The following is a 144,179-nucleotide window of genomic DNA, read 5'->3' on the forward strand; positions in this document are numbered from 1 at the left end:
AGCAATCTGCAGAAACAGAAGAATAATGAACTCCCTCTGGGAACAAGGAGACGAGCTCTCTCTGGTCCTGGCCTGGCTCTGGCTCTGGGTCCCCACCCTCCCTCACAGTGACTATTATGATTGCTCCAGTAACCCCTCAAAACAAACAAACAAATAGACATACAAACAAAAAATCTAGAATGGTCAGACAACAACACGGAAAGCTTAGAATCAGACAGAAAACGGCCAGCATAGACCCAAACAGGCCTCACTAGGTGGGACACAAAGATTAGTAACGCCTCACTGGGGTATTGGGGATTTCTCTGCACACCCATCCTAAATTTAAAAAAAAAAAAAATGCATTGTACCTAAATTGATAACTGTATGGAAACAGGTTGAATACAAACCAAAATTGAAATGTCTATGAAGAAGTCACAGGATATAGTTAAGAAACCACATCTTCCCCATCAACATACTATTAATCAATGTCATGTCAATTGATGCCATGAGGTTGTAAATGGCTGTTGAGGGCATGTTGGGGCCTTTAATCATTTGGGATGAAGTTTAGCTGGACTTACCTTCAGACCAGAGATGGTCTCACCAAGAAATTGTTGAACCCACTAGGACAATAAGACACTGGACTTTATGCTTGGTAAATATTTCCAATGAAAGAACCACAACTGAATTTGAACTGTAGTAATGCAACAAGGTGGAGAAATCCACCATGGGGAGAGAGTTCGGGGAGGGGTGGGGGGAATTCCAGTGCCCATAACAGTGTCACATAATGCAATACAATTAATAAAAATAAATAAATAGGGCCCGGAGCGGTGGCGCAAGTGGTTAAAGGTCCTCGCCTTGCACGCCCGGGATCCCATATGGGCGCCGGTTCTAATCCCGGCAGCCCCGCTTCCCTTCCAGCTCCCTGCCTGTGGCCTGGGAAAGCAGTCGAGGACGGCCCAAAGCTTTGGGAACCTGCACCCGCGTGGGAGACCCGGAAGAGGCTCCTGGCTTCGGATCGGCATAGTATCGGCCCGTTGCGCTCACTTGGGGAGTGAATCATCGGACGGAAGATCTTCCTCTCTGTCTCTCCTCTCTGTATATCCGCCTTTCCAATGAAAAAATAATAAAAACAAATCTTTAAAAAAAATAAATAAATAAATAAATAAATAAATAAATCTTCAAAAATGAATTTATTTTAAAAAAAGAAAGGCTGCATAAACCAATGATGATAATGTGTTCTGAAGAGTTTTAGCATTATAAGAGATATGATTGATTTATTTCAAGTGAAAGAAACCCAAACTAACCTTCAGAGGGGGAAAAACATTTTCTTGGTTTGCACAATGAAAAACATCCAAACGTATATCCGCAGCATAGCTGAAACCAGGAGTTCAATTACAATCATAACTTAGTCTGTTTTTCGTTTTCTTGTATGGATTTCCCTCATGTATTAGATCTACAAAGCAACTCCTGGAAGATGAAAACTTATTTTTAGTACATATAGTATATATGATCATCAGATCTGTAACTATTTTTCCTCTTTTCTCATGATTCCAGCCACAACTAAGGGGTTGAAAGTCACTTGTGATTGGATGACTTAGGCCACATAACCTTTTTGGACCAATCATGATTAACTCTGCATTCGTTGGCCAGTCACAACTATTCTCACAAAGTAGGGTCAGCTCCATTGAAACTGCTACTAGAAGAAGTAAATTATTTACTACAACATTAATCCCATTAAAATGTCTCCAGAACTTCACAATTACTAATAAAGATTTCAATGGCACTGTTAGTGCAGTAGAAATCTCATATTTGAGTAACTTACAGAGGTAGAGCTGGTCTTCAAAGACAGGACAAAGAAGGTGACTCATGGCCATGTGGCTCTATTCTAGGAAGGCTGCAAATTCCTCCCATCTAAAATAACTTTTCCATCTGCCAACTACAATCTTAAACTCCAATAACACTACCAAGATTCATTGTTTTGGGTCTGTAACACAGACTCTTCAGGTTTCCTTGGAAAAACAGACAAATACCACTTAGCATTTATCAGTTTTTAGCACCTTAGTATTAGTTGCATTATCAGACTGATACTGACAATTTAAATGGACAATGAAGTCTAAACAGGTTGAAATGTCACAAAGGAGAGACCTGGAATCTGTGTGGCCAGGATGATGTAGAAGAAACTGAACAGGTGTAGCCAATGATAGACTACTCCAGACATAAGATCTTATTCACAATTTCTTTTGACAACATTACCCTTAATTTAACTTAGTGACATCTGAGAAGGGTCATTCCACAATGGGCATTTCTTCCATCCTGATAAGTTCCATGTTGAATGTTGAAGGTGTGGCTGTACGAGAACTCGTCATCATTGTGTGCAGAGAGGGAAGATCTTTCAAGCACAAGGTGGACGCCAGGAAGACCCTCACACTCTAAAACTCCATAGAATAGTGTGGCTTTTGAACATCTGTTTTTAAAAACTGTGCCTGGGATCTTGTTGATGTTATTTGATATCATGAATGCAAATGTCAGTTTGGAATGCTTTTTTTTTTCATCTCAGCCCTAAAATAACATGGCATTACCACACACACACACACACACACACACTCGCACACCTGCCTAAAGACGGCTTCCAAAGTGCTTGGAGCTCAGTATATATTCGCTCAATTTTGTGCTCTTCATAACTAAGTTTCACTCTCACCAGGTCACAGAATGTCACAATATGTAAGAATCAAAAATCCCTCAAGAGTTTTGTAAGTAACAGAGGAGGCAGAGAGGAGTCCACTTAAGCTGTTGGATGTGATGAGGACAGAAGAGATGAAAAATGAAACTTAGTATTCCACCTATTTTCATTATCTGGCTTTTGCTTATAGGGATCGTGCATTCAAAGTTACTTATCTAGAATTTAATATCATTTTTACTTAAGTGGCTCTACTAACTAAAACATATTTATTGTCTCATTTTAATTAAACTCAAGGAAGGGGTCATTACTGTGCTAACCACAGACAAAAGGTGCACCCTACATATGTTGCCACTGCCTGAACTGAGCTTAAGAATAACACTCAACTGCAAGCTACGTAAATATGGAGAACACCCCAATTTATTGTTATATCCACTTTGTTGGCCTCGAAGAAAAAAAAAAAAAAAGAATGAACAGTGGTTCTTAAAAGTGTTCTTGAAAGTGTCATAAACATCAGTTAGGCTGCGGCCCTGGACAGGTATCCATGAGTAATAAACAGTTTTCAGAGAGGTCTGGGATAAAGCTCTTATGTAAACGAGAGACTTACATAATGATCTTGAAATCAGAACTTTGTAGACAATCTGCAGCAAGCACACGGAATGTGTCTGTGCTGCAAATGTGTCTGAAAATTAACAGGATCCCTTCCAAGATGAGGTTCAAGCGAACAGGAAAGATAAACAACCCGGGTGCAGTTTTCGTCAGTCACTGAACCAAACTTGACCAGTATGAAAGGAGACCTCGGAGGTGCGCCTGAGACTCATCAGGGCGTCCCTAGCCTCACTCCAGGTTTCCAGGAGCGCTCATCTCATTCACTGTGAATTCTCCAGGTGCAGAGGCGGGGGGCAAGGGCAATGCCTGGGAGTCAGGCCATGAGGCTTCCCTCACTTTGTGTTGCAACAGTGCATCATCTCACGGAAGAGACTAAACTAGTATTGATTTACCAATTTCTGAAAGGAGCTACCATTTCGAGTGAAGGCGCGCTCCCGGAAACTCGAGCTGATGGGGAGGGGGAATGATGTCCGCGCGCAGGAAAAACATACTGGGAACCGACACTGTGGAGGGCGAGACCCCGGCGGTGGCTGCTAGCCAGCCTCTCCTCAGCGGAGGAGTTAGTTGCAAAGTTCTTGACTCCACAGCGGAGACATTGATGCTGTGCACCTGCCTGGAGAGGAGTCTCCTTGCCAAAAGACAGCATGCTAGGGACAACCTTCTGTGCAATGCAGAAAGGCCAGATCTCTCACTTCCTGGGTCCTCAAGTCCTCCCTCTGGGGAACCGATTAGGGAGAAATGGTGAGGGCGGGAGTGCGACGGGGGTGGGGGTGGGGAGAATTACGTCAAGTTTCTAATGCGAAGCACCTTTCTAAAAGAAGCCGTTGACCAGGTGCCCGAGCCCTCCCGGCCTCGGATCGTCGACCTGCCTCGCCTCCACACGGTTCTGGGGTTCTAGAGTCCGCGGGAAACACAGGTGAAAATTTTCCAGCCCCAAATATGGGGTGGGTCAAGTTTCAAGTCCATTCCAAACTGGAGAGCAGATTTCACCCTGAGCTAGGAGTTCACGCAGAGTCTGAGCGTGCGTTTGGCAAGTAATGGCTGCGCCACTCCGTCTGTCGCCGTGGGGCAAAGGGCGAGAGGACAAGAGGCGGTAAGCGGGGAGTGGGTGAAGTGACCAGACCTGAAACCCAAGAGGGCATATGCCTTGCGCCGCCCTCTCCTCCCGCACTGTCTGGCACCACCTTTCCTCCGCTCCGGACTGTCCCGGGCTTAGCGGGAAGCCGTTCGCACAGCCTCACCTTGGCGTCACCTGCTAACAACTTTCCGAAGACTACTCTATCCTCTCCGGGTTGATTCTTCATTTCCGACCGCAGACTCGCGCGGGCGCGCACAAGCGCTCGCTCACCTGTCCTTTCACCCAGAAGCCTAAAGTAGCTGAAGAGAGTGTGTATAACACGTGAAAACTATTCCGAATGACTCAGGATCAGACGCCTGTGGGCTTAACATCGCGGCGCTGCTGGTCCTGCCCGGCATTCAGGGCAGCTGTACGAGAGGTGCCCGCAAGGTCCCTAGGGTGGGTGAAGACAGGAGGTCGGAGAGAAAGACAACACGCGGGACGAATCCTAAACTTAAGACTTCACGACCTTGAACCCTGTCTCCAAATCCACAGCACAGCCCTCCTGGTGCCTTGCAGCCTACAAATGCGGATTTGGCAGCCAAGAAAATAAACTCGCCAGCACCTACCGCTTGAGCCAAAGGGAGCAGGATTAGGTCCCACAGATGGCGGTCCCTTCCCCGCTCGCTCCCCGTTAGCAACAGGTTTTCACCGGCGGCAGACCTCTCCAGTCGGCCCTCCGGCCCACAGCTCACACCATGACCCCGTGACGGTGAGCGAGACCGACTTCAGCCCTCTACCCCTACCCCACAACGGGCTCATCCCAGAGTCAGGCAAAAAGACCCATTACCTGCGCCTGGGGCAAGCAAGGCATGAGATTTAAACTCAGCTTTTGGGGTCTAGCTATGCTCTGGTACTTAGAGCATAGAAGCCTTTACAATAAAAGGATCCCTGGTGGGTCTTGGATGAGACTCCAGCTGCTTGGTTCCCCTGGCCTGCGGCTCTGGTGGGCCAGCCTAGTTTAGGGCAGCTCCAAAGGCTCCCACTGAGGTCCGTGGGGACCACCTGCCAAGCTTTCTAATCTCCTACTGCCACAGCCAGCGCAAGGCAGAGACTGAGCTTAATTTTTCACAATTTGACCCCCCCCCCCACACACACACAGGCTTGAAGCAGCCGAGGAAAAGGAAAGCAGTAGAGATGCTGGCTAGATACCCCCAGACTCTGACCTCACACAGTCAAACTGAGCCAGCCTCTCTCCACACTGTGTATTGTACTCCTGAAACCTGGAAGTGAAACTAGAAATTGTTTGATGTATGAGGAGACGTTATCTAATTAGGGCGTAAGAAATTTAATCTTTCCAGCATGCAGGTCATATAATTAATGTTAATTTAACGCTCAGATTCTCAGTCATTAATTTTTATTCTCTTAAATGCAGTTTGGCAGGGGCCCCTGAACCATGGCAATGGATTTCACTAGATGTGAGAGCACGCTGGTCTTCGGAGTGACTCACCACCAACCTTCCCGTCCCAGTAACAAGATCGCATCATGTATGCATTATTAAGCCACGTAATTGAATGGCCCATAGTTTGCATATCAGACTATTAAAATAATGTGTTTTGCTTTTCTCTGAACACGTATTGTTCAAGCCTCTGCGAATATGTGGCGATTCTGATAATTATCATCAAATTACTGCAAATGTTCTCTTCATTAACATGATTTCTCTCAAGCATTTTTTAAAATGTGAGTATCATTATGAATTAGGGGACTTCTTAAAAGTTATGTGAACTTTCCTTTCTAAAGAACTTGGCCATTGGGAAGAAAGAGGTGTAGTTTAGTGCAGGAGATAAGGAAATGCTTTTGACCTTGTCTTTCAAGTATCTTGCGCAGGGCAAACAAGAGCTTTTCACCTGATTTGTAGGCGAGAGGAAGAGGGAGGGAGGGAGGAAGACCAGCTTTAAAAGTCACAGGATAGTAAGAGAAAATTAATTTTCTAATATTCCTACTATTTGCCTCTTCTGAGGTGAGTAACTTGTCCTCACTATATTAACTTTTTGCCTGACCTAAAATAAATTTAACCCCTCCCCTTTAAAAGCACTAACTCAAAACTTCCTGAAGCTGTTGACAATTAACTAAATGTTAACAACCTCTCCCCTCCCCCTATTCTGAGCTATACTTTTGGAGAAGTTATAAACCTTAAAGAACCTTCATTGTAACCTTCCCTTCACACAGTTTCCAAAATTGAATAGCAGGACCAAAAGAGTGGAAGAGGAAACCTACTGCAAAATAAGAGTCTCTTCAAAGCGAGACATTTGCATCTATCCTTCTTTCCAACAAAGTTTTCCTCGGGGCGACCTGAAACCTCTGCTGGGGCCGTGCCTGCCTCCGCTGGCATTGTCACTCCGCATCTGTGCACTGTCAGGGCAGCGCGCGGGTCGCTCTCCTCGCACCGAGCTCTCCACGCGGAATCGCTGTCCCTGCCGAGACAGGGGTTACGCCCACTGCAAAAGTCTCAAGAGTCTGGGAAAGTTGTACAACGTTTCCTAAGCAAAATAGAAACAGGAGTGGGTGAAGGTGGGGAGAGAGAGAAAAATATATGAATGAATATGTCAGCGTTGGCCACTGTCTTATCCGCCGGCGCCAGCAGTAGCCTGCTTGGCGGTTCCCAGTGGATCCGGATCCCAACTCGGTGCCCGGGTCTCCTCCCACCCCAAACCCAGCAGCCCGTTGTCAACTCTCTCCGAGAAGGGGTGCCAGGCAGGGCCGGCACTTTTATTTTGGCTGAGACCAGGGATCTCCGCTCCCAGGCCCGAGGGAGGCGAACTGAGCCCTTCTGTTTGGAGTTCCCTCCTCGCTATAGCAACCAGCAGCATCCGGACAAAAATGCGCCCTCCCTGGACAAAGGCCCGGCCTCCCGCTTCTCGCCCTAGTCTTCCTCCCCCGGATCGCAGCCAGGATCTGCCCGGGCGCTCTGTGGCCACCACCCGCCCCCTCTTTCTCCCCACCCCCTCCCCTCCTCCACCCGCTCCTCTTTTCTGTCCCCAGCGGTCCCCGCGGAGGTCAGGCCAGGGCCCCCGGACGCCTTAGCCCCTTGGCGCTAGCCCCTCTGATCCCACACGCAGGCTGAGCCGGCACACCCGACCTCCCAGCTGAGCTCCAGGGCTCCCACAGCGGAATTCTCTTGCGGGGATTGTGTGGGTGGTTAGATGGCTCTGAGGAGCACAAACTCCAGGGTTGGGTGTTTTTTTTTTTTTTCAGGGTTAAAGAAAATGTATTAGAATAATGCATAAAGCAGAGGATACCTACCCTGGAAACACGCTCATGTAACTAGAGGCACCCTGGCCCATGGTCCTGAGCAAAATCTCTGACTTTCTTTCCTCTCCCAAGGTTAATTAAGTTCCCTTCCACGAGCCGAGCTCAGTGCCTATTCATTATTCTCTCTCTCTGACCTAGGGCGTTAATATGATCAGGCCTGTGACTCGGCCGTGTCCTGTTTTCCTAGTTTGCATTTAATGTTGGAACCCGGCTGCCCTAGATTATCATCGAAAACTACCGCAAAAGAGGAGAGGGGCCATGAGTCCATCGTTACAGTTTGCCTAAGGCTTCCTCTTTCTACATCTTGGGGAAATGCCTGCCTCCACCTCCCACTACCAGCATCCTGGAAGCTCATCTCTAAAAACACAGGCATCACTTCCTTTATGTTATGTCCAGAGGTGCTTGGCCTGATAGATCTGAAACCGAGAGACTAAGCAGAAGGTCCCACTCCAGTTATTAGCACAGTGGTGGTTAGCGGTGCACCACCCTCCCCACTGGCTGCCGGTGGGGGGCGGGGCGGGATACACAGAACGAAAACGTTACTTGTACACTTTGGAAGGGATTTGCATTCGTGTTCTGGGATGCCAGAATAAGAGAACTGAAATCTCATTTCAACCCAATACAACGTGTTTCCCACACGAGTGGTTCCTCAGGCCCTGGCTCTTGCAAATGGCTTCTGTGAAATGACCTTGTAGAGAGATGCCTCCTAGAGAGATGCCTCCACTGCTGCCTGCCAGTGCACAGGTGTGTGCAGGTGCACCCCGCCTCTCCCAGCTCCCCCCCCCCCGCCCCCGCTTCCCACGTTGTTCCAGAGGGTTCCCATGAGGCTACGGGCTGCACCTAGAGTTTCCTTTCAGTACATTTCCTAAGATGTAGTGCTAAGAAGGTTTTTTTTTTGAAATCACTTTAATTTAGTGTTGTCAGCCCATCTTGGTGGCCAGTCATCCAATTGCTTTATGCAAAAAAGAGGAAAGGGGGGGGAACCTTTAGGCTCAAGTTCCCTTGCTAAGAGAACATTTAACTCTTAGTCCTTTGAAACTTGCAAAAGTGGGGTTAAATGTCACCTATTGCCTTCTCTCCTATTGCTGAGTGTTCAATATACACAAAGCCGTAGTAACTGCTCCAAGTAGAATTTCTCTTACACTTTGGTGGAACATGTCCTTTACACATTTTCTGTCCTAAGGACTCACACTTACCACTCAACATGTCGCAGTCGTCCTCTGATGCGTTAGTTGAAGTAACAGGTAGCCTGGGGGGTAACAGCAGGGTTAGTCATCTTCAAGTCATGCCTGTCCATGAAATACTCACTTGAGGACTACAAAGAGGAAGATAATTTTTAATGATGAGACTCATAACTTGGAGGAAAAAAAGCCAGGGAGTTGATTACCATGAATTCAACTAATTTCATTTTAAAAACTGGCTTACACAGCAGCAAAGATAAAAAAAAAAAGTAGTGTCTGTGTGTGAAACATAAAGTTGCCAAACATCTAAGAAAGTATTTTTCAGTTAATTTTTCTCTTCTTGGAGGGCTCTTAGGATTTGGGAACAAATACACATTTAGGAACTTGCAAAATGTAGGGCAAACAGCAACATACACATCTATATGGAATTTTATTTTCTTACTATATTATTATTCAGGAGAAAATGTGCTGCTACAAAAATTAACCATGTTAATTTCCATGTCTCTCTCTTTTTAGGTAAATGTTTACTGTGTCTTTCTGAAGAACTGGAAACTTAGGGATGAATTTTCCGTGCTTCTTATACATTCATCCCCCAAGGCTGTAGTTCTTGAAGCTTTCAGGGGTTTTCATTAAAGCAGCCAGCTGCCTCTCAGTGCAGATTGGCCATTTAGAGCTGCGGCTCTGAAGTTGGAACCTCAGTTCTGACATTCTGTAGACCTTCAGCAAAGAAGTTCCATTCTGATGTGAAGGGAGGAGGAGGTCCTTCGGCAAATCCAACAGCTGCTGGCATTAGCAGGACATTGGAAGGCATCCGAATGAAAGACAGAGCAAAGTGCAGGAGAGAGAGAGGTCTAACAACCCTCCCCCAAGGTGGATACGGTTTTAAAAAGAGACACCCAGAGGAAATTGTGTTAGCTAGTTTGAACTAGTTGCAATGTCCACTGCCCTACTGGCCACCATCTCAGAAAATTTCCTTTGCTTTCTTTGTTTCCTGGTTTCTATTATCCTGTGACCACGATAAAATAAAATAAGATTACATAAATGCCATCTTACCTCTGTTTCAATAACTGTGCTTCCAGATCAATGCATGAGAGTGGTTACAGCAGGTTTTCTGCCAACTCTTGGCACACAGAAATATATAAACAATGTTGTATAGATCACGTGAGTGTGTATTATATTAACAAGTCGAATTAGAGTTCAAATCCTTGGGTATGGACCGATCACATCATTGCTACTTGGGTGAAGACTTGGGTCAAGGTGTTGGGGAAACCAAGACCCCTATCGCTATCTCAAAGTGTGAAAGTGTGTAGAGTGAATACCGTGTCTTCCCAGGGCCAACAGCCCGGTGTACCTGGGCAGGAGGCTGTTGGCACCACTTCCCCAGACCAGTCTGGCTGAGCATGTCTACGTCGCGGAGCAGTCCTTCCCAAACAATGAAAATAAAAAAGAAGAAGAAAAGAAATGGGCTGGCACGGGCGTCTGGGTCCCCTCCCACCTGTCCCTGCGGAAAGAGCCCCTGGACCCGGCAGTCCGCGCTCGAGGCAGCGAGGCCGGCAGAAGCCGCTTTGCCTTCTCAGCCATTGTCCTAACGAGTGATCTCGAGGACTGTGCTGGAGTGAGGGACGCTGTGAAGACACCTTGTCAGTTCAAAGCGTTTAGGGTTGTTTGAAATCCTCTCCACGTCAACGCAAGCAGCTTCTGTATTTGAACAGCTGCTTTGAACAGTGAAAGGGAGTGAGCTGAATCAAAACCTGGAGGTGTCTGCGCCAGACACCTTCAACGTGATTTTCTGCGGGCGGAGGGAGGCTGGCAGACAGGCGGACTCTACCCTGACTATGTCAGCCCAGAGAGCCGCGCGGGGAGGAAAGGGTGGCGGGGTTCCCCCCACTCGAAGCGAAAGCTTGCGGGGTCTGGGTTCGGCCAGCGCACTGGGAGGCTGGCTGGGGAGCCGAGGCAACTCCGAACTAGGCATTCGCGCCAACCGGGCCCCAGGCGCCAGGCGAGGAGGTGCTGGCGGCTGCGGGGGAGGTGGTACTCGAGCCGAGGTGCGCGCCCAGCTAAGTCGGCTCGGCTGTCAACCCCGCTCGGGTAATAGGGAGGGGGGAGTGAGATGCAGAGGCTGAAGCCCGCAGGTGGGGTGGGAGGTGGGTAGGGCTTTGTATGCTGGGGGTGGGGGGCGGGTTATTGGCTATTTTAGACCTTAGAACACCCCACATACATCGTTCAAGCTATTGGAAACACTTCAGCCCCAGAGTCAGCCAGCAAAATAAGGCACGGTGGGGAGGTAGGGTTGGCGTGAGAGCTGGGACATCAAAGAGAGAAGGATCTCCGAGCATTAATCAGCAGCGAAGTCCCATCGCAGACAGGAAGTTTTGACGTACACGCACAGCCCATTTCTGGTCCTTCCACACTAGCGCTGAGTCCCTGGGTGGAGGTTGGGGGCGCAGAAGGACACGGAGAGAGACGTTTTAAAGGAACTCAGAGTCGGACCACCTTCAGCTCCCTTGGAGATAACTCTGGCTAGTTCATTTTGTCATCTGCACAGGCTGCAAAGGGCCTTGTCCCTCGAGGACGGGTGTAACTGAATTCAGACAAAAGTAGACATGGAAAGGTGGAGGAGGGTAAGGACGAGGTGCTCAGCACCCAGGCGCAGCGGCTTCAGACTACACAATTCTTCCTCAACGGGGAGCTCAGAGTTCCTGGGAGAAGTGGAAAAAATTCGCCGCGGCCAACAAGGGGACACCGTTTGTGAGTGGCCTGAGCTCTCCTCAGAGCTGGGGCTGGGAGGTGAGGAGCCGCGCGCCCAGAGCCGCTGCGGACGCCAAGCTCTAAATGGGAGGAGGCTGTCCGATCAGCCACCCAGCCTCCTCTCTCCCGGTCCAGGAGCGGCGGGCACCAGCTGCCTGGTCTGCGCGCTCAGGCGCTCGGCCTTTAATTTTTTTCTTCATAAGCAAAGTTGGAGGGGTCCTAGCAGCCCCCAGGCGCACGGCCAGAGCGCCGACGCGCTTGCGCTGGGACCGAGCGATACGCCAAGCCAAGGGTGTCCTTGTCTTGGAGCGCGATGCCAGCGCGCGCGCGCGCGTGGAAGGGGGGGTGCAGGTCCATCCCGCTGGCGGCCTGTGGGCTGGCCCCTCCCCAAAGATATCTCTCTCTCTCTCTCTCAAACACACGCGCGCGCGCGCGCTCTCATAAACACAGGACACGTGGAAATCCTCAGCCACAGCGCCTTGCCCAGGCGGGTGCTCAATGTGGTGATTTATAAACAGCTCAGCCACTCCCTGAAGAGCACCGCTTCTCATTAGTCATGATGAATTTTCTGGCCCGCTTCACTGTACCGTCTCGATTAAGACTCTCGGCGGCCCCAAAACGCTCCCTCAGAGTGTTGATTTGATTTGACTCCCTTCACAAGCCCGAGCCCGCCAGCAGAGCCAGCGCTGGCGCCCCGAAGTGCGGGGCCAAAGCAAGTGGGGAAAGATTCGCGTTTGCTGGGGTTGGTCTTTCCCTCCCCGGAGTAACTTTTGATTCGCTTTTCTAACACCCACGCTGCGTACGCTGGACTCTTCCAGGCGACCAGTTCCGCTACTGCCCCGGAGCCGGGTGCACGCCGCGGTTGAGTGCCCCCGGGGCTCTCAGGCTCCGGAACTGGTCGCAGACACCTGCTCTGGCGGCTCCAAAGCGAACCCCAGTGACTAGTCGCCTGGCGGCGCTGCGGGAGCCCAGTCCACGGTCAGCATCCCGAGTTCACCGCTGAAGGTTGATCGTGGAACTTGGCAGGCGAGCGCCTGACAACCCGGTTAGACTAACCCACTGTTTCGTGCCAGCAGAAGTTATAAACCTTGCAGCTTTCCTTTGCCCCAACGCCAACGAGTGCGCACGGACATCTCCCCCTTTTAAAGCTACTAACGGAAAAGTTGTTCGGACCAGGGCCTGGAGATGGACGGGGGTGGGGGAGCGGGGTGCAAGCACACTGCACACTCCCTCAGCCACCTCCGCGCAGCTTCCGGGAGCCGCCCTTCCCGACTCCTGGGCACCCCTCTCCAGCAGCCTCCCGCCCGGCAAAGCTCTGCCCTAGCAGGCTCCGAAACTGCGCGCGCCCGAGCGTGCATCTGGCGGAGAGACTTCTGGAGTTTTGTGGTGCTTTCAGTGCAGACTTCTGCGCGCCTGGGCGGGAGTGCTTCGCCGCTGCACCGGCTGTGCCCAGTTTCTCGCGGAGGCACTGGAAGACAATCGGGCCTGAAACCCAAGGGCAAGAGGCTGATCTAGCGACAGGGTAGAGACGGAGGAGAGCGCCCTTCTGGTTTGGGTCAAAAGCATCCGCACGTCCTAAAGCAAAAAGCACCTGTGCAGTGAAATTCTAACCTTGGGGCAGGTTAAGGAGACTTTAACAACAAGGGGGATAAGTCTGCGGGGTGTGTGTGTCCCTAGGTGAATAAAAACAGGACTCCTGCTGGCTCGGTATGACCCAACCTTTCCGTTCCAAACCCCACTGCCACCACCACCCCAGCCCTATTAGAGAAAGAAAGTGGAACGTCCCCCCACCCCCCCAACACACACACCCCTGCGCCCAGTCCCCCCGCCCCCCGTCCAAGTATTCCCAGAGGCTGCGGTCGATTCGGGCGCTGGGACCGCCCCCCAGTCCCGCTTCTCAGCTTGGGAGACAGATGGAGGGCGGGGCCCATGCTACGGGGGCGGGGGAGGCCTGGGGCGGCGAAGAGGGCGGAGGGAGGCTGAGAACCGAGCGGATCGGGATGGCGAGGCGAGCGGGGACCAGGAGGAGGGCCGAGAGGACTCTGCGCCCGGGGAGGAGGGGGCAGCCGTGCGCCAATCAGTGTGGCCGGCCTGGGAGGTTGCTAGCGGTATCCACGTAAATCAAAGGGCGCGGAGCCAATGGGAGGGGGCGGAGGGGGCGGGGCCCGGGCGCGTGCCGCTGCGAGCCGCGGCTGCCAAGAGAGCGGGAGAGAGCTGGAGAGCGCGGGGAGCGGGGGGAGCGCCGAGTCGGAGAGTGAACGCGAGCGAGGAGGGAGAGGAGGAGAAAGAGCGAGGGCGGGCGGGCGGGCGCGGGAGGCGGCGGCGATAGCAGGAGCAGCAACAGAAGGCGTCGGAGCGGGCGTCGGAGCTGCCCGCTGGGGGAGAGAGAGAGGGGGGAGAGAGAGGGAGAAGAGTGAGAGAGAGAGAGAAAGAGAGAGAGAAAGAGAGCGAGTGAGGAGAGGGAGCCCGAGGCGAAAAAGTAACTGTCAAATGCGCGGCTCCTTTAACCGGAGCGCTCAGTCCGGCTCCGAGAGTCATGGCGACCGCAGCGTCTAACCACTACAGCCTGCTCACCTCCAGCGCCTCCATCGTGCACGCCGAGCCGCCCGGCGGCATGCAGCAGGGCGCGGGGGGCTACCGCGAGGCGCAGAGCCTGGTGCAGGGCGACTACGGCGCGCTGCAGAGCAACGGGCACCCGCTCAGCCACGCTCACCAGTGGATCACCGCGCTGTCCCACGGAGGCGGCGGCGGCGGAGGCGGCGGCGGCGGGGGCGGGGGCGGCGGCGGGGGCGGCGGTGACGGCTCCCCTTGGTCCACCAGCCCCCTGGGCCAGCCGGACATCAAGCCCTCGGTGGTGGTGCAGCAGGGCGGCCGCGGAGACGAGCTGCACGGGCCGGGCGCCCTGCAGCAGCACCCGCAGCAGCAACAGCAGCAGCAACAGCAGCAGCAGCAACAGCAGCAGCAGCAGCAGCAGCAGCCACGGCCGCCGCACCTGGTGCACCACGCCGCCAACCACCACCCGGGGCCCGGGGCATGGCGGAGCGCGGCGGCCGCAGCTCACCTCCCGCCCTCCATGGGCGCGTCCAACGGCGGCTTGCTCTACTCCCAGCCCAGCTTCACGGTCAACGGCATGCTGGGCGCCGGCGGGCAGCCGGCCGGGCTGCACCACCACGGCCTGCGGGACGCGCACGACGAGCCGCACCACGCCGACCACCACCCTCACCCGCACTCTCACCCGCACCAGCAGCCGCCGCCGCCACCGCCCCCGCAGGGCCCGCCGGGCCACCCGGGTGCGCACCACGACCCGCACTCGGACGAGGACACGCCGACCTCGGACGACCTGGAGCAGTTCGCCAAGCAATTCAAGCAGCGGCGGATCAAACTGGGATTTACCCAAGCGGACGTGGGGCTGGCGCTGGGCACCCTGTACGGCAACGTGTTCTCGCAGACCACCATCTGCAGGTTTGAGGCCCTGCAGCTGAGCTTCAAGAACATGTGCAAGCTGAAGCCTTTGTTGAACAAGTGGTTGGAGGAGGCAGACTCGTCCTCGGGCAGTCCCACGAGCATAGACAAGATCGCAGCGCAGGGGCGCAAGCGGAAAAAGCGGACCTCCATCGAGGTGAGCGTCAAGGGGGCTCTGGAGAGCCATTTCCTCAAATGCCCCAAGCCCTCGGCCCAGGAGATCACCTCCCTCGCGGACAGCTTACAGCTGGAGAAGGAGGTGGTGAGAGTTTGGTTTTGTAACAGGAGACAGAAAGAGAAAAGGATGACCCCTCCCGGAGGGACTCTGCCGGGCGCCGAGGATGTGTTCGGGGGGAGTAGGGACACGCCACCACACCACGGGGTGCAGACGCCCGTCCAGTGAACTCGAGCTGGGGGAGGGGCAGAGCGCGGGGCTCCCCCCTCCCCTTTGGCCTGTGGCTCTAGCCCGGCCTCCCTTGTTCACCCTCTCTTAACTTCTGATTGTTCTTTTATTTTTAATTATTATTCCCCCCTCTTCCTCAAAGAGAAAAATAATAAGGCGAAATGGAAAGCAACTAAAACACTGGACTATCCTGTGAACGGTAGCAGGTGTAATGATGTCTTTTGACCTTCGCAGGCAATGGAGTGGAGTGTCTCTTAGAGAGAGTGAAGAGAGAGTGTGTGATAGAGTGAGCGAGCGTGGGCGAGAAAATGGGGTGGCAAGCACTGACATAAATACCTGGCAAATCTAGATCATTTACCAAAAAGGAAGAAAATCCAGCAAACCGTGATAAACATGAAATGCGGCTTTCCGTTGCTCTGAGTTGGCAAAGGCTGCTGTGTTTATTTTATGTGGATGCCCATCAGGAAAGAGGGAAAAATACACATGCTCCTTAAAACAGGCACTGTAGAACAACACAAATTTGCACTGCAAGAAAATTGAAGTTTACGTGAACAAATTCAGGAAAGGTATTTCTCCCTGCCGTTCATTCAGAGAGCTGCTGTTGGGGGTTTTGTTTTGCTTTGCTCCATTCAGCGCAAAGTTGAAGCCAGCTCCTGGCCGCTCTCCATTTCCAAGGTTCTGTTGCTGTCCCTTGTTCTTACTGTTTGTGAACTTGGGGTATCTTCAGCACCCCCCCCCGCCCTTATGTTTGTGTAACACATTATTTGTTCCTTTTACCAAAGCAAAAACGATTGGCTACAGGCAACACAAGCAATTATCTGCTTTCAGGAAATGTACACGGTTTGCCCGCTTTATTCAGGCAACAATCCACTTTGGAATATAAAAATAAGAATCGAGTATCGGTTTTTGTTACCAGCCACAAAGTAAACTTCATTGTCAGGCAGTGTTTCTGGGGGAGGTTATGGAAGGGAGAAAAAAGAAAAATCGATAGAGAGTGGCTGATTGCTTCATTTTATCAGACGGGGCCCGTTGTGAAAGAGCTCAGAGGAAATGTGGAGATTAAATATATTTCCAGAGTTGTCCAATAGAAAGAGAGTGGCACTTTGAAGAGAACTAGGGGAATATATATGTATCTTTAGATATCCCTGCCAAGTTCTCTGCTTTCAGTTGTAGTAACTTAATTATGAGCAATTATTTATGCTGACAGCAACAGTTAAACTTTGTTCCTCTAATAGTTTTTTTTTTTGTAACAAAAGAAATAACCCAGGAACTTAATGATGTATGCATACAAATATTCATATGCATACATAGACTATCTCCACTCGGGAGGCTGGTTTTGTCTTTACCAGCTCATCTGTTTTTTGATTAGAGCCCCACACCCTCTGCTCTGTACTTTATTACAGAAAATGCCAGTTGAACTGGAACAGAGCCTTTTCCTCCTTTCTTTCACCAAGGAAGCCAAATGAAGTGAAAAAGAAAATGCCGTTTTCAAACCTCCCTTTCTCTTCCCTTTGTTAATAGTTTTAAGTGCATTTTTGACCTTCCCTCGATGGGAAATGGTTAACTCCCAAAACAAAAAAGTCCACTGGGAAGTGTAGGTGAAAAAACTTGTAAGTGTATTGAATATAAATACCACTAAACTGTGATCCGTTAATATTAAAAATAATCAGCACAAAAAGGCGCTAAAAGGGAAAACATTTTTTATTAACCTTAAAAGTTTGGGGCTCCTCCCTCCCGCCTAGGTATTAATAAAATTTTATTTTACAAATTAAATTCTCACTACTGTAAAATTATTGTTCAGTACCAGGTTAGCATTGCACTCAGTAGTGAAGGTTTTAGGAACTATGCTTTATACAGTATTGTCTTTTCAAACACCTGTGATTGTTTTATTTCCAATGTTTTTGCAAGATAAATGGTGACTTAGAATGGGCATATTTATTTGCCTGTATTTCATTTCCCATCAGGAATGTCACAAGGAGATGGGCACTGAGCTGCTTTGGGGTGCTTTACCCAGCTTGTTCCTGAGTGTGGGGACTGGCCTGCCGTGAAGCAATCCATAGCAAGGCAAATAGCCAATGGTAAAGGGAGGAAATGAATTTTCAGATACTTATTACCAGTAGGTAAGGTCAGAGCCGAGTTGAGGGGATGTGTCCATAGCTCCTCTGTAACTCTCAAAGGTTTACTAAGATGAAAGTTACCACTGAACCTTACCACTATGTATATATGTTTAATATCTGTCTTTTGAAATGCAGAAATAGTTTAAATGTTTCTTTGTCTATTTTTCTTTTTTTTAATGCTACCCAGGGAAATATTTTCATATCATTTTTAAGTGGCCTGCCTCAATGTATATTTATTTCTTTTGAAGCAAAAAGGTTCTGGAAACTGTTTTTCTGTAGCTTTAAGTGAGTAGGTGAGCAAAAGCTATATGGGATGTAATTTTTTTTGTTCAGTCTTTAAAAATACTTTGTTTTGGTATATTTGGTTGTGCTTGTGGGGAAAATAAAAACGCAGAGATCCTTATATATTTATGTTAAAGTAATATTTTATTATCTACATAAAACAGAAATGCACAATACCTTCATAGTTTGTTCTAATTATTGAAATATCCTTATTTTATTTTTAAAGATAGTGCCAAGTTTTAAGGGGTGGGGGGAGACCCTAGACCTTATACTGACTGAGTTGTGTGTAAAACACTTCCCTTCCTTTATACTTCATAAAGTTTTGGAATAAATTTTATGCATATACTGCCAGGTTTTATGTTTATAACTTTCAGAGGCTTTTTTCTTCTTAATGGAGATCCCTCTTCTGATTCACCTCTCTTTGCCAAAACTATGCGTCTCAGATCTTTCAGTCACCATGCCTGTAGCATTAAATCAAAATAGTTCCTGGCTCTGACTTTGAACGTGTTTTCCTTTTCATGGCCCCAGTAAGAGACATTTGTTCCCCCTTCCACTGTATGCAGCCATCTCTGCAACTCCGAGCCAGGTTGGCTGAGCCTAGTCAACTATGCCGTATTGGAGAGAATCAGGGGAATTGGGTGAACTTTGATCAGTCCCTTCGTATTGTGGGACCTATAGAAAAGGAGTGCTTTTCATAAAGGAGCTTTTTCTTCTTAAGAGCTAACATATATCATTCACCAAAGAATAATTCTGACAATATGTTTTCTTTGTTTTTAACCAAATGATTAGAAATACCCGGGGTATTATTACTTGTGAAGCTTATACAAAAATATAGATTTTATCGTGATTTTTTTTTTTTTAACAAGCAAACAGGCTCTTAAACGAGAAAGGTGAACAAGTAGGAACCCATGGGAAAGACTCAAGTCATGGTGCTGCTTTCAGATTGTTCCACGGGATCTCAGGAACTTAACACTTGCCCAAAGCAGTTGGAAAGTGAATGAGAATTTCAAGCAGCCTTGGGATAGTTTACAGTTTGCTGATGTATTGAAATTCCCTCTTGGAACAGTGGTTTAAGTTCAAATGTCCATTTTGAAAGGTAATTCTGGGCTTATTACATCTGATCATCTTTTCTAACTCCTAGTCAATATTGCAAGGGTCCCAAACAGATTCAGCCAAATGATCTTATCAATAGTCTGAACAAGAAGTGACAGAAAGAAGAAGTGTTTTGTGACCACAGACCTGCTGATGAGTAAAATGCCTTAAGCTGGGTATGGATTTGAGTTCTGGGTCAATAGTGCTTCACTGGAGGCAGAAAACAGGCAGCCTCTGCCCTCTGCAGGGCATTTGCCTGGGCCTTCAGAAGGCAGTTTTGTTCTTAAGCACAGGGGCCACGGGATGGGAGCCTTCACATGTTACATGAACACACCATAGTTTTGATTCGTCCTTGCCATTCAAGATCCTTAAGCGACTAATTTTACACTCCTCTTTTGGGGGGGTTGGATATATTACACACTAACATGGAAAACTCCATCACTAACACTGTGAGAAATTGCCACAACTAGATGTTGGCAAGCCACAATGACAAACCCTTTTTCTCTTCTGGAGACCACAATGCAAAATACCATTGTCCTCATAGAGTTCTTTTGTTTTCTCAGAATATGTTGCTTCTGGAATTTACGATGCAACATGGGGAGAACCCATCAGGTGGTAGTTGTGTGAAGGTCAGATGGAGGGAATGGCCACAACTGATGTGATGCTTTTGAATTTCTAAACATCCTCGGTTCCCACGAAGTAACCTTTGTATTACAGAAGGCATCAACAAAAACACTCTCCGCTTCTTTTCCTTCCTTTTCCTACTAGTGGAGGTCACACAGTGATTGACAACATTTTCTGGCACCATGGTTTGGTAAAGGCATTTATCTTTCCATCTTGTTGTTTCTCCAAAGTCAACTAATGAAGAGAATGCACCAGCAACAACGAGGAGGAAGAGTGGCATTTGGGTGCCTTGGTACCTGTAGGTCTCTGTGCTACAATCATTTGCATTTAATTTTTCTTAATATAGAAGAAGGTTGGACACTGCTGGGGAATGGTGTAAAATGATCTTTTTATCATCTTTGTTGACTTTTAAAATCAGTCCATAGAACTTAGATCTATGTTCTACTGAATTTCTACTGAGTTGAAAATGAGGTTTAAAAAAAAAAAGAAAAAAAAAACCAGCTTGGGCAGAAAGAGAAGGAAGGATGGTGAATTGAGAGTAGAAGGTAAAAGTTTTTCCTGGCTCTACTGGCATATTTCAGCAAGTGAGGCCAAGGATGGTGCTTATTTAAAAATCAAAGACAAGTATGCATTTTGAAAATTACTATGAATTGTGACAGTTTGGTTAAGTGTAACGTATAGCTAAGTTTTATATAAACATTGTCTAGTTAAGAGTTTATATTTTCAATGACCAGGGGGGATAGCAAGAACCAGGGCTTCAGATGCCTGTTCCCACCACTTCATTCAAGATGGGAAACAATGCAAAACTAGCACGATCATGAACTTCACCCACCCTCAGTGACAGAATGTGGGACCACATTTTGTCAACTTCTCCTTCACTAGTGATCTAGAGGTGGATGCCAGAGTGCCAGAGAATGGGTTTGTGTTGCTTTCTCTTGAATTATTTTTAAAGGCTTTGCTCGGTTGTGGAGATAAAGAAACAGCCGGAGTACTTTCCTATTGCCCAGTCCTTTGGAAAGAAGCTAGGAAATTTGTTTCTCCATTGTATAATTCTTTTTAAAAAAAGTTAATGAACTTTGTAGGAGCTTTTCTTGACCTTAACAATGACACCTCCACTTGGGTGAGCTCCTAGGGGGCTCAGAAACAGCGTCAAAATCCCGCAGCACAATCCTGGCCTCTCTTATTGTTCCCAGAATTCTGGTGGTTGAAAATGTTCACATGTGTATCCCTTTTTAATATAAAAATATCTGCAATGTCACTTAGTGCACCAGTAAAAAGAGTATCTGCATCTGAAAGTTGATTCCTTCCACATCTTTCTGAGTTTTTACCGTTCTTTGTCTAGGACTTGGGAGTGGGGGCACCTCCATCTGCACTTGTGCCTGGAGAGCCCTGGGCTTCCCAGTACCGCTCAGTTGGCGGCAACTGGCTCTGTGCTCTCAGAATGGCCAACTGTCAGAAAACACAAGAGAACAAATGCCCCAGCAAAAACGGAGTTGCCACCGGGTTTAGAGGGACAGGGAGCAGAGGAGACCAGGGTTGCAGAGGGATTTTGATTGTATACCATTAACTCCCTGAACTGAACGCAACAATGCCAACAGCAGTCCTCGCAGTGGAGTGAATTTGAATCTGAATCCTTTTAAATTTACCTTTCCTCCCACCGAGGTTTCCTCTGGGCTTCTAGTTATTTTTTTTAAAAAGAAGGGGGCACAGAGTTTGGCAGCAGAGCAGAGGAGAGGGGGTGTGAAGAAAAGTTTCTGGTAGGTTTGCAACACAAAATAACCATTGTACATCACTGAGCTTTAAGGTCCAGGCATATCCGTGCGAGCCTGTTGGGAGCATTTCCCGCTTCCTCCTCCTCCTCAAGGAAATCTCATTCTGTCAGAGTATTTTACGTGTCCTCTTACGTTCCACAGCGCATGATTCTGGAGAGAAATACTGGACATTAGCAACTTTCCGTTGATGTTTTCCGCCTTACAAGTTAGTCAGAGCCCAGCCAAGGCTGGCGATTGTGCTGCTGGCCGGCTCCCGCTGAGTGCTCAGAGGAACCCTGGCAGGCCGAGCCCCACAAACCTAGGGGAGCCTCCAGCCTCCCCAGACCTCAAGCCGCCCCAGCTGGCCGCTGACCAGCAGGTGCAGACAGCCCTGCTCCCTGCGCAGGAAGGGGCACAGACTGACAGGAGGCAAGCACTGGTCGGTACTTGCCGCCCCATCCCCCCCTCCTGGAGTGCTTGGCTTGCTCGCCACTCCGGGGGCCCTTGAGTGTTTGCTTGCCTGGGACTCAGGATTCTCTGCTGCTGGGATGGCTCCACACCTAGGACGGACGTCCCGGGCTACTCCAGCTTTGTCCCTTCCAAAGGAGGGGTGTGTGTGTGTGTGTGTGTGTGTGTGTGTGTGTAAGAGAGAGAGGAGGGAGCTGGAAGACCGAAGGGAAGTGGAGGCTGGAGAGGGTCTGGATTGCTGACTCCTTGGGATGTGCTCCTTGTTGGGACCCAAGCGCCAGGGTGGCAGGGCCTCTCCAGCCGCGCGCCACAGGGGCGGCGGTGGGGCTGAGGGTCTAGGCGCAGAGTTGCGGGCTCAGGGAAAAGTGAGATCTCCCAGCTTTCGGTCTGCCCAGTTTTTCCTCTCAACTTGGCAAAGTCGGACCCAGGCCGCTGGGAAATCGAGTCCCAAGAGAAGAGGGCAGAGAAGGCAAACGCAGAAAATCTGGGGAGGGCAAGGGATGCTGCCTGGTGCCAGAGGGCAGTTGGGTCATTTTCTGGGATGGGGAGGAGGCGCGGGTCGGAGGGGAGAAGGCCGGGAGCCAGCTGCCAAGTTCTGAAGTTCCTTCTCTTCAGCTCCCATCCGCCAAACTTCTGGCACTATCCTGCCTCAGCTACCTGACTCCAGGAGAAAAGCACCTGCTTCCCAAGCTCCAATCCTGGACAGAAAAAGAACCTACAGAAACCGGTCACTCCCTGCTGGGTCCGAAGTCAGTTCCTGGAGCAAGGGCAAAGCACTCTTGGTTGGTCCTGTGGGTACTCCGTGACCCCTCCTGCCCGGAGCGGTGGACCTGGGGCGGCGAGAGGCCGAGCCCGCGAACGGGAGGCCCTGCGCCCCTCTCCACGCGCTTGGCCTTCGCTGGGCCCCGGGGGACACTCCCAACTGAAACCTGCAAGGCCGCCGGGGCAAAAAACCCCGCAGCTCGTAAGCGTCTCTTGGAAGGAAGGGCGCTGTGAGTTCTGAGATGACCTTTTCTTTCTTGGAAGGGGTGAGGACGGGTTTTTTGGGGGGTGGGGCAAGTGGGGACACTGGGGTCTTGAGATCTGGGGTGGCACAGCAGGCCCATTAGCAGGGGGTCGCTGGCTGGGGAGAGGCTCCAGGCGACCAGGGGGACAGAAGCAGGGGACTCCCGCGGGGCGCGCGGCTCGGAGCCGGCGGCTGCTGCCCGGCCTCGGCCCGGCTCTCCGGGGCCTCCCGCCCGCTCCCGCCGCGCCCGCCCGCGGCCACTCACGGGGCCCAGCCGCCAAGCCGGGCGGGGTCGCGCGCAAACAAGGATGCTTCTATTTACTCGCCTCTGCTGTGGATTTCTAAGACATTCAGCAGGCACAATCATTAAACTAATTTGTATTTGATTGTTTGGGCGGACGGAGGGTAGTTTTATTGCACTAAGCATTCAAGCAGGCACGCATCGCTGATTACCAGTATACATTAAATAAAGTTGTTTGTACACATTGTCTTACCACATATAGGCAGAGGCTTATTATTCTAATTACTCTAATTAGTGCATTGAAATGTTTTCTACTTGATTTGAGGAGACAGTGATTAGTTCTATTACTTCTTTTAACTCGTATTTTATGGAAAACTGTTGGTGCATGTTCAAATTACTTTATTTGCCCCCCGGAATATACCGCTGACCCAAACGCAGTGAACTGCGCGGCCCTCTTGGGGCCCCAACTTTGATGTGGGCCTCGGCTTGGAAGAGGCGTCTGCAGTGTATTATTTCCTTGGCTGAGCCTGGCCCGCCACCCCGGCCGGGTCCGGCGCCCCAGCTGCGCGGCCCGCTCCGGCTAGTCGGAACCTGCGCGGACCCGACACTCGCCTGGACCGCGGCGCCGCCCCGCCAGTTCCCGCGCGCGGTTACTTTTTAAGAAGACTCCTTTAAGCATATTTCCCGTGAATCTGTTTCTCGAGCTTTAATGTTACTATTAATTGATAAGATCAGCTCATCAAACATACTATTTCGATAGGGAATTGTAATTAAAACCTTAATCCTGTTTGAGACTTTTTTCCCTTTAAATTCCTTTTTTTTATGGAAGGGGTACAAAGTTCACTATAAAAAGTATTATAACCGGGAGATTAATTCGTTATCTAAATAACGATTTTTGCTATTGATCCCACGTACTTTTCGCCACCTTTTGTGTTGGGACCAGGAGGCCCTTAAAAAGGAGAATACGACAAAGCGGAAGACCTGGACAGGGATCCCCAACCCCCCCCCCCCAGGCTACGAACGACTCGGGAATGAGAGGGGTCCTAGGTGCTCCCCCAAGCCCGCTACCCGGCCCCCTCTCCGGGGAAGCTTCGCAGGAGGGTCCCGGCCGGGCCACCGGGGCAGCGCATCGCCGGGCGGCGCGCCTCCGAGCCGGGCCTCGGCGGGTCGGCCTCTCCCGGGTCACAGGGAGCTCAGCTCAGTCTCTAGGTAAATATTCGACCGGGTCTGCCTTTACTTTTAATATTTAAACTCGGATTACTCTGTCTCTGGATGCGCGTTCCTAACCTTTGCCAGTGGCTGCGTTGTAATAAATCCTGGCGGGGGCCGGGGCGCTCGGGGTCCCCCGGGCGCGCCCCCCGTCTCCCGCCGCCGCCCACGCCCCCCGTCCCGCCCCACCCCGAGGGTCTCTACCCCTCCTGCCCCACAGCCGCGCGCGTGGGGAACCCGGCGCCTCCGGCGGGAGCGGCTGGGCGTGGGGTGGCCGCCCTTGATCCCGGCCAGGGAGTCCTCGCGGGGGAGCGTGCAGGTGCAGCAGGACAACTCCGCGGTGCCCGGGAGGAGAAAGAGCCGGGCTTCCTGGAGGAGGCAGCAGCCTGGGGGCTGGGAAGGCGGTGGAGCCTGGGGAGGGCCGAGTGGCTGCGGTGTGCGCAAAGGGGGCGGGAGAGGGAGAGCACCCTGTCCCCATCTCTCTGCTCTCAGGCCCGCATTTCTAAAAGGTCGTGGCCCGGGTTTCAGGAGAAGCCCGAGAGGACCGTTGGTGCACACGGGTCAGTTCAGGACTAGCAGGATTTTTCTGCTTTTCTGAGCGCTCTCTGGCACCCCCTCCCCCAAACTCACACCTTCCTTCTTGGCCTCCAACAAAGTCTCCCTCTCCCACCCACCGCCCCGTGCACAGACTTGTTACGTAACAAAGTCTCCACCGGGCGAGTTGGACCGGAGAATAAAGGACACCCTAGCTCCACCCCCTCCTCCCTCCTCGGGGCTCTCTTCCCCGGTGCCTTTGGTCGGCAGGACTTTGGTCCACGCACCCCAGCAGGCCTCGGCCGAGTAGAACGTGGGCGCCCCACAGTGGCACTGGCTGGGAACTACTCTTGATCCTACAACCTGATCCGTTCAAATGTTGTGTTTGGGATCGTTCCTTCTCCTCACTCTTCCAGGTGTTCCCTCAATCCCTTTCTACGCAAACACTTATGAAGCTGGTTATGTGCCTATAATCCATACAGAGGCTTCTGAGCATCCATCCTGAGTTCTTCCTGGATATGGATTTGGAAAGTTTCCCCAGAGCAGAAATGCATTCACTCAGAATAGTTTCCCGGGAGATGTAAGCAGGACCCATCATTTCCCAGACCCTTGGGTTGGAACTGTAGTGGGCAGGTGTGCAGCCTCTTGGAGAAGCCCCAGCTTTTCTCAGAGATTAAATATTGGTAGGCTAGAAGATGTGAGGAAAAGCAGAAAAGAACGTTCCATCATTTTCCACCACAGGTTCTATTAGCTTCAAGTTTTCTTAGAGACTTCTTTAGTTTTAGTGTTCAAAAGTCAATGAAGTTCCAAGTGAACCTCTTGGACGTGGACCCATGCTAAGAAGAATTTTTGCCCCCCCCCCACACTACCACCCAGCTCTTACCCCTGGGGTCACTGTGGTCTGTGAAGATGACCCTTTGGCGTTCAGAAGAACGCAGGGAGTTGGTCTTCTCCCACACGGTGGACCGATTTTCCAGCACAGGTCTCTTCCTTCTGCCTTTATCCCAAGTTATCTGAGAAGAGGGGGAAGAAAGAGCAACAGGGGCTATAAGCAGTGTGTGACACGGGCAGGCAATGGGTTTGCAGGTGGAACAGGTGCGCTTGTATGTGACACGGGCGGGCAATGGGTTTGCAGGTGGAACAGGTGCGTTTCTGTATCACCTCTGCAGTGACCAGCTAGCAACCAGGGCACAGGTGGCTGACATCTGCCAGGCTCAGCCTCTGCAGGTGAGGAACATGATGACACAGCTTTTCAACCATCCCGACGGGATCGAAGCAAGGGTTAAGTGAAATGGTGAGCATGAGAGTATAGAAAGTGCAGGTCCAACATAGAGGACTGCTATTGCCAACTGCCACGCCGCTCCAGCAAATGATGCTCTGTACAGCCTTGGGACTACCTACCTGGGGCTTGAGAGACTCAGGGGTTGCTGTCGCACTTGCATTATCCAAGCAAGCACTGACCATTCTGACGAGCTTGAAATCGAACCTGCCATTCCCAGACTTTTTTTTTTTTTCTTATTTAGGGTGCTGAGGTCCTGGCTTGTAGCTCAACCAGCTATTCGGGCAACTAAGCACCACAGACAGGCTTTGAAACATATTAAGCTCTGGTGTGTAGCCAGGGCTGATCCCTCTTGCAAGCCACTTCAAGTCTTCAGCACCTCCCAGCCTTTTGACTTTTACCACATCCCTCTCAGTGTGGTTTATAGCAGCCCGTGTTAGTCTAGTAGAGAGCGCTGAGGTCGTGCACTTAGGACCAGGCCCCGTGTGCGAAGTTGCAGCAGCAGGAGGTGCAGCTGCAGCACTAACCATCTGCGCAGCTTATGGGGAACCACACTAGGGAGCCCTGGAGGGCTTGCAAATAAAGACGCCTTGGTCCCCGCCTGCGACACCCGCGCCCCTGCGCTGCTTCAGGCTCCCCGGTGGTGTGCAGGTGTGTGTGTGTGTGAAGGGAGGTGGGAGTCGAGGAGGGCTGTCCCCTTTCCCTGCGCTTGGAGTGCCCCACCGGCAGGAAGTTCTCCCGCGTTTCGCTGCCCGAGCACACAGGCATTCTCCGGTGCGTGTCCAGCTTTCCAGGCAGTGTCTGCGGTAGTCCAGGTGTGAGCCACGGAGGAAGAGGTGTGGCTTGATCCCAGGCCGCTCCAGGGCTGGGGCCCCTCCTTGCCTCTACTCTGGAATGGCACACAACTCGCGGGTGCCGGGCTGTGCTGGGTTCCCCCTAATCAAGTACAGGCTCTATCTCCCCAAGCAGCTCTTGTGGCAAGGTCACAGCCGCCTCGGGTTGGAGCCGCCACAGCCGTTGGAACCTAGGGTTCTCCCTCATGGGGAACCCCAGCAAAGCGCACAGAAGATCTGGACGTGGCCAGCAGGGAGGTGACTCCGAGGTTTCCCATGGCATGGGGTGGCGAGGGGCGGCTGTGGCTCTCTTGGGTCCGACAGTCAACATCCTTGCAGGATTGAGCGGGTGAGGAGAAGCCGACAGTCGCATGTAGGCACAACATAAACTTAGCACCAGCAGCACTTTCACTGTGTTAGGGCAAGGCCAAACCGCTCGTCCCCAGGATCTTCCCATGGAGCACACAGAGTCGCCAAACCAAGATGTGTGGACACTACCCTGAATGGAGGCGTGATGATGCAGGTACGGAAACACAGGCCGCATCTCTCGAAGGGACTGGCCTAAAGTCCATGGAGTGAGGTTCTTAGCCGGAGTAAGCAAAGCTAAGAGAGAAAAGCCACTTGGCAATCTTAAAATTGAAAGGAGGAAAGATTGCATTGGTAGAGAAAAGTGAGGTAGGAGGCAATTGGCACAATAGTGGACAGGGACGCAGCAATAGGTAAGGAGCTGAGCAGAAGGGTCCCCTGGGCGAGAGAGCAGGAGCCTTCCCCAACCCCCGGCTGAAGAAGGCCCCTAAGGAAGGGAGGCTGTTGGGGTGTGGGGAGGTAGTTTTCCTTTGAGCTAATGGGCCATTAGGAGCTACTGTGGAGGGAAGAGCCTACCAGGAAAAAAAAAAAAAGCTCTCTGAAGAGGAAAGCAGTCAGCACAGTGCAGCGACAGGCTGACCTGTGGAAGGATGAAAGAGGGGCGCTCACCAGAAAAGAGGCTGTCAGCACGGACATGACTCCCAAGTGGCTGGGCAGGGAAATGTGAACAACACAGGCAAGTGACAGACCCTGGAGGCCACCAGGGCTAAGCTGGAGAGGAACATTGGAGCCGTGATGATATTTTGGGGTTCAAATGAACAATAGGGAAGAAAATAAAGAGAACTGTAGAGAAATTGGGTTCACACGTTTTAGATGTGCCACTTTCATCTCTCTCTCTCTCTCTCTCTCTCTCACACACACACACACACACTCTTCAGTCCAACAGGTCTTCTAGCACCATGTATCTATTGACTTACACCTCTAGGACTGACCCAGGTGAAACAATTTCAATTCAGGAAACTTTTGTTAAGGACCTATGGCAGGCCGGGCTCTGTCCTGAGTGGGCTGTGATGGAGAGAAGGTGAAGGAGAGGGGACAGTCTGGGTCCGTAGCCGGCACTATCCTTGCTGTGGAAAGCCTGCACAGAGGGACCACAGCCAGGCTTTCTCTAACTTCCCAAGAGACCTACTGGAGTCACATCATTTCTTTTCTTCATGCATCTTCTGCCACATTTTCATCCCAGTCAGTCGTTTCCAAGACACTTTGCGAAAGGAGTCTATTGTAAAGACTCTTAGACACACGCTGAGTTCGCTCTGTTTAACATGTCCTGACAGCTAAAAGCGTGAGGGGTTAGGTTTGGGAAGGGGTATGCTTGCTGATATTTAATACTGCTTTCCAATAGAAACACCAAAGCACTCCCTGAGATGTTCCAGCTTTTTTTTTTAAAAGATTTAATTATTTTTATTGCAAAGTCAGATATACAGAGAGGAGGAGAGACAGAAAGAAATCTCTTCCATCCGATGATTCACTCTGCAAGTGGCCACAACAGCTGGTGCTGCACCAATCCAAAGCCATGAGCCCAGATCCTCTTTCCAGGTCTCCCATGCAGGTGCAGGGTCCTAAGGCTTTGGGTTGTGGTCAACTGTTTTCCCAGGCCACAAGCAGACAGCTGGACGGGAAGTGGAGCTGCCAGAATGAGAACTGGTGCCCATATGGAATCCCACAGCATTTAAGGCAAGAACTTTAGCCGCTAGGCCACAGCTCTGGGCCCCGATTTTCCAGCTTTTAATAGATAAGAATGAATTACTAGATTAATATGAGTCAGGAAAAAAAGAAGGCAGCTTAAATGAGACCAACAGACTATAAGCATATTAGTGTTCCCGTGAATGCAGAGTAAATGAGACTGCCTACTTTAAAATGCAGACTTTGAAAGAAAAATGAAAATGTTTCCTACAAGAGCAGGAATAAGACAAGGATACCTGCTTTTACTACTTCCATTTAATCTAGGACTAAAAGTCCTTGCCAGAGCAACTGGGCGGAAAAAACAATAGAAGCACTCAAATTTGAAAATGAGAAGTTAAATTGTCTCTGTTTACAGATGTTGTAGTCTTAAATTGAGAAAACCCTAAGGATTCCACAAAAAAAAACCTGTTAGAATTAAAAAATGAATTTAGAAAAGTTACAGGAAATAAAATCAACATCTGTCGCATTTTTATTGACTAGCAACAAACTAAAAAAAAAATCAAGAAAAAATAGCATCCAAAAATAAAGAAAAAAAAAATAAAATAATTTATTCATGATATAAATTATTTCTACAGTAAAAACTACAAAATATCAATGAAGGAAATTGAGGACATAAATAAATGAAAAGATACTTCATGTTCCTGAACTGAAAGAAATGGTATTGTTAAAATACTTAGGTACCCTAAAACCACCTGCAGATTCAATGTAATTCCTATCAAAATTCCAATGAAATTTTTCATGGCATAGTTTTTAAAATCCCAGAATTCACATGGAACACAAAAGAACTCTGAATGACCAAAACATTCTTTACCAAAAAGACCAAAACTAAGACATCTCACTACCTGAGCCCCAAATATATCACAGACCTATTCAAAACAGAGGAGTACAATCAAAAGCAAATAAAGAAGACAACAACGAGGTTACAGATCATGGAAAAGAATAGAAAGCCAAGAAATAAACTCATTCACTAGTCGATGGATTTCAATGAAGTAGGGAAACAAACAATATCTGAAATGGTGTTACAAAAACTGAATCTCCACATGCAAAAGAACGAAGCTGGGTCCTCATCTCACACTCTATACAAAATCAAGTGAAACTGTTTTAAACATTTGCATGTAACGCCTGAAACTGCAGACTTATGATTGAAGACACCAGAAAATTCTCTTGACTTTGGTCTGAACCACAGTTTCAAGCACAGGTAATAAAAAGCAATAGTAGACATATGGGATTGCCCAAATTAGGAAAGTTCCCTAGAAAGAAACAATTCTCAGAGTGAACAAAAGGGGAAGTATGGCAACTGTGTAATAGAGGCTATCCTATCCAGATGTGAAAATACAATACAATATGCATCTCTACTTACAAATCAAAAATGGACTCCTAATGAAACTGTTCAATATATCTTGAACAATAGGATGCTGGACTCCATGCCGTGGTCTATACCTATAATGTCAGGATACACTTAAATAGCAGAATGGTGGACTTATGACTCTTTATGTAGGATTATACTACTGTAATAATATGGGGAAATTAATGGGGGTGGAGCTTTGGAAAGGAGGAGGGTAAGTCCCAGAACCTATGGAACTCTATCATAAAATAATAAAACAAATAAATTTAGTGTTAAAAAAGAGTGTGTAAAAGAGGGTAGAGTAAGAGAAAACAGGAAAGGACTTCAAAAAGTATACATAGTATGCATAGTTTGTGTAGCTTTAAAATTTTTTATACCAAAATTAAACTTTAGTACTTTTTCCATGATCCTTTTTTAAAGATTTATTTATTTATTGGAAAGTCAGATATACAGAGATGAGGAGAGACAGAGAGGAAGATCTTCTGTCCGATGATTCACTCCCCAAGTGAGCGCAACGGCCGATGCTATGCTGATCTGAAGCCAGGATCCAGGAACTTCTTCCGGCTCTCCCACACGGGAACAGGGTCCCAAGGCTTTGGGCTGTCCTTGACTGCTTTCCCAGGCCACAAGCAGGGAGCTGGATGGGAAGTGGAGCTGCTGCCGGGATTAGAACCGGCGTCCATATGGGATCCGGCACACTCAAGGTGAGGACTTTAGCAGCTAGGCCACGCCTCTGGGCCCTTCCATGATCTTTTTGAAGTACTCTCATATTTGCAAAAAAATCCATATATATGATAAGGGATTAACATCCAAAAAGTGTAAGAAGCACAATGAAATTAATAGCAAGAAAAAAGAAGTCCAGTTAAAAAATAGGAGAAGGACCTAAGCAGATATTTCTGAAAAAGAATAGATGCCAACAGCAGATAGCTAAAGAAAAAGTGTTAACCATCATTAGTCATTCGGGGAATGTTGTCTCATCTACCAATACGATTTGGGTATTTATGCAGAGAAAATGAAATCAGAAGGTCAAAAAAAAAAAAAAGGTTCATTGCGTGTGTTTGTTTTAGCATTGTCCACCACAGCCAACATATATACTCCATGTCAATCAACAAATAATTGGATCAAAAATATGTGGTACACATGATGAAATACAATGCAGTCTTTAAAAAGAAGATCTAGTCATTTGTGCCGACATGGATGAACCCAGAGACATACATGCTGAATGAAATATCCAGACCCCACAAGACAAATAGCACATGATCTCAGTTACATGCAGAACCCACAGAGAGTAAATGGTGGCTTCTAGGGCCGGGAGCAGCTCATCGGACTGGGAAGTGATGGGGAAAGGGTACCAAACTTCAGCAAGGCAAGATGGATACTTAGGCAGAGAACTTCCCTCTGCTGGTGACCTCAAATGCTTTTATTTTTAACCTCAAATATTTACAACAACAGAAGTTCAGCCGTGCCAAAGTCAGTAGCAAGGAACTCCCTACAGATCTCTCTCGTAGGTGGTCAGGACTCCAGTGTTTGCTCCCTTTCCAGGTATATCAACAGGAGGCTGGATTGAGAACCAAAGACCTGGGACTCAAGCTAAAACTCCAACACACACACACACACACACTAAATTTGTTAAATGAACTCAAAGCATTTTCACATGTGCTAATGTCCATGCCATACAGTCACCAAAAGCCAACAGAGTTCACATTATTTATTCCTAATCTTAAAGATATACTATGATTTGAGCTGTAAATGTGTAGATTTTTTTCCTATCACAATGGTTTTTGCTATCATACCAGAAACCCCACATTGAAGAGTTCCAGCTGAGGTGGTCTTTTTTTTTTTTTAAATAATCAATGAGGGGCCAGCACCATGGTGTAGTAGGCTGGGCTTCTGCCTTTAACACAAGCATCCCATATGGGAGCTATAGTCCCAGCTGCTCCATTTCTGACCCCACTCTCTGCTTAGGGTCTGGGTAAGCAGTGGAGGATGGCCCAAGTCTTTCAACCCCTACACCCACATAGAACACCTGGAAGAAGCTCCTGGGTCCGGGTTTCAGATGAGCTCGGCTCCAGCCATTGTGGCCATTTGGAAAGTGAACCAGAAGGAGGAAGATCTCTCTGTCCCTGTCTCTCCTTCTCTATAATTCTCCTTTTCAAATATACATAAATAAAATAAACCATCTTTAAAAAGTAATCATTGTGTGTGTGGGCAGGAGGAGGAGCACATGCTAATGCTTGGATCAGTCAGTCAGTTCACTGTTGAACTCTGAACTAAGGCATCAGTATTCACCACAGCACATGTCCCAAGGATGTGAGGGGCATGTTTTCTCAGAGAAAACCAGAGTGGTTCAAGGAGACTTTAAAGGTGGCTAATTAGGGCATAAAACAGGAAGACAGTAATAACAGTTATAATTACTGTACTTCCATTTTGGTAATGCTTATCATTTAAACATCTCTAGGCTAAGATTTAAAAGTAAGGGAATTTGGAAAATTCTTTTCTGTCTTGACCTAGCAACTTAAGATCGGTGGCACCAATATGTAAGTGAGTTACAAAGCTACAATTCAATATTTTTACTGTAGAGGTAATAGACCTTTCTAGGAAGCTACTCTTATAAACAATTAAAAGATCCAATCTTAAAAATGCACTTATTTGAAATTCCACAACATTCTTAATGAAAAAAATATTATCTACAAAATTACATTAAATGGCTTCTGAAATACATTACCACTAGTGATACTAATAGCGTTAGTCCAGATACAAACTACAAAAGCATCAATTATCTTTTGTCCTTGAAGAAACTTCAAAACTTTCCTATAGATAGCCTACAAACACTATACTATAATTTCTCATGATTTTGTTTTATAAAGTGTTCCACAAAGCCTCAATATCTCACCAATGCTCTGTAAATGATTCTAAAAATATATCTTGTAATTTTGTGTTTTTCCTTGTGGCCCAGTTTCATCTGTGATTGATTTAAAGAATGTGGTAGTCAAGACATTTAAACTGACTTTTATTTTTCTTCCTATATATATTCAGTCCACAGATATTAGGTAATACCATAAGCAACAAACATATTTTCTTAAAGAAATTAAGTTACTATTATTGAAAATACATAAAAATTAAACATAAATTTCACTGGGCATCAATGTTTTCTTAGCTTAAATATTTTTTCTTCTGTTTATTTTTAATATTTTGAGGTTTAATTATTGTTTATTGTACTTTTTTATACTCTTGAAAAACAGTAGATTTTCTGATTAGTATTTGTTGGAATCTTTTTTAGAAAAATTTTTTATGATATTTACATAGTTGATTAGGGCTCAAAGGGTCAAGGGCTACAGCAAAGTGGGTAAGACCATCGTTTCCACATCCTCTTTTTTCCTTCCTGTATCTCAGGGAAATGAAGAGACAAAGGAAGAAACCACAACCACCCTCCCAACCATCCCAGGGTCCCTGATATGGGGCATGCTCCGAGGGCACTGCTCAAGTGGTTTTAATAGCTCAACTGTTCTGAATTGCTGCCAATTTCACCATTCCAAGTACCTGAATAGGACACCTGGTACCAGAACAAAGGACAGAACAAACTGATCAACTACCCCAATCAAATATTGACTGTGAAAATCTGGGCAAGTGGAGACGTTAAGGTGGACTCTGTCAGGCCGTGGATTTTGAAGATTTTATTGTGCTTCGAATGGCGAGATTGGCAACTTATACAAGTTTAAAAAATCTACAATTATAAAGTATTTAGTTGAAATATTCTGGATCTCAACCTAAGAAAAAGACCCACAAAAATTATACCTACTGAAGAATAAAGCAAGAAAGGTGGTAGAGAGCAGGATGATACAAAAATCTATGCATTTACAACTCAAGTAGTGATTAGATCTCTCAGGTAAGATGTATATTTAATGCAAACATCTTTTAGCTTTGAGTAACTATATGTCATGAACATTAGCACATGTAAAACATTTATGAGTCCAAGTACTACAATGCCTTTATTGTCCAGTATTTGATTTGCATGTCCCAAGCTATTTAGGCTTCGCTGAAAAGTGTATTATTAGTAGGTTTTCTGGAGAAACAGAATCAATAGGATGTGCATATACAAAGGGAGAGTTTTATTATGAGAAAATGGCTCTTGATTAGAGTGCCGTAGGGTAGGGTGAACAGTCTGGAGATCCAAGAGAGCTGGCCAAGTGGTTCAAGCTGTAAGTCTGGAGTTCTGAGTCCCACGGGCATCGCTTAACCTGAGGACACACTGAGATGAAATCCAAGGCTGTCTGCTGGAGAAACCTTGCCTCACTCTGTGAGGTCAGTATATTTACTGCCAGGGGAGGCCCAGAAATGAGTGCACAAGGCTCACCAACAATAGAGAATGCAATTGAGTTTACTCAGAGTTCTCTGATTTACACATTAGTCTCATCATCATCCCTGATAAAAAGCATCCAGAATAATGTGGTATTTTTTTTTATGTATTTTAAGTTCAAAGGCAGTGTTATGACAGAGAGGAGAGAGGAGAGTAGAAAGGAGAGGAAAGGGGAGAGAGAGGATCAGAAAGAGAGAGACAAAGAAAAAGAGAGAGAGATCCATCTTCCATCCCCTGGTTCAAACCACAGAAGACTATAATGGCCAGAGATGGGCTAGTCCAAACTCAGGAGCTGCATGCTTCTTCTGGGTCTCCCACATGGGTGTAGGAGCCAAGCACTTGAGTAATCTTCAATTGTTTTCTCAGTTCATTAGCAGAGAACTAGATGTAAGTGGAGCAGCTAGGACTCAAACTGGGGTTCATAAGGGATGTCAGCACAGCAAGCAGAGGTTTAACATATTATCATGGCACAGGCTGCTAGAATGATGTTTAAACAAATACCAGGGCATCCTGTGGTCCAGCCAATGTGATGAATGAAATTCACCATCACAAGTACATTTCTTGTTAAGTTCAGATTCAGTTGTATGTCTTTAGATTATACTTCTTGGTAGCCTATTGGCTACCAAATGGTGAGGGCCTTGCACCCAGAAGAGGCTCCTGGCTCCTGGCTCCTAGCTTCAGATCAGATCGGATCAACAGCTCCAGCCATTGCAGCTGCTTGGGCAGTAGATCAGTGGATGGAAGATCTTCCTGTCTCTCCTCCTCTCTGTATAACCGACTTTCCAATGAAAAATAAAGAAATCTTTAAAAAAAGATTATACTTCTTTAAAAATGTAATTTTTATTAGGAAGGCAGAGTTACAGGGGATTGGGGAGATAGAGAAAGAGCAAAAGAGAGAGAGAGATCTTCCATCTGCAAGTCAACTGTTTTACTCTGCAAATAGCTGCTTTGACTAGGGCTAGGCCAGGCAGCACCCAGGTTCCTGGATCTCCATCCAGGTCCCCCACATGGGTGGCAGGAGCCCACACAGTTCAGCCATCATCTGCTGCTTTCCCAGGCACATTGGATAGATGTTGGTTTGGAAGTGGAAAAACTGAGTCAAACTGAAGCTCATATGTGATGCTGGCATCACAATCAGCAGCTTAGCCTACCATACCACAGTGCTGGCCCCTTAAAAACCATACTTCATTGCCACATGAAGAAAATAACAAGGTGATGCTTCCAGGTAATGTGAGACAGCTATCCTGTGTACAACTGAAAACACTTTTTTCCTCAAATGCAAAATCCTTGTGCAGTGTTCTTTCCTTGATATCCGATAGCATAAGTACTATGGTGTAACAATATTGAAATACTATGGTGTAAAATGAAAACATCTTATGTAACATGATAAGGGAATGAGAGATGGAAAGAAGAAAAGATATCCACCGTACACTCATGTATATACAAATTCACAAAATTAGGATGAAATACTGATTATAATCACAGTCTTCATTTCTGTAGTTGTCATGTAGTCAGGTCAGATCTTGTCTTCATGACTGCCTTCTCCCATGAGCCAGTCTGTATCCCTGTTGTCTTAACAAGCCCCTCACATGGTCACAGTCCCTCCCCTGAATGGGTGAGGTCAAAATTGAAAGGTCTGGCTCCTAGCAGAACTTCAATCACTGAATTGTAGCTTCCCATGACTTAATTACAAGTGTGCTAGTACAAAGGTACAGGAATAGAAGCAAAAATGTTATCAATAGGTTACAAGATGTCATTCTCATTTAGATTGGATAATGATTCAGAGTATGTATTTTCTCTGAGAGCCTTACCCCAGCTCTTCAATGTGTTTCCACCCAGCTGGCATTGTAACTGAATCTTCAGAAAGCTATGTCACCATTCTATCAAGGCAACTGCTTCAGGATGCTGGAGAAAGAGACCATCCAAGCCTGCTGATGTCTTGGCCACACCTTCAAGTGGGTGGTAAAAAATTGCCACTTATTTCCTAACTGGTTAAGAGACCACCAATGGGAAACGTTTTGCCTATAGGTTCCATCCCAGCAAGGAGGTGTCATGAAATGCTTAAAATCCCAACACCCTTCCTCAAACCTTTGGTGTCTCTCCATCTCTCCTTTCAAGAAGCACCCTACCTTCCGGCTTTCTCCCAGGCGTGATTTCCCCTTCCCTCTACAGAAAGGCATTCACCTGCTCACTTTACAAAAAAACTTCTCTGTCCGCAACTGATTCTTGGCTTTTCATTTCTTTTTTTTTTTTTTTGAAATTTATTATTTTTTTATTGCAAAGTCATATATATATAGAGAGAGAGGAGGAGAGACAGGAAGATCTTCCATTGAATGATTCACTCCTCAAGTGTTCGCAATGGCTGGAGCTGCGCTGATCTGAAGCCAGGAGCCAGGAACTTCTTCCAGATCTCCCACACGGGTGCAGAGTCCCAAGGCTTTGGGCCGTCATCGACTGCATTTTGAGGCTTCAAGCAGGGGGTTGGATGGGAAGAAGGGTGCAGGATATGAACCAGCGCCCATATGGATCCTGGCATGTTCAAAGCGAAAACTTTAGCAGCTAGGCCACCGATCCAGGCCCTGGCTTTTCATTTCTATACTAAGCAGAGGATAAAATCTATTAGGTTTTTCTGGCAATAGAGGACACATTAAGAGCAAGGACTTTCATGAACCTGGTGTCATTTGCTCTGAAGTGAGTTGCTTAATCAGAAGCAATGCCAACTAGAATACTAAGAGAGTGAATAAGGAAGACTTTCTGTAAGTCCACAGATGATGGTTTTAACAGATAAATTCCATGCAGAGAGGGCAGATCCATGTCCACAGTAAATGTCTGCTCCTAGAAAGAGCAAAATGCTGCCCCTTCCGCAGTCTGATATAATCAACTTGCCAGCAGATTCTTCCATGATAACTTAGGACATGTCTACTGGCAATAGAATGCTAAAAGAACCAATCAGATTTTGGAGTAATTGTCTTTCTATTTTTGAAATACAGGAGATTCCATTTTTGGCCTCATTATGCCCAAAAGTTATACATCAAACTTCTGAGCCGATTACTCAAGTGTTTGGTGCTTAGCTTAACTTCTTAGAACAGGTGTTCCCTGACATAAGCCCAGGTAGATCTATAGGTTGTCAGTTACCGACACATAGGGCACTATCAGGGAGTGGAGCAGGCTGGAAGTAATAAGCATGGGAGTCTAGGCTTGGGAGGGGGATGTTCAAACAAGTGAGCTGTTTTACTGTGATTCAGTTTTATTGTATTAAAAATGTTTTATGCAAGGCCCTATGCGATGGCTCAGTGACTAAACCCTTGCCTTGCATGTGCCAGGATCCGATATGGGTGCCTATTCAGGTCCTGGCCGCTTCATTTTTCCATCCAGCTCCCTGCCTGGGGCCTGGAAAAGCAGTGGAGGATGGCCCAAAGCCTTGAGATCCTGCACTCATGTGGGAGACCTGGAAGAAGCTCCTGACTCCTGGCTTCGGATTGGCTTAGCTCTGGCTGTTGTGGCCACTTGCGGAGTAAATTAATGGACAGAAGATTTTTTTCTCTCTGTATCTCCTTTTCTCTGTAAATCTATCTTTCCAATAAAAATAAAATAAATCTTTAAAAACTATATATTTTATATGTGCTTTAACTTTTATTTTTTTGCCTTCCATTTTCAAAGTACTTTGGATTTACTGTCTAAACAACCTCAGTTCCAATTCAGTCAGGTAAAATTTTTATGACATTAAAACCTGTGCCAGTACATGTTAGTTTTAAAGAGCATGTATCCTCTTCATTTGAAGATTTGATTTATTTACTTACTTACTAAAAAAAAAAAAAAAAAAAAACAGAGATAAACGCACACACACAATTTCCATCCACTGGTTTACTCCCCAAATGCCCACCAAGAGCTAGGACTAGACCACAACAAAAGCTGCCAGCTGGAACAGAATCAAGCTCTGCCTTGTGGGTAGCAGGAACGCAATTACTGAAGGCATCATCACGGTCTTTCAGGGTCTGTATCAGCAGGAAGTTCGAGTCAGGTGCTAGAGCCAGGAATTTAACTCAGGCATCTTCACCAGAGGCTCAGACACCAGGTCAAACAGCTGCCCCTATTTTAATCCCAAATATTTTGAACTTTCAGAGGAATCAGAATCCATTCATATGCCTCTGTGTGTGTGTGTGTGTGTGTGTGTGTGTGTGTGAATCTGGTGCCTTTCACTATCATTGGATTCACAGTAGAAATTTCCTATTTTCATTAAGTAATTAAAGCATGAAATAAAATTTCAGCTTTAAATTGCCATAATTTCCAATGACATAGCAAACATAATTGAAAAACAGACTTGTTAAGAGAAATTTTTGTAAAATGGATGCTAATTTGAAAGAAAAAAGTCAAGACGACTTGGGGGGCAATGGTGATGGCTGAGGAAGCTGAGTTCCTGCCACCCACTTGAGAGATTTGCTTGAGTTCCTACTTTGTCCTGCAACTAATAGATGGGAGCCTTCTGTTTCTCTGCCTCTGAAAAAACAAAGGAGAGAGACAGAGAAGAGAAGAGAGGAGAGGAGAGGGGAGGGGAGGAGAGGAGAGAAGAAGAGAGGAGGAGAGAAGAGGGGAGGAGAGGGAAAAGGAGGAGAGAAAAAGGGAGGGAAGGAGAAGGTAAGAAAAAGACCATATCATCTACATTATAAACATGGATCGTAATAGTTTTATCTTACAATAGAGACCAAACAAACTGTGAATACACTCTAGTACTTGTTCAACAAATATTGGTTGAATATGTTCTATTTATTAGGTACTATTCTAAATCCTGGTAATACAACAGAGAACAAAATAAAAAATTTTTTGCTCAACTTCATAGAAAGGTACATAGGAATGAACATACCTCAAATAGTCATAAATGAAACACATGAAAATATAGTAGCTAATGGGGCCTAGTGAATTATTGGTAGAGTGAAACACATTAGTTATTTTGTATGATTGATGAAGGCCTCTCCTAGGGGGCATCATTTGAGCAGACATGTAGAAAGTGAGAACTGGAGTGGGTGAGGATCCTGGTGTGTGAGGAAGGGCATTCTCAATAGAACATTTTAGTGTATGCATGAACCTAATATGATCAGTGACAGAGGTCCTACCACTAAATGTGGTGACAAAATAAATACATGAGAGCAAAACACAGACACAAAATCAGAGGAGGACTGGGAAGCACAGACTTTTTTTTTTTTTAAGTTTATTTTGAAAGGCAGAGTTACAGAGAGAGAAGACTGAGAGACAGAGATCTTGCATATGCCTGTTCAGTGGCCAGATGAGTGTAATGGCTCACCCTGGGCCAGGCCAAAGTCAGGAGTTTAACCAACACTCGCAGCATCGGTGGCAGGGATCCAAACACTTGGTTCGTTTTCCAGTGCTCTTCCTAAGCCATAAATAGAGAGCTGTATTGGAAATCGAGTGGCTGTGACTTGAACTGGTATGCCTAGACATGCCTATGTTGCTGGTGGCAGCTTTACTTACTACACCATAATCTCAGCTCCAGAATGCACAGTATTAGCAACTAATATTAAATTATTATACTAAATATGTAGGATTTGAATACATAAGCTTTTTTTTCTTTTTTTTTTAAATTTTATTGTTATTTACATTGTATTATGTGGTGCAGATTTATAGGCGCTGGGGATTCCCCCCACCCCTCCCATACTGAATACATAAGCTTTTAAAAAAATATTATCATCATAATAATTTGTAGGGCTTACATTGTTTAAACTACTTGGCCTACCTGGTGTTACTTCTCTAGGGTCTACCTAGTATTAGATTCTACAGGGATTTGGAGACAAAAAACTTAAATATTAAACACTCTTTCAGCTATTTCCTACACATAATCACATAGGAGGAGTGGGGAAGCGTCCAGATGAGAGGCCAAATGAGGCCTGTAAAATCATTTGAGCTGGCCCTGTCTAGGCAAACACGGGCAGAACTTGAAATCCAATAAATCCAATAAATCCATAGCAGGCTGATTTTTAAGTTGATCAGGTTTCATGGTCTGCCATGGAGTGCATGTGTCAAAGCTGAGCCTCCTTACTGGCTCAGACAGAGCAGTGGACAGCATATCCAGGTGTGCATGGAGGATATGGTAGTACATTGGAGCCTGCATAGGACACCTGGTACCACAACAGACACAGAACAAATTGGTCAACCACCCCAGCATAGTGTTGGAAGTGAAAATCTGAGCAAGTGGATTCTGAAGAGATTTCACCATGCTGGAATGTCAAGATTGGCAGCAATTCAGAACTGTTGAACTATCAAAACCACTTGAGCAGTGCCCTCGGAGCATGCTCCACATCAGGGACCCTGGGATGGTTGGGAAGGTGGTTGTGGCTTCTTCCTTTGTCTCTTCTCTTCCCTGAGATACAGGAAGGAAAAAATAGGATGTGGAAACAATGGTTTTACCCACTTTGCTGTAGCCCTTGACCATTTGAGCCTTAATCAACAATGTAAAGATTATCAAAATAAAAAAATATATATTCTCTAGCACCTTTATACTGTTTCTCCCGTGGTCAGGCATGTACTGCTAAAAGTGAAAAATAACATGCCAGGCACACATATTTCAAGGTATTTAAACTTTATAAATATTCCCTATGATAATAACTTAAGAACATTTATTTTTAGTTTTAGTAGATGAATCTGACTTTTAAGCAAAATTTTCAGAATTTCAAAAGACATCAATTCTTCCTTTGGGATAAACATCTGAAGTGAGAACAACGGTTTGCAATAAGCTGCATTAGTGTGAAGCCTTTTTAACCTATGCTGTAATCTTAGGCAGCAATGGGAAGATATTTATGGAAAGCGCAGCAGGAGCATGATGTCTCACTAAAAAAGTTTAACCAGATAAACACTTGTTTACTGGAGAGGCTGAAATAAGCAGACATGTATATTTGAGTATATGACTGCATGAATAATAGGATTCTCGTAAAAGTGTCTATTGGGGAACAAATATTTTTCTTAATTACTCATTTATTCATTCTCTGGGGTTAGCCAAGCAGATGCTAGTCATAGTAAACTGTTGTTACTATACTCTTAAAAATATGCTGCATACACCTGTAATCACTGATCAGCATTTGATTTTCTATTATAGTATACTTAATGAGTAAGATAACTTATTGACCTAGCACAGCATATCAATTACACGACAGTGAAATTCCACATACAAGTGTTTAAAATGATCAGATGGTACAACAGTTCCTTCGGCATTCAGAGTTACTGAGCTAGGATTCACATGTCACAAAATTTTAGAAAGTCAAGCATAAACACACATCCTAAAAATGTAATAAATGAATAAAAATTGAATTTAGAAATGTGTCAAAATAAGAATTAATGATACTCTGAAAGTATTTTTAGTATATCTGTTTTATAATTTTGATATGAATATATTCAGAATATTTTTAATCCTATTGCCAAAGTATTAGTTAGCTTTAAACCTTCCTAAATAAAAAGATTTTTATTATTTCTTAAAGAATATTTATATGGTTTATAACATTTATGGATTTCCGAATATTGAACCATCCCTGCATTCCAGGGATGAATCCTACTTGATCCGGATGAATGATCTGTCTGATGATTTTTTGAATTCTATTGGCTAGGATTTTGTTGAGAATTTTAGCATCAATGTTCATCAGAGAAATAGGTCTGTAGTTTTCCTTCTCTGATGGTTCTCTGTCCGGTTTTGGGATTAAGGTGATGTTGGCTTCATAGAATGAGTTTGGGAGGGTTGCTTCCTCCTCTATTGTTTTGAAGAGCTTGTAGAGGATTGGGGTTAGTTCTGTTCGGAATGTTTTGTAGAATTCTGTAGTGAAGCCGTCTGGGCCTGGGCTTTTTTTCGTTGGGAGATCCTTGATGACTGTTTCAATCTCTACCTCGGTTATGGGTTTATTTAATTCTGCAGTTGCCTCCGGACTGAGTTTTGGTAGGTGGTGGGAGTCCAAGAACTTTTCTATTTCTTGGTGGTCCTCAAATTTGTGGGAGTACAGTTCTTTGTAGTAATTTCTAATTATTTTCTTAATGATTGCAGTGTCTGTTGTTATGTTGCCTTTTTCATCTTTAATGCTATTGATTCTCAAAAAAACAAAATGCAGTTCTTTGTGGCTAAATGGGCACAACTGGAAACTATAATGCTAAGGGAAATGAGTGAATCCCAAAAGATTAGATACCACATGTTTGCCTTGATTTAACGTGTAATTTTTGTTTGGTTGTTTGTTATTTTTTGAACCTGTCATTGATACTGTCTCAACCCAGATGTCTCAAAGAATGGAACTTGCATTATTTTTAACATATTGTTTACCCAATACTATGTCAATTAATTCCATAATGTTGTATAATGATACTGAGGCCTTGTTGGGGCTTTTAACTGACCGGATCTTTACTCTGTTAGACCTATCTTCAGACCATAGAAGGTCTCCCCAAGAGGCCACTGAACTTATCTGGACAATAGGACACGGAACTTTATGCTAGGCATGTGTTTGCAAGCAATGAATCTCAACTGAACTTGATCTATGGTTATGCAACAAGGTGGAGGAATCCACCATGGGGGGAGGGGTGTGGGAGGGGTGGGGGGAATCCCCAGCGCCTATGGAGCTGTACTACATAATACAAAGTAAGCAACAATAATAATAAAAAAGAAAAAAAAAATAAAGAAAAAAAAAAAAAGAATATTTATATGAAGGGAAGTGTTAGAGAGTTACTGTGAAACATCTGCTGATTCACCCCCAAACAGCTGCAACAGCAGTGACTGGACCGGATCAAAGCCTGGAGCCTGACCTGCACCCAAGTCTCTCAGGTGGGAGGCAGGGCGCAGGCGCTTTTGTTACTTTCCCAGGCACATTAGCAGGGAGCTGAACCCTAAGTGCAATAGTTGAGAGTCAAACTGATGCTCATATTTGATGCTGGGATTGTGGAGAATCTCAATCCACGGTGGTCCAAAACACCTATAATGCATACAAGATGCCATCACCACAAGCAGAGGATGAGCCTACTATGACCCTATGCTGGCCCTCAGTAAATACATCTGAATTTGGGAAAATGGATGAAATTGTAGAAAGAACTAACAGTGTGAATTCAGCTTATAACATATTTAATTGGGGACTTAACATTTTAGATTTAGTGTGCACCCAAGCTAACGTCATTTGGCATATTCTACTTAATACGTTTCTTTATGTGACTGCTTTTCTCCTTTAAAATTCTGTGAAGACATAGTTAATTTATATTACTTGGCCAAATATATAGAAAATGGTATATGTATGTGTGTGTATGTGTATGTGTGTGTATAGACATGTATATTTGAGTATATGACTACATGAATAATATATATATATACACACATATGTACATACATACTTTGGAATACTACTCAGCCATAGAAAAAGAAATTTTGGCTTTTACAATAAAATGGATACAACCGGAAACCATTATGCTTGTTGAAATAAGCCTGTATGAAATAAACAAATATACTTCTCGAATAAGTGGCAACTAACCCAGAACACACACACACACACACAAATACAGGAATGAAATGGTCACTTTAGGGGAGAATTGCCATTTTTAGCCTGTGTTTATACTCCAGTGGAACTAGGTCTTGTGGACATTTTAATTTGTTTTTATTTATTTATTTTTGAATTTTTAATTACTCAAAATTTCATGCTTTTATTTAGCTGAGTCTCTGCTTGTGCCTTTAGCACTTGCACAATGAGTTCCCGCTCCACAGTAAGGAAAGCCCGCTTGCCTGACCCTGTCACAGACACACTTAGCACACATGGAGCCACCATAGGCCCTGTGCACATGGTTTTTTGTTTGTTTTGTTTTGTTTTTGTCTTACACAATCTCATCAAGACTTTAGGGCTCATGGCACAAACCCCTCACAGGCAGCCTAGGCACATGCCATATTCAAATTTGGGGACTTTCCTAACCTTCTTAATATAAAGGTAGACAGTTCTGTTTCCAGGAGTTTGGGACAGTCTGCTTTTGTTGGAGGCTGTATTATAGGAAAACCTACGGTGGTAGGTCAAACTCTGGACCATCCTGACCGTCTCTAAGCATCATCCAGGAAGAGGAAGATGTGAGCAATCATGTGTTCAAAGGTCAAAAAACTATACTTTTTAATTGTTGAATAGTATGATTAATGGAAAATCAAGTCTATGATTATAAAGTATATTAAAAATATGGCTCTGCAAATACTGCTGAAGAGAAAGAGGGAGAGAAGAGTATTGGGGTAGGCAGAGCTGGGGAGTAAGCACAGTGGGACTGTCTTCTTAAACTGTACACACAAAATGCAAAACAGCTCTTCATACAGACAAAAAGTTAAAATTGTAAGAGAAAACTCACTGTGAAAATGTTAACATTAACAGGATTTTCCATTTTTATATTATATGACTTTTTAAAGATCATTTATTTGAAAGGCAGAATGAGAGAGGAGAGAGGAAACTTCAGCTTGTGGGTTCATGCCTCAAATGATCTCAACAGCCAAGACTGAATCAGGTTAAAGCCAGGAGCCAGGAACTCTATCTAGGTTTTCCATGGGATAGTGGGGTGCTAAGAATGTGGGCCATCTCCCACTGCCTTCCCAGGCACATTAGCATGGCAAATGTGACCAGTGATAATCTCTTTCTTCCCTTTCTTTCTTTCTTTCCTTTCTTTCTTTCTTTCTTTCTTTCTTTCTTTCTTTCTTTCTTTCTTTCTTTCTTTCTTTCTTTCTTTCTTCTCTTTCTTCTCTTTCTTTCTTTCTTTCTTTCTTCTCTTTCTTTCTTTCTTTCTTTCTTTCTTTCTTTCTTTCTTTCTTTCTATTTATCTACACACACACACACACATATACATATAATTTGCATATTAACCCCACAATAGGGTGAATTGAGGGCGGGAGGAGGTGACAAAGGGAAGTATGGTTATCTTCTTAGGCTTGCATCTAGGAAATACATGAAATCTATTCTTACATTAAATAAAAGAAAAAAGAATAAGCTAACAGGCAAAGATCTTAAGCATGCTTTCCGTTGGACCAAAGGAACAATCTAAGCCTCAATATTTATAGGAAAATAAGAGAAATCTTTATCTCTGATTGAATGATCCGTGCTAGATGATTGGTTATTGCTACAGAGGAATTCTAAGAGCTACGGTTCAGTAGTTGCAGCTGAGGTTTCTAGCAGCCTTCTGTCAAGAACCCAAGCAAGTGAAGAGTGGCAGTTAAGGGTCATTGACAAGATTTTCAGGGTGATTAAAAGGAACTTTTCCTTTTAACGATCTGTTAAAAGGGGAGGAAACTAGATGCAAGGCTGATAAACAGCTTTGAAAATAAGGATGACCGTCACTAACAGGTATCCTTTAGCATCTTAGAGTAAAAACCAGAAAGTGAAAAGTCAAACATTCAATATTTGTATCCATGGTAGCAAAATGTAATTTTTTACTGATTCTTTTTGGTAAGTCTCAGCATTTACAAAACGTAAGTCTTCAGTGGCCGGAAAACACCAAAAAAAAAAAAAAAAAAGATAAACATATTTCTGAGGAAATCAGTGTTTGCCTGGTAAGGTTGGCTAAACCTAACTATTTCATTGGAAAAGGTGAACATTGTAGCTGAATATTGTTGGAGAATATTGTGGAACACTAAAGTGAGCTACATATTAGTAAGAATTTATTTCAGAGCAATGTGTACTGAAAAGATCCTTTATGCTTTCAAATAAGATCAAGGAAATATCTATTACTAACCTCTGGGAAAATTATTATACTTAAGTAAAATGTTGAGTGATTTTACAAAAATTTTAGTTGTCAAAGCTACCAGTAAGTCATTTAGCTTCATTCATACCTAAACAGAGAATCCACATAAATTCTTTCCTGTTATGATAAACATTGTGGGCTTCTCTAGGACAAGAAAATACCGCTCCTCATTCTTAAACCTAAATTGCAAAATAAGAGCAGTAACCTCTGAGACCAGATTCCAAGGTGGTTTACAAAATTAGGAAGAGGCAAGCCTGGATTTACCAACAGATATGAGAGTGCCCTGCAATAGGGATCACATGTTCAGCTAGCAAAATCAAGCCTGCTCCCGAAGAATGGCTTTGTGATTCTAATGGCCAGGAAAAAATGAAAGGATGAATAGTGGCATATGAAAAAAATAAATTTTTATTGGAAACCAGCTTGTTCAGTCATTCCCATGTGTCTGTGATTAATGTTACAACACAATGGCAGAGTTGTGTGTCAGCAACTGAGACTTCTTTGGTGCTCTCCTCATTTCCTCTTGTGCAGGCCATCCTACAAGCTACATTCACGCAATTATAATCACGAGTACATTCAGTGCCATGTATATTGTCATGCCACAGTAATTCTATATTGTTCACTAGTGAAAAAAAATCTGGTCAGTGCAAGATAAAAAAGGGGAAATGTGGACTTCAAATCATATATTTCAGGGCACAACAGAGTCTGGATTATTCTACTATCAAACTAGATGGTAGATTGTAAGATACGCTATTTAATACACAGGCACTTGCTACAGCTTTTTAAAAACAATATTATGTGTTGGGATTGTAAGATTTAGTGCTCATCACAATATTATTATTATTATTATTATTATTATTATTTTAAGATTCACTTATACGCCCAGGTCAAAGCCAGACAAAGCCCTTGGGCTACCTGGCAGTTTACTCTGGGGGCTTAGGGGTGTGGATTTGCAGGGGACCGGGGGATCACACAAGTAGGGGTGAGCGATGACCTGAGGGTTCACGCTCATGTGCAGAATTACTTCTGAGGGACTTCCATGGATAAGGCCACTGCACATGTAAGTAAGTGAGGGGCTGAGACCAAATGATTTGGAAGGGGGCCTTTAATGGTCAGGCTGAAATATGAGTACACATGGGAGACCTGAGCTGGGGTAGTTAACATCAACCATCACCAAGCACCACTCTATTAGTGCACATAGAACTAAGACTGGGGCCTACATGGCAGGGCAAAATCACAGTATTCCCCAGTGAGAACTGGAACAGGCGATGGATAATGTTAGAATAGGTTATGTCAATAACCAGCATGTGAGAGAAACGGGTCTGGTAGAGAATCTATGGGAGATATGTGGACTCACCCCATGGAACTGCAATCTCAGTTGGCATGTCCAAGATCTGTGGATGGGGACAGGCCTGGCTGGGGAGCTAACGGGATGGTCCAGCTGAGTTTGGGCTGGACATGGTTACAGTATCCCTCGGTATAGGTGAGCACTGGATCTGGGGAGTGACAGATAAGGCTATACTCCAGCACCCAAGGCTATACTCCAGCACCCACTGGTACTCATGAGAGCCAGGATGGGTGTAGAACAGACTGGACTAGGTCTTGACTCCATGCAACAGCTGTGCTTAGCTATGGACCAGGTGTGTCTGGGTTGCAGCACCCAACAGTAAGAACCAGAATGGGTGTGGAACAGTACTAGCACTGTTCCTGCTAGGACAAGAGGTGGACAAAGTCAACCTGGGTCAAAGACCCACTGTTGTATGTGAGATCTGCTACTGAGAGGAAACCCGTTACAGAAGTTTAAGAAACTCCTTCGATGGGATGCAGTCCTGCAGGTGAGTGCAAGAACCAAGACAAGGAACAGCCTGGACCATGCCAGGTTACAATAACCACCAAAATACATGTGGATCAGGTCTAGAGATGAACCAGGCTGGACCAGTTCATAACATCCACTGGCAGAACTATGAACCAGGACAGGGTGCAGGCGGGGGCAGGTTGGCCTGCAACATCAGCCAGTTCACATTAGGGCTGGGACAGAGATCTGGCTGGACTGGACTAGGCTGTAGCACTAACCAGCAGGAGCTGGGACTGGGACAGGCTGTACTGAGCCAGGCTGTGCAACACAATAGTGGATCCTGAGGTAAGGTGAGCCATGCTAACCAGGGGTCTGTGAGTACTGAGATTGTGAGCCCCAGGGGCGGGGGATCCAGCGGGTTCATGTTATCTGACCCAGGTCCTTGGGTGTGCCTGCATGGTGGGTGCCAGGTTCATGAACCCTGGGAGCATGGGATCCAGTGAGTCTCATTTTGCTTAATCTGGGTCCTTGGGCCAGCTTACAAGTGAAAAAGGCAGAACAGTGGATGCGGACTCTGATGCACATGGAGAATATGCCTCATTAGGTACCAAAGCAGAAGAAGGAGAACTGAAAAAGCTGAACAACTATCCCAGTCAAACAATGACAGCAAAAATCTGGGTGAATGGAGACTTGAGGCCAACCTGAAAGACAGAGTTAGAGATTTTCCATCCTCTGGTTCACTCCCCCAAATGGCCACAATGTCTGGAGTTGGAGCCAGGAGCATCTTCTGGGTCTCCACATGGGAGCAGGGTTTCACACACTTGAGTCATCTTACATTGATTACTCGGGCACATTAGCAGGGAGCTGGATTGGAGAAGCTGGGACTCTAACTGGCATGTTAATGGAGTACCAGGCCCATAGGCACTGGTTTTATCTGTTATGCTTCAGTGTTGGCTCTTATAATACTCAAAATTGGCAAGAGTAAATCATAGGAAAAATTAGAAAATTTATTTATTAAGATTTATTTATATATTTACTTCTATGAAGGCAGAGTAATACACATACACACATAGAAGACTTCCATCTACTGGTTCACTCTCCAAATGGCCACCAATAGCAAGGTCTGACCCAGATGGAAGCCAGCAGCCAAGGAACTCACTGCTGGACTCCCACAGGTGTGACAGGGTTCCACATGTTTGGGCCATCATTTGGTACCTTCCAAGGCACATTAACAGGAAGTTAGTTCAGAAGTAGAGCCACTGGGACTCAAATCAGCAATCTGGTATGGGAGGATGGCATTTCAGGATGTAGATTAATCAACTACACAGCAGTGCTGGCCCCACTGAATATTTAAAACACAATATTTTACCACAGCAGAATTAATTGATTAATTTTTAATGATTTATTTATTTCAAAGGCAGAATTACAAAGAGAGAGAGATATCTTCTATCTGCTAGGTCATTCCCCAACTGGCCTCAACAGTCAAGGCTGGGCCAGGTCAAGACTGGGATTCAGGAGCCTCAATGTGGACCTCCCATGTGGTTTCAGGATACCAAGCACTTGGGGCCCTCCTCTACTGCTCATCCTGGGCTTTAGCAGAGAGCTGAGTCAGAAGTGGAGCAGCTAGGACTCAAACCAGTGTCCATATGGGATGGCAATTATCACTGGCAGCTTTACCTGCTACACCACAATGCCAGCCCCGGCAAAATTAATTTGTAAAAATAATGTAATGGTAGTAGCCCAAGTAATTGGGTCCCTGCCACTTACACAGGAGATTTGGGTTGCATTCTTGGCTCTGGCTCTTGCCATGGCCTCACTCTGATCTGGGCCAGTTCAGTCATTACGAGCATTTGAAGAGTGAACTGGAAGATAGGGTTGTCTCTGTTTTTTCTAAATGTCTCCAATAAATAAAACTAAAAAAGAATTTAAGTTGTAGTCAAACAACTTGATTTATGACAAAGCAAGGAAAACCTTTTGTTAATGATGAGCTAATTAACTGATAGGGAAAAAAGTGACTAATGGTTTCTTCTTTTATGAATACATTTGTTTGTTTCAAAGGCATAGTTATACACACACACACAGAGAGAGAGAGAGAGAGAGAGAGAGAGAGAGAATATGTTCCATTTGCTAATTGATTCCCCAAGTGTCTGCAACAGTCAGGACTGGAATAGGCCAAAGTCAGGAGCTTGGGACTCCATCCAGGTCTCCCATGTGAGTGACAGGGACCCAGGTACTTGGGTTATCTTCAGCTGCTTTTCCCTAGTGCATTTGCAGGGAGCTGGGCCAGAAGTGCAGCAGCCAGGACTCGAACCAACAGTCACCAAATATTGGCATCACAGCAGTGATCTAACCTACTTCACCAACAAGTCAATCCCAGGAGTAAAGATTCTTAACATTTGTCTTAAAAGTTTCTCAAAGCATCGAGAACATTTGGAACATTCATAGAAAGTAATAATGATAAAGGCAAATGATACCAAGTTTTCTTTATTCTTATTCAATAGATGTTTTGATACTGCCTAGCTACTGTTTATTTAATAAGAAAATATCAAGGCTAAAGTGACTGAAGTGTTTGTCTATGAATTGTCTGTGTGGAACAATTACATACAAGAATATTTTCTAAAAAGAAAGCAAAAATTGTGTACAACCTGAAACAGAATCTGCAAAGATAACTTACAATTCCCTAGCTGTAGGCAACTGCCTAAGTTGCCACGTACCTAGGCAAGTGTTACATTGCTGGGAGAAAAGCAGCCAAGGTTGGTGGGTATTCTTGGCCTGGTTAATGCCAAATTAATATTAACTATACCAGGGTGCCAGTACAGTTGTCTATTATATCCTATTTTTCTTTTTCAAAGCTATGTGGGGAAGGCAGGGAATGCTGGGCCAGTACATATCACTCCAGCCCCCGGAAGGGGGAACTGCAGATTGCCCTGGGAAATGTTGTCTGGGGATGTATTGGAGTGACAGAGGCTGAGGGCATATTTGACAATGGATGAATGACTTCGGGGGCTTTCATGGACCAATCACAGATAGCTGAGGGAACTGAGACAGGGTGGTTTAGAGGAGAGAAATCTGATGAATGTCTGGGTCAGGCCAAGGCACTCACCCATATGGAAGATCTGGGCTGGACAAATTAGCACCGCCTCCTCCCCCACCACACGCACAGCCCACATGTGTCAGGGCAGGGAATGGGCCACATCAGGCTGTGCTGCAATACCCACAAGAAGACAAGAGGACTGGATCTGGAGCCAGATTCTGTAGGGAACCTATGGGCTACCCTCTGTGGAACTACTGCAGATTCTGTTGGTTTGCCTGGAAAGGTGGGGAGTAGTGATGGGCCAAGCCAGGGTGGACCTTGGAACCCACCTAATCGGAACCCACCTGAAATTCACAGCAGCTGGTACTGGGAGGAAGCCGGGCTGGGAAAGGCTGCAGTGCCTGCCAGCACATGGAAATGCCAAGACTGAGGGCAGACTATGTCGAGCTGGGGCTTGCACCCTGAGATCCTGGGCCTGTTAGGGGAACTCCCCTGCTAGCATCAGCTCCCACTGGGGAGCACAGTAACTGGGACTGGGGGCAGGCCATGCCAGCTGTTAATACCTGCTAACTCTTATGAGAGCCATAAATGGGTGTGGGACAGGCTGTGCTAGGCTGTGGCATCTACCACTTCACATGAGAGCTAGGTTGGGGGTGGTGGGCCAGGCTGGGTTAGACTGCTGCACCCACCTGAGAGAGCTGGGACTGGGGTGGGGTATCTCAGACAGGGATGCAGCACCTGCTGGCACACAGAGCCAGGGCTGGCAGCAAGGCTAGTTTGGGAACTTAGTGAACTCCCTTGATGGGCTGCTGTTCCCACGGGTGATAATGAGAGCTGGGACTAGAGGTGGGCCCTTCTGGGGATATGCCAGGCTGGGCTAGGTTTTGGCACCCACTGGCATACACAAGAGCCAGAATGGGTGCAGGCCAGCCAAGCTAGGCCACAGCACCAACTTGCAGCACAGCGCTTGGGTGTCAATCAGTACCTCCTGGGGCTAGGAGAGGGCCTGGTAGGGAAACTGAGCACTACTCTTCTAGGCTGCAGCTCCCACTAATGAGCACAGGTGGGGCAAGGAGGCAGTAACCATCAGTAAGCATGTGGGCTGGCTTTGGGGTCGGGCTGGGCTGAGCTAAGCTGCAACACCCAGAGGTGTGTACGAGAGCAAGATGGGATGTGGGACAGATACAGTTAGGCTGCAGCAAATGCCAGAACATACAAAAACCAGGGCTGGGGATGAGCTTGTTGGTGTTATTAAGGGGTTACTCTAATTAGGTTGTAGCACCTGCTGATGTGCTTGAAGGCCAGGCTTATGGCAGGCTGGGCTGAACTAGGTCACAGTACTCATCAGTACATGTGAGAGATGGGCTTGGGAGTGGAACTGATCAGGTAGATGCATAATTCTGGTATGTGTGTTAGCTAGTACAGATGGTAGACCAAACCTGACCCTACACTAGCTGGCGCACACAGGAGTCAAGTCTGAGGTCACCCCAAGTGAGGTTTCTTGGGGAGTTCCAGTACCCAACTACAGATGGCTAGACTCGGAGCTCGGTCTCAGGGAAAATAACAACATACATAGTCCAACGTTGGAGTGCATGTATCAGAACTAGGCTTCCTCAGTCTTTGATGTCTGTGCAGTGGATAACATTCCTAGATGCACAGACAGTATGGCAGGCAAGTCCATTTATTCCAGCAGAGGATGCAGAGTGCCTTGTCAGAGGATGGAAAGTAAAACAGGTTGGATGACTCTCCAGCCCAAGCTTTACAACATGTTCCTGTGTCCATGAATGCACACTGTGGTGGGTTTGGTCAACCAATAGACTTTGGAAAGATATTCTCAATGAAGCCAACAATGTCACAGTACTATCAAAACTATTCAAGTAACACCCTTGGAATACTCTTCCCCACACTGGGGTCCCTAAGGTATCATCAAATCACTCTCCCCTCATCCTCAGGTGCTGATGTAGTTTGACAGCAAGGAGTGGTCCCCTCACTTTCCCTCCCTATGGACACATGAGGAAAAAATTGAAATATTTGTCCCAGGCATCTTTCTCTACACCTCCATCCTCCCCACTCTAATCTAAGACCTACATAGGTGTCCATCCCTCTCAAATATGTAAATAATGCTAACAATCTAAGAAAAAATTTTTAAAAGATGGTTTATAATTAGTATAAAATAGGTGTGGAGCAGACTTGGTTAACTTTACAAAAACTATAAAATTGAAAGATGTTCAAAACCTATGATTATTTATTACTTCATTCAACACTGATTCTATGTAGAATATATCTGACTCAATCTTATTTTATTGCACTACTAATGTTAATGGTGAACTTAATTTGTTCTCATTGATTTAACCATTAATAGCCCTGCTTTCTTTTGTCAGATGTACAAGTTGAAGTGCCTACTTTTTCCTTTTCACACAGAAGTTCACAGGCTCAGCCTTAGTACTTTTATCATGAGTTCAGAAGAACTCAAATTTGTTAGTAAAAAAGAAGAAATGCCTTCATTCACTAAAGAATGCATGTGAGATTCCTCCTCACCCCGAATGGTTTTAGAATTTGGCATCTGTGGCAGACACAAGTAAAGATTTCAATTCAAACTTACAAGGTAAGGCAAGTGTTTATACAGGAAAAATATTTAAGTCATTTTCATGTCAACACTGTATCACTAGCATCAAGTCATTTTACACACTTCCTGTGCTGGTAAATAGAAAGATAAGCAAGGTCTCCATTCTCACACACAATTGTAGCAGTATTTTGGAAAAAGACTTATGTGAGAGGAAGAGGGGAGAGAGATTGATTTTCCATCCACTAGTTCACTCCCCAGAGGTCACAATGCTCTTGGGGTTTGGTCAGGCTGAAATCAGGAGTCCAGAATTCCATCTGAGTCCTTCTGCTGCTTTCCGGGTATATTAACAGGATCTGGATGGAAGTGCAGCAGCTGAGATGCCTATGAGATGCCAGTGTCATAGGCATAGGCTTAACTTGCAGCTCCACCAGTCCTGCTGGTGGTGGTGGTAAGGACCTTAATGAAAGTGAAAAAGAAATTCCAACTCTAAAAAATATGCATCTATCTGTGGAATTTAGGCATTTCCATCTAAACTTCAAATGAAAGTGATTAATTAGCAATGTAATAACATGCTAAAAGGAAAATACCAAGAAATAACCCACCTATGTTCTCTCAAAAGCCTTCCAAATGATGACTATACACAACAAAAATACCTTCTTTTGGGTTAATTCAAGCATGTGGCAACACCTTTAAGATAAGATAAAAAATCTCACTACAGATCAGCATTGATAAATGAATACTTATGACCAGCTTTGATGGCAGGAAACTGACTTTGAACCTCAACTACACGAAAGCGTTTCTTCTGCAAAAGTACTTAACGTTCCTCGGCAGCCCAAGCACACTGCCAGAAACATTATTCTCAACTGTTACTATGCTTGGAATTTTGTCAGTAAAACTTTGTGGGAATTCGTTTTCCTTGTGGCTATTTAAGTATTTGGATAATAATCCCAATTTCCTGACCGGTGGTATTATACAGAAAACATTTCTTGACCTGCACTCTGGAACTTGAGGCCAGGCTGAATACACTGCTTCAAAAACTGGCTGGCCTGAGCTCTCACTCCGGCTCTGCCATTGGCAGGCAGGATCAGCAGTACGTTCCCTACTGGCTGGGCCTCAGTTTTCTCATCTACAGATGGGGGTAAGCAATGGACTCCATCATAGAAGTGTTGTGAGGATTAAGTCAGTAAACGCAAAATATCATTTACAGTGCCAGGCACGAAGTCACTACGTGTTCATCTCTCAGCTGCTAGTGTAAGAGGAAAACTATTCCATATGGCTGGTAATCACATCCTACAAGTCCTCTCCACTACAAACAATTGCAGATGAAAGGAAACCCAGCATGTGAGGGTAACAATGGGGGGCAACTCAGGCCCCTTCCAACTGCCCCTTTCTTCTCTCACTAAAGAGAATCCTGGATGGGAAGACGCTATGAGTATGATCAAGATAAAGTCTCTAATCCACGCTTTATTTTATTTTAACGTGGAGACTATAATTATTCTAAATGTAACAAAGTCACATTTTTTACATTTTACAAAAGAATAAACATAGTAAAATTAGTAATGCATAACATTTACATTTAAAAATTGACATTTGGCTGAATATGTGTATATTCTTATTCATTCAACAAATATTTACTGAATGTCTACTGTTTGCCATATGTACAAATGTAGTAGCTTTGTGTGGAATAGTGCTTATCATATACATACTACTCAGAACACACTCAACTTTGTCTGTATTCAATCATACGCACATATACATGGTGGTAATTTCAGAACTAAATGCGTTTTGTATAACAGAATAAATCTTGTGACATGAGAGATTGTAGGGTACTGTTATCTAATAAAAGTTTCCATGATAAGAGCGATGTTTTCCATTTGTGTTATCCAACATAACTGCTAGATTCTTGTGAGTACCGAATACTGGAAGCATGATTCATATAAACTGAGAAAATGAATTTTTAATTGAATTTAAGTTAACCAAAATCAAATAGCCACACATGGCTGGTGGCTCTTGTTAACAGCACAGTCAGAAAGGATCAGTCTTTGACATGTCAACTTCGGAATACAACATTTTACCTTGAGTGGGAAAGTGGATTTTGTTATACTACACAGTTAATATTAGCTTTGTATTCAGAACAGCCCCGCCTTCTCACAGCACAAAATATTTTCAGCTATTTCTTTGTAGCAGAATTAACTCAATTTATTAACAAAACGAAGCTTCATTTTTATTTCTTGTCCCTTATACTGTTCTTCCTACCTGAATTCTAACTATATCAAGTGCTGAAACACTGGGAAAAATTACACGTGTATATGTAAATTAAATAAATAATATTTCATATACACAAAAATCCATAAAGAATTCATAAGCCTTAAATATTCCCCTCTGGCAAAATTTTAAGGCATCCACTTAAAAGAAAGTGATTTCATTTAGTAGTATGTTCTTATTCTTGATAATATCCATTTTTCTGTTGGAATTATCCAGAAGTGAAATAGATAAACATATTAGAATAAAAGTAGAGAGACTACAAATTTTCTACTTGATCAGGTAATGTATCAGCTTAAAATAAACCCTCACAGATGAAAAACACACCCCTCCCTTCCTCCAATTAGCTCTGACAATTTTGTACATATCAAATAAAACACTTGCCAGGTCATAAGGCTTAATAAGCATCTTCACATGGAGGTGTGAAAAATTAAATTTATTTATGTATAATATCATGACACTTTACTCTTCAAAGTACTTCCTTTAAAAATAAGTTAAAATTTTTCCAGATCATTTATTTATTAACCACACAGTCACTAAACTACCATCACTGATGAACACAGGCAAAAATAATATCAGCCATTTACATGTTTTTGAAGAAAGGTGCTTACATATTTTGTGAAAATATTTGAACATTTGTTTATATTTTTTACTTAATTTAATGAGCAACTTGATATTTTTCTTTAAAATCCACAAAGATCTCAATTTTCACCATTATAAATAAAACTAGTCTCACAAAACCCTACAAAAAGCACATTAATTTTTATCACAGAACACAGCTAAGTCACTGAGTAAAGCTCTGTTTTATGAACACTTTGGGAAAGCTAGCATTCAGTTCCAGCACAACTCTGCTATCAATCTGGGAACAGAAGGACACATCAAGTAGCGAAAGATCTTTACAAGATTCCAGGAGTTTTCTCAAGGCTGCTGGACTTACCATTCTTGTTCCTGTTTGAACAAACAAAACAAAACATGTTAAATACAACATTTATAAGGTTTCCTAATGAGTTTCCTTATTCTTGTTGGCGGTATAATTATAGCAAATGACCACTTTAAAATATTTTATTATGTATAATATTTTATTTTTGATTAAAAACTTCAGATATAAAAAGTATTAATGTAACATTTCATTAGAGGTATATATGGTGTAATAAACAATCAGGGTACAATATATTTACCTTTGTAAGCATTTAACTTTTGTTTATAATGAAAGCATACAAAATTCTATTTTCTAGGTCTTTTAAATTATATAGCACATTATTTATAGTAAGCAAAAGGACCTAACAAAGAAGAAATTTTATTTTAAGGAAAATACTTCATACTGAATCAAGCCTGTTAAAACATAAAGCATTAAAATTCTCCAGAAATCTGGCACGTAGGTCCTAAAGGTGGTCGATCCTGTATTCATCACTTTCTGTTCCTACCTTCTGTCTTTTCAAGTCAGCTCCTCCAGACATTCTTAGTTTTTTCACCCAGTTACAAGTGGTTTCCACATCTCATTTTCCTTAGTATTAAGGCCAAATCAGGCAACAACACCTATAATTCAACCTCTAACTCCATGTCAATTTGGTTTGTTTTATAGTCAGCAATGAATAAAAAATGATTCTACCAGAAAAAGATGATGGATGATGAGTTCTATGTATCCCATATCTGGTTATGGATACTTCATTGTATGCTAAATTGTAGAAAACACCCTTACGTGGCAGACTTATTAAGGATAAGAGGCTATCACTTGTAAAACATATTTTGCTTTAAGGTAGCATTTTGAGGAGCAACAATCACAATCACAGCACATACAAATATCCCACAGGAAGAGTTTTAAATTTTCTGAAATGTTAACCTATCTATAGTCTCTGAGATCTCTTCTCTATTCCTCCTGCTGTCGTGGCCTACAGAAATTTTAAGTGTACTATCACCCTGATTGGGACTAGCTCCAAGATGAATTAGTGCGTATTCTCCCAGCAATTTCAATGTGGGGAAGCTTCAATGTGTACAGATCCCTTGAACGAAGGCATGTAAAGCTGGGCTGGGGCTGTTATATCTGGCCATGTATACACAGAGAAGCAAAAAATAGCTAATAAAATGAGAAAAAATGATGCAAAACCAAGAAGAAAAGCAGACAGAAAGTCTTGGTATGTACAGCAAGAGAAGGCATGAGCCAGGGCAGGTGTTTAAGCATGCAAAACAGGAATAGGAAGGAAGAGGACATGACTTCTATGTCTTTTGAGAGCCATGCATAGTTCCTTCCCCTGGAATCTTCTATACTTGTAGCTTATCTTACTAAGTGGGATTAATGATGTTACATCACAGAACTTCACCACGGACATAGCCACCTAAGTGGTATTTTCTCTAGGGTTATGATTGTTTTTCTATTTGCCAGTATTGCCCAATTAGAATCTGAACTAGGAGGTCCCTAAATCCCAAGAGAATGCCTAGGAAGAAAGTCAGACTTCACCAGGTAAGGATCCTCTGTCCTATGATTTCAAAGAACTTTGACATACTTCTATTATTGTTTTATCTACTTAGGACATGGTTATGTCTCACCTTGCTCTGTCAGGGCAGAAGCCCTATTTATCTTGTTCACTGTCATATCTCCAGTGCTTAAAACAATGTCTGGCATAATACCTGCTCAATAAATGTGGAATGAATGAAAAAATGAAGGGATGGTGGTTAAGTTTCCAATACAATCTCCCTGGACTCACATTAAATGCATTAGTGCAGCAAATCTCTAAATTTGATCTCTTCCTTCTTCAATCTACCTGCTATATGATTCCAGATTAATATTCCTAAAACATAGTGCTGGCTTTATCATCCCTTCCTCTAACTAAAGTCCTACAGCTCTGACTTATTTAATTTTGTGCAGATTCTTCGTCGCAGTGTCCAGAACTCTCCAGGAGACCTTCCATTGCACTGCCACTCAAGGTACACTGTGCTCTGAAGGCATTCCATATTTCTAGCTCCTACAGGGGTGCTTCTCAGTGTACCAGTGTCACATCCCAATAAGCCCATAGAAAATTTAAAGTACTGCAAGCTGAAAATCTATTTCACATGCCTACCTATGGTACACCATGGCTTAGTGACATAGTACAGGGCACAGTACTGGCTGTTTCTCCTCCCGATTGCCTGGCTGACAGAGCTACATGAACGGCTGCTGGCACTGTGCAGCACTGCAAGGGAGGATCATTACCATGCATCGCTAGCCAGCAAAAGAGAAAAATTCCAAGTACAGTCAGTTTTTACTGAGTGCGTTATAACTTCTGCATCATTGTAAAAACTCTTAAGCCATGAGTAAGGAATTCTCGTCATCTTTGTTTCACAGGACTCACTCTGCCTAGCATGCCTTTTCTCCCCTCGTTTCCTAGTCAGTATTTAATGATAGTCTTGAAAATTTTTAATAAAGCTTTGCTCTATTTCTCCCAAAAGCACATGCTGTTTTTCTGAGTTCTGTCAAATGGACTCACCACTGGCTTGCACTAGCATTTATTTATGTATTTGTCTTCTTTTGCTAGGTTATAAAATTATGTGAATGTAGAAAGCATACTACTCCATCAGTTTTGTACTGAGGATCAGTGTTTGCAGTTTGACAAAAGTATTCCACTTAACACTTACATGCTATGATCACAACAGACAAAATAATTACTATCAGCTTCACCTAAGAATCCAGCTTACATAATTACAGATGAAGTAAAAATCAAAAAGCAACAACAAAAGTAAAGAAAATACAGTGTAATGGCTAGGATCATAACCCCTGGTTTGAATCTGGATTGGCACTGTTTCTGTGAGATCTTGAGTGAATCTGTTCATTTGCTTGTGTCTATTTTCTTGTATGTGGTTACTAATAGCGACCTTATAAGCTTGTGACTAAATTAGTGAATATATGTTTGGAATAGAATATAGCATGCAGAAAAGTGCTATTATTATTTTTTCTATTGATTGCTGGGTTCCTTGCATTTGAAATAAGACAGTGAATTTTATACACATACACACATGATAACTATTTTCCTCCAGTAATTAGTTATGGTATAATAAATAAAGCTATTTCCCAGATCTTTTCATTATGAAAGTTAATTTTTTAAAAAAAGAAGTAATTATATTTCATACCTACTTTTAATGTACTGGTGAATAATCCAACATTTAACAAGCCCAAGTTACTCCCATTGACAACCAACCATCTCATTGCCCATCACAGCTATGCACTTATTTAGAGTCAATGCTCCTGACGCTGTGGCATGCAGCATCTCTCCCAGATATCAGCTACAACGCCTACTTAGTGTGCTTAGTACATCATCTTCCAGGGCAGCGTAGGGGGCAACGAGAATTGTAAAACAAATGTTAACTAATAATAGCACTAAATTTTGAAGTAAAGTTCATATTTATTTTATTTTTACACACTTTAAAGATGTATTTATTTGAAAGGATTGAAGAGAGACAGAGAGAGAGACAGACAGACTGGGACTGGCCCACAAAGTCAAGAGCCTGGAACTCTATCAAAGTCTCACACATGGGTGCCTGTGCCCAAGTACTTGGCCGCCATCCTCTGCCTTCCTAGGTGCATTAGTGGGAAGCTAGATCAGAAGTGGGACCACCAGAACTCAAACAGGTACTCTGACAGGAGATACAAAGGAGCACCGTTCCCCCGGCTCTGAAAAAGACAAAGAGCTCTCTAACCTGTGAAGACCAAGTACAGCACAGATGTAAGTGTTTTGCCCTAAGTATGCAGGTAAAGGCAAGAGTTTCTGCAAAGATTTTTGGGTCAGAATCTTTGTGTAAAAGCAGCCTGAATAAGTTAATATCTGACTATACAAGCACTCATACAAATGAACTAGAAACCTGGGCTGTGAGAAATTTTAGCTGAAATCATAAATATATACGTGTTGAAAAGCTTCAGATTTGTTTTTATTTTAAATATTAAAAAATTGGGAAGGAACAAATACAAATACAAAACACAAAACACAAAGTAGATTATTAGGAAACTTAATTCAAGTGCCACTGTGGTAAATTAGAATGAAATGGAACCATTAGCATCTGTCTCATAAAAGAGGCACATAACAAAATGTCATAGGTTCCTTGCTGATGAATACAGTAACGACCCACAGAATCCCAGACCTGGAAAGGCATTTCAATAGGCCTTCCTATTCTTAAAAACTAGAAAGACCAAGGATGGGACTTCACAGTATTCCCAGATCAAGAGTTTAACATTAGGAAGATTTTCAAAAACAATAACAACAAAATCTAACATGAATTCATTACACCAATGAACTCATTTCTTCCTTGCTAGCCTGGAAAAAAAATAGAGATTAGGATTCATGTAAATCCTTACTCTTTTAACTAGATCAAGAATTTGTGGTTATTGAGATGTTTCAATACAAAAATATGTTATTACCCTCCTATTTTACATAATACCAGTTGAGATAAACTAATTTTATACTTCCCATCAAACAAACTAGTCCTATTTAATTGTATTCAATAAGCTATGCAAAAGTTGAAGATTGGTCTTTGTGTCAAGAAATGGGACTTTAAAACAAATGTATCCGTGGATATTATATCCTTACCTAGTATGTCCAGTTGCCGTAATCTGGTACAATTACATGCCAGTTCTTCAATGTCTGTGTCACACACAGACCTGTTGGCTGTAAGAAAGAGTTTTTGCAAGTTCGGGAGCTGACGCGCGAGTCGGGCAAAACAGCCTGTGCCACTCTGCAAAGTGGGGCACCAGCCCAGGTCGAGTTCCTCCAGCAGCTGACACCCAGAAGCCAGTTCTGCTATTCCATTCTCAGTGATGTTTTTGCATCTCCAGAGATCCAGGGTCCGGAGCTTCTTGCACTTAGCTCCAATCATACTAGCTACCACATCGTAGTCTTCAATCTGGAAATCAAACAATTCCAATCTTGTACGTGTAGCACTCAGAAATGCAGACACCTTAGAGCAAGTAAAACAATCCAAAGCATTTCCTCCACATAAACACACCTACATTCTTGTCAATACAGATATGCCTACTCATCTCACAGACCTCTACGCTTCCTAAGACAACAAAGGGAATCACTTACTTACTCACAAATTCATTTAACAGAATTCCAGTCAGACATTAAAGAATTAAGTTCCAAGGCAGTCTGAGGTCCTCAGACTCTGATGAAGAATTTGAGGATTATGTGTTATCCCTTTACGACCACCATCTTTACCTCGTTGCTGCTACTTGCTGACAAGGTCTGATATCTTCTGTCGTCTTCTAAGAATTTATTTTACCTATTCATTTGAAAGCCATAGTGACAAAGAGAAAGTGTGAATGGACTTATGACTGCTTATGAAGGCTACACTAATTATAATAATATGGGGGAAATCAGTGGGAGGAGGGAATTTGGGGGGGAATCCCAGAGACATAGAATTAAAATAAAATATTAGAAAAAAAAAAGGGAAAAAAGTGTGAGAGAAGGTGAAACAGTATGTATGTGAAAGAGAGAGAGATAGAGAGACAGAGACAGAGACAGAGATTCCACCTGCTGTTCATTCCCTAAAAACCTGCAACAGCCAGGTATGAGCCAGGGCAATATGCAGAGCCAAGAATTCCATCTGGGTCTTCCACGGGGGAATGACAAGGCATGCAAGTACTTGGCCCATCACTGACTGCTTATCCAGGTGCACTAGCAGGAAGCTGGAAGAAAAGTGAAATATCCAGCCTGGAATCTGCACTCTAATATGAGGATGCTGGGGTTGCAAGTAATGATTTATTCTGCAGTACCACAAGACTAGCCCCACTCCACTGCACTTTATACACGATTAGTAGACTTTGCTAGCTAACAGTGATCTGCCTGACATAGATATGTATTTGCCAGGCTTTAAAATGTGCAGAAATATTGACAGTACTAACAAAGATACTAGATTGGGGTGAACTTAAGGCATTTGGGACTGACATCAATATGAAACTTTCGATGATTAGATGCTAACCACTGTCAGTTATTTGAGGTGTGCAATTCTTATCTCATGATTACATGATAAGTTTTTAATAATTGAGGCTTAAGATTTCACTTCTTCGGTCTTACAGGTTTTTAAAATGTGCCTTAGAATACTTCTTTCAAGGGACTCATTTGTTTTATAACACATATCAAAATCATTACCAGAAGCCAAAAGGAAACAAAATAGTAAATTACAATGATCATATGTTTTTGTTCATTTCCCATTTCTAGCCACTAGTAGTACGGGTCAGTACTACTCCAGTTGGTAGAAAAAGCACTAAACCAGAAGGCAAAGACTTTGTATCCATTTAACAGAAAGACATACCAGTTAGAGATATCAGCAAAATAAATTCAGAGAGAGATGAAAGGTGTAAAAACAACAAAACAAAGTAGTGTGAGAGTGGTTAAGAGTGTCAGGAGTGGAGAAGCAGTGTGAGATGAGATGGGTATAGCCCATGGGAGATGAGGGAGCAGGCAGGGTCTTGTAGCAGAGTTAGAGGGACTGGGCCATTGTATTTTAAAGTCTAAGGAATTAAGTAAAAGGTTTTAAACAAAAGACGGGCCCAGTATAATTTATGGAAGCCCAGTGAAGAGGCCTGTAGCACCCTCATGGAGAGACAATGAGGACTCAAATTTTAATGTAGTGACAGTGGTATCAGAGAAGCTGGGAAGATACAGGGCTATACTCTCAAGCAACAGCCAAAGGCTGACAGTTTAGATATGCTGGTGATGATTTCTAAGGCATCTATATCTGTAGAATCATGTCAAAGTCCATCAGCGACAGGCTTGATAGAACCTACTTTTTTTCCCTGGGTGTACATGACCATATGAAACTAGAACTTTGGGCCTGGAGCAGTGGCCTACCTGCTAAAGTCCTTGCCTTGCATGCAATGGGATCCTATATGTGTTCCTGGTTCTAACCCTGGCAGCTCCGCTTCCCATCCAGCTTCCTGTCTGTGGCCTGGGAAAGCAGTTGAGGACAGCCCAAAGCCTTGGGACCCTGCACCCATGTGGGAGACCTGGAAGAAGTTCCTGGCTCCTGGCTCTGGATCAGTGCAGCACCAGCCATTTGCGGTCACTTGGGGAGTGAATCAGTGGATGGAAGATCTTCCCGTCTCTCTCTCCTTCTCTCTGTATATCTGACTTTGCAATGAAAATAAAATAAATCTTAAAAAAAAAAAAACCTAGAACTTTGCAAATTAGTGCAGCTTATTAGCATCTTTTGAGACAAGAAAATGAAAAACTTTGAATCTCATGATTTTGACTCCCCTGATCTTGTACCAGGACAATCTCCATGGTATATGGACCGAATTTTCCATTGGCAAACTATGCACTGTGAAATTCCTTCAATAATTTTTATTGAAGGAATTTATCGAAGGAATTATTATTATTAGTTTAAAGATTCATTTATTTCTTACTTTTGGAAAAACAGATTTACAGATAGGAGAGACAGAGAGAAAGAATTTTTGTCCATTGGTTCGCTCTCCAAGTGGCCACGACGGCCAGAACTGAGCCAATCCACAGCCAGGAACTAGGAACTTCTTCCGGGTCTCCCATGCAGGTGCAGGGACCCAAGGCTTTGGGCTGTGCTCGACTAATTACCCAGGCCACAAGCAGGGAGCTGGATGGGAAGTTGAGCAGCTGGGAAATGAACCGTCACCCATACAGGATGCTGTAGCATGCAAGCTGAGGACTTCAGTGACTAGGTTATCAAGAGTTTAATTTAGGCTATATGTAAAATTTTCACAACATTATTAAGTACACCAATCACAAAGAAATTCTGCTGAAAAAACAAGAATCAAAATCTCTTTTTAAATTGGAGGCAACCTGTTCTTTGCTTGATAATTATAACCCTGTCTGAATTACAGAAATCATATAGAACTTTCATTTCTAAAAGATCAGATATATTTATATTCTTACTTATTATCTAATTTTTAAAAATTTGACAAATGTCACAAATGAAATATCATCAAGAAGTTAGGTGACTTGACCAGTATCACACAGTTAGATGGAAGTCAAAGAAAATGTTAGCTAAATGTTACAATTTTAATTTGTTCAACTTTAAATTACTTCAATCACATGTCACCAGGTTCATCTAGAAGAGCCACTAAGGTGAGCACTCAGAAGCCTATGAAATGGCTTATTAAGGTAACAATTTAACTAAAAGTAAGAGTTTAGTTGATGTCTCAGATTATTTCTGGAAAATGAGAAGGTCTGAATCCAGATATCAAGAATTGCTCTCAGAGCATACTTCAGGTTTTAATGAGCCCTAACACTAGAATGAAAGACCATAGGGACAGTGAGACAAAAATCATTCTACAAGTTCCAGATAGTCTATGTAACCAAATCTCGGGAAATGTATAAAGCCACTGCTGAGCACTAAAAAAACTCTTTGATGAGATCTCTTGGGTCATGGAAAATTGCTTGTTGATTCCAAACTTTGATACCAGAACTTTCACAGAATACTGCAGCTTCTTCAAGTCTTATTACTAAGTAGATGCAAAACTGGAAATGATTAAGGGAGTTCCTAAATCTGCTGTGGCAGAATGTTAGGGTAGGGGGAAGGAAAGAAGTGAAGAGGAAAGGATTGCTCCAAACGCAGGAAGACTCACTATGAAATCTTCTTCTTCTTTTTTTTTTTTTTTTTGTTAAAGAGTTAAAGAGAGGAAGAAAGGGAAGGAGAAAGAAAGGGAGGGGGAAGGAAGTGGCAGAAGGAGAGAAAGAGAGAGAGAGATCTTCCATCTGATAGTCCACTCCCAAAATTTCCTATGGTAGGCCAGGCTGAAATTAGGATTCAGGAGCCTGCAGGTCTCCCATGTGGGTACAGGGCCTGAGGATTTGGGTCTCCTTCATTGCCTTCCCCGGAGAACTTGCAAGAAGCTGGATCAGAAGCAGAGCAGCAGGACTCAAACTGGTGCCCGTTTGGGATGTGGGTACTGTGAAAAGAGGCTCAACCTCTGGTGCCCACAGCCCAGACCCCAGAAAACTCACTTCCAATGAGCTTGTATGAGTGAGTGCACGCACACACACCTCTCCCACATCAATTGTCACTTCAGTCTCAGTATTATATATAAGCTATAGAATGGCATAGTTTACATTAAAAAGATCCATCTATTCACTCAAGCTGTTTCTGTGAAATGTAAATATCAAAATTTTAAATCTGGAAGGATGTTAGTGATTATCTAGTCCAATAGTTTCTAAGATTTTGGATTTTAGAAGTCAGTAAAATTTCAGGGCCTGGCATGGTAGTCTAGTGGCTAAAGTGTCCGCTTTGCACAGGCCAGGATCCTCTATGGGCACCAGTTCTAATCCTGGCAGCCCACTACCCAACCAGCTCCCTGCTTGTGGCCTGGGAAAGCACTAGGGGAAGGCCCTAAGCCTTGTGACCCTGCACCCACGTGGGAGACCCAGAAAGAGCTCCGGCTCCTGGCTTTGGATTGGCTCAGCTCCAGCCGTTGCAGCTGCTTGCAGAGTGAATCAGTGGACGGAAGATCTTCCTCTCTGTCTCTCCTCCTTTCTGTATATATCTGACTTTCTAGTAAAAATAAAGAAATCTAAAAAAAAAGTCAGCAAAATTTCAGAGAAAACTGAATTCCAGCACAGGGTGTTCATTGTTTAATTTTTCCCAACAAGGAGAGTAAAACAAAATTGCCTATTTGCCATTAGCAACATTTAAACAAATAATCTTATAGTTTTAGGACTAAAATTAGCTATGTGGAAAATCTGCAAATATTTTACAAAGAACCCCAGAGAAGTAAATAGCTCATCTTGAGACAACATTTGGCTTGACCGAACCCTTTCTATCATACTAGCCTGCTTTTCTTGCATAGGTAAATGTCAGTGTTTGACTGACATACTCCAATTTAAGAAAAATATTTGAAATTGGGGCATATGGTAGTTCATAAAAACTCAAGAAATTGTAGCTGAGCACGAGGAGGGACGACGCAGAATAATTTCACCCATGGAAAGAAAAAGGGAGCAAGCAACTGAGCAAAAAGAATTTTCAAATACTTACCATTACACAGCTGCCCAAACTGAGGTGCTGAAGCTCCGAACAGAAGTTCAAAATGCTGAGCAGTGCAGTTTGCTGCCATCAGGGACCGCACAAGAGGCAAATATGGAAAGTGAACAAAAGTGAAACAAAGAGAAGAGGTCAAATAGACATTAAAGGCTGTCACAGCTCTTTCTGAAATACAGCTCAAAACTCCAGTTACAGATACCACAAATGCCATTTAATGAGTCCCCAGGTGCTTCTCCATTGATTGACTTGGAGTCAAGGTAATCATTACTAGTCCCCTTGTAAGTCATCACTTGTATATGGCTTTGTATGGCCTAAAGACACTTAGATTCCTTATGAACTCTCAGTTCATTTCCCAGAGGTAAGCAATTTGAAAGTCCAGTTAGGAATGAACAAGACAAGCTAAGCCACCCCTCCTCAAAAAAAAAAAAAAAAAAAAAAAAAAAACAGGGATGGTGACAGTAGCAGCAGCTGTGACATTCAATGATCGGCTGCAGCCTGATGGAACTGCCAATAGAGTCACCCAAACCAGACTGAGCTGGTGACTTTAATGTCAAAGGATTCTCTTTGCTGACAAGGAAATCAACAACCATTGAGCACCTGTCAGCAGCAACATGCTGACTGAAACATGTATAAAGTGCACTTTCTGCTCATGTTCCTGCCATTTAAGCTCATCCATCCTATGCAATGAAAACGGTCTCACCACTAAAGAAACCCAAACGTACGCTAGACTGCTACATAACAACAGCACCTAAAATCTCCTTCAAAAGTCGTCATTTCACTTTGTGTCACGTATGCTGTGAAAAACTGTAAACAATGAAACAATGCAAAATATTCAGATTTCTATCTTTTTCTTCTATAACCTAAGAAAAAAAAATTTATTCACCTTTCTGTGGCTAAGTTTCTTCCTAAACACTTGAACTAAACCTTATCTAACAAAATAAAGATATAATACAACTTCTGAAGAATGTGTCAATGATAATATAAATGTTTGCTCAAATTTCAGGCAAGAATCTCATAGAGAAAATGAAGAAAGAAAGTAGTTCACAGAAAATAAAGCTACTGAAAGCAAAAAAATAAAAGTTGTAATAGATTCTAGAATAATATTAGAAGTAACTCTTTCACTGTTAGACATTTCTGCAAACTCAAGCCAAAGAAAGTTTCTATTGATCTTACACTGGAGTTTCAACATTTATGAGACATGTAAATGTAGCTCTGAGAGTGTCAACATTTGAAAGAGTGTGTGAAAATGAGTTAATTTTATGGTTCTTCACAGTACTTAGTCATGTTAATTTGCTAACAGAGAGGAATGTGCCATTAGATTTGGTTTTTTATTAATGTACCAGCTCCTTGTAACAAGATTGTTTTTATAAACTCTTTCACGAACAAGAATCAGAACACATTAAAGATAATTTTTAGAGAGGTTCTCACATATCCTCATGATTAAAAAATGTTAAATTTAAAAAGTACACATATAATTATGAAACCATTTCATGATTTATTTTTAAAGTATTTACTATGAACAATTTTAAGTATATAAAAAAGTATTAGATCCAAAATAGACCATGCTGCCATCACTCAGACTTATCAGTTCTTAACATTCTCTTCTTTATCTGTATTTGTATCCCTCATCCTTTACATACTTCCTTAGAAGTAACCTTTGTCATGACTGGCATTTAGGAACCTGCTTAAGCTTGCATAACATTCCTATACATTAGATATATACAAGTAGTATATAATATTGTTCAATGTGATATATGTATATATGTGCATATATATATTTATATGATATTATAACAGGCATACCTTTTAGCACCTTCCTCATTAATATTGGTGAGGGATCCATTTATATTATACATATAGGACTAGTTCACTGATTTTAACTGTTATATAATCACATTGTGCAAATATACAAATGAACTCATAATAGATGGATAGTGGTTAAAATTCTATTATTACAGATGAATATTTCTCTGTTTGCTTCCTTGTGCATTTATAGGAGGGTATTTCTCTCAAGTATATACTACAGGAAAAATTTCCAGGTGTTTGGGTATGCTTCACCTTTGTTAGATCTTGGAAAATAGCTCCCCTGAGTGTCTGGGCTAATTCATTCTCCCACTAGCAGAATAAGAGGGTGTATCAAAGATTCTAACATCTTTGTTAAAATAGTCACTTTGGGGCTGGCACTGTGGCATAGTGAGTAAAGCTACGCTGCACAATTCCAGCACCCATTTGGGCATTGGTTCAAGACTTTTCTGATCCAGTTCCCTGCTAATACATCTGAGAAAAGCAGAGGATAATGGCTGAAGTGCTTGGGTCCCTGCACCTATATACAGGCTTTGGCCTGTTCCAGACCTGGCCCATACCTGGTCATCATGGCCATTTGGTGAGTGAACCAATGGATGGAAGACCTTTCTGTTTTTTTCTTTCTCTCTCCATTAACTCTTTTCAAACAAATAAATCTAAAGATGTATACATATAAAAAATCCCTCATAGTTGTTTCATCCATTTAATGCCTGTATATCTTATGAGTATGTGATTGTACAATTGGTGTTACCATTACTAGGTTAAGAACTTTCCATGTTTGTATTTTGTGTTTTGTAAAAAGTTTAAACATAACCTTTTGTTGATTTTTAATGCGGTTATGTTTCTACTTTCATGAACTGCAGGGAATACTTTATGCTGCACATCAAATTTTGTCAGCTATTCATTACAAACATCTCTAAATCTGAGATTTGTCTTTTTATTTTGTCTATAGGGTCTTCTGAAATGTGAACTAAAAAGAAAAAGTCATCATTAATAAAAGTCCCTTTTTAGCCAAAAAAGAATATTCTTTCTAATAGTAGCTTTAAGATCTATGGTTAGGTTTGGTGGTGGTGTTATTAAGGATTTATTTTATTTATTTGAAGGGCAGAGAGAAAGAAAAGGAGAGTCTTCCATCCTCTGGTGTACTCTTCAAATGGCCACACTGGCAACAGCTGAGCCAGGCAGGCTGAAGTGAAGAACTAGGAGCTTCTTCCAGGTCTCCTTGGTGGGTGCAGAGCCCAAGCATTTGGACCATCTTCTGCTGCTTTCCTAAGCACATGAGCAGGGAGTTGGATTGGAAGTAGAGCAACTTGGGTGTGAACTGTTGCCCATGTAGGAAGCAAGTGTTACAAGTGGCAGCTTAACACATATCACAGTGCTAGTCACATAGTTAGGTTTTTAACACAACTAGAATTTTTTTGAGGCATTTTTTATTATTATTAATTACGTTGCATTATGTGACAGTTTCATAGGCTCTGGGATTCCCCCAACCCCTTCTTGTGCCCTCCCCCCATGGTGGATTCCCCCACCTTGTTGCAGTATTACAGTTCAAATTCAGTTAAGATTCTTTCATTACAAACATATACCAAGCATAGAGTCCAGCATCTGACTGTCCAGATAAATTCAACAGTTTCTTTGGGAGACCATCTCCAGTCTGAAGGCAGAGCTGGCAGAATATCATCCTGACAACTAGAATTTTTATATGGGGTACTTCAAAACATTCATGGAAAAATGGAATTTAAAAGTCAAGTTTAGGAGTTAAGCCTCTGCCTGTAATGCCAGCATCCCTTTTAAGCACTGGTTTGAGCCCTGTCTGTTCTACTTCCTATCAGGTTCTCAGCTAATGTGTCTGGAAAAGAAAACAAAGGAAGATGGCCAAAGTGCTTAGGACCCTGCTCCCATGTGGGAGATCCAGATGAAACTCTAGGCTCCTGACTTCAGTCTGGCCTGGTCTGGCCCATTGCAACCTTTTAAGGAGCAAAACACTCTCTCCTTGTCACTTTCTGTAACTCTGCCTTTCAAGTAACTTTTTACAAACCTTAAAAAAAAAACTTTTTGAAAAGCTAAGTTTATTCTACTGCAAGAAAAAATAAAAATCCGTGTATATGAGATATGTTTAAAAAGTTCATGGAGGGCCCAGCATGATAACCTAGTGGCTAAAGTCCTTGCCTTGCACGTACTGGGATCCCATATGGCACTGGTTTGTGTTTCAGCTGTCCCATTTCCCATCCAGCCCCCTGCCTGTGGCCTGGGAAAGCAGCTGAGGATGGCACAAAGCCTTGGGATCCTGTACCGACGTGGGAGATCAAGAAGAAGCTCCTGGTTCCTGGTCTCAGATCAGCTCAGTTCCAGCAGTTGCTGTTACTTTGGGAGTGAGCCAGCAGAGAGAAATTCTTTTCTCTCTGTCTCTCCTGTCTGTAAATCTGAGTTTCCATTAAATCAATCAATAAACAGATAGGTAGATACAAAGATATAGATAAATAAAGCTTAAAAAAGAAAATGCATGGAAAGTACACATTATGAAAAAATATGCCTGGATTATAAATATTTTGCACCAAAGTAAACTTTGCTTTTAGTTCCTTTGCTCCATGAACCTTCTTGAAATACCCCAGATTGTATCATAATTTTATTTTCCTTCCTTGTTTCAGGTCAATTTATTGAAGTCTCTATCTGCTTTATCCATCTAGGCAAGTGTTACACTGCTGGGAGAAAAGCAGCCAATAACAGCTAGTGGGCATTCTAGACTTGGTCAATGTCAAATTTGTGTTAATTTTGATATTTGATATCAGTGTGCCAGCACAGTTGCCTATTATTATTTTTTAAAAGATAAGTGGAAGATGACCCCCAGGCCTTGTGCCAGTGGGGTTGGGGGAGGCTGTGGACTGCCTGGGAAAGGAGTTTGGGGGTGTGTGGCAGTAGGGCCACTGAGGGAGTACTTTACAAGATGTGGAATTACCTGGGGGCTTACAAAAACTGGGCTACTGCACTCACAGGTAAAACAAGAGAGTTGAGACCAGATGGTTTAGTGAGGAAAGTGGAGGGCAGGTCTGGATTAGTCCAGTGCAGTTGCTCAAGTGGGAGACCTGGATTGGGTTAGGTGGCATCACACGCTGCCTGACGGCACACATAAAAGCCAGGGATGGGGCCTGCCTGGCAAGGCTAAGCCACAATATGTACCAGTGGTAGGGCAGGGGATGGGCCATGCAAAGCTGGGTCACCAACCACCGCACAGAAGAAGTGGTCTGGGGTCAAATTCTGTAGGGGATACGTACAGGTCTGCAGGTCTGCAGTCCCCATCAGTTTGTGCAAAAGCTGAAGGTGGTGACGTGCCAAACTAAGCATAATCACAGAACTCACCAACACTCACAGGAACTGGGGTTAGGAACCTGCACTACCTGGCTCATACAAATGTCAGGTCAGGATCACTCCAGGCAAGGTTTCTTGGGAGACTCCCCAGCCAGACCACTGAATTCAAACCCTATTCACAGGATATGTGGTCCAATCTTGGAGTGCATGTATTGGGCCTCCTCAGTTGCTGATGCCTGTGAGGGAGAAAGAATGCCCAGATGCACACAGGGCACATGACAGCCAGCTCGTCTAATCCAAAAGAGGACATCAAGGAGTGCCTCATCAGAGGATGGAAAATAGAATAGGGTGCATCACTTTCCTGGGCAAGCTTTGTAGCAAGTGTCTCTGTGAGTAGATGTACTAAGGTGGACTTCGTCACCAATAGACCTTGGATTTTCTCAACCCTGGAGCAGTGAAACCAACAGTATCTCAGAACTATCAAAGCCACTCACATAACACCATTCTTCCCCACATCAAGGTCTCTAAGATGACATCAAATGCCCTCTGACATCCCTGAGTGCTAATGTACCATGTCCAGAAGGAGTGGCTTCCTTCCCTTCTCCCCACCCCCTTACAGATACTGCAGAAAAAGATAAAAAATGGAAAACTTTGTCTCACCCGTCTTCCTCCATGCTTTGACCTCCCTACTATAATCAGTAGCCCACACAGACATAAATTCTATACAGCTATGTAAGCAACAGTAAAATCTGTGATCTTATAAGCCACTAAAAGAAAATGTATATATTTGCATAACATTTAGTTTCAAAGAATTTGTAAAAAATATTATTGGAATTAAAAATTGTATGTTTTTTCCTCTAATTTGTTTTGAGGTTTTAATTTTTCCTAGTATTTCAATCTCAATAAATTTTCAGAAGAGGAATTTGGAACAACAGCTGAAAGATTCCAAGAGCTATTCAAGTACAACAAGCATACATAGAAATAAACAAACATTATTCCAAAATATTTAAACTCAATTACTTTATGGAGATTTACTGTGAATAATCTATTATAAATTGTTATCTTTTACACAGTTTAAATATACAATTTGGTAACTCTTTCACTGATATGTAATCACAACTATAAAAAATATTATTCTGCATGTTAAATTTTAAGATCAACACCATGTAGGCCAACATCTTGTCAGAGCTTATTAAGCCAGCATTTCATACGAGCTGCTCCTTTTCAGATCTAGTTACCTGCTAATGTGCCTGGGAAAGTAACAACAACAACAGCAAAAGTCTCAGATAACGTGGGACCCTATCATCCATGTGAGAGACCTGGCTGGAGTTTCAGGCTCCTGGATTCAGACTGGCCCAGACTCCATCACTGTGGCACTTTGGGGAGTAAATCAGCAGATAGAAGAGCTCTCTGTTTTCCCCCCCTCTGTCATTCTTTTAAATAAATAAATAAATAAATCTTTTTTTCAAAGGTCAAAATTGGGGTAGAGAAGTTACAATTCAGATTCTTCTTTAAAAAGAAAAATGCTAAAGACTGTGACATAAATTAATAAGGCAGCTTATAGAATATTCCAAGAAAAACGTTCCCTAAGCACAACTGCAGATATTTCATAGCAAACCTAGACACAGACAGACTCTCAGCTCTAAAATATAGAATTCAGTATGAGTGGAATGAGCTATCAAATCCCAATAAAATATGTATGACTGGAACAAAATCTAGGGTTAAATATTCACACTCCTCTGCTCCACTCTCCACTCTGCACTCATTTCAGAGCCTCTTTCTATGATGGTGGATCCCTCATACAATACTGAACAAGTTCCATAACAATCCACAAAGGATGACAGTCATCTGCTGAGCTGGACTTGGCAATAACCTTGTTGAATATTCCATCCAAAAAATGCCCTTGGCAAGGGCTAACATTTGGACCCTCATGAAAGCATGCAATAGGAATCTGAGAGATGCATTACTTGTCACTGATTTTCTCAATAATGGCCACTTAGGGCAGTACTCTAGCCCAAAGTGTGCATCTATCTTCTTAAAGCACTTTCTTTTGCTTCTGTTAAGATCAAGGTATCAACCTGTTCTGTACCTTTAAGTATCAGTTTGCAAAGTTCTCCTAAACTCAAAACAACCCCTAATCCTAATCCAGTTTCACTTGGGTCATACTAACATCAATAGAACTGGCTAATCATCTATCTATAACGAATCGTATCCTTTCCAGGTAGACTCCTTTACTGATCACTGTTACGATTCCGTGCACTTTAGGAGTCTGCCCAACTCTGAGATTACTTTCCCTCTCACAGCACTGACAGGTTGGGTTTTGAATGACTGGTGCTGTCAACCTCAGTGACCAAAGAAAAGTACTCTGATTTTAATTACCCCTCTTGGTCTTGGTTATCAACAGAGGCTCCGTCAAACAAGGAGCTTCACCTGCCACACTGTGAGGTCTTAGGGTCTGAGTTGATGCACTGGCTTTGTTAAAAGGGAAATCATCTCTGCTTATCCTTACCAATGTACAATAATGATTTCTTTAAGTCAAGAAATGCAGCAGGTAGGGAGACCACCATACTTGCATGGTAGACAGCCAACTGATGGTATGAAATAAATCATATTCTTTTCAAAAGACAGTTTACATATTTGGTGTGTGTGTGGCAAAGCCAGGCACTTGCTTTTGATGGGGGAAATTTTTACTTAAACATAAACAGACACAGAAAAAGAAAACAGAAGTGTTAACTATCCAACCAAAGTTCAACTACTTTTGTTGTCTTCTAGTTCGTGAAGATGAAGGTAAAAGGGGTCCTTGAGACTGTTGCCACACCTAGGTTGGCCAGGTAAACAGTTGCTGAATCATACTTATGTATTACTCTTATTATTATTATTATTATTTCTTTTTTTCACATTTTATTATTATTGCTATCATTTTATGATACAGTTCCATATTCTCTTATGCCCTCCCCAGTTCCCTCCCCCCCAGTTCCTTTATATAATTACTAACATATAGTTCTTCATAATCAGTCCTATGTTCATCACTGAGGGCATGGACAATGGCAGAGAGTCCAGAATCCTATCGTCAAAATATAATATAAACAGTTTCACTGTAAGTCCATCTTTGTCTGGAAACAGAAATGCCGACCACACTGCATCCTCACATCTGGTTGTTAGTCTCCATTACATAACTACTGTACATTCCCTTAAATGAAAAGTCATGATACAAAATCAACAATAGAAAGGAAAATAGAAATTTACAATGCCATGAAGTTAAATGACATGTTACTAGATATGACAGTCTCCATTACACAACTACTATACCTTCCCTTAAATGAAGAGCCACAAAACAATATCAACATCCAGTGGAAAAAAGAAATTAACAACACCAAGAAGTTAAGCAACATGCTATTAAATGTCTAACGTGTAGCTGAAGAAGTGAAAATCAAGAACTTTCTTGAAGAAAATGATGCCACTGTATGATCTATGAGTCATTGAATGATTTAATCAGAAGAAAGTGTTTTGAAGAGATGAAACCAACAGAAAACAACAAAACCCATGTGATAGAATTTCTGCTGATCTTTGTTGGAGTGTGTCTCGAGTGTGTCTCCTCCAGACAATAAACAGATGGGTTTTGTTTTTTAATCCAGTCTACTAATCTATGATGTTTGACTGAGCTTAAGCAATTTACATTCAGAATTAAATATACATAGGTGGTACTTTGGTCCTGTAATTTAAGGAATGGGTTGTTCATTGATTTAGTCTTCTGTGGTCATTTTACTGGGATGTTCTTCCCGTTTGCCTTTGGTTTTGGTAGGTGCTAGTTCTCTTCTCCGTCAAGAGAACATCTTTAAGTATCATTTGTATGGCAGGTTTGGAAGAGGCAAATTCTTTTAGCTTTTCTTGACTCTGGAAGAATTTTATTTCATTTTCAAAGATGAAAGAAAGCTTTGCTGGGTATGTTATCCTAGGCCGACAATTTTTTTCCTTTAGAATCTGGAATATGTCACTCCATTCTCTTCTTGCCTGTAGAGTTTTCTGTGAGAGATCTCCTGCGAGTTTAACCGGCATTCCTTTATATGCCAATTGATTTTGTTTTCACGTGCACATTTAAGGATCTTTTCCTTATGTTCAGTTGAAGAGAGTTTGATAATCATATGCCTTGGTGAAGATCGCTTTTGATCAAGCCTGTTGGGAGTTCTGTGTCCCTCCTGCAACTTGTTTCCCAATTCTTTCTCCAGATTAGGGAAATTTTCCTTGATTATTTCATTAAACATATTTGCAAACTCAGTTTCTCTTTCTGCACCTTCTGGGACTCCCATAACTCTTATATTTGGCCTCTTACTTGTGTCTTTCAATTCTTGAATACTTTTTTTGGCCTGATCCAGCTCTGCTTCCAGCTTTTTGTTTGCTTCCCCCTGGTGACAGGAAATATCTGCCAATTCTGAGATTCTTTCTTCTGCTTGCTTCATTCTATTTTGGAGACTCTCCACTGTACTTGTAATTTGATCTACTGTGTTCTTAATTTCTGACACACCAGCCTTGATTTACTTTATTGCTTCCTTAAATTCTTTGAACTCTTGCATGAGCTTCTCATTTTTGACCAGAATCTTCAAAATCAGTCTTATGGATTCTGTGTCCCCCATTTTCTCGATGTCTTCCTCAGTTAACTCTGAGGTTGGCATAGTTTTGCTCCTTTGCAGGGGAGTGCTCAGTAATATTCATTGTGCCTTTGTCTCTTCTTTTGTTCTTGGTCATTGTACTTCTGGTTAGCAGAGTCTTCTTCTTGAGGCAGGTTTCTAAGCTACGTCACCCACAGGTCTACAATGCGATTTTACTTATTGCAGTTGGCACACAACTTTTGGCTTGCAGCCACTTGTGCCACAACCTCCAGCGAGTTCCAGGTGTGGCTTCTTATGTCAGATTTCCACCGTGGTCTCCACAGCCCCAGCTCTTGGCTCACCACTCTCCATCTCCTGTGATACCATGCTGAGGCTGCACCATTGTCTCTGCAACCTTTCTCCCTCTTTCGGTTGGAGTGGGTTTCAGGATTAGGGAGACACCAGGTGTCCTATCTAGTTAGGTTGTTGGTGGCGCTGACCTTGTTGGAACCTGTTGGACGTTAGGTCTGGATGCCACACGGACCTATTTTGACCGGTACAATGACACAGTTGGTATTATTTTCCTGCGGGACCTCAGCAAGCTCTCGCGAGCTCAGTACATGCACAGTTCTCTGTTGTCCCCTGCAGTCCCAAAGCGATTGCCACAGTGCGCAAAATGGCGCTCGACATGCTATCACAGCAATTCATGATCTGCTGGCCGTCAGATCCGAGGGCTACCCAGACCTGCCCCAGATGGAACCTGTAGAATGCCACGTCGTTGCAGTTTACCGAGTCAGAAATGAGCTCACTCCCTGCTCAGAGCATGCTCAGTCCTTTCCCTTGCCTTTTCCTCCTTACGCAAAATGGCTCCCAATTAAGCTCTAGGGGGCTGACTGGGCTATGAAATTCACTCTGTTCTCACAATGCCCGACTGAGATCTGCTGCTCTGTCTCTGCTCCTGGTCAGATCAAATGGAACAGCAGGACGGATAGTACTTTGTCTGGGTTCACCTCGCAACCTCCCAGTGAAAGTCCCTTCCCACCTGGTTGCTGGTGGAGTTCCGTCTGCTGTTGGAGTTCAGATCGCCATGCTGGAGTATCATTCACTGCAACACCACACTGCTGTGCCCACTGCTTTCCTGTGTCTGTCAGTCTCCAGGTACCCCTCTGCTGTTGTTCTATCCTTTCCTATTTCCTGAAATATGTCTTCTCTGCTTCATCCTGATTAAATGTTTCTCTGTCTGATTAAACGTGTCCTTACCCTATTCCGCCATCTTGATTCTCAAGCATGTATTACTCTTATATACCAGTTCCCCACCACACCTATAATCAATTTTTTCACTTCTTCAGATTCTTTCAATTTATGCTCTATCATTCTTGAAGTGAGGCAATCAAAACTGGATGCAGGTGTTCCATTTATAGCTCCAACTTTAAAAAAAAAAAAGACTCTTGGTTTTCTTGTCTGCTACTAAGCAACAAAATACATTCTTACTGAGCTCTCTATCAAGCTCCACTCTTACTCCCTCCTTCAGATTTTTTTTTTCAAACAAAGGAAATGTAAACAAGCTCAAACTTTTAACAGCCACCAAGATTGCTTCAGTGATGCACAAGACTCATCTTTACGACCCCCTTTAATCTACTATGTTAAAAAAAAGTGTTCTTGGATCATCCTTTCAAGCTGTATTGATTTGTTACATACAAAAAGCGCCAGTCAAGATGGCTTACCTAACATGAACATATCTTCTCACAATTTGTGGGCTCTTACCCTGAGATGAGGTTGTCGGCAGAGTTGGATTCTTTGTTCTTACTTGGTGGAGAGCAAAGTTCTGATATCCTTCCATGGTCTTCCCTTACGTGTGTTTGCATCCTAACCCTAAGTTCTTTCTCAGACAGCATTAGCGTCCAACCTAATAACTTTACTGAACCTCTGTCAATACTCTGCCTCCAAAATCACACTCCTAAGTACTGAGGGGAAGGATATCAACTCAAGAATTGTGATTTATTTTTGCAAAAACAATGAAGAGTTTAAACTTCTTGTCCATAATAGAAATAAAAGAAAATAATTCCATCTTTCTGATGATATCTGAAACTAAAAAGATGCTTTGGAAAGATACTTTGGTTGGTATTTTACACTTGATTACAATGCTGTGTATATGAGTGACAATGCTGTATTTCCAATTGCAAATTTGGAAACAAATAAGCAGTAAAGGAAACCCTCTATTTCAGAAACAGGCAGCCAAGCTATCAATGTAACTGTTATTATATGCTCTTAGCTACATTGTAACTTATTCACAACATTGAGGCCACAAGATCTAAGTTCAAATCCTTACTTCTAATCACTGATCTGTACACTGGACAATTTATCAATCTTTGGAAATACTAATGCCATCCTTTCTAAGATGGGAATATCATCTACTTCCACATAATAATGTAAAATATCTAGAATAGAGAACATACTCTATTCAATAATATAACCTGTGTCTTCCTAATATTTAGAATTAGGAGTAGAAGTCTCCAAAAGCCTCTAGAATCTGGTATACATACAGACTTGTTTAAATTATGAGATGGCATAATTATAGTTATTAACATGAATTTTAGGCTCACAAGTTATTACACTATAAACCTGGCCACTCTGTAGTGAATCTGTCATAATAGTTACATTTTTAAATTAAAAGGCAGCACTTATTTTATTTCATTTTTCTTCATTTATTTTAGTTTTATTTGAAAGGGGCAGAGACAGAGACACAGACATTCAATACACTTGTTCATTCCCCAAATACCGGCAGCACCTGGTTCTGGCCCAGGCCTAAGCTAAGAGGCTGACTCAGCAAAGTGAGTTTCAGTGAGGTGGCAGAGACCTAAATCCTTTTGAAACCACTGCTACTTTCCCAGGTGCATACATACATGTAAACTTCTTTTACTGTTGAAATCTGAAATCTTCTCAATATCCCTACGTCACAGAATATATCATTTGTATTCTACCAGTCTCTTGAGACAAATTTAGGAAACCTGCACTAGTTAGAAACTTAGACCATGCTGGCATGCACACTTCAAAGCATCTCTTAGAACACAGTTTCACAAAGCATTTTACATCTAAGATCCCCATCTAGCTATTGTTCTCTTCCAAAGCTTGTTTAATAATTAAGTCTACTATATTTTCCCCAAATAATACGAAATTTTAAAATGGGGCATTATCTTGCTTGGGAGTCTCAGACTGCACAGTCCACAAGCCAATAAAATAGTAATTGTGCTACTAAAGCCCAGATATATGTAACATCAGAATGAACATTTCTACCTAAGTGAAGATAGCTAACAATTTTACACTCATACAATAGGGAGTCCCTTTGTCATAGATCGATGAAACCATGAGCCAATACCATATTTCAATTGACATCTGAGGCTTAAAAATCTGGAAATCTGGGGCCAGCATGATGGTTTAGCTGGCTAATTGTCTCCCTACAGCACTGGCATCCCATATTGGGTGTTGGTTTGAGTCCCAGCCACTTCTAATCCAGCTCTCTGTTTCTGGTCCGAGAAATGATCTAAGGATGGCACAAAGGCACTGGGCCCTGTACCCACATGGGATCCCTGGAAGAAGCTGCTGGCTCCCAGCTTCAGACCCGCCCAGCTCCTGCTGCAGCAGCCATCTGGGGAGTGAATCATCGGATGAAACAGAGTTCTCTCTCTCTCTGTGTGTCTTTTTCCCACCTCTCTCTATATATCTGCCTTTGAAGTAAAATAAATATATATTTTTTAGATAGCCTGAAAATCTAAGGCTAGTCTTAACCTAGATCACTAACCTTCACAGGTAGTGCTGGGATGAGAAACTCAATCTCTTCCAGACTGGTCATCCTTCAAATTCTAACTAAGTATTCTGCCCAAAACTGAAAATACGTCAATAAGTATAAGCCCCCATATTTTCAGACTTCCATGTACTGAAAAAAAAAATCTAAGTGCTAGAATAAAAGTACTTATTATGACCTATCACTAAAAGGCTCTCTGCCAGATCCTTCAACAAATAAACTCTATTTAAATTATTCCCATTTGTTCAAATGATTACAGATCAAATTAAAAGACTGGGAGTTTCCCATTTCATTTTGCAAAACTGTCATAACCTTAGCCCAAAACATGATAAAATAGAATAAAAATGAAAACTACTGTTCAGTCTCCCTTAAGGAAGCACATAAAAATAATTACAATTGAAAACATTTACTATGAGCCAGGTACAGTTGAAGACCCTTTACATAAATTTCACAGCAACTCTTTCAGATACATATCATTAAATCTCTCCACGTAATAGAAAAGAAAAAAACAGGGAGTTGAAAACATTGAAATTCAGTTTGGCTACAAAATACTAGAAAATCAACCTACTTATGTATTAAATTAAAAACTACAGGGATTATCTTGTAATGCAAAGACTATTCAATATAAGGCATATTACTAAAAAGATGAGTGTGTTAAGGATGCCTTAAACACTTAATACATATTTTTATTATATATCCTTATTCTAATAACAACGACAAAGACTACTTATCAAAAAGTGACATCAAATAATATATACAAAAAATAAAACCTGCATGATGAGTTGTCCATTTAGTTCACCTATGAAGCCTCACTAGAACAGTACCTAAGACCTTATTAGGTACTCAAATATGTTCTTTTATGTGTAATTTCTTTCTTTTTTTTTTAAAGATTTATTTTTATTATTTTTTCATTGGAAAGGCGGATATACAGAGAGGAGAGACAGAGAGGAAGATCTTCCATCCAATGATTCACTCCCCAAGTGAGCGCAACAGGCCGATACTATGCCTATCCAAAGCCAGGAGCCTCTTCTTGGTCTCCCACACGGGTGCAGGGTCCCAAAGCTTTGGGCCGTCCTCGACTGCTTTCCCGGGCCACAGGCAGGGAGCTGGATGGGAAGCGGGGCTGCCGGGATTAGAACCGGCGCCCATATGGGATCCCGGGCATGCAAGGCGAGGACCTTAACCACTGCGCCACCGCGCCGGGCCCTATGTGTAATTTCTTTAAAAGGCTTTCCCATCATACTAGGAATGACAATGGCAAATGTGCTATAACTATTATTCCCCACAATTTACAGAATTCTAACAAATGCAGTAGCATTGAAAGTACAAAAAAAATTAATTTCTAGACTATATAATAGTGTATTTACAAAACTAGAAAAACCTAAATGAAAACCCACTAGAACAATTTAAAGCATTCAATAAAGTGAGCAAATAATAATAATAATACATAGTCAAAATTAAATGGCAGGTAAAATTGCACCTGAAATCATAACATACAATGGACAAATGTAATAAAAAAGGTACAGGACCTGAAAAAACGACACCATGTTCTAAGATATAAAACAAGACCCACATCAACAGAAAGGAAGCCTTGACTGGAAAGTAAAATGAAATATTGTGAATTTACACCTAACAAAATCTTTGCAGAAAGACACATTTAGAAGAAAAAAAAGCTAAGAATTCACTCAAAAATGTGTTTTAAAAGGCTGAGAAGAGTCTTCTGCTATTAGACAGTAAAACATACCACTAAATAGCCACAAATCACTAATACAACTTCTACAACTATTAATAACAACTACATATTAAGTGCTGTGTTCCAGGTATTGTCCAGGCGCTTTATATATGTAACTTAATCCTAACCATAATCCTATGAGATCCATATTTCTTCTTATTCCCATTCTAGTGGTGAACAAACTAAAATACCAACCGCTTGAATACTTTGATCAAAGTAACAGTCAAGGCAAGCACTGGTACAGTGGTGGAAAGATCATTGAAACAATGTTGTATACAATGATTTGGTGATCTTGATTCATCCTTTTCTTTTTAAAGATTTATTTGTTTATTTTGAAAGAATAACAATGAAAGAGGGAGAGACAGGGAGGAAGACAGAAATGTTTTCCACTCGCAGGTTTATTCCCCAGATGGCCATTATTGCCAACACTGGGCCAAGCTAAAGCCAGAAGCCAGGAACTTCATCCAATCTCCCATTTGAGTGGGAGGGTTCTAAACACGTATACATTCTTCCGACGCTTTTCTCAGGTGTATTAGCAAGGAGCTGCATTGGAAGTGAAACTGGTGGGACATGAACCAGCACCCATATGGGATGCTGGCATTGCAGGCAGTGGCTTTACTCACTAAGCCACAACTCCAGCCCTTAAGTGTCTACTGACTGTTTAGTCTTTACCAAACAATATTTTAGATTCTGGAAGCTTGGCAATGGAAATGACAAACGTTTTTATCATCATTTCTTAAAATGAAGAGACAGAATATCAGCAAGGAAACAAAAAAACTTTTAAGAAAGTGATAAGAATGCTAAAAAGGAAATAAAACAGGTGCTATAACAGAAACAAACCAAAAGGGGCTCTATTTTTCCAAGTAGTCACTTCTGAAAATATATTTAAAGAGCTAAAAAAAAAATTACAATACTTACTGACCTGGAAAACATCTGAGACAGGCAGAAGAGTAAATCCTCCAGACTAGAGCCAGGTCAGAATGCTTAAGTAATAGATGAAAGTACAAAGCACTGCAACAGGATCGGGTGGTTGGGACAAGTGTACAAGACAAGGTGGGTGCTTACTCCAGGAGCCAGGCACATGTGCTCTCACCTGTATCAATACCATTCTTAAGATTCTACCCTACAGCAACAGCAGCATGCACACAACAACCTACGTGCAGAAACACACTCCTGCTAGACAATCTGTAAAGGGAACATTGCTGGGAAAACTACATGCTCTCTATCTGAAATCTAACTTACACTACTCAGTCCTGGAGACATTATTTGAAAAAAAAAAAGTATACTAACACATATGACATGGTTCCATTTTATCAAAATTTTTATTATTTTTTAAATGAGATTCATTAATTATGCTATTAGTAATTTTAGACCCTAAACTCAAACCCAGGACAAATATCACTTTGCCCCCTCTGCCTCCCAAGAAATGCCCTCCTGCTTTGTGTTCACATGCTTCTTCACCTGGGAACATGAACTGCATACCACCACACAAGCTTTAAGAACACAGATAAGAATGATATTTCCCAATAACTTCAAAACATAGTAGCCTCCAAGTAAGCTTGAAATGATTGCAGCAGCTTTAGTAATTGTTTATATATTTATAAAATTCTATTTATGGAGAGAGAGGCAGACAGACAAAACAAACAGTAGGGCTAAAGCCCCAAGTGTTTTTGACTATTTGTGGCATGTCTCCTATGAGGGTGTGGGAACTCAAGTACTTGAACTAGCATCTGCTGTCACCCAGGTGCATGAGCAACAAAGCTCTGTGGGAAGTGGAGTATCTGGGACTAGAACCAGTACTCTGATACAGCTTGTAGATGTCTCACACTTCAGCTTAACCTAATGTAACATAATGCCTTTCTTTTTTCAAAATAAAAATTATTCTCCCTCTTTTCCTTCCTTCTCTTTGCAGTGACAGTTTAATTTATAATCAGAAGTTCAACCCTCCACTAAATAAAGAAGTCAACAAGTAGTAGTAGAAAGAACACTATTCCTCAGGAGCACACACAAGAGCTACAAACACTAATCAAGTCAAAATGTCAACCTGACTCATATACATCACATAATCAGGTAGCATCATAAATTTTGTTTAGAAGTAAAAAACTACATTATAATGAGTAATTAATAGGCACCTAAATATTCCTTTGGCTATTATAGTAGCAAAAATGCAAATAAGTTTCTCTTACCTCCACTTTTGTTCGATAAAGAACAAGTCGTTTAAGGCTGCATAATTTGGCAATGTGGTTGAAAGCTTGAGGTGGCAATTTATCACAGGACGAGAGATTTAATTCCTGCAGATTTGGACACATCTCAGAAATAACCTCCAAGCAAGTTTCATTAAGAAAGTGGCTGCATGATAATTCAAGGCGTACTAATTCAGATCCACAAACCTTCAGAAACCTGTAAAACCATGTGAATGTTATAAACATGCAAGATATTTTGTGTAAGAATTTCAGAATTGTATCACCTCTAAGAAAATACACTGGGACAAATATACTTCAATTAGAAAAATATATAACTTGTTTTGCTTAAGTTCTCATCCACTGCATGCAGAAATAAGCAGAATTAAGACTAAAATAAATCAACCTAAGAATATATAAAATATCAATTAATCTAAGTGGAAAACTAAGAAAGCAGAGTGTATTTTTCTACTTCTTACCTGGTAATTCACATAATACTAGTAATGTAAAAAAAAAAAATAAGGAAACTCTGAACTTAGAAGATTATTGCTCACACACAGCCATTCAGTGCTGGATGATATATCTTGGAAACTATAAGAAGGACAGCTTTCAGTAAGTCTCCTGAGAAACCAGACCAGCTTCCTCTTAAGCAAAATTTAAGTTAGCTTAACTACACAATTGTGATATATTCCTTGTAACTGTTACTATTTACCAGGCTGGCTGCTTCACACTGAAATTATTATAAAATATTCATCACAGTTTCACATAAAAATAATCTAAGGTAAAAGATACAGAATGTTTTATGAGAGCAGGAATCATAGTGTTTATCTTAGTCACAAAGTAATCTAAAAGAAACCGTGAATCTAGAAGCATTTGAATCTGTGAAACTTAACAGCTAGCCAAACTGAATCTTTAAACAGTGCATCCAATATCCTTGTCCAGGTCTCATAACAAAATTTTGCCCATCAGGGCCACATCAGTAACAGAGCTGGTTAATTTATGCCACATATTTTTTTCCCAAATGAGTTGACAAGCTTTGACAAGCTTACAAATCAACATACAAAACAAAATGGAACTAAATCAAATTACATATATAAATCAAGAAAGTAGCACCGGACTTCAAGTCCAAAGATGGATTTTTGCCCTCTTGCTGCTTGCTAGCAGGGACCTAGGAAGAGGCATGCTCCCCAAGTCTCTGCATTTCCTCAGCTGGAGCAGCACCAAGTACAGAACAGTTCTCACCACATGGCCTCGCCATTTTGGATATCAAATATGTGAAGGCAGCTTGTAAAAGTCAAAGCACCCCCCGCAAGTATTAAAATGTACGTTAAAACTTGGCCAATTCACACTTTAACAACATTGAGTTCTATAAATTTACTTTAAATAGATACTTCAAAAAGTTTGTGGAAAATGGAATTAAAAGTTAAGCTTATTTTATTGTGAGATTTCTTTGAACTCCATGTAAAAAAGTGGGGTGTCACAGAAGCCGGTACACCTATATCCCATATAGGCACCAGTTATATGGGCTCTATTTCTGATCCAGCTCTCTGCGTATGACATGGAAAAGCAGCAGAGGATGCCTCAATTTCTTGGGTCCCTGCACCCATGTGGGAGACCTGCAAGAAGCTCTTGGTTTCTGGCTTAGGATCAATGCAGCTTCAGCCACTGAAGCCATTTGGGAAGTGAGGTAGAGAATGGAAGATCTCTCTCTCCTTCTTCTTGTAAATCTGCCTTTCAGATAAAAATAAATACATCTTTATTTATTGTGATTTTGTGTCACAAAGCTTAGGAAAATGAATGTTATAAAAAGCCTACGTATGGAGGATTAAAAAAATTTTCACATCCAAATAAACTGATCTTTTAATTCCATTTTTTCACAGTTCTTGAAGTACCTTCTTGTAAATAATCCAGAAACCTACGCATCTTATTTACACCTGGATGTCCATTTGTTCTTAATCCACAGCAGTTTGTTCTGCTCCCTGTATGCTACTATTTTAAAGGCTGCACTCATTGACTTCTTTCTCAGTCCACTGTTTCAATTATTTGTGACTGTAAAATAGTCACTCCTCATGTGAATCTCTGGGCTCTCTTCTAGCACATCTCATTACTGTTTCCTTTGCTAGCTGTTGTTAGCTGACTTCATTTTTCATTTTATTTGAATACAGAGATCAACAGAGGTCTTTCTTGTGCTGATTCACCTCCCAAATAAACTCAGTAGTCAGACTGGGTCAGGCTTAGGTCAGGAGTCGGAAATCCAGCCAAGTCTCCCATTGCCTTGCAGGATACATATTAGGAAGCTGGATCAGAAGTAGAAGAATTGAACAAGATACTCTGATTGGGATGCAGGCATCCTAGACAGTATCTTAACTGCTGTACCAAATGCCTACCTCATATTAGCTAATGTTTTGTTTGTTTATTTGAGGGACAGACTGACACACACAGAGAGACATACATACACAGACATACACATAGGGAGAGAGAGCAAGAGCCAGAGTGAGCATGAGAATCTCACATTTTGGAGGTTCACTCCAAAAATGCCCTTCCAAAGATTGTAGAATGCTATCAAAGCAGTCAGGAACCCAACTCTTAAACAACAGCAGAATTTCTCTAGCTGACTCAATTGGAAAACAAAATAGAAATGAATGATCACTCATATATTTTCTTTCTTACTGTCAGGGTTCCAATATTGCATGTTTTCTTGACCAATATTCCCATATTCTCTAGCCTACTGACAAAGTCTGTACCATCTGTCTTTCTATAATATTCTTCTTCCCAAGAGGCAGAACAACACCAGACTCAATTAACTACATAAACTTTCTTTCCTTACCGCTCCTCAAGTAATTTTTATTTTAGTACATAATTACATGTGCACTTTTATTTTGATAAGCTTTTTACTACTCTTGTGATGCTAGTGTCTTGAAAGAAGAACGTTAGCGTCTTTGTTTCCTGTAGTCTATTCTTGGTATAGGGTGAATTCTTATAAAGTATTTCTTTATAGTGATAGTTTTGTAGGAAGCTGTAAGTTCAGACAAACAATCCTGAACCAGGTCCACTGCTATAAGAAAAGGAGTCTTTTCTACATATTATGAGGTGAATTAATTTGTCTAGAATAGTATAAATATACAAGAAGTAATTTTCCAAGTGGTAACTTATACTCTAAAATAATTAAAATTACACGAATGGGCAATTTAATCTGCATTTACTCCTCACAAAATAAGACATTAACTCTTCCCAAGGTATAAAAGTATGGGGAGAATTACATGTAAACATCAATGGCATATGATTCATCTTTTGTTTTGTTAGCCGATTCTGAAGTTTTGTAAAGAAATGTATTTAAGATATTTTTAAACCCAATAACCTGGAACATTATTTAAAGCATCTAAACCAAAATAAAACCATGAAATATAACTTCCCAATTAACTATGCTTAGTACTATCCATCAATGGTAGGAAGAAGGAAAAAAGAGTCTTAAAGCTGCCTCTGGGAGTTGACAATCTAAAGAGACAGCCAAATAACATGTACCTAGGTAACTGGATAAGCATATGAATGGGCAATAAGCTCTTTATTTCATGAAAGTATAGCTTTGTGGGATAATATCTAATATAACCTTTGAATCTAGAAACTATCTAATCCCATTCCCTGAAGAAATACATTCTTAGAACAAGTAGAGGAATTGGGGTAAAAACTCGCCCATATATCAGGGTGATTCAGCAAATGTTTGAGAAAAAAAGTGGAGTAAAAACATAAACCCAGCTCAGCTGGGAAAAGAAAAATACGATTAAGCCTTGAAGCACAAACAGGCAGAGAAGGCAAGGAATGTCCATGGCTTTATAGAATCGTGCTATAGAGCAGAATTGCAGTATCTGTGATTTTAAAGAACAATGCTATGCATAGACAGTACTCAAAGTTGCAAATCACAAATCTGTAGCTACAGAAATTTTAACTCATTAGAAATTTTTAAGTTCTCTTTATTCCAATTTAACCTGTTTCTTTGCTACTCTCTGTGATACAAATTTCCTTAAAAGTTCTTTAAAAATTCAGTTAAATAGCTCTTATTTGGAAGAACAGTTTTTAAGTGTCAAAAATAAACTACATCAAACATTTCCTCCATAAACTTGCTCAAGAAGTAGCTCATATCATTTGTGTCTAGTTTTAAAATGTACTTTTCTTCTTTAAAGTATTATAAATAAGTCTTCACAGTAATGAACATAAATAGACCCTACTTATTCATAGATTATTCATTAATAATCAAGCTATGAATATTTATTGTTTATTCTGGGAATGCTGCCTACGAGCCATAATGACTATCAATTCAGCAGTCAAGTCAAGAGGGCCAATAGCAATCAGCAGGCAAAACTCCAACATGTGTTGTTCAAAGAGACACTTTCTGTGAGTTAAACTTTTTATTTTCTCAACAGGAGCAGGGACCACACTTAAAGGCATGCTATCAAGATTTATGGCTTCATTGCCTGAAATGTTGGAAAGTAAGAAATGAACATTACATCTGAACTTCTGTGATTACTCGAATCCCCATAGCAACTAACCTGGGTAAACTGAAAATAGAGAATCGCTGATGAGATAGTAGATGGAAGCTTTGCAAAGAAAAATTCTTATCCATCACCAGCCTAAGATTCAAAATTATTGCTAGGTTTTCTGCTCACATACTAGAATTAGTCTCACAGAAAGCTTTTAGTGGCTGACATTGTGGCTTAGAGAATAAAGCCTTCACCTGCTATGCCAGCATTCCACATGGTTATTCGTTCATGTCCTGCTCGCTGCACTTTGATCCAGCTCCCTGCTAACTGTCTGGGAAAAACAGTGCAATATGGTCCCAGTGTTTGGGCCCTACCATCCACACAGGAACTTCAGATGAACTGATGAAGTATCTGGTTCCTGGTTCGGCTTGACCCAACAGTGCATACTGAAGCTAGTTGGGAAATGAACAAACAGACAAAAGATCCTTGTTTCCTCTTATTTCTTTCTGCCTCTCTCTCCCTCTCCCCTCTTCTCTGTAACTCTGATTTTCAGATAAATATTTTAAATATTTATTTAATATTATCTTTACTAATCATTGTCATGATCATATGAAGCACTTTGCCAAAACCAGATTTCAGCCATTCATTTCCAGCCATTCATTTCTTCAGTGTCTAAAGTATTGCCATCCTATTATTTTATTTATAAAATTATATAAAGGATATGTTGATAGCTAATGTTACACTATTATCTTCCCTAAAGGCTGAAAGCTGGAACTATATCATATCTGATATATCATTTTGGTCAACAACACTCACTATGTTTTACATACAAAGTGTGAAAACAGTGTATTCCTAATAGTGGAAAACATGAGGGAGACATTGATGAGGGCAATCAAAACATCCTATTCGCCCTTGCAAAGTAAGCTATCACCTACTGACAACACTTGTTCAATTGGATCTCAAATTCGGTTAGCTAGTGTCTGATTTGATTGTATATACTCTAAATAGAGTTGTCATTAGCTTTCATTCTTGCTCCCATTGGCAGAGAGGAAAATTTGTAGGTGAAACTGGCATGTCTGGATCAAGGAGAATTACAAAGAACTATGTAGTGGGTGGAGCTCAGAAAACAATATCCCAAAAAACTGATCCAGTGTGCAGCTAGTTATCACTTAATATGCCAGCATCCCACATCAGAGCATGAATTCCCACTTCAGATGCTCCACTTTCAATCCTGCTCCCTACTAACGTGCCTAGGAAAGCAGCAGCAGATACTTGAGTCCTTATGCTAACATCGGAGACTCAGATGGAGTCCCTGGAGTCCTTGCTGTCAGCCTGACCTAGTTTTAGAGTTGCACCCATTTGGGGAATGAACTAGCAAATCAAAGATCTCTTTTGCTCTTCTCACTGACCCTTTCTGTCACTCTGCCTTTCCAATAAATAAAATCTATGAAAACAAAAAATCAATACCCCAACTACAGTACTCTGGCATGCTGAGTCCTCTGCACAAGGTGCTGGAGAGCCTCAGAAGCAGTCTCTGGACCCACATCTCTCTGACCATCTTCTGCCCTCCTGGCTCTTGGTCCCCATCCTTCTCTGAAACAAGTTACAGTCAGCAGAATTCCACTTTCCCAAGTCAGGTCACAGATATTAAAACAAGTCAGAAAGCCTAAGAGTATTTACAACAAGCTTTCCCTACTTATCTAAAGGCTGGTCATATAGAGGTTTGTTGACCTAGCTTTGTCCAAGAGGAGGTCATAAGATGTTCATCAGACCTTCTTTCTAGAAAGACCTTGAACCAGATCCAGAAATGCCACCACAAACAGGCAAAGAAAGCCTCAATGGAGAGGCGTTGCTAGGTTTCCATTTTTTTTTAGAAAGGTCTCCCACTTTGTCTATTATGAATACACCACACCATTTTTGGCCCAGTTACTTCATCAAACTTCAGCATGATGGTTTCCCTTGCATTGATGAACCTTTGTTCTTAGAATTGCTGTATCATGTGAAACCATGATTACAAACATTTCTTAGACTTTTCTCTTACTAATCTGTCTGCAGTTATGGGGATGTCAGAGATGGATGGCCTTTCTGATGAGGAAGAAAGGAATCATGCCCTTTCTGCTACTCATTGTGTTCCAATGAACAGCTGTCAAATATCTAGCAATGGATCCCATCCCCTAGTTCAATTTCTGACAGAAAAGAAACTCAGTGCATCCAGGGTTCCAACATGTGTTCTAGGTTAATTCTGTTTGGGTTTGTTTTTAACCTTTATGCACAAACTACCAATGTTGGTATCTTGAACATGCCACTATTACAAACATTATGACTTCACCCAAATTTAATATCAAATACTTACTTCAGGAATTGCATCTTTTTATAACTTAAAAGGAAACAAGGTTCCATATATTAATTTCTAATTCATACACTACTATTCAAGAATCAGTCTACTGGGGATATGTATAACTATAACTAAAGCAGGATAAAAGAGTATAAATATGTCAATGAAAAATAACAGATTATTTCACCAAAGTTTTTACTTCTTTGTTATTTAGCTTCATAGGAATGAGATTTTATGTAACATAAAATGAGATCATCACCAAAGTTAAAATAAAAACACCTGTTTGCACCATAAGAAAAATTACTGTGGCATTACTAAATGAACATGCACTTGTGTAAGCTTTCAAATGTTTAACAGGTGACATTTAATGGTAAGAAAACTAAATGCTTAAATAGAAAGGAGCAGAAACACCTGGGCAGGTCTGCCAAGTGTGGTCGTCTATTTAGCATGCAATTGCATTTTCAACGTAATTAGTTTAAATGAGCTTCTAAATTTGGGTGATGTATTGCACATGTAATTAAGATTAAATTTAAAATGTTCTATAATAAATTGTTTTCCATTTATGACAAATCACATTAGAGGTAGATTTTGATTTGGAAATAGTTTTTAAAATGTGTTAATCACCTGTGCTGAAAATGCGAAAGAAAAAAAAAGGAGTTCTGTTGAAAGTCACTTGAGATTTTAAAAATGTGAAGCAAAGCTGAATAGTAAAACTTAATCATTTTTATAAACAGCAACATTCTGAACATGACGTGACACAGAAAACGCTTTTTATTTTTGTGAGATATAGAGTATATGTTTGAAATTATATACTGAAGAACAATACAGCATGCTGGTGAGAAAACAGAACAAAACAAAACAAAACCTCAACAAGGCTTTGCACTAACCTGCTAAATCCTGCAACAGAAATGAAGCCCCTATTGCCAGTCCAAGATAGATTAAGCCACTGGACGAGAATGCATCGAGCCTGTAGAAATTCTAAAGAGCTGTCATTTACTTTTGCCCAGTATGGTTGCAGATTGAGGTGGATGTACTGCAGAGGATCACAGCAATGCTGGTTCAGTAGTTTGCAAGTCTGTGCTAATCTACACAGATCTGGTAGTGTAAGATGATTCAGAATCAGTTGAATGAGCTATATGAAACAGAGAAACCAAAATCATTAAGAGTGGAAAAACAGAATTACTTTATAAAGCATGTGTATAATGTGGTCTAACAAAAAACAACAGTCATATATTTTATAACAGTATTTTCACATAGTAAATAAAATCCCAAAGTGTTAAAAATACTTAATATGAAATTATTTTTCAAAGCTGCTCAAAAAATATACTCAGCTCATCTTGACTATCCACTTTTTTAACATATAAAGATGCAATCGGCTGTTGATGACTAAACACTAAACAACTGCATGCCAGACGACAGTGACAGAAAAGAAATGGCTCCCCATCACAGAGTGCTCCCAGCGCAGCAGGGATTAAGTGGTGCGCACAGTGATATATATTACAAGTCTCGACAGTGGCACAGGATGCTGCTAGGGCCCACACAACACACAACTCTAACTTCAAAGGTGAAATGTGTTTGTGTGAGAAGACTTGGTTTTAAAAGGCTGAAGGGCAAAGCAGCTGAGGAGAGTCTAATGGTGAGGACTGAGTGACACTCCCACAAGAAGTTTGGATTTTTCTGGTGCGGCAGCATGGCCTAGCAGCTAAAGTCCTCGCCTTGAATGCCCCGAGATCCCATATGGGCGCCGGTTCTAATCCTGGCAGCTCCACTTCCCATCCAGCTCTCTGCCTGTGGCCTGGGAAAGCAGTTGAGGACGGCCCAAAGCTTTGGGACCCTGCACCCTCGTGGGAGACCTAGAAGAGGTTCCTGGTTCCCGGCTTCGGACAGCACCGGCCGATGTGCTCACTTGGGCAGTGAATCGTGGGATGGAAGATCTTCCTCTCTGTCTCTCCTCCTCTCTGTATATCTGACTTTGTAATAAAAATAAATAACTCTTTAAAAAAAAAAAGAAGTTTCGATTTTTCCTGAAAACAATGACGGGATTTAAACTGCCCATTGACATGCTCTGGACTTGTGTTTCAGGAAGTTCATTGCAGGTGGTGATATTGAAGAGGGCAAGATGGGAGATTACACAGGGGTAATACAGAGTTCCAGCGAAGAGAAGGGGCTATGTAAGCTGGCAGGCACCGATGACAGAGGAGTAAACAGATGCAAAAAATTAAGAAGGTAGTATCAAAAAGGTGTTTGTCTCTAAAGTTATCTCCCTGACATAATCCACAGTTTTTGCTTTTAAATATTTATTTTTTTACCTGAAAGTCAGAATTACAGAGAGGGCGGGATGGAAGCAGAGTGAGAAAGTGAGGGAGGGAAGAGGGGAGGGAGGGAAAAAGAGGGAAAGAGAGACAGAGAATCTTTACCTGCTATGCCACAATACCAACTTCTTATTTTTCCTTCTTTTAAAAGCTGAGTTTTATTTTTAAATATGCTTACAGCTTTTTTGAACCTGAATTTATTTGTATATCATTTGTTTACCCTTTACTGACTATAATGACCAAGTTTTTTTTTTTTTAATTTTATCATATAATTCTGTATAGTCTGGGATTCCCATTCCAAATCCCAATTCCCACCCCCCCCAACTGATTTTTTCCCATGTTATCACAACAGTACATTCTTTCGTAAGGAGTTATAATTCCATCAGTCTGCTCTTTAGGTGTGGCCTGATATTGCTGGTACCAACAATTATAATGACCAAGTTTTAAGAACAATCTAAACACATTAACATTTGACAGCATTTTAACACCTGGATATTAGACAGCATCCCATTAGAATGTGAATACAGCTTTCATTCACCACAGACAATATTTTAATTTTCTCCCCAAACTTAAGGAGTTACACTGGATTTGAACTGAAGCAAATAAAGGTCAAGTTAAAATACAGTTTTCACTTGTCGAGGGCAGACACCAATGCACACACTGTCACTAAGCATCTGTCACGTGGAGCCTTTCAGGTTCCTAACAAGAGTCTGTGCGGCCAGATCCTTGTGCCTTTGCTTTGTTCTTTCCTTTTCATGCCTCTCTCTTTGCCTCCAACCTTCGTCTACCTCTGGTGCATCCACATTAGGGACTGCCCAAGTGGTCCACAAGGCTTTCTGTTTCTCTTAATTTCAGTCTCTTTTCCATGGCGTCTTTTTCATCTGTCAGCTCACATTCTATTAACTCTTGGTAATGTTCAGGCATTAGTACAGTTGTTATTTAACATCCTTCATGAAAGCATTATCGTCTAATTTGAGAATACTTTTAAGCCTGCTGAGCTCTTTTGGAGCATCCTTTGTTTTTTTTTTTTTCAGTATGTGTCTTCCTTTTCCACTTATCCTGAAGCTTTTAGCCATGCTTTACTTTTAGGGTCAAGGTTAATCTTAGCAAGGAGGACTACTCTTCAGTTTGGGGAGGTCAGAGAGCTGCCACCAAGACCTGGCAGGGCCCTCACCTTGTACAGCAGCCTGCAACCCCCAACCAGAGGACATGCGTGGCCCAAGAGACAAAATCCTCCAAGAGCCCCAATTTGTGTAGCTCATTGTGTCTAGCAGGCACCAAACACTCCCAATTGCTCCATTATTTTTTCTGAATGGTGAACAGCTCAGATCTAGCTTAGTTTTCGAACGATTTCTCTTTAAATAACCTAATTTTGAACCAAGGATTCTAAAGCAAAAAAGACCAACTGTGACTAAATGGTATTGGTGTTGTGGCAAAGTGAGTAAAGCCACCTCCTGCAATGCCACTGGCATGGGTGCCAGATCGAGTCCTGGCAGTTTGGCTCCCAATCCACCTCCCTGCTAACAGCCTAAAGCAGGCAGCAGAAGCAGGCCCAAGAGCCTGGGCCCCTATCATGCATGTGGGAGACCCAGGTGAAGCTCCTGGAGTCTGGCTTTTTGCCTACTCCCGCCCTGGTTGTTGTGGCCATTTGGGGAGTGAACCAATAGATGAAGAGTTCACTCTTTCCTTCTCTATCTCTGTAACTCTTCTTTCATAATGAATAAATAAATCTTTTTGTAAATGTTAAAAAGGACAGAAAAAAAGAAGGTTCAGAGTTTTTTATTTACTTTTCTGTAATTACGGCCTTTAAATAATTTTGAGAGGCAGAGAGATGGTGAAAAAGATGACCAGACATAAGGAGAACACTTCTTAAATGTCCACATTGGCTTCGGATTGGGTCAGGCCAAAGCCAAGAGCCAGAAATACAAACCAGTTGGCCCACAGGAGTGCTAGGGACCCAACTACTTGAGCTAACACCTGCTGCGTCCCAGGTGTGTACTGACATGAAGCTAGAACTGGGAGTAGAGCTGAGATTTGAGCCCAGATTCTCAGTTACGCAATGCACACAATCACAACCAGACTTGGCCACCAGGCCAAACACCCATCTTGTAATCATGCCCTTTAACTGAATTGCTCCTCTGCAATTTATGTAGCGTTGTACACTCAGTGTCTCAGTTCAGAATTTTGCTGTTTTGGCGTCAATATACATACAGCAGCAACAATATAATTTTTAAAATAAATTATGAAATGCTAATAAAACATAAACATTGCCTGATCAATGAATGTGCTTTACATAATAAGATTTGAACTAGACATTTAATTCTGCTGCAGCACGTTATGTGATTGCTTATGACACTGCCATCCCATATCAGAATGCCGATTTGAGTGCTAGCTGCCGCCTTCTGATCCAGCTCCCTGTTAATGGATCTGGAAGGCAGTAAAATATGGTCCAGGTACGTGGGCCCTTATTACACATGTAGGAGACCTCAAGAGAATTCCTGGCTCCTGGTTCCACATGACCCATACCTGGTTGTTATAGCCATTTGAGGACATAGTGAACCAGCAGATGGAAGACTTCTTTCTTGCCTCTTTACTGTCTCTCGGTCAGCCTTTCAAATAAATTAATATTATCTTTTTCTAAAATTAATATCAGGTGTGCATTTTGAACCCATCCTTGTAAAATCAGTTTAACAGGAGTGCTCACCCCATACAAGTCCTCCAGGTGTGGGCCACCTGTGTGATGTCCAATCACTTTAGTAGAAATCCTGTTGGTTTGAGTTAGCCAGAATCTGACTAATGCTTCTTCATGTTTCCTGATGTTTTCCCACCCACTTAACCTCAGTGAGCTCCTTGGCTACAAATTCCCACAGACACACAGTAGTCAGCGTGGAACATAGTCTCTCCTACTGCATAGTCTGTGCAGTGGTCCCTATACCCATTTTAGTGGAGTAACTATTTTATCAAATTCAATCATCTATACAAATCTGTTGACATGTAAAAATACAACAAAAAATTTAAAAATCGGGTAAAAATTTAGAAAACCTAAACACTGAAGAAAGGTAAAAAAATGAAAAGTGTTTCACCCTCTACTCTCAAGAATAACAATCCTTTACCAAGGAGATAAGCACTGTTTTCAAGTTTTCTTATACTTCCTAAATAAATGTGAATGAAATCCTCTTTGTATACCCACATGTGAGAGAACCAGGTCTACGGACAGATTCTGTAGGAGATATGTGGGCTCATACCTGTGGGTCTGTGGAACCCACTGGTTTGTGCAAGACCTGGGATTGGTAGCGAGTAGAGCTATAGGTATAGCCATAGAACTCACCTACATTCATGGGGACTGGGATTGGGAGCAGATCAGGCTGGCCCAGGCTGTAGAAGAAGCAATGGGTGCACCTGAAAATCTGGTCTGGGGGTGGGCAGAAACACGGCACCCACTAACACCTGGTAAGGCCAGAACTGGGGGTGGACTATGCTGGGCAGAGACCTAGTAACTGTCAGCATGCATGAGATCTGGGTCTGGAAGCAGGCCTGGTAGGGCAACTTGGGGAACTCCCCTACTAGTCTACAGCTCCTGCCAGTGAGCCTGAGAGCCAGGTCTCAGGGCAGGGTGGCAAGACAAGGTGACAGCACCTGTCCACATATGTGTGGGCTGAGTCTGGGAATAGGTCAGGATGAGCCAAGCTGCAGCACTCATGAACATGTATGAGAGCCAGACTGGTTGCAGGATGGGATGGACTAGAAATGCAGCACATGGTAGTATACACAGGAACTGCGGCTGGAGGTAGATCTTATGGTGGTTATGGAGGTTGATCCGACTAGGCTGCAGTTTCCACTGGTGCACATAAGAGCTAGACTTGTAGTGGGCTGGACTGGGTTAGGCTGAAGCACCCATTGGTTTGCATGGGACAGAGGGCTGGGGCTGGAACTGACCAGACAACTGCATTCATTAGCATGTGATAGGCTGATGCTGATGACAGACTGAACCAGACCCTGCATGACTATGAGTACACATAAGGCGAGGTTTCTCTGGGGATTCCCCAATCTAACCATTAGACTCAAATCCCAGTTACAGGAAAAATCACAAGATAAGTGGTCTGACTTTGGAATGCATATAGTGGGACTGGGCCTCCTTAGTTGCTGATGCCTGTGAGGTAAACAGAATGTTCAGATGCACATGAGGCACAGGACAGCCAGCTCCTCAAGGCCCTCATCAGAGGACATCAAGGAGTTCCTCATGAGATGATAGAAGGTCGAACAGATTTGACAACTCTCCTAGGAAAGCTTTGCAACAAGTGTCTGGGTGTGTGGATGTACTAAGGTAGACCATGTCAACCAGTAGATCTTGAATTTTCTCAACCCTGGAGCAGTGAAGCCAATAACATCTCAGAACTATCAAAACCACTCACACAACCACTCCCCACATCAAGGCCTCCGCCATCTTCAAATGCTGGATACTACAAGCAGTGGTCCCATTCCTGTCCCTCACCCCTGCAGATACATTAGTAAAAATAATTGGAAACAATTGTCCCATCCACCTTCCTCCATACCTTGACCTTCACACTGTAATCAGCAATATATATGATTAATGGATATCATATCAGGGAATGTATTTCTAGTGTTTGATAATCAAATATTTATGATAGTCAATTACAGATAGCTTGATAAAATGTTGACTTTTTAAAGAAATGAATAAAATTTCGATACTTCTACAGTCATCACTTTGTTAACCTGTTTTATACATTTGCTGATATGATCACAGAAATTTTTTTCCTTCTGATCTAGGACTAAGGTATCATTACGTGCATTTTCTCACATGACAACATCCTTAAATTCAGAAATGCTGGATGATTTCTTTCTATTACCCTTTTAAAATCATACAGTTTGTTACATTGTTCAAATGAGTAAAACTGGCCCAGGGTTTTGATATGTCATTTTAGACAGCATAACACTCATTTCAATAAATTGAAAACATTTTTATTCTATGAAAATTCAAATGATACAGCATTTCCTTTTGAAATCTTTACTGTAAGTTCATATGAATCATCTGAGATTGTCAATAGCAAGACCTTAAAATTTTCTAAATCAAAAATTTTTTAAACGAAAATATTTAGTTCTTTCAGAATTTTTAAACAATTGCTAAAAGAGATAACCTGATTAACCTACCCTCAAAATTCAATCCACTTACAATACAATTTCTAAATTATGAAAATAAAGGGAAAAGACAGGTGTGTGAAAGGGCGAAAGGAGGGAGGAGAAAGGGAGCATTATTATATTCTTAGAACTGTATCTACAAATTATAATGAATCTGTGAAAAGCTAATTAAATTTTTTAAAGTTAAAAAATAATGAAAACACTACATTACTAGACATATTTAAATGTAGCTAATTTTCCCTTAAAACGAAAGTTGAGTATAATTAATTTTGGTTTATGTAGTTATTGTTAAATAGTGATACAATACAATATATTTAATCATTTATCCAGAATCACTAAAGTTAATCCAAAACAAAAGCAATAAAAATACTTACCATTCTGTTGTAGTTTTTCCCGAAATCAAAATATACTACACATCAGATTATGTAAGCCTTACCAATGCCTTTATTCCTCTGACATCTCACAACATAAACACCAAAATACTACAAAGTTTACAGTGTTACATCTAATATTTCTACTGAATATTTTTGACTTACCTCATATGGTAGTTTATCAAAATACCCATTATTTGGCCCTTCCCTTAGGGAAACACTGCTAAACTTTTTGTTCAGACTGCCCATTCCACAGCCAGCCTCTTCCTGATAGTCTTCATCTTCCAGATCATTCATGTCAATAAGTGAAGTCTTGAGAGCCAGCATTGGCTTATCCTTCAGACCATGTAGCACAACGGCATCTAATTCAGTGTAATAATCCAGAAGAGAACTATTGACTTCCAGTCGGATAAGGTTTGTGGGAAAATTTATCTGCTTAATACAAGGTTTAAACTGACGAGCCTGGGAAGCATTCACTTTCGTAGGTCTCTCTGACCAAAGAATCTCCCATCTGCCAAAGAAAGAAACTTCTCTATAATACAGTTAACAATGAGATCTATTGGTCCCTTAAAACTATGATCCCATTCCCAATGATATAGTGTGAAACAAAAGTACCAAATAAAGGGAAAAATTCAAATATATGTAATGTTTCAAGAGCACAGAAGATTTTAATGAAAAATGACACAGGCTTCACTACTGAAATTATTTTTACAAGTCTCCAAAAAGTTTATTTTGTTGGTTTATTTTTGTGGATTTCACAAAAGCCATGTCAAAAGCTAGAAGAGCTAGAGAAATCTGAAAAACATCCAGTTTTATGGTATAAGTAAAACTTAAAAAGAGGGAAAACAGGACAGAGTCCGCCTGTGTATTCCTCTTAAACCAAACCAAAAAACAAAACCCATCATCTTGCCTCATCAAGGTCTCCTTCTTCTGTTTTTCTATGCCCGATATTGGCTTCATACAAACTCAAACATTCATACATTCTCTGAATTTCTCTTTCTTTCATCGTGTCATTCAATTTCATCAGATTCCTCAGGAAACTGTTTCACATTCAACCTTCGTCTGAATTTTCCTTTATGTCATCTTTTAGTCATCGTTATATCAGCAGTATGTCTAGTAATAGGTGAACATTACCTCTAACACAACTGTAAATGAACCCTCACTCCCCAGCCTGGTTAATCGTTACTATAATCATTAATCATATCATAAGCCCATTTCCAACTCTGAATCTTTGTTCATGTTGTGTTCCCCAAATGAAATGCCCAACTTAAGACTTGCCCATTTAATTCTTCAAGTCTCCATCAAAATCTATCTTGAAATAAGCATTCTCATAAAACTGTTTCTCAAAATTATTTTAAAAATTCTTCATCAAATGGTATTTTCAGATATTTACTACTCATGTAGGTCATAATTACTATCTCTCTATTATTTCCTAGCATACTCAAAATTAGATAAACTTATACAATAAACACATTTTCTCTATTTCTTATATTTTACCTCAGATATCAAGGTTTTTAAATAACTATTATTCCAGAGAGTAGTAATTTTTAAGTCTTGCAATATACACTACAACTTGTTTTCAAAAAAATCATGTCCACAGATTATAAAAATGAGCACTGAAAGCATATGTATTTGTCAAATTATCTCTTAATTTCACAGTCAGCCACATCTCCTTATGATATAACTTACAATTCATTGGCTACTAATAACACTTGAGATATTTTCATTTGTTCATTAATCATGAGGCTTCCCCTGCCAATAAATAGTTGTTTCATTTCTTTGGCCCGATGACCTACGGAGATTTAAGTAAAAATTGATTAACTATGCCAAGATATATAGGAAATAAAAATATGCAAGAGTATGAAATGCAAGTGGAAAATCTGAGCCAAAACTATAGGGCCATCAATAACAGACATCCTAACAGTCTCGGGGCCAAGAAGGTGAGTATCACCAATTTCAGAAGAACGAACAAAGCATCATGATTTCTACCTTTAGGAATAAAAGTATTAAGGTAAAATTCCAGAGATTTCAGCCACATATCATCAGTGAGATCTAGAACCACAGAATAAGAAACTATATTGGTAGGAACTCTTGCAGCTTCTTGTTCCCTAATTGATATTTTTTGCTTATTCTTTCCTGAAAGTTAGGAACAAAATCCACCAAGAGTAGAGAAAGTAGAGAGTCTAAGTTTTTGTATTCACTAGCAGCTGAAAGTGGGAATGGACAGATTGGTGACACTCTATAACCAATCTCCAGAGACAGGGGAAGAATGCCAAGGAACAAGCCTGCAGCAAGTTTAAAAAGGAAAATTCCTATACAGCAGAAAAAAACAACTTGGTGTGCCAAGCTAGACCCAACAAGTGTCCTAGAGATTCAAGGCAAAAACCTCAAGGGCTCCTAACAATGGAATGGATCTGAAAACATCAATGTAAATGTATAGCTAAATGGAGATATAGCCACATGGGTAAAAGGGAACAAGAACCATCTGAAATATAGGAATAACACTTGTAGACAAATAACAGGATGACTGATTTTTAAGGCAGTTTCCAATAGTCATGGGATACATTCTGTAATATATAGGGAAACTGATAATTTTATTTTTACTGCTGTTATACTACTATTGCAAAATTATAGTACGAAATGATGCTGAGGAATTTTGGACTACTCAGGATCTTGTGAAATGATTCCCTATACAGTTCATAGCACATGTGGAATAAACCAGTTTATTGTTTCACTTCAAGGAAGAGTCTTGTGATACTTAATAGACATCCTGAAATCACCTCCACTAGAACTTCGCAATACATAAATATTCAGACAATACATGTTCCTCATGTATAATCTGAAATACATTATAATGTAAATTAAATTATAAAATTACAAATATAAGCTTAAAGAAAGTCGCTGATTAGAGCATAAATATTCTGTTTTAATAATGTATCAGTCTACTGAAGTCTCTCCATTTCCCTTGCAGAATATGCAAAAGAGACAAGGTGAAGATGATGCTCTAAACTGACTCCCTTAATGTTTCCCTATGCTTAAACAGATCAGGTTTAACAGTATTTTAGCATCATTTTGGATTCAGACATTTATAAAGAATGAACATTTCTTATCTTGTCATATATACATCAGACGCTTTAAAGTGATAGCATGCTTAAAGCAGATTAAAGATTTTAAATGTCTAAATACAAAATATTTTCCAAGGAAATCATTATTTTATTCACATATTTTCAAAAATTTTCCTGATAATCAAATATGTAATAAGAAAAATTATTTAAAATATTTTATGGGCATGTACATACTTAACATTAGCTGAGACCAAACTGATTTTCTGCTACACATTTTAAAGTAAATTTTTCTGTAAAATTCCCTAATAAAATCAGAATGCATATTTCCAAGATAGAAAAGTGCTTATTTCAACCAACAAAGAAATATACCAGCTTCTTTTACTCTATAAAACTAAAGTGAGAATCTTAAAAACTGATCAGCAAAAACAAGCAAGTAAATGGAAACATGTGTATATGACCAAGCATTCAGAAACACACACTTCCCTATGCTCTTCTGAAGCTAGCCCTAACTCTTTTACATCTTCATTTAGACCCAGGGCAATGATGCTATGGCTAAACTGCTTGAAGCAATGGCCTTTGTGTCCTGTACATTTATATGTTTGCCATCATTCTCACATGTGGTACTTATCTTGTGGGTAAACCTATTGAAGCATCTGAAATCTAGAGTACTGCATGTGCCCAGAATCCTTTTCAGACTATGTTTGAGTCTGCACCTGAAGCACTCAATTCTGGGATGGTAACCTACAGCGCTCTCTACATGCGCACATGTAATCTTTCATTTGATGGTATGGAATGCTACTATATGTACACTGCTTGAAAATAATAAACAAATCACTATCTACCTCTCTCTGTGACTTCTGACTTGCTGTTATACCACTGAGAAATTCTCTCCAAGGCAACCAGGAGGCAACAGGAGCACAATAGAGGAAGAGAAATGTTTCATTAATGGACACCAGAGGAAGCAAATATTCTAACTTGTATTCAGGTTTGTAGCTAGGTATCATGGTGCAAAATGCTTTCCTGTAAGCCAAATTTCTCCTGGTTGGTAATCACATCTAGAAGCCAGCACAAAGAAAGTTTCCCTCCCAACTCTGCTCAATCTCACCAGGTGAAAATGAAGAAATGGTGCAGAAAAACAAATAAAAATAAAAGAAACAAGTATGCTGACAAGTGGACCTACTCCTCCTTATCTCACAGCCAACTTGAAATTCAAAACTAAAAACTGGAATTGTGCGTCTAAAAATTAATCACTAAAGCAGCTGCTCAATTCTGACTTCAAACATCAAAGTTATGGTTTGTGGCACAAAATGCCAAGTAAACTAGATAATGATAAATTTGTAAAGCCTCTCCTTTAGGAATCCCCTTTGGTAACAAATTCTCTGTGAAAGCTTCTTTCTCTCTTTCTGCCAACTCAAGTTCAATACAGCTAAAATGCCTTCAACAATAAAAAAAAAAATCCATACTACAAAATCCCAGCACCAAATAAATTTATTTCAATCAGTCCCTTTATTACTATCTCAATTTGTCATTCTCTCTTCTCTTTCCTAAACTATAATCTTGAATTAGCCTATTTTCTAACTCTTAGCATTGAAGCAGTATTAGATTTTATCAAACGCATTCTCCGAATCTATTCAGATAATCATATGGTTTTTATTATTCAATTTGTTGATATGGTAAATCACATTTATTGATTTGCATATGTTAAGCCATCCCTGCATGACAGTTATAAAAATCTCACCTGATCCAGGTGAATGATCCATCTCATATACTGTTGGATCCTGTTTGCTAGCATTTTTTTTTTTTAGGATTTCTGCATCTATGTTCATCAGGGATATTGGGGTCTCTCTCTCTCTCATACTGTTGTGTCTCTATCTGGCTTTGATATTAAGCTGATGTTGGCTTCATAGAAAAGAGTTCGGAAGGACTGCCTCTCTATTGTTTGGAATAGCTTGTGAAAGATTAGTGCAAGTTCTTGAAATTTTTGGTAAAATTCAGCAGTGAATCCATCTGGTTCAAGGCTTTCCCTTTGTGGGAGGGGGTTCATTACTGATTCAATCTCCATCATTGTTATAAGTCTATTTAGACAATCAGTTGCCTCAAGGTTCTATTTTTGTAGACTGTATGTGTCCAAAAATCAATCTATCTCTTCCCAGCTAGCAGGAAAAAACAAATGATCAAAATAAGAATGGAAATAAACCAGAGATCAAGAGAACAATAGATCAGATCAACGAATTAGAGTTCTTTGAAACAAATCAATAAAATATAATATTTTCTAACTCTTATACAAGCATTCATTAAGAATTATCCTCAGAACCAGGGCACTCTAGAATATCTTTCTTCCATTTCTCTCAAGGCACTAGGTAACAAGTCAAAAGACTGGCATCTAGTAGAACTGCATATATCTTTTCTACTTTATTCCCTGAACAGACAAATATAAGTAAATGAAACAAGGAAAAATTGCTTTTAAATGTTTAGTTTTCTGCACTATAAGAAGTCTGGGGCCCGGCAGCATGGCCTAGCAGCTAAAGTCCTCGCCTTGAACGCGCCTGGGATTCCATATGGGCGCAGGTCCTAATCCCGGCAGCTCCACTTCCCATCCAGCTCCCTGCTTGTGGCCTGGGAAAGCAGTTGAGGACGGCCCAAAGTTTTGGTACCCTGCACCAGTGTGGAAGACCCGGAAGAGGTTCCTGGTTCCCGGCTTTGGATTGGCACAGCACCTGCTGTTGTGGTCACTTGGGGAGTAAATCATCGGAGAGAGATCTTTCTCTCTCTCTTTCCTCCTCATCTGTACTCTCTGTATAGCTGACTTTGTAATAAAAATAAATAATTTTTTTTTAAGATTTATTTAATTTATTGGAAAGTCAGATATACAAAGAGGAGGAGAGACAGAGAGGAAGATCCTCTGTCCGATGATTCACTACCCAAGTGACCACAATGGCCGGTGCTATGCCAATCCGAAGCCAGGATCCAGGAACTTTCTCCGGGTATCCCACAGGCGTGCAGGGTACCAAAGCTTCAGGCCGTCCTCGACTGCCTTCCCAGGCCACAGGCAGGGAGCTGGATAGGAAGTGGAGCTGCCGGGACTAGAACCGGCATCCATATGGGATCCCAGCACGTTCAAGGTGAGGACTTTAGCTGCTAGGCCATGCCGCCGGGCCCAATAAATCTTTAAAAAAAATAAAAAAAGAAGTCTGTTTCCTGACAACTTTCTGAGCTACTCCAAGATACTCCGGCTTCTTAACACCTGAGGTAACCACAAACAATAGGCTGTACAGGCCAGTGGTTCCAAAGGTAAATAAGTGGCTTCCATGATTAAATGTGAAAAGGAAATGTATATTGGTTCATATTCACACATGCACACGTGTTCATGCAAACTTGCCCACAGCTCTTTATTCAAGATTCTGGTTTTGTTAACTTCCTGATAAAAACTGAGGTTATTTTATGAAAAGATGGTGATAAATGATGTTAGTATTATATTTTTTAGTGTATGCTTATTTAAAACTGTAAATATACTGACAACTCTGTAGGAGTTGCTCAGTTTTTATTGTCACCATTTTGTTTCCTAGTTAACACAGCTGGCTCCTCCCTTCTGCACCAGTTAGATTTGCAGACCAACCCTCCAGACAGGCTTGCTTGCAGGCTTATACCTGCAACCTTCTTCACACAACTACCTTGGGTTCTGGGGGCCTTTTCACCCAAAGCATGGCATGTGCATGGAAGATACTTCTCTCCTCTTACTCATCCTTCCAGCCACAGCCAGAGATGGGACAAAATCAAAACGGCCCTGCTCCCTGGCAACCTACCTCTTAACAGACTGGGAGCTCATGTGAAATTTCATCTTTGCCTTCGTCGCCCTCCTTACCACATGGTCCCACTCCCTTACTGCTTTCCGCTGGAGCACTTCCATAACAACTTTACATGAATTTGGGAAACTAAATCATAGACATTTAGGAAATCCCTAAATCTAAAAACATTAGTTTAGAACTTAATATTACCAGCATGATTGCAGGTCTCAAATAATTTGCGCTCCACATTCGTAGACTTTTTCACTCCTTCAGAAACCACTGTCTCAGCTCAAGATCTTCACGTGCACTGTCCTTACCCCACTTCTCTTTTCCTCTCACTCAACCCTCAGGTCTTGGTTAAATCACTTCCTGAAATGTTATTCCACAGATAACATTATGTACACTGAAGTGACTTAAGGATGCTCTCTGCATTAATGTCTCATAAAAGCAAAAGACTAGAAACAACTCATCAGTTTGTCACTACTTAGTTGTCACTAATGAGGAACTGATTAATACGTTGTGATACATATAAAGAAGGTGTAGCTTGTAACTGTAGGAAATGGGAAGCTCTCGGAGGCTGGTGCAATGGCCCCAAAGGCTAATGCTCCGCCTCCAAGTGCCAGCATCCCATATGGGCACCAGTTCAGGTTCAGGCTACTGCACTTCCCATCCAACTCCCACTTGTGACTTGGGAGAGCAGTGGAGAATGGTCAAAATGCTTGGGATTCCATACCCACAGGGTGGGAAACCTGGAAGAAGCTCTTGGCTGCTGGCTTCAGTTTGGTCAGCTCTGGTCATTGCAGCCATCCGGGGAGTGAACCAACAAATTAAAGACCTTTATCTGTCTCAACTTCTTGACAGAAATGTGATCTGCCTTTCCAAAACCATAAATAAATATTAAAAATAATTTTAAAAAATGAGGAAGCTCTCCTCAGACTTATATACTACTAAAATAAATCAGTAAAGTTTAAAACAAGGTGAAAGTCATGCTCATTTTTGTATACGAGGAAAGTGAAAAAATAATTTTTATTGATCTGCACCTGCATAAAGAATCTGAAAATATACAATGGAAGCTTACAAAAAGACAAAGGATGAAATCTAGGCCTACAGAGACTAGGGGACATGCAGACTGCATTATGATGTTTTAGATTGACCCATATGATTATCACCTAGGCAAATAATCATAGGTTTAAAAGTCAAGAGCCTGACTACAAAAACAAGAGAAAGGATATGAAGTGCAAATTAATTGTGTAAATTTCCTTGTAGGGAGACTTCATGAACATAAAACAACATATGGGATCCTGGAGCATTCAAGGCAAGGACTTTAGCCACTAGGCTACTGTGCCAGGCTCCAACATTTATTTTTCAATGAACATACTTTATACAAAAACATCTACCTAATATATCCCTTAGGATTTCCTCTAAAGTATCACTATAAAAGCCTATTTTGAGTTGTTCCAAGTAAGTAAAAGCAATAACGTAATTTCTGTATGAAAATATTTAAAGAGGGGCTGGCATGAAGACTCAGACAGCTAATTCTAAGCCTGCAAGTGCTGGAATCACATATAGATGCTGGTTTCTCTCCTAGCTGCTCCATTTTCCATCTAGCTCTGCTTGTGGCCTGGAAAAGCAGTGAAGAATGGCCCAAAACCCTGGAACCTGCACCCACGTTGGAGACCTGGAGGAAGCTCCTGGGTTTTGGTTTTGGATAGACTCAGCTCCAGGCATCATGGCCACTTGGAGAGTGAGCTAGCAGATGGAAGATCTTTCCTTCTCTACTTTCCTCTATAAATTATGCTGTTCAAAAAAAGATAAATATATCTTTAAAAATATATTAAACAAGTTTTACTACTAATTTCTCACATTAGCATACGCCTTTAAGTCAAATTGTGCTTTTCATGCAAAGTAAATTATGTGGCAAACAAATATTACAACCTATAATTTGATAGGATAAAATGTTACAAATATAAAATATGCATTATACCTTCATATAAAATGAAGAAATAGTTTAAAAACCAAACTTATTTACCTAAGAGAATGTTAACAATTTAAAAGAATCCAATGTTACAACCAAAGCTTTAGGGCGATTTAACTTAGTCCATTAAAAAATGAGACTTACCTTACATCAGCTGGTGGATTTGGGGAATAGGGATTTGCAGAACAAGCCAGAATTCGAATGACTGCTCCAGGGTGATAAGTTTCCAGAACATGAACAGCTGTAGGATACACCTGCTGTTCAAAAGTAAGTTCCACATAGTCTTGGCTCTGAAAATTAGGTGGTGTCCTCTTGAAGGGCAAGGAGGCACTGGGACACTGGTCCCACCACGTTCCATATGTTCGAAACACAGCCGTTTGAGTAAAGTCACCAGAACTTGGGAATACATTTGGAACACCTGCCAAATTCCACATGGTATAGGACATACTATTCTCACTTCCATAATGGGAACTGAAGTCCACTACTTCTTTGGCATATTGGACCACCTCTGCATTGAGAGGGGAAGTTCGGCTGTTTGATGCTATAGTTCTATGGCTGTTCATCATTTCCCCTCTTGCAGCTGTCCTGGCTCGGCGCCGAAGGCATAGATAATAAAACATAGTCAAAACTGTTAACATGGGAAATACTGGTGACATCAAAGATGTGAATTATGAAGCTTCAAAACGTCAGGTGTCCTCAGTAAGATGCATGAACTCTTTGAAGGATGTTCTAAAAAATGAATGGCTTGGTGAAGTAAAATAATTTAAGTAAGCAGAACATGCATGGATAAGAGAACAAACAAGCTTTACCCCCAAGGTAATTTTCTAGAAAGAAAAAACACACTTTAAGCTACAAATGTGAATCTCTAGTATAAACAATGTATCCAAAATATTTTAAGAAACCTGATTATTGTAAATGTATACAACTTTCCTTATGCTTTATGAAAACCGAAACTGATCCAAGGCAATGAAAGATGCATGATCCAAGAAAACCCTATTTGATAATTACAATCAACAATCCAGAAATACTAAGTCCTTGAACCCTTAAACCATTGCAAATATATGATGATGCATAAATCCAAAAGAATCCTAGGCACTGCTATAATTTCAGGTTTTAACATGATTCCTTATTGTCAATTATGATATTCTTCCAACCGTGCTGAACTGCAGATTTCACATTATGGGACTATAGTTTTTAGAAGCTGACAGTTGATCCAGACCAAGTAAATTAACTGCCTTACACATCACAGATCACCAGACAGTGTTTAATTTATAACTCATAGCATTATCTGTCCGGGCAGTCCACAAACGGCTGCCATCTGGTTTGTTGCCAGTTACTCATAGAAATCACTCACCCCAGATAGAATGGTCACAGAATGCACTCAGGAAATGCAAAAGTTGGCAATCATCCATTTGGCCTGAAATTTGTAGCTTGATTTCAGGTAGAAATGCTGAAATGTAACATTCTTTTACCTAGAACACAGAGTTTCGGGAAAAATGCTTTTATTCCAAAAGCCACATATTAGACATAAAACTTTTCAAACAGGTTACATTTTTTCTAAATTTTCCTAATTTTTTTTTCTAACTTGAAAAATTAAAGACCTGGTAAAATAACAATAAAGTGACTAGCAGAATCTATAGTCATGAAAACCAATGACTTTCATTTCAAACTACTCTTGCAGAGACCCATTTTATAGGGGCTAACCAGTGTTTGTTTCTATTTCCAATAATTGGCCAGCTGGTGACCTTTCTCCTACTGAGATCCATCATTTACAATACAGGCCTGGCCATTTAACCTTCTAGAGTAGATAAGCATTTGATCATACAAAGAGCAGTTCTTGTCTATACATTCAGAAGCCAAAACCTGGAAGGGATCACCCTATCTATAAGAGCGGTACCATGAAAAGCAGCACACTGACCAGGAAGCCCAAGTAGATATTGTGTCAACTGAGACAATGAGGGAAATTTGGCCAAAATCTGGAATAATGCACCATGCATGCAGTACAGGCCTACCTCCATGGTCTGTAATACCACCCCATTCTTACATTATAAAAGACAAAAGAACTAAATCCTAACTGAAGATGTATCATGATAAACTGGAGAAAGAATCACAACCCACAACTAAAAATAATCTGCAAGGAAGAGCAGTCAGCAGATTCACCAAAAAGGAGAACTCTGCAATCCAAGAACAAGAACTCCCGGAACAGACTTAGTCTGGAGAAGGGTAACAAAGTGTTAATTAAAACAGCTCTGTGTTGGGCCCTGGATGCTCTGGCTCATTAGTTAAATCCTCACCTTGCAAGTGCTGGGATCCTGTATCAGCACCAGCTTGTGTCCTGGCTGCTCCACTTCCCTTCCAGCTTCCTGCTTATAGCCTGGGAAAGCAGTAGAGAATGGACCAAAGTCTTGGGACCCTGCACCTGCATAGGAGATCTGGAAGAAGTGCATGGCTCCTGGCTTCGAGTCGGATTGGCTCAGCTCTCACTGTTGCAGTCATTTGGGGAGCGAACCATCATAAAGAGGATCTTTTTGTCTCTCCTTCTGATCTACCTTTCCACAAACACAAACAAATCTTTTGTAAGAATATAGCTTCTGTGGCTCTCCTCTGTTCTATAGTGTCTCCAGAATGTATCACAAGTGAATGAATCAGATTCACTTCAGGACAAGACTACCAGGTGCTGAAATAACAACCACATAGTAAGTGTGTATATGTGTTTTGGGGGGTGGGATGGATAACAACTTAGGTATATTACTTCTTTAATCAAAGTTTCACCCAAGACAAGTGTAAACCTGTTGAAAAAATTACAACTACAGAAATCTGAAACTCTCAATAATGTGAAATCCATACTTTTTCATATTTCTATTGATTTTGAAGATATTTACTTCAATTTTTTGTACCAAAATGAAATTTTCACTCCATTTTTCATGAACAATATCTTTACTATTCTTATTTTTATATAAATTGAACAAATTGTGTGCCTTTCACAACACACATTTAGGAGAACAGTGATACATTCTACCCTGTCCTCTCCCCTGCCCATGTTCCTCACTCACCATACAATGGCATTTTTTATTTCATTTCACAATCACAGGCTTAACACTCTATTTTAAGAAATAACAAGGAGAAAAAAAAATCTCAACTGTTCCTCAGGAATATATACAGGCTATAAACAATAATCAAATTTCAAGATACCTTTCATATAGGTTGTGTTGCAATTACCCCGTGTGTTAGCTTCCACAGGCTAGAGAAATCAAGAATTTATAATTTTGGGACTTGTTTATTCACTAGGCACAATGGTTCCTCGTTCCATCAATTTTGTTGCAAAAGACAGGACTTCATTCCTTCTTATGGTGAGTAGTTTTCTATAGTATACATATAAATCATTTTTTTAATAGTTTGTTGTTGATAGACATCTAAGTTTATTCCAAATCCTAGCTATTGTGAATTAAGCTGCATTAAGCAAGGTGTACAAATCACTCTCTTGTTTACTGATTTCATTGGGTTTGGGTAAAGAGAAGAGCTAGAGATCTTCCATCAACTGATTCACTCCCCAAACTGCTGCAATGGCCAGAGTTGGGCCAATCCAACACTAGGAGCCAGGAGCTTCTTCCAGATCTTTGTAGGGGCCAAAGGACTTGAGTCAGCCTCCACTGCTTTCCCAGGCCATAAGCAGGGAGCTCAGAAGTAGAACAACCAGGCCTCAAAACAGGCCCACATGGGATCCTAACACTGCAGGCAGAGGCCCAGCATTCTACTCCACCTTGCTGACTCCTTTGTTTTGCTTTTAAAGGTTTATTCCTTGATTTTGAAAGTCAAGTTTATTGAGAGAGAAGGAGAAACAGACATTTTCTCCAACTGCTGATTTGCTGTCCACATGGCAACAATGGCCAGGCTTGGGTCAGGCTGAAGCCAGGAGCTTCTCTTCCAGGTCTTCTACTTGGGTGTCATGGGCCCAAATTCTTGGATCATCCTACAAGGAGTTTCCAAAGCGATGAGCAGGGAGTGGAAATGGAAGTGGAGCAGCCAGAACTGGAAGGGGTGCCCATCTGGGATAGATATGTCACAAGTGGCAGCTTTATTCACTTTGCCACAGCATCAATAACCGTCATGAACTTTTAAAACTATCCCACTACTTCTTTGGACATTATTTCTCACTCCAGTCTACAAACTGTTTCAAATAAGCTCTCTATACTTTTCCTACAAAACTTTATCAGAAAATAAAAGTTTCATAAAGCCAAAGAAATATCTGCAATATCACCATTCACACAAACAATAATTCTTGGGAAAAAGATTGATACATACTATAAAGTCAAATTCTGTTGGCCATAACAAGCCACAAACTTTATGACTGTTTGCCAGCTAACTGTATCATTGCAGATCATGATTTTATCAAAACAAGTAAGCTTGTATGGACAATATCATTTTTAAACTGTATTAAATAAAACTGTGCTGACATAACATATGTAACAAGTTGGTTAGAAATTGAAAATATATGTACTATGTGTTCAAACTTTTTAGTATAGAGAGTAAAATGAATGCTTTGTTTCCAACTATGGATAAAAACAGACTTTAAAATTTTGTGAAACAAAGCTAAAAATGACAAAGAAATGTTTGAAAGAAAGAAAAATAATTATATTTATTCTTTTCCCAGCAATGCTATTCTGAAAATGTTACAGAAGCTAAAATCTTTTTGAAAATAAATAAAGCATAGAAATAAAAACTGAATTTTGCAAATCCATTGCTCACATTTTTCACTGATTCTGAACTCCTTGTCAATCTACTACGATGGCATACAACAATGTTATAGGAGGCAGCAACATATGGAATAAAGAAGCTAAAGAGAGGAAGAAAGTTATCGTCTCAGAGCTCATGTGGGTAGCAATGACCAACACAGTAGGCCAAACTTCCCATGTAGTGTATTGACTTCTGCCAAGGAACAGAGGCAATTTGTGATAACCCAGGAATATCCCAATGAGCAATGAGCCAAGTACAAAGATGTAGTAACTGTGTTTTACGAGGAGAATGAGACTCAAAGACAAAATGATTTTACTCACCTGGGGCAAATAAATAAATAATAGTCTGGAACAATGACTTTGTCCAAAAGAGTGATTATAAAATATACCTTCTGGGAGACATTCTCTTTTCTAATTCATCTAAAAAGTGAGTTACTTATAAAACCCACAGAATACACAAAAATATTCTTTTACATTTATCAAGAAGTTCAGCAGTAAGAATTATAAACAAGGTCAGTTTCATTTGCTGTTTAGTAGAGTTACTTAACAATGGTTGTACAGTAAAATATATTCGCTATAACTGGGCCTGGCGCTGTAGTCTAGTGGCTGAAGTCCTCATCTTGCACATGCCAGGATCCTATATGGGCATCAACTGTAATTCCCGCAGCCCTGCTTCCTGTCCAGCTCCCTGCTTGTGGCCTGGGAAAGCAGTGGAGGATGGCTCAAAGCCTTGTGTCCCTGCAACCCGTGTGAGAGACCCGGAAGAAACCCTGGTTCCTGGTTTCTGGCTTTGGATTGGCTCAGCTCCAGTCATTCAGGCCATCTGGGGAGTGAATCAGTCAATGGCAGATCTTCCTCTCTGTGTCTCCTCCTCTGTGTATATCTGACTTTACAATAAAAACCTTAATAAAAAATTTTCTATTACACATCAAACTTTTACACCAGCACAATCAAGAATATAAAATAGCAGCCACTTTAACTTGTACCTTGAGACTTTCAGATTCCTTGGGAAACAATTTGCTTTATACAACATGTTTCAATATAATACAACTTTATTTTCAACTACATCTTCCATAGTAGAAAATGCGTAACAAAGTTAAATAATACAATTACAGGGAAAGCAGTAACAGTGGAAAAGAGAAATTAAGAGGTATAGACAAGGGAGAACATATGTTTACTATTGAGATTTGAAGTGAGATGGGGAGTCGATGAGGCGGAGAGAAACAGGATGGCAGGGGCTGTGGAGAGGAGCCTGTGCTTCTACAGGGGGAAAAAGAAGGAAAAGGGCTTTTCATGAAACAAACAAAAGAAGACCCTTAGAATGAACTACAGCCAAAGTAACACAAAGACTAAGTTTACAGTATGATGAAAGACCTTCAACCAAGCTTGAAACTCAAAAGAGGATTCTCAACTTACATCAGTGTGGGAAGACATAGAAAAAGACAGAACAAATAAGGAATAGGCAATTACTGAGGCAAGTCATAGCACACTACTCAGTTGTGAAACATGCTACAAGGATATGTCAATGAAGTGATAGGAAGGGGGGAAAAAAAAGAAGGCTGAGACAGCTTTGTGGCACAGTACCAAAACGCAACAGAATGCATCATGTGGTAATAAATCAAGGAAAAATCCCAAACCACAAATGTTAAGCATTTGTGAACCCTGACCAAACTGACCAAGATACTTTTTTGAGGAGACGACTCTTCATTAGATCGACCATCAAAACATTATGGGAAGAAAGTGAAAGAGCAACTAAGAAGAGAGTGGGAATTATTTTTGAGTTTGATGCATATCCAACACTTCTCATTAATCTTCTTCCTGGATGGCCCCTCTAGACTTCCACACCAACACCTGCTGTTTTATCTCCTCTGCCTCTCTGGTAACTTCATTCCTCCCCTCATTCTTCTAAAAATAAATCCAGGTACCTTATTAAAGGAAGGATATATATTTTTTTTACATCATGTGTTACGGAACATTCCACCTACCTTTGTACTAATTTTCCCTCCATCCATTCATTACCACACATCCAGCACCTAGCTGTAGATCCACCACAATATCCATCATGCCCTGACTAGCACTTGTGTTTTCACATCTAAGCCTCTCAAGTCTTCCACTGTGGTTTGGTGCTTTGGGAATGCCTTCTCTCTTCCTCCATGTGGCACCTTCTTATGTTCATGACTCAGTTTTCACTTTACACACAAATGCTGCCTTTGCTTTTAGATGTTATGTATGATTTGTGCTTTCTTTTCTATTGAGATATTTCTTTGCCCCAACAGACTAAGAATTCCTCAAGGTCAAAGAATATGTCTTTTTATAATTATACCCATAGAGTCTATCACATGCCAATACATGCTCAATAAACATGTTTGCTTCATGGACAACAGCAGAATACGTAGTGTGAGAGAACTAAAATAAGTTGAGAAATGAACAGAAATGAGACCAGTAGTTCTTCAATATAAGTGTTATGTAAACAACAAAATGAAGTAATAAATTCCATATCTTAATACAGAAAAAAAGAAGAGGAAATGGATACTAAAAAGTGAAACACAATAGGTAAGAATCAAAAGTATGAACTTCTTTGAAGCTATCCAAGAAAGAATATTATACATATTGAAATTTTACTTTTCAAAGAGAATATAAAAAAGTGGTAACTTGTGTTAGTATAAAAGCAGTGCCTGAATACATAAAAGAAATTTGACTCTGGCCACAAAGAAACTCTGATTGAAATTAAACAAAGATTCATGAAAGAGATGATTGGAGAGGTAAAAGAAAGCTATTTTTCAACTATAATGCTCCTTTTTAACACTCCAAATCTATGCTAAAACCTTAGGCTGATTATGGAGGCCTGAGGAAACTATGGATAAAAAGTTCTTACCAAAAAAAAAAAAAAAAAAAAAGAAAGAAAAGGGGAGAGGATAAATGGAGATTCAAGATGGCTGAGTAGGAAGACCCTTAACTAATATCCACCACAGAGAAGAACCAGAACAAGAGAGGACTGTGTTTCCAGGAAACTACACAGCACAGTGACTGTCAGCCAATAGAGAGCTGCGTAGGAAGCCAGCTCTGTCCTGGCTCCCTGGCCAGGGGTCACTCTATCTTGCTAGGCAACCATATGCACAAAGCTCCACAGCCTCCTGCAGCACCACAGGACAGGACACTAACTACAGGACTATTCTACGGCCATCACTGGCTTCACATCCAGTCTAGGAAACTGACTGGGGTCTGAGCAAAACCTTTTGTCTCCTTCTGTCTCCAGAGGCCCAGACACAAGCAGGAGCTGTGCAGTCACTGCTGAACTCCATTCTGTCTTCAGGGTAAACAGCAGCATTTTGGCTACCAGAGCCCCCAAAGTCAGTGCGCGGTGTTTCAAAGGACAAAAAGTGGGACCCTCTGCATTCTGCGGCTGCAGGATCTTTTTGAGCCGTGAGTCACACTCACTCTTTTTTTTTTTTTTTTTTTTTGCACAACTCAGGGAAGCCCCCCTCTGCTTCTTTGGACTGGCTATCTCTAGCAGTCCCACCCATGTAGGTACAAATCCAGATGATTGGGCCTCAATAAGTCACTTCTGCAGCTTTTAGCAGGGTGCTGAGTGGCCAGAGCACAAGCCCCAACATCTTGAATGCCCTATGAACTGAGTAACCCGCAGCCCTGGAACTGTGGCTGTTTATGCTATAATGCCTGGAATAACTTGCATTTGTTGGTGGAACCTAAGGATTCTATCCATATTCCACTGTTAAAAATTTGTGCCTGCCAGTGCATCACCTGCAGCATAACTTGCCAAGGAAATCAAAAACCTAAGGTTTCTGCTGCATCCTGCAGCTCCAGAATGACAACTGTAGGTTCTGAAATTTCCCCAACCCCAACACTTGCCTGTGGGATCTGAAGAAGTCTCTAATTCCATTGCACTACGTAAGGTTCACAACTGCAAGTGCAAAATCCCCAGCATAATCTTCACTTCTACAGGCTTTGAGACCCAATTACTACTCTATTTTTCAGAGCCACTGAAACGAACTCTGTGAGACTTAAGGAACTTCCTATCTACATTCTAGTACCACAGAACTATACCTGCCAGTGCAAAACTACCATCACAAACTCTGCTGTGATATCTCTACTTCACAGACAATTTTGATTCCACAAATTGATGCAAATTAGACAACTGTGGCACTGGTAGGTCCTGCCTAACATTGACTACAACTTCAGATATCAATGAGAGTTACACTTCTAGAATTATCTAATATCAAAGACAAAAAGCTACCCAAATGACACCCCACTTTCCACCAGAATAAAAAGGCCTTTTCCAAGAAAATATATAAAGATGACAGAACTATCATACCAGAAACCTACATGTCAAGGTAAAGTAATAAGTATCAAGAAGTAGCAGCAAGAATGAAATCCAAAGTGAGTGCATTAGTTCTCCAGAAATAAATTCTCATTTGAGGAAATATATAAATTCCTGAAAAAAGAGTTCAAAATAGTGATCCTAAGAAGACTGAATTTGATTTTAAAAATACAGATAAGCAATCCAAGAAATTGGGGTAACAGTTATAATGTGAGTGAAAAAATTAAAGAGAAAACATTAAAAAGGAAAAAACTACCAGCAGAAAATGTCAAGTAATGAAATAAAAAGTACCATCTAGAGCTTCAACAATATTGACAAACAAAAGAATTTCTGATCTTCAGCATGAGACTTTAAAAGAACCCTATCAAACAAAAAACAAAAAGAATTTATGAGAATGAGGAAATCCTACAAGATTAAACAAATATTCTTATTACAATGATCATTGAAAGAGAAGGAAATTGAAAATTCATTAAATACCTATTAAATTAAATTAAATGACAGTTGAACTTACCAAAGATATCCAGATATAGGATATGGAAATGAATATCGAGATACAAAGCTCAAAGAACTCAACCAAAACCAACCAAAGAAACTTTCTCTAAGGTGCATCATTGTCAAGCTGCAAAAAGTAAAGGAATGGGACCTGGCATCATGGCCTAGCAGCTAAAGTCCTTGCCTTGAACATGCCGGGATCCCATATGGGCGCCGGTTCTAATCCCGGCAGCCCCGCTTCCCTTCCAGCTCCCTGCTTGTGGCCTGGGAAAGCAGTCAAGCACGGCCCAAAGCTTTGGGACCCTGCACCCGTGTGGGAGATCTGGAGTTCCTGGTTCCCAGTTTGGATTGGTGCAGCACCGACCACTGCGGTCACTTGGGGAGTGAATCACAGGACGGAAGATCTTCCTCTCTGTCTCTCCTCTTCTCTGTGTATCTGACTTTGTAATTAAAAATAAATAAATAAATCTTTAAAAACAAAAAGTAAAGGAAGAGGAGGAACCCCTAAGATAGTAAGAAAAATATCAAGTTTCATATAAAGGAAATTCAATTGGAATAACAACAGACTTATCAGGGAAAAAAAGCTTATATGCCAGAAGACAGGGAGAAAGTATACTTGAGTACTCATGATCTTGAAAAACAGCAAGGATATTATATACATCAAAAATAACCTTTAGAAGTGAGAGAGAATTAAAGTATTTCCCAAAGAAAAAACCAAGAGAATTCACCCAGACCAGTTCTAGAAAAAAATCCAGAAGGAAGTCCTCCCTTAGTAGAAAATGGATGATTATAATCATGATGAAGACAGAAGACAGTAAAAAGTTTAATAGTAGCTCAGATACACAAAAGAGAGTCTAATTCTATCACAACAAAAAAGATGCCAAGACAAAAAGTTCAATAATAAAGAGAGGCATAGAAGAAATAGAATACATAAATGGCCAGTAAGCAATCAGTCAAATAACAGTAGTTCTTATGTATCAATATTAACTTTGGATATAAACTGATTAAATTCCCCAGTCAAAAGATAGATTTTGAAAATACATATTCTAAAAAACAGTTGAATATATTTCAAAAAAGGATTCTCTCCCATCCCTACCTGGTCAAAGAAAAAAAAATTCAACTATATGCTATAAGAAACTCACTTATAAAAAATATGTACACAGACTGAAAATGAAGGGTTGGAAAAAGAGATATACAAATGGAACCCCCCCACACACCAAAAAAAAAAAAACTAGGTAAGGGTACCTATACTCAAATAAATATATAAACAGACTTTAAATAAAAACTCTAAAAGCAGATAAAGAAGGATATGCACATTAAGAGTATAATTTTTGGCAAAGAGATTTAATAAACATGAATATATATAACCAACATAAGACCATATAAATTTACAAAGTAAATATCATTAGACCTAAGGGGAGACACAGATTCCAACACAAAGATAGTTGGGGGCGGGCAATATTCCACAGTCATCAAACTAATATTATTCAGACAGAAAACCAACAAAGATACATCAGAGTTAAGTCATATTGTATAGCAAGCAGATCTCACAGACATTTACAAAATATGCATGGAACATTTTTTAACAGTACAATGAAGTTGTACTGTTACTGTTTTTCAGAGAAATCACACAGACAGTGATTATACACAGCCATTCCTCAACGCTCTTTTCCTTCCACTAAGAAATTTAAAACACCATGATGAAGATTATAATGCTAAAAACAAGATTGTTGGCTTATCATCTAGGGGACAACTACACACTTAATCATCATTCAACACTTTATTAAATGCAAAGTGAGATTTACCATCTTTGCTTTTGTTGTACACACATGGCTGAAGCAGGAGCCCAGGGAGGGGGAGGATGGTTCTACCCTGGTGGAAAGGTGTGTGCAGTGCAGTCCTATCCGATTTGGAGAGGCCTAGCCCATGTTCTGTCGGTTGCCATACCCTCTGGGATGAGTGTCCTTCCAGTCATCCCACTGCCTTGCTCTGTGAAGTGTGTTCTCCTCCTCCTCCTCCTCATCGTGTTCTTTGTCATCTTCTTGTTGAGCAGCTCTTTGGAAGTCAGCTGGGGTCTTGGCTATTCCTTGATCTGGTAATACTCCGTATTTCTGATGCTGTTCGTACCAGTCATTCACAGTCATGGTTGCCAAACTTGGGTAACCAGCTCCAAACACCTTGGCTTGCGTTGCATTCCGAGTGAGAATAAAGGGTTTCAGTGGAGGCCTTTCCTGAAGAGATGAGTTAGATGTTGATGCCTCTTCTGAAGAGTCTTTTTTTCTCAGGATTCTCATCTCCTGGTCAATGCTCTCCATCTCTTCTAAGCTGATACCAATCCACCTCCGAATGTGTAGGAGGTAATATTCACGAACACAATCATCATCTGCTTGACCACTTTCCACAGCAGATTTCAGTGCCGACAACCTGTTCTCCACCTCCTTCTTCTGCCTGTATCTCTCTATTTTAGCCTGTCTTTCAGATGCCATAGCAACAAGGTTAGAATAGGCCATGGAGGAATTAGCAGTGTTATTTTCACCTGAATTGTTCCCGATTTCGGGCAGCTGAAACTCTGCCACATGATACAACTGGCATTGAGTTAAGTAGTTTATAAAATGTTCCTGGGCCCGTTGCAAATGATCTAGACGCTTGCTGGGGTTCACTTGTTTCATGGTGAGGGCTCCTTGAAACGCTGGCACCATCAAGTATTTCAGCTCGGTGGAAGCAATCTCTTCCAAATCTTCATTTTGGCTAAACAAGTCAAGCTGTGTTAACATTTCAGCAGCTTTCCCAAGGAGATCTAATCCCTTGAGCACTTTGTCCTGGACCGTCTGGGAACCGGTGGGTTCAGTTGCTGCTTCCACTTGGTCCAGGAGCTGCTTGCTGGTTTCAAACAGTTCAGGTAGCCGCAGTGGCAGAAATTCTTCCGATGCTGCCATCTTGGGGGGAGGGTGGGACCTTGAGATGGAACATTTTGTAAGATGAATCACACACTAGACCACAAATAAATTCTCTGTAAATCTAAAAAACCTTAAATCATATTTTTTTTTCTCAAGCTGCAAATGAGTAAAACTAGAAATCAACAAAATGAACAAAGGAAAATTGGCAAATACATTAAAATGAATATCACCTGAATGCCCAATGGATCATTAAAGAAAGAAAAAAGCAAAAAGTTTCTGAAACAACTGAAAGTGAAAACATACCAAAATAAGTTGGATACAGCAAAAGTAGCATTAAGATAGATGCTTATGGAAAATAATTGAATGTGTCTAAAACATAAAAAATGTTTGAGGCAAACAATTTAATGATGTACCTCAAGGACTTAAAAAAAAAATACCAAATTAGCATCAAAGAAAATAAATTATAAGGTGTGGGAATAAAACTGAAACCAAAACAATAAAAAAACCCAACAAAATGAAAAGCAGTTTTAAAAAAAAGATAAACAAACAAAACACAAACCTTTAGCCAAAGAAAAATTCAAAAAAAACAAGAAATGGAAAAGACATTATAATCGAAGCCAGAGAAACACAAAGAACTATAAGAAACTGCTATAAACTATTCAAACAAACTGAGAACCTCCAAGAAATAAATTCCTACATATATAAAACTTTCCAAATTCAAAGCAATTAGATACAGAAAAGTCTAAATAGACCAGTACTAACCATTTAAAGCAGTAATGAAAGTTTACCAATAAAGAAAAATCCAGGACTTAAGGACTCAGTGGCTTTACAACTGAACTGTACAAAGCTTTTAAAGAGGGACTTCAGTATTTTCAAAGTATTTCTAAATATTGGAAGGAAGGAAACTCTGCCAAACTTTCTATGAGGACAGTATTGCTGTTACCAAAGAAAAACAAATACACATTACGAAAAGAAAACTACAAATATCCTCGAAGAACACAAATGTAAAAATTTTCAACAAAATTTCAGCAGAGTCCAGTACTACAGCAAAAAGATCATACATGACAACCAAGTAGGATTTGTCTCAGGAATGCAATATTTCAATGATTGCAAATCAGTAAGAACTAATATGAACACAATGAAGAACAAAAGCTTATACTCAACAGATGAAAAAAAATTTTTTACAAGATTCAATATTCTTCATAAAATCTCTCAAATTAGATATACAAGAAATATATCACAAATTATAAAGTTTACATATGACAAATCCATAGCCAATCATATCAAATGACATGGAGTCATACCAGTTGTGCAATATGAAACAGATTCCATTTTCACAACTTTAACTCCAAATAGTATGGAAGTATTAGCAAGAGTGATTAGGGAAGAAAAAAAATAAGGGCATCAAAATTGGAACAAAGGGTGTGAAAATACGCCAAGTATCCAAATGATATGATTCTGTTCATGGAAAAACATGTGCACACTTCAAAAAAGCTGTCAGAACTGATAAACCAATTCAGCAAAGTTGCAAAATGTAAGAATCAACAATACAAAAATGTAGCATTTTTTTGTATACCAAAAATAATCTTGCTGAAAGAAGAATCAAGAAATCCCACTGAAAACAGCTACAAAAATTCAATTTAGGAATAAATTTAGCCAGCGAAATGAAGGATTTACAATAAAAATTATGAAACACTTATAAAAGAAATCATCAAAGACACACATAAAAATGAGAAGACACTGCTTGTTCATGGATTGGAAGAATGAATATTGTTAAAATATCCATACTTCCTAAAGCAATGCAGTTTCAACGTAATTTAATCAAAATATCAGATATTCTTTAAAGAATCAGAAAAAAATTATTCTAAGATTTATACAGAATCGCTAGTGTTTCTGGCATGAAAATCTATACAAAAAGCAACAGAACAGAATAGAGAAATCAGAAATTAATTCACATACAGCCAACTCATTTTTGACAAAGGTGTCAAGAATATACAGCAGAGTATGGATAACTTTTTAAATAAAAAATGCAGGCAAACTGGATAGACATAGGTAGAAGAATGAAATCAAATCCCTCTCACTATATAGAAAAATCACGTAAAGATGGATCTAAAATCTACAGGTAAACCTAACACTAAGAAATTGCCACAAGACAAATATTTTAAGACATTGGTGTATCACATCACTATCTTTGGAAAAGACCCCAAAAGCACAATCAAAATAAAACTGGGAAAATTGGATTCTATCAATCAAAAGCTTCTGCACAGCCCAAAGAAACTACCACCAGAGTGATACCATGCAACAGAAAAGGGAAAAGAGTTGCAAACTATTTATCCAGCAAATAATATTAAGAAAACATTTGTGTCTCAAAAATGCAACAAAATAAAACCAACCATTTTGGTTAGGAAAATGGGCAAAAGGCCTGAACAGATAATTCTCAAACTAAGAATAAAAGATAGCCAACAAATAAATTACATGTAAATGAAAACAACTACAAGATATCACCTTATCGGACCCGGTGACCTGGCCTAGCAGCTAAAGTCCTCGTCTTGAGCATCTGGGATCCCATGTGGGCGCCAGTTCTAATCCCGGCAGCTCCACTTCCCATTCAGCTCCCTGCTTGTGGCCTGGGAAAGCAGTTGAGGACGGCCAAATGCTTTGGGACCCTGCACCCATGTGGGAGACCTGGAAGAGGTTCCTGGTTCCCGGCTTCGGATCAGCGCAGTACCGGCCGTTGCGCTCACTTGGGGAGTGAATCACGGGATGGAAGACCTTCCTCTCTGTCTCTCCTCCTCTCTGTATGTCTGACTTTGTAATAAAAATAAATAAATCTTAAAAAAAAAAATCACCTTATCCTGTTACATTTACTACTATAAAGAGAGCAAAAAACGCTGACAAAAGGTATTAGGAAGGGGGACTCTATATATTGTTGGTGGGAACATATACCAGTTCAGCTGCTATGGAAATAGTTCAAAAACTTCCTTAAACACTTGAAATATACCTACCATATGATCTACAATTTCTATTACTGGGAATGTATCCAAAAGGCATTAATTCAGTTCATCAAACAGACAACTGCTCCACCATTTTTACATCAGTCCTGTTCATAACAGCCAAGATATGAAATCAACTAAGGCATTTATTATCAGATGAATGGATAAAGAATATGTAACACAATACACAATGGAATATCAATCAGCCATGAAATGAATGAAATTCTGTCATTTTCATCAAAATGGATGGAACTGCAAAAGATCATGTAAAATATCACACGTTCTTGCTCAACTATGGAAGCTATTCCATGGAAAGATGACCCAGAATGCTGACTACTAGAGACTGACAGTGGTAACTGAAGTTTGGATAGTGAATGCCACACCCGACTAAGATACAAGCATTAAGTTCCTAGTGTTCCTCAGCATCAAGGGGAGACTACGGCTCACAACCAAAGAAGAAAGTTCTAAGCCTCTAAGGATAAATTAGTATCAATGAAGGGGAAAAGTACTCTGCCTTGATCAGTACACACTGAATTTATATATCACTTTATAACCCATTGTTAATCTATTCTTTGAGATCAAGAAAGACAACCTAAGAGCTAACAGAGAAGCGACAGATCAAGAGAAGCAGTAATGTAAGAGGCAAGAGTGAAAAGGTTAATATTAGTCTGATACTTGACATGCTATGGAAGAACAAGCCAGCATCCTTTTTTCTGCATCATAAAAACCATTCAGTCTTACTCTTTTGTATTGCTCTAACAAATTAGCTGGGGCTAAATATTTTAGAAAGTATTACTACACTCACAACTTGAATGGTCCCGGAGTATGGTATCAGCATGTGCCTCAGTTCTGGTGAGGCCCCATGGTGGATGGCAAGACATGGTGAGGCAGGTGCAAGAATGCTCACTTCATGGAACAGGATGCACATGAGATCTAATGCATTCCATAAACCCATAAATTCAGCATTTGTTCTCACAAAGGCAGGATGTCCAACCTTACACAAAGCAAACCCCTGCCAGTGCTGCTGCACTGTGGACCAAGCCTCCAGCACTGAACCTTAGGAGATACACTCAAAACACATTCAAACCTTAGCACCTTCCAACTGTACTACATAACTTAAAAACTTTTTTTTTTAATGTAAAAGTACTACTGGGTACAGTATACTAAGACTTTATGTACCTCATTCCTACTAAATTATTCTCCAGTTGAAGCCTCTTAATTATGAATTTAATTGTGAAGTTAGAAAAACCATAAGCCTTAAGTAATGCAGAACGAAAAAAATACACACAGACACATATACATACACACACATATATGTAAGATATCTGGTTCTCTATTAAGTTTATACTAAATCATGTGAATTTACTTTAGTCAAACACTAACCATAGGTTTAAACAGGGACCACTGTACTTGATAAAAATAAATAGTTGTCCCTTGGTTATGTGTGCAAGTTTCAGGACCCCACGTAGATATCAAAATCCAAACATGTTTAAGTCTCTTACACAATCTGGAAGTAGTATTTGCATATAATTCACATCCTCTTGTTTACTTTAAGTCTTCTGCAGACTATTTATGCTACTTAATATGATGCAAAATGCTTTGTAAACAATTATTGCATTGTAATGTTTAGGGAATAATTACAAGAAAAAAAGTACGTGAATGCTCAGCACAGATGCAATTTTTTCAGAATACATCTGATCTGTGGCTGGTTGAATCAAGAGATGTGGAACATAGAGAAACACAGAGCCTACAGGAATGGATTTAGTTATCCTAACAAAACACCAGTACAATATCATAGGTCTGTCACAACTAACCCTCATAGCCAGAGAACAATTAACTAAAATGATCTAATATTGCTGAACTAACTTTTGGGATAATTTGCATTCCAATGATGTACCCCAATTTATGTACACTATTTGATGAATTTTTAAAATATTTTTGTATAATTCTTCTACTTAATTTCTTTTTTTAGATTACTTTTATTAGAAAGATTTACAAAGAGGCAAGTCTTGCCTCTGCTGGTTCACTGCCCAAATGCCTGCCACAGAGAGAGCTGAACCAGTCCAAAGTCAGAAGCTTCTTCTGGTCTCCCACATGGGTGCAGGAGCCCAAGAACTTGAGACATTCTCGGCTGCTTTTCCAGGCCATCAGCAGAGCACTGGACTCGAAGTTACCTGCATATGGATTAGCTTGCTATGCTACCATATCAGCCCCTATACTTCTTCTTTTAATAATCATTTTATTATTTGTAATTTGTGATTAACACATAATGTCTGTATATTTTATGAAGTACACAGTAATATGTTAACATATATACCAGAAGGGAGGCATACAAATGGAAATGCAAAAGCTTGTTGCCTGATTCTGGTTTACATCCTGTGTTTTAATAATTTTGGCATGGAAAATAAAAGCTCATAAGGGAAAAGAATAATTAAATGGCAATGTATGCAGCACAATCAGTAATTGCAAAAACATGGAAGCAACCAAAATGCCCATCAGCAGAAGATTGGATAAGAAAGCTTTGGTTCATCTACTCCATGGAATACTACTCAGCTATTAAAAAAAACAAAATGCAGTTCTTTGTGGCTAAATGGGCACAACTGGAAACTATAATGCTAAGGGAAATGAGCGAATCCCAAAAGATTAGATACCACATGTTTGCCTTGATTTAACCTGTAATTTTTTGTTTGGTTGTTTGTTATTTTTTGAACCTGTCATTGATACTGTCTCAACCCAGATGTTTCGAAGAAGGGAACTTGCATTATTTTTAACATATTGTTTACCCAATACTATGTCAATTAATTCCATAATGTTGTATATTGATACTGAGGCCTTGTTGGGGCTTTTAACTGACCGGATCTTTACTCTGTTAGACCTATCTTCAGACCATAGAAGGTCTCCCCAAGAGGCCACTGAACTTATCTGGACAATAAGACGCTGAACTTTATGCTAGGCATGTGTTTGCAAGCAATGAATCTCAACTGAACTTGAACTATGGTTATGCAACAAGGTGGAGGAATCCACCATGGGGGGAGGGGTATGGGAGGGGTGGGGAGAATCCCCAGCGCCTATAAAACTGTACTACATAATACAATGTAAGCAACAATAAAAAAAAAATGGCAATGTAAATATTTAATATTCCTCTGTAACAAAAGTTCTTCAAAAAACCAAAAGATATAGCCTATAATAAACTTACAGTATATGACAAACTAGGTCATTAGTAGCCAAGGCATGTGAAGAGCTATAAGAAATACAGAAGGGGAGCTGCTGCCTGCCACACTGCATCTCACATGGTCAGCTGTTACTGGTCTTGCCTGTTCCACTTCTGATCCGGCTCCTTGCTGAAGGCCTGAGAAAGCAATGGCAGATGGCTCAAATGCTTGAATCCCTGCACCCATGTTGGAAAGTCAGAGGGAATTCCTGGGCCCTGATAGACCCAGCTCCAGTCACTGTGGCCATTAGGGGAGTGAACCAATAGATGCAAGCTCTCTCCATCTTTCTTTCTCTCTCTCTCTCTCTGTCACCCTTTCAAATAAATAAATCTTTAAAAAAACTCAAGAAAATACTTTAACAGGAAAATAAGCAAGGATATGCTAATTTAAATAACAAGAATAGCCACAAATGTGGTGTTAAAGTAGAAAAACAGAATTTTTTATCCATAAAATGACTAAATGTGAAAATGACAATAATAGGGTCAGCTCAGCGGCATGCAAGCTAATTCTCTTTGTGTAGTGCCAGCATCTCATGTGGGTGTTGATTCTTGTCCTGGCTGCTTCACTTCCCTTCCAGATCCCTGATAATGTGCCTGGGAAATCGGCAGAGGATGGCCCAGGGCCTTGGACCCCTGTTACCTACAAGAGACACCTGGAAGAAGCTCCTGGCTCCTGGCTACTGCTCCAGGATTCTGATTGGACAAGTTCTGGACAGTCAGCCATTTGGGGAGTGAACCAGCAGATAAGAGATTTGCATCTTTCCCTTTCTCTTTGTAATTCTGACTTCCACCTAAAATAAAATTAAAAAGTGGCTGTTTCATATTAGCAGTGACTGAATTGAGACAATACCCACAAACATGCCATATTTCCACATCTCTTTTAAGAAGAAGCACTGATGGTCTTCATTCTAAAGTATCTTCTTAGTGGTGCGTATACAGCAAACAGCAATGACAAAAGCAGATCCCCTTCTGAAGGACAGGGAAGTTTCACTTACTACACAGAAAAATAAATGTACTATCTGCTTCTAAAGCAAATGAAGGCGACTTGCCTGAGGTCCACTGCAAGGATTTAGGTTGCTTAAGCCCAGGATTTCTCCCCAGCAACAGCCTTCTGCATGTCCTAGCATCTTGTAGTCCCAGTCACACCTCACTGTAAAACCGAGCCACTGAGAATTAATACAAGAAGAGCGTACTCTAGCTATAGTTACTGCTATATTCTGCCTCTGGCCAGGAGTCTCCTATCTTCTGGCAAAATCCACACAGCTATTAACAGCAAGTAGAATATAATCTCAGACCCTTAAAAATTTTAGCAATCATACAATACAGCAAAAGCAACACATCCTTGTCAATTAAATAAACTGTTACAATCAACCTTTTTTGAATATATCAGAAGTTGCCCTAACTTAAAACATATACATCTGTCTACACATATATAAATACAAATTTTAATCCAGTAATTCCACATCTATAATATTCATACTAAGCAAACGTACAAATACACATTCTTAGAGTATTCTGCTTTATACACGGAAGATGCATTCCAAGACCCCACCAGATAGCTGAACTCTGCATAGTACGAAATCACAAATATGTATGTACATATATGTATTTATACATACACACGCTTTTTCTGTACAGAACAATAATGAGCTATCACTTTTTTAAAGAAAGCACTTCATAGTTTCCTTCAGCAAATGTGAGTTGCCAGAATTTGCATCCTTGCACTTTGGGCCATTATTAAGTAAAATAACAGTGACAGGAATGCAAGCCGTGTAACCCTGCAACAGGGCCTGATAACTAAGCAGGCCATTAGGTGACCAGAGGGCAGATAACATTCAAACACCAGTCTGGTTACACTGGATAATGCGAAGATTCACATCCTCTGTAGGGATTGAATGAGATTTCATCGCAGACCTTAGAACTCCGTATAACTTCAAACTTAGCAATTGCTTACTTAGTGAATCCATGGATAAGGGCAGAGAAAAGGGAGCAGAATGTGGCATATACAAAGATGATTTCTTCAGTTTTATTTGTACCAAATAAATTTGAGAATTGGTTAAATAGTTATTTCTGAAATTAAATACCAAAAAAAAACCCACTTTAGAAAAGTTAATATTACATACACAGAGCAATGTTCATCAATGAGTACTAAGTAGCACCAACAGAAAATTACAAATGGTACCTTGCCATACATGAAATTAAGGCAGACTCACATGCTTTATCATCTGAAAGGAGAGAAAACAAATCATTAAGCGGTGATGATTTTTGCGGAATAGGAATACTGAGTGGGTGGGCACACAACACTTTCCTTTTCTCCTTTGGCTATTTGTTGTCTTTTTTTTTTTTAAAAAAAAAAAAGTATAGATTGATTTCACGACCTAATAGAGCTTTGAAGTGTTCATTATAGCAATACCTGAGAGGTATACTGGGGATATTCGTAAAATACAGAGCTGAGGGATCACCTTTCTAGTCATCTATCTCTTATGACTGCTGAAATCAGGCATAGAATGTCCTGATTCGCAAATGATGTGGAAATCAACTACACTCTGTAAGAAAAAAGCAGTAAAAAGACAGATTCTAAATCGGGCTGCTTCTCTGTACATAACTCAACAGGAATACCACTTGGTCAGTGCTGAGTGAGGAACAGAAGGAAGCAATTTAACAGCAGTTAATGACTCAACTAACCATGGCAAGACTAGGTCCAATATTACTAGCAATAGGAAGGAAACTTTAAAGATGTGAGGAGGGGGAATCAACTCACCTGTACTGAACGTACTCATTCCAAAAACACTTAGTGATGTCTACACTATGCTAGCCATTGCTGGAACCGTTACGCACTAGAACGCATTATGAAAATACAGTAGTAAGAGCAGCATGGCAACATTACAAGGAAGCCAGAGATCACTGCACAGCAGTTCGGAAAGGATTCTCAAGAATGTACATGACCTAGTGCCTGTGAAGTACGAGTACATTATACTTAGGGAGAGAATTCAACAAGTGACGATGGGACCACTGGCTAACAAACAAAAAACACAGCCTATCGTAACAACATGACTGAACCACTGCTTGAGGAAAGGGAATCAACCACCCTTGTCTGGGCTGTGATTTTCAAGTCTGCAACAGCGGGAAGTGTATGGAAATGCATGCGCGACAATTAGTCTTTAAGTAGCGCTCAGAAAGCAAATACGGAAAGAATCTGGTAAACACTTGGCCAGTGCCCACTACAAAGTGACGTGCACCACTGCTGGAAGGGTAGAAACACTGCCCCTTTCCACCCAGGACCGTGGATGGTATGTACAACTGAAGCCTATGTACGGCTCGCACGCTCACGACGTGCCATCAGGACAAGAGAAGCCTGAGGTGATGTGGAGAGGAAAACATGCATCTACATCCTTAGTTTAAGAAGGCCAAGTGAGCACAGGAAGACACGTGTGTCTTCAAACAGACCAGAACACGCAGAGATCCCCGTAGTGGGTAGCAGTGAGTCCTCCAGCGTGGTCGGACGCGCCATTCCATCAACACAACTATACGACACAGGTTTCCATCATCACAACTTTCCAAGTATTTGCCTATTTCATTAGTGAGTGCCGCCAGAGGCTTTGTGGCAAAGAGCATTTGGGAAACCAAAGAAATTCCAAACCACCCCCAACTGCAAACACGCTGGCCTGACAAGGAGACCACACGGATGGTCGCCATACCTTCTAAAGGCACCCCTACACACACACACACAGAAGCAAGTTGCAGCTGGGCAACCCCTGAGAGGTTGCAGGGCTACCAGGGCAGCAGGCCCAGGAAGGCAGGTGGCCCATGGGCGGCGGCCAGGCCGCTGCCTGCCGCAGACCCCGCAGAGTAAACAACCCTGGGCAGCACGCCCACCCGCGCATCCTGTAGTTACACTAGAGCGGGGAAGCGGCGCCCAGGGCGCCTAAAGCCGAGTCGGGGTCCCCGGTAAGCTCTGCTAGGCACGGGCGGCCAGCCGGGAGCGGGGTGGGGGACGGTCAGGGCCTGAGCCCCGCGCCCAAGCTCCCCAGAGACCGGCGTGCCGTCACCGGCCCCGCCCCAGCGCCGAAGGAGGGAGACGGAGACCCGCAGGAGGGGGAAGTAAAGGAAGGGCCGTACCCTGAAGGGTCCGGGAGTGGCGCGGGTGCGGGGGGCGACTCCCCGACTCTGGAGCTGCGGCACCACAGCGGCGAGCGGGGCCCAGCGCGACCCGGAAGGAAGCGGCGGCGGCTGCGAGGAGGGGCGGGGCGGGGGCGGGGCTCGAGGCTCGGGGAGGCGGCACCCAGAGGAGGCCGGGCCTGCGCCGCACTCGGCTCCGGGCGCCACTGCGGGCTGAGGAGGCTGGGCAGCGCGGGCCTGCCCCTGTGAGGGCCGCCGTCACCTGCGAGGGCCGCCACCTTGAGGGCCGCCCCCTGAGAGGGCCACCGCCGCCTGCGAGGACCGCCGCCCCCTGAGAGGGCCGCCGCCCCCTGCGAGGGCCGCCCGCTGGCAGGGCAACCGCCTGCGAGGGCCGCCACCTGTTAGGGCCACCCGCTCCCAGGGCCACCGCCGCCTGCGAGGGCCGCCGCCTGTAAGGGCTGCCGTCGTCTGCGAGGGTCGCCACCTGCGAGGGCCACCCCCTGCGAGGGCCGCCCGCTGCCAGGGCCGCCCGCTGCCAGGGCCGCCCGCTGCCAGGGCCGCCCGCTGCCAGGGCCGCCCGCTGCCAGGGCCGCCCGCTGCCAGGGCCGCCCGCTGCCAGGGCCGCGGGAGGAGCTTCGGCCGGCTCCCCGGTCTGGGGGTGAACCCGTCAAGGGCCCAGTTTCTTCGCAGCGGGCGGTGGTTTGACCACTTCTGCCATTATGCTGCCTGTCGTGCTGTAGCCAGACTTCTGTAAGTGTAGTGGAGCTGAAGTTTCCGTTTAGTCAGTGGGCTCGGTGGGAGTAGGCAGAACAGCCAGTAACTGATTCACAGAGCAAGTAAAATAATTTACCAGGTTTACCAACCTCGTTTGTCCCCACATGTAAGTCTTGCTGCAGGCTCATTTTCATCCCTATATTGGGAACGGGAGACCATCACGTCTCATCAGAGGATGGCCTGTGGTCTTCCTTAGTTATTTTGATTTATTTTTAAATAAATATGGTATCACCCTTTCTCTGATATGTAATCTGTGTATCTTGTTGGGAGATTTCCATGAAGGTGGGAAAACATTATTTTGGAGCAACTTTACTTGGCTGGATGAAGGGGACACCTTCAGCGAAAGTCCATAGCATGCACCTTAATATGAGGTGATGGTAAGAACACTCCCAGCTCTGCAAACTGTTGGTACAACAGAGCGAGCCTGGAGACAAGATGACTAAGTTGAACATGGCATTGTGACTGAGATTATGGAACAGAAAGGGGACAGGAGTGGAAAAAACAGTGAAATTAGAATATTTTAGTTGGTAGTTAATGAACCAATACCAATGTCTTGGTTGTGACAAATGTACTATTGAAATTTAAGATGTTAACAATATGGGGAGGCTGAATACTGTCATTGCAGCATTTCTAAAAATCTAAAATTCTATAAATCTGAATCTATTCTAAAATGAAGTGGATTTAAGCAATAATTTTATGCCTAAGCAAGTAAAATTGACCCTTTGGGGGCCTTGGGTGAGATTTCGTTGAGCAGGTGTGTGCAAGGTGCTCAAACAGGAGTCTGAATTATATCAGTTCCTCCCTCCTCACGTGATCTCTGTGTGTTTATTATTATCCATTTGGAAGATACAGAGACATAAAGATTGAAACAGATGGAAAGAGAGCTTCTATCTCCTGGTTCACACCCCAAATACACAGAACAACCAGGGCTGAGGCAGGCTGCAGCAAGGAACCCAGAACTTTCAGACTTCCCTGCAAGTGGCAGGAACCCAAACACTTGACCCATCCCCCACTGACCTCGAGGGTGTGCAGTGGTTAAAAGAAGGAGCACGACTGGCACTTGAACTCAGGCACCATGACTTATGTTGGCATACCCATACCCCAACAGCCTCTTTGCCACTCAGCCAAACTCCTGCCCCTAACATCATTTCTAGAATTATTAACTTTTCACTGAAGTAAATAATTATACTCAGAAAAGGACACAAAATCTGAGTGTAGAGTTTGATGAAAATTAAACAGAGGCTTGTATTTTTCATCGAGATAAAATAAATGACAGTGCTCAAAATATCTTGAAAAATGGATTTGAAATAACTTTATTTTGCTGCAAAAAATATTGAAATTCAGTACATACGTTTTACTTGTATAACTATACTATGGCTTAACCTTCTAATCCTTTTTTAAAAGACTTATTTATTTATTTAAAATGCTGAGTTACAGAGAAAGAGAGAAATCTTCCATGTTCTGTCTCACTCCTCAGGTGGCAGCAACAGAGTTTGTGCCAGATCAAAGCAAAGAGCCAAGGCATTTTCCAGGTCCCGCAAGTGGGTGGCAAAGGCCCAAAGACTTGGCCCACCTTTTGCTGCTTTTCCCAAAATATTATCAGGAGGCTGATCAGAGGTGAACCAGCCGGGACTCAAACCTGTACTCCTATGGGGTGCTGGTGATGCAGGCTATGGTTTAAATTGAAACAGCACAGTGTTAATGCATTCATTCTACTCTTAACGAATATTGAACTGCTTTTTGTTTGTTTTTAAAAATTTATTTATTTTTTATTGGAAAGTCAAATATACAGAGAGGAGGAGAGACAGAGAGGAAGATCATCTGTCCGCTAATTCACCACCCATGTGGCTGCAACAGCCAGAACGGAGCTAATCCAAAGCTAGGAGTCAGGAGCCTCTTCCAGGTCTCTCACACGGGTGCAGGGTCCCAAGGCTTTGGACCATCTTTGAGTGCTTTCCTAGGTCACAAGCAGGGACCTAGATGTTAAGTAGAGTAGCTAGGACATCAACCAGCACCCATATGGAATCTTGGTGAGTGCAAGGCAGGGAATTAAACCACTTAGGCTACCACATGGGGCCCATTGTTTTTATTTTTGATTACTACAAACAATGCTGATATTCACTTTTTTGCTAATATCATTACAGTGGCTAACATTTTTTTTTAAAGATTCATTTTAATTATTTGAAAGAATTACAGAGAAAGCAACAGCCAGAGTAAGGATGGGAGGGAAAAGTGGAGAGAGACAGAAAGATATCCTTCATTCACTGGTTTACTCACAAAATGGCCATTAGCAGGCAAGGTGGCACTAGGCCAAAGCCCTGAGAGCCAGGAACTCCATCTGTGTCTCCCATATAGAGATCCCAAACAAAAATTAAGCCATCTTCTGCTGCTTTCTTTATTCAGGCCTACTCTCAGAGGGCTAGTGGCAGCATGGGCAGGATTCCAACAGGTGCTGCAACATAAGCTACCAGCATCACAAGCCGTGGCTTAACACACTGTGCCAAAAAGCCAACCTAGTGCCTAATTTTTGCATTATCCTCCATACATTTTCTTATCGTCACTGGAAGATACAGCATTTGGTACTACTGCTGATTTTGTTTAATTTGTTTTTTGTGGCACTGACAGTACTGCTTGAAAAGAATATAAACCCATCATTGAAGAAAGGAACGCCTCAGGGAAAGTTCCCTCTGTGATTAACAGAATTTGGCACATGATAGCTCAGCCTACCCATCCTCCAACCTTCTCCTCTCAAGTGCTTAGCAGCTGCCAAGCTTTGTTTGCTGGACCAGAGAGCCAATTGAGACCAAAGAAAAGGGCAATGCTTATCAGTTAGTGATGGCCCCCATTTAGTGGATGAACGAATGCCTGGTTATTAAATGGAATGTTGTTTGGAGCTGAATAGCATCCCACGCTGTAACAGTACTATTACAAATAAAGTCCCAACAAGGCCTAATTGTGTATAAAGTCACCAGCTCAACAAGCTTTGTTATGATCCAATCTATGTTAGCTTCAAAAGTTAACAGTGTTCCACTCAAATGGGGAGGCTGGCAAAAATGCAGCAGGTTAAAAACTTCTTTGTCCTGATCTCTCGAAATACCATTATACTCGACTATTTTCAAGGGATCTTTCTTTATCTGAAATGAGATGTCTATCAATTATAAACTTCTAGAACTATGAGTAGGCATGACAATGAGGCACTGTATCAGTGAGGTAGAGATATCGTTCAAAACACTGCAGATAGAACTTCCCACAAAGAGCTCCCTTTGCTTTTTTTCTATCATGGGTTCCCAAGCAGGTTGTCAATGTCACTCCATGCATTTTCTACATAACTCAGCCCTAATAATTTCCTCCTACAATTTACCACTATAATTCTAACTGGTTTCGTGGAAAGTAGAGTTCGGTTGGTAATATTAGTGTTTTTGCATATGTCAATTTCCAAAGAGTATAAATAATAACCAGTGAGAATACTACTTAATCAACTTTTTTAACCTCTTACAATCCATAAACATTTCATCTTACTGTTAATCTATCACAATATTAATTTAGAAATAATCACAGTAATTAAAGTCAGAAATTGAAAGTAGAAGGAAGCTTTAAATGTACAAGTCCAAAATTCTTTTCCTAAAGATGAGGAAATTGAGGCTCAGAGAGTTATCCAAGTCACAGTGTCAGAGCAATCAATGAAACCTAATTTCCCAACTTTTACTCCATCAGGTATTTTAATGATATACATGACTTTTCAATTTAATGAAACTTACCTAATCATACTCCCAAACCACTATTACCTTGAAGTAGCTGAATACAGAGAACAGAAGACATGAACTTGAAAGTAGGAGGGCTTGTCTGTCTACCTTTGCCATGTTAGTAGCTCTATGATCTTGGAGAGGCTACAAGTTCTCTGAGGTTATACTCACTTTTATGAAATGTGTCTCACTCATGAAACTGCAGAAATTAAAAAGAAGTCATAAATGGGAAGGCATCTTGTGAGCTGTAAAGTATGCAAATGTATGAATATTATTAAGATGTATTAAAATGTGTTAAAGATTGGTAATTGAGCCTTTTCTGCAAAAAATGTCAGAATAGGACCTTCTAGTTAATTCTAGTTCAATTCTTTTACTTGTCGCTATAGGAGACAAAAGCTTAGAAAGACTGGACGACTTACCCAAAGATTTATGACATGCTGCTTGCAAAAACCAAGACTTGAATGAAGGTTTCTTAAATTGCAGTTTCCAGTGAAAAATTTCTCCTGTCATTAATAAGAGAATATGAATGTAAGTCAGAATAATGGGGTAAAATAATTTGATACAACTTTAAAATGAATTTACACAAGCCAACAGGATATCTTGAAATGCTATTTTGAAATAAAAATGTGTCTCAGCGTGAGTGTGTTGTTTTGACTTGTAGTATTCTATTTCCTATAGCTTGGATGACCTACTTTAAAACTGCATGTTAGTCAATATTGCCAGGAGTCAGGAATAATATCGGAGAAAGCCACCTGGAGATGGCACAAAATAGTTTTTCCTCGGGTAACTTCACACCTCAAGCTCTGCAAGGGCTGGAACCCGCAACCAGGAAAATGAAGCTCAGGCTCAGAACTTCAGTCACACCTAAATAAGGCTACCGTCCCTCTCCCTTCTACTTTTTCCTTTTAAAAATGTACATGGTTTTGCAAGAGATTTTCTATACTTGCATCAGGTCGGTCTTTGTATTAATCAATGGAAAGACAAAAATTTTTCTGTCCACATGAGTAAATGCAAAAGGGATAAATGGCTTTACCGAGAGTCTCAGTAGGAATGTATCGTGTATTTTAAGATCTCAGGTACTCACAGTTCTTTTATCCTCAGTGTAAGGTTTGAGGGGATGGGATTATCCAGCAAGGATGTCATCATCCAGTCATTCATCTGTGCCCTTGCACAAGTGTTAACAGCCCTTCCTCGGCTTAACACAATCTGTCACTTTAAACAAAAACTTGAAGATAACCATTTAGTAAGTTATCTATTACCATTGAAATACGAAGAACTGAATTTGGTTGTTGCTCTTGAGTCATAAATATTTCCACATATACAGTATGTAATATAAGCAAATATAAAACAAATACAAAGGACTCAGAATAATTTAGTATATATAATTTAAAACTAAAGCTTTACATTAATTGGCAAACTTTTACTATAAATTTTCCCCAAACCCAACACTCTTTGCCAATCCATTTTCTCATTCAGGCTGTCTCCTGAAGTTAGTAAATCAGAGCAAAGGTAATCTAAGAGCACCCTAAAAGCACATCTTTTAAGCACCATCTTTTATAATGTTGTCATTGTTTGGCATTTCTCAGCTAGATTCTTCAATATGTGAGGAAAAATTCCTATATGTCACAGCTGTTTTTTTTAAAATAAGCTGCTTCTTTCTTCATCTTCTGCTTGCTAATTGGTAGAAGGTTTTCAAAATTTTGAGGAGAAACTGACTTTGCCTCTTTAATGGGCATAACAGTGTAAAGATCCCTATTAAATGCTATTTTTATTGGTTATCATTTAAGCTTTTAATTGTGAGAGATTTGATTAGAGGACAGTGGGGAGGGGGAAAAGTGTCTTTCCCTTCAAATCAAATAATTCACCAAGTAGCCACTAAGGGAAGGGGTGAGAGGCCAGGATGGCTGTGGGCAGTGACTGCCTCCTGGCCTCTCTTGGCCCTATGCCCCTGAGAATGCCTGCGCTGCCAGCACAACACAAACAGCCTGGAGATGAGCCAGAGAAGATTTCACAATGGGCAGTGAGCTTGATCTGTTATGGAACCAAATACTTTATTTATTATTTACTAAGTCGATTGCTATTCATATAGTGTTTGACCATGTTATAGGATGGGAGTCTTGCGCTAATTTCATTTTGTATGTCCTATTTTCCTAATAATGATTTTTCCCCCCAAAGCCTTGAGTACAGTTAAACGGCAACCTGAATACAATCACTCTAAAGTATCTCTTTGGGGAATGGCCACACGTATTTGAAATGCAGGAGCAGATTTTTGAACTAATTTCTCTGAAGGTCACACTTTGATGATTAGAGGGGCAATATTTTGACAATGAAAATATCACTGTTTTATTCTCTCAACAATAAAAATTTATGTTTAGTTACACTGAAAGATTTCACATACTTTGTATTCGGTAATATATTTTATTCCAATTTTTCCTATTCCTTAAGTAGGATCTAAGCAAACATATTTTATATGAAATGCCTGACAAATGCCATTTTCTGTAAAAAAAAAAATAGTTCTCAGGCTTTCATGTGCTTATGAATTTTGGTTGGGGAATCTTGTTAAGATGCAGGTGAGGATTATAGGTCTGACTGTTTTAAATTTATAACAAGCCTCAAGTGGCCTGGATGCAGAACTTCACCATGAGTAGAAAGCTTTAAATCGTTTTACTTGCAAAATGCAACATTTTAAACTATGAAGACTCAACATGAGCCTGTATTAATTACAAAGCAATTCCTGAAAAGGGGAGAGGTAATGCATATTCACTTTTTATTTTGCTGTAAATGCAATGCAAAGTAAAAATGTATGAAATGATAGCATAATAGGCACCTTTTAGTCTCAGAAAACCACCACTGTTTTATCTCATGAGTAACCGTGCAATCTAGTTTCCAATACTAGAAGTAGACAGAATTTTGATCTGTGCCATGAATGGGAGAGTTGGACCAGTTTAACTTTCTGTATCTCAGAGTCTTAAGCCAGTAATGTCCTATCTCCACCTGCTGTTCCTTCCTGACCTGCCTTTGCTGTCAGCAAGTATGAGTGCAGCACGTTGCCGTGGAAATGAGGGCATAAAAAAGATACCGGATTTGTTATTCACTACAACAGCTCCACGTCCAGACAGGTCCAAAGTAAACATAAGCAAGGACTTGCTGTGACATTGTGACCAAAGACTTAATGTTCTCATACCATTAGTGGGTTCTGGCACTTTATCAAACTTGTGATATTGACTAACCATCAGTAATTGCTGATTTATGGGTGAAGTTTTCTCAGCCATATATTTTCATCTTCTGGAAGCATATTGTATCAGTCAGTTCACGTTCTCTGTGAGGGTGGTGGTTTACATATTTGGAGGGTATCTTACTCTTTGACCTATTGTTGATATGATCTTGCAGTACTTTACTTGCTTAAGCTATCTCTTTTAAAAAGAATCACACTATAGGCCTGGAAATTTGAGTGGGAAAATTAATAAAAAGTAATAAAAACAGGATTTGGGAGATACATTTAACTGTTTTATACTTTTTCAAAAGCTGTTTACTTCAGTGGGACAAAATAGTGATACAAATGGAAGAATTCCTGAAGCGAGTCTAGTCTTTCTAATTATCATTTCCAGGACCCTGAGTCAGATGAACACTGGAAGATAGTCATTTAGTTTCCTATCTAGATCTAATATCACCCTTAATTCTTGGTCCATGCATTTCTCTTCTTTGCCTTACACCCTTGACCTAGGTGCAAATATCAAGCTGGCACTAACTTACATCTTAGAAAGATTGAGTGACCTTAAGTTCCAAAGGAGTAGGCCAAACTCTGCATTTCACTTCACCTTCAAACTTTTGACATCCTTGCTTTGCTGTCAATCAGGACCTGGGACTTCCCAGAAACCCAGCCATGGCATACCTGCCTCTAGACATTTCCAAAGGGACCCGTATCACCACTGAGTGCTTTATGACTGAGCTGGCAGTTATGGCCCACCATGTTCCAGCAACTCCTGAATCTTACCACAGAATATTTATGGCCAAATCACAGCTCACAATATAGTTACATCAGAGCTGATCTTTCCATCAATCTCTTTTTTCTGAATTGTAGACTTCAAATCAGCAGAGTCCTCTTTCATCGCTTCCCACCATTCCTTGTTCCTTACTTATCACACTTAGGGGAAAGCAAAGTTTGGTGACAATATCATTTGGCATTTTAGAATATGGAAGCGTCCAGGCAGATATACATTTTGTCTATGTATTTTTGGATTCAGGAGAGTGCTAACTACAGCCAAATCATTTAGAGAGGGTTTAGTTCTCTGAGACTATGACCTTGACCGTTTCTAATATATTATCAAATATGGATAATTACATCTGTTCTTAAATGTTAACTATTACAATAAAATGTTAACTATTACAATAACTATTATAATAAATAAATAAATAAGCTTGTCTGCTCCCTATTGGAAAGGTTCTGGTGTGTATCAACATAAGGAATTGTTAAGATACTGGTATTTTCAGACTGAATTAAGTGTGTTGAATTTTTTTTTAAGATTTATTTTATTTTTATTGGAAAGACAGATATACAGAGAGGAGAGACAGACAGGAAGATCTTTCGTCCAATGATTCACTCCCCAGGTGGCTGCAACGGCTGCAGCTGAGCCAATCCGAAGCCAGGAGCCTCTTCTGGGTCTCCCACATGGGTGCAGGGTCCCAAAGCTTTGGGCCGTCCTTGACTGCTTTCCCAGGCAACAAGCAGGGAGCTGGATGGGAAGCAGGGCTGCTGGGATTAGAACTGGCGCCCATATGGGATCCCGGGCGTGCAAGGTGAGGACCTTAAGCACTGCGCCATTGCGCCCGGGCCCAAGTGTGTTGAATTTTACACCATTAAAAGTGCTTGTGTGGTAATTTTGTTATGGTGGGCTGATTCTTCAAATGTTAATGAGGACCTATGTATAGTTTTCTTGATTAACTCATGGCTCAGAACTTGTTACTTCAAGTACCAAACAAGATTCAGCTTTTGGAGGTATTGCATCCAGCATCTCAATTATTCATCTTAGGAATTAGTATAAAATCAGCACAGATTCCTGTTCATATGGAAATAGGTGATTATGTTAATTAGAACACTGTAGCTGGAAAAAAAATCTCACATAATAACAGGATTGATGTTAATATCCTTGAATGGATGATGTATATCATATTGTTAGAAAGATATTACTCATTCATGCGTACTTCATTTGAACAATTATATTACACAGTTTCCCTCACTCTGAAAATAAAACCTATCCAGAAACAAGCAAATACTTTCAAAGATCAAAATGTTAATACATTTTTAAAGCTAGGGTATAAGTTATGTTAAAATATTTAAATGTATTTCTAGTTCTTTCTTATCATACTTTCTATCATTTTTGATGTTCAAATTTTCACACTTAGCAATTGCAATGGTTTACTCATTCTTAATCATAACTAAACAAATAATATAAATGTCTACTGACTCTCTAGATTAAATGCAAACTATGTATCATAACTTACCAACACTAAAATTCCTAGTTCTCCAAGGTAGGCCCTTTGAAACTTTTTCTGACTTTATATATGAAGTTAAGTTCATACATTAGGAATAATTGCTTACGGAAAAGCTGAAGAAAGTAAAATACTTATTATATGGAAAATATGCATATAATCCTAATACATACTCTCCTAGACTCAAATTGAGGTCTCTCATGAGTTTAAAATTTCTAAAACTTTTTATATAGGAAATATAGGCATAATCCATATGATGTATAAATAATCACAAGAAGTGAGTTTAAAATATGAATAAAATTCTGTAGGATTAGCAAGTTGGACAAGACAACCATGTGACCTAGGTACTTACAGGAGTTGGGACATTGAATTGTGCCAACAAGAGTGCAAATCATGGATTTGGGGGGCAAAACAACAATGTGAATAGAAATATACAGAGGAAGAAAAGGGCCAGAGTTGTGATGAAAGAGGGATGTTAGAAAAGAGCTTAATATTTCTTGTCCCATTTCTACTCAGAGCATTTTGTGCTAACTCTACCTTGCACCCATTAGTACTTTGAAAATCCTTATTGCAAGTATAGACTGATAGCTGAAGAAATTCTAAACATTTCTAAGGAGGGCACACACTGTAATTTTACTTTTTCAAGTTATCCAAGACAACTAAGGATTTCATTCACTGCCATCACACATGTTCATTCGATGCCTAAGGTGCCCTAAAGGGATAAATTATCTTCCAGTAATTCTAGGACATATAGAAGATGACTGGGGAAGTATAGCAGAATAAAACCATTTACTAAACTAACATATTCGGGATCAAGACTTCAGACAGAGCACAGTGTGGGGTGGGTTATTTTGCCTCTGCCCTAAACTGTCTGAAGCCTCACCTAGAAAACTTGTAAACCAATGGCTATGATCTTCTGAAGGCTCATTCACCTGCATGTCTTGTGGCTGAACACTGGCTATTAGTTGGAGTTCTCAATTCCTCCCACTGTCCCCTCAAACAAAGCTAGTTTGGTTTCATTCCAATATAAGTGGCAGAGTTCAAAGCACAAGCATCCTAAAGGAGAGAGACAAAAGCAGGCTATTGTGTTTCCCTGACCTAACTTTGGAAACTACACAGCACTACTCGTATTTTTACAATATTCTTCTTTTAGAAGTGTTGATGATCTCCAGATATAACAGTATCTCTACCTTCATGCCTCATGTTGCTTCCAGAATTGTATCTACAAAGCAAAATATGATCACACCTCATGAATTGTTGAAATTTCAGTAGGGGTTGGTTTTTGGTGCAAAGGTTAAGATACCAGTTTGAATCCCAATCCTGCCTCCAGGTCCAGCTTTCTACCAGCATCCAATAGGAGCTCTAGGAGGCAGCAGGTGATGGCTCAAGTAGACACCCACATGTGAGACTCAGATGTTGAGTTTTGAGTTCTTGGCTTTGGCCTGACCTAGCTCATGTTGTTGTGATCATTTGGAAAGCGGACTGACAAGTGAAAGATAACTTTCTGTCTGTGTGCCTTTCAAATGAGTAAATACAAAAAAAGACGATTCCCAAACTCATCATAATTTTAAAATAATAAAATAGTAAGGAGTATTCAATACTTTCCCAACATTTATGCCATCTGGACCAAAGTTCTATAGTTGATCCAGAATACATGATACCTTGTGCTCCATTCTTTGCCTGATTACAGATTCACCTCCAGCCCTCGCATTATATCTTCAACCACATGGAATTGTTTTGAAAATAACACCACACGCTAGAATTTATGCTTCAATACCTTTGGACAATGGAAATTATCAATATAGTAGACATACACTGGATAATTGAAAAGTGTCTCTTCTTCAAGAAATTTTTCAATGAAAAGAACCTTTAAACTTTCTGAATTCCTTTTGAGAAAATTTGACTAGTATAATTCAATACAGAAAAAAATCTGTCAAAAAGAATATTTGTAATTTATATTGTATTCTGCACATATTTCTGTGTATTTATAACTACTGTGTACAGGCATATTTTCTGTTTTCCTTACATTTACTTCTATGATTAATATTTTGATGGAATAAAAAGGAAAATAATTTTAATTTATAATCTTGTATCTACAGGAAAGAAAAAGATTACCTGAGCATGATTTGACTGATACACAACATAAGAACTAAAACGGGAACAGTAAGGATATTTAAAGAACTCCAAGAAAAATATTTTGTGCAACTCTATTAATAAAATCCAAAAAAAAAAAACCAGTAGTCTTAGAAAATAAAAGTTCCAAAATTAGCCCTTGTAGAGGGAAACCTAAATAAACCAATTTTCACAGAAAAAAATAAAGTTGTCATAAACTACTCTTCAAAAATGTTTAGGACCCAGATGGCTTTACAGATGAATTATTTCAAACTTTCAAGGAACAAATTGTTTCTATGCCGTATAATCTGATGCAGAGCACAATTAGAGAAACTCTCAGTTCCTTTTATGAAGTCAGCATCCATCTAAAAAACTTCAAACCAAGAAACATTTTGAAAACAACCAGCACAGAACTCCTAGCTAAAATAGAAGGCAAGCTCAATTACTTTAAATATTTTAAGTGCTGAAGATTGACCCAGTTAATTAATTTAAGAAATTTATGGATAGTTCAATAAAAAAATCACTAATACATCAGAGTAGGAAAACTATTGTATTATGTTATAATGCAAAAAAGTTTTTTTATAAACTTGAACTGAAAATACATAAATGTATACTATGCGTTCAGCAAAAACGATTACCTGCATTTTAAAGAGATTTATTTATTTTTATTGGAAAGTGAGATTACAGAGAGAATGAGAGACAGAAAAAGATCTTCTGTCCTCTAGTTCACTCTCCAAGTGGGCACAATGGCCAGAGCTGAGCTGATCTGAAGCCAGGAGCCTCCTTCCGGTCTTCCACGCAGGTCAGGGTCCCAAGGCTTTGAGCCATCCTCTAGTGTTTTCCCAGGCCACAGGCAGGGAGCTGAATGGAAAGTGGAGTAGCAGGGACATGAACAGATGTCTAGATGGGATTTTGGCACATGCAAGGCGAGGACTTTAAATACTAGGCTACTGCACTGGGCCCTATTACCTGCTTTTGAAATTAGTATAAAAAAGTTAGTAACAAAAACCTGACATATAGCACAGTATCATAAACTATATATTCCATATAGAGGAGAAGTATCTTTCGATCTAATTCTATCTATTCATTTTTTTTTTCAAAAATGAAGATTAAGATGCTAAGTACTGCCTATGGTATGATCCTAAAGCAGAGAAAGAAAAGAGAGTGAATGGAGACAAGCTGGGGAGCAGAGAGCACTGCACAGGTGCTGAGCCCTGGTCCTAGGAGAGATAACTACAGCCGGCATCTTGCTGAGCATGTCATCAGGGAGAACAAATCTGATAAAGATGTAATGCTGATGGAAAGCCTGCCCATGCTTTGGAGTTGACATTAGCAGCTTTGGTGTGAAGGGGTGAATATGTAACACAGATCACTGGGAACCTGAACAGTGCGGAATATGAGGAACAAAATCGATGGTCTCATTCAATA

At 41.3% G+C, this 144,179-nt stretch overlaps 3 protein-coding genes and 1 pseudogene across 5 annotated transcripts; 1 reads left to right on the plus strand and 3 right to left on the minus strand.

Annotated features, from left to right (window-relative positions):
- Positions 1-13,925: 13,925 nt before the first annotated feature.
- On the plus strand, positions 13,926-15,892 carry POU3F2 (POU class 3 homeobox 2). The gene has a single exon (XM_040983100.1). It carries the CDS (start codon positions 14,100-14,102, stop codon positions 15,426-15,428), a length of 1,329 nt encoding a protein of 442 aa, XP_040839034.1. The 5' UTR covers positions 13,926-14,099; the 3' UTR covers positions 15,429-15,892.
- Positions 15,893-44,265: 28,373 nt separating this feature from the next.
- Positions 44,266-44,680, minus strand: LOC121158651 (annotated as a pseudogene).
- Positions 44,681-54,925: 10,245 nt separating this feature from the next.
- FBXL4 (F-box and leucine rich repeat protein 4) lies at positions 54,926-109,289 on the minus strand. Of its 2 annotated transcripts, none has more exons than XM_040983803.1 (8): positions 109,203-109,289; positions 107,993-108,577; positions 99,189-99,534; positions 92,071-92,315; positions 84,380-84,593; positions 66,959-67,030; positions 61,546-61,858; positions 54,926-56,941 (listed from the first exon to the last, which is right to left on the minus strand). In XM_040983803.1, the coding sequence occupies exons 2-8, from the start codon at positions 108,502-108,504 to the stop codon at positions 56,778-56,780; spliced, it is 1,866 nt and encodes a 621-aa protein (XP_040839737.1). In that variant the 5' UTR covers positions 108,505-108,577; positions 109,203-109,289; the 3' UTR covers positions 54,926-56,777. The 2 variants fall into 2 exon arrangements, with proteins under 2 accessions (XP_040839737.1, XP_040839736.1); XM_040983802.1 differs by having other exon boundaries at positions 107,993-108,592; positions 109,203-109,288.
- A 9,448-nt stretch (positions 109,290-118,737) lies between these two features.
- LOC121158774 (immunoglobulin-binding protein 1-like) lies at positions 118,738-130,705 on the minus strand. Of its 2 annotated transcripts, none has more exons than XM_040983804.1 (2): positions 130,633-130,705; positions 118,738-120,367 (listed from the first exon to the last, which is right to left on the minus strand). In XM_040983804.1, the coding sequence occupies exon 2, from the start codon at positions 120,346-120,348 to the stop codon at positions 119,332-119,334; it is 1,017 nt and encodes a 338-aa protein (XP_040839738.1). In that variant the 5' UTR covers positions 120,349-120,367; positions 130,633-130,705; the 3' UTR covers positions 118,738-119,331. The 2 variants fall into 2 exon arrangements, with proteins under 2 accessions (XP_040839738.1, XP_040839739.1); XM_040983805.1 differs by lacking the exon at positions 130,633-130,705 and having other exon boundaries at positions 118,738-119,589; positions 119,848-120,684.
- Positions 130,706-144,179: the final 13,474 nt, after the last annotated feature.

Source organism: Ochotona curzoniae, unplaced genomic scaffold (assembly GCF_017591425.1).
Source record: "Ochotona curzoniae isolate NIBS_2020 unplaced genomic scaffold, NIBS_Ocur_1.0 contig_3819, whole genome shotgun sequence".
Lineage (NCBI taxonomy): Eukaryota > Metazoa > Chordata > Mammalia > Lagomorpha > Ochotonidae > Ochotona > Ochotona curzoniae.

What these genes read in the sequence shown, in the direction of transcription:
- FBXL4 (XM_040983803.1), bottom strand. Translation starts at nt 108,504, where the DNA reads ATGTCACCAGTATTTCCCATGTTAACAGTTTTGACTATGTTTTATTAT. An exon ending in TTGATAAACTACCATATGAG is followed by an intron (nt 92,316 to 99,188) that starts GTAAGTCAAAAA and finishes TGTTTCATATAG; the next exon opens with CTCATTCAACTGATTCTGAA. An exon ending in ACGGCAACTGGACATACTAG is followed by an intron (nt 56,942 to 61,545) that starts GTAAGGATATAA and finishes TTGTTCAAACAG; the next exon opens with GAACAAGAATGGTAAGTCCA.
- POU3F2 (XM_040983100.1), top strand. Translation starts at nt 14,100, where the DNA reads ATGGCGACCGCAGCGTCTAACCACTACAGCCTGCTCACCTCCAGCGCC.
- LOC121158774 (XM_040983804.1), bottom strand. Translation starts at nt 120,348, where the DNA reads ATGGCAGCATCGGAAGAATTTCTGCCACTGCGGCTACCTGAACTGTTT.